The 144179-nt window shown below is 38.4% G+C and overlaps 3 protein-coding genes and 1 pseudogene across 14 annotated transcripts; 2 read left to right on the top strand and 2 right to left on the bottom strand.

The window, feature by feature from the left end:
- The first annotated feature begins 35376 nt into the window (after window positions 1-35376).
- On the top strand, window positions 35377-54229 carry LOC101323303 (ferritin light chain pseudogene; annotated as a pseudogene).
- A 1476-nt stretch (window positions 54230-55705) lies between these two features.
- UCHL5 (ubiquitin C-terminal hydrolase L5) lies at window positions 55706-102178 on the bottom strand. Of its 6 annotated transcripts, none has more exons than XR_002173269.3 (12): window positions 101985-102178; window positions 95405-95468; window positions 93588-93693; window positions 81024-81149; window positions 80880-80941; window positions 80677-80807; window positions 79228-79291; window positions 71409-71511; window positions 70558-70671; window positions 60655-60753; window positions 57381-57442; window positions 55706-56166 (listed from the first exon to the last, which is right to left on the bottom strand). XR_002173269.3 is itself a non-coding variant. In XM_019920429.3 (12 exons), exons 1-11 carry the CDS (start codon window positions 102058-102060, stop codon window positions 57416-57418), a joined length of 948 nt encoding a protein of 315 aa, XP_019775988.2. In that variant the 5' UTR covers window positions 102061-102178; the 3' UTR covers window positions 55706-56166; window positions 57381-57415. The 6 variants fall into 6 exon arrangements, 5 of the variants coding, with proteins under 5 accessions (XP_019775988.2, XP_019775986.2, XP_019775987.2 ...); XM_019920429.3 differs by having other exon boundaries at window positions 57381-57418; XM_019920427.3 differs by lacking the exon at window positions 57381-57442.
- Window positions 102179-102396: 218 nt separating this feature from the next.
- On the top strand, window positions 102397-126758 carry RO60 (Ro60, Y RNA binding protein). Of its 5 annotated transcripts, none has more exons than XM_019920424.3 (11): window positions 102397-102559; window positions 103326-103473; window positions 110339-110937; window positions 115034-115254; window positions 115873-116019; window positions 116273-116410; window positions 117076-117192; window positions 117877-117990; window positions 118274-118420; window positions 119931-120009; window positions 122061-126758. In XM_019920424.3, the coding sequence occupies exons 3-11, from the start codon at window positions 110358-110360 to the stop codon at window positions 122219-122221; spliced, it is 1704 nt and encodes a 567-aa protein (XP_019775983.2). In that variant the 5' UTR covers window positions 102397-102559; window positions 103326-103473; window positions 110339-110357; the 3' UTR covers window positions 122222-126758. The 5 variants fall into 5 exon arrangements, with proteins under 5 accessions (XP_019775983.2, XP_073656337.1, XP_073656335.1 ...); XM_073800236.1 differs by having other exon boundaries at window positions 103323-103473; XM_073800234.1 differs by lacking the exon at window positions 103326-103473 and having other exon boundaries at window positions 102398-102559.
- Window positions 118184-136809, bottom strand: GLRX2 (glutaredoxin 2). 3 transcript variants are annotated; one of them, XR_002173270.3, is made up of 6 exons: window positions 136202-136362; window positions 134670-134733; window positions 131506-131682; window positions 130305-130440; window positions 129890-129960; window positions 118184-118402 (listed from the first exon to the last, which is right to left on the bottom strand). XR_002173270.3 is itself a non-coding variant. In XM_019920434.3 (5 exons), the coding sequence occupies exons 1-4, from the start codon at window positions 136777-136779 to the stop codon at window positions 130309-130311; spliced, it is 435 nt and encodes a 144-aa protein (XP_019775993.1). In that variant the 5' UTR covers window positions 136780-136809; the 3' UTR covers window positions 118184-118402; window positions 130305-130308. The 3 variants fall into 3 exon arrangements, 2 of the variants coding, with proteins under 2 accessions (XP_019775993.1, XP_004322987.1); XM_019920434.3 differs by lacking the exons at window positions 129890-129960; window positions 136202-136362 and adding an exon at window positions 136718-136809; XM_004322939.4 differs by lacking the exon at window positions 129890-129960.
- Window positions 136810-144179: the final 7370 nt, after the last annotated feature.

The following is a 144179-nucleotide window of genomic DNA, read 5'->3' as shown; positions in this document are numbered from 1 at the left end:
AAAGGACTGATTCAAACCAAGGGCAAATGCACAGATGAAGGAAGTTATTTTAACCGGTGGCATGTTGCAAGGATTTGGAGTAGATTTGAAGCACGGATGTATTTTCACTGGATATAAGTTATTTTCCATAGATGGAATAGTGTTGGTAAAGGTTCATAAAGAATAAACAAATAAGTGTGCTTCAGGAGCTCCGAAGCTTGATTTCTTAGAAGCAATGGAAGAAGTGTCTGAGGTTGGAAAGGCATAGAATCAGACCAGGTAGAGAAATCTCATTATTATTATTTTTACTATTTTTTATGGCATTTTGTATTAAGTGGAATTTTTGATTGGAAAAAGCAAAGAGAATAGAGATTACGTATATGAAAGCATCGAGTCCAAAACTGATTCAGGATGAGGGCCTCCTAATATTGAGAGTTCACAGTAAGGATGCCCCTAAATGCAAGTAGACAACCTCAACTTCAACAGGTATGTCAACTTACTAGCTCATGCAAGAAAAGACACCCAGAGATAGGTACTTCCAGGATATGTTAATTCAGTGGCTTATCAAATTCATCAGGGAAGCTTTTTTCCCATTTTTCTCTATTCTGTTGTCCTCACCGCATTAGGTTGAATCTCCCTTCACGTCACAACGTAGCTTCTGCCGTTCTTGGTGTGACTCCATGTACCACAGGATCCAAGTAAGAAGAGAGACTGTTTATTCCCTGGGTTTCCTCTTAAGAAGGAAGCGATCCTTCCCAGACGCTCTCCAGCTCACTTCACGTTAGCTAGAACTAATTTATACCCTCATCCCCAAATCAATCTCTGACAAGGCAGTAGGATTAACAAAACTAAGCAGGATTTTACCGTTGAGTCACGGATGGAGAAGTGAACATGCAAACAAAGTTGGGGCTCTCAAGCAAGGAAAAAAGGAAACTGGCTTCTGGGAAGCCAACGCCTACTGCTAAGTGATCAGAGCTGTTCCCAACATCATGTTCTAGGAGATGGTAAAGCCAAGGCCCCTTCTGCCTCTTTGGAACAATGGCTCATCCACAAAGGCTGCAGAGGAGGAAGACTGGGGCCCCTCTAGGCAGCACCAGGCCTGGTTTGGTAGACAAAGCTTTGGGACTGGGACCTTGGTCCCTTCACATCTACTCAAACCAGCAGGCCATCAGGCGCATGCTGGGGAGAGGGGCAGACAGAGGAGGCAGTTCAAGGTGCAGGCAGAGGCTGAGAATCCTTTAGAGAAGATGACTGGAGATAAAGTGGGTTTTTCTCTGCCTTCCTTGTGTTGGCAGGAGCCCCATCACCTCATTAACCAATCTTCGGCTCTAGGAGGGTAGGTCTTTTCCCAATTGCATGCCTCTTGCTGGCCACATAATGCTCAATACATATATTTAGAGAATGTCTTGAATCAATTTATTATTTTCTCAATTACTTTGTTTCATAACATGATGTCAGAATTCCCACTGCCTCAGGGGAGGTAATGTTTTGGTGAAGGTAACTGTTGCATCCTGCGTCAAAGCCCTATCATCTAGGACCCAAATCGATTTCCATAATCATATGTTGCTACGCTGTCATTTCAGTAAGGTGATGATGTTTTGTGAAAACACATCTTTTTTTTTTTTTTCAGCCACTGTTTTTTACTTTATGATAAGAGGGAATTAGACACAGAAACAGAATGAGTCACCACTCCCTCACCACCACTTCCCTTTCGTTTTCCTTCCTGTTTTCTCATTGGAGGCTGCAGTGACCTTCTCATAAGGTCACTGCTGGGCTCATTAGATTCTCGAATCAGGCTTAGATCAAAGTGCTGAGGAGATGTTCTGTCCTTCATTCAACAAATATGTATTCCAGACACTGTGCCAGAGAATTAAAAAATCCAAATAAGATACAGCCATGTGGTCTAATGAGGCATCTATTAAAAATTATAAAATAAAAGTCAATAAATTGACGTGGAAAGATGTCCACAGTAAGTGAAAATATATATCTATAAGCATTGTTTAGCTTGGTGTGCATGTATGTATCCAGATATTTTTTTATTTGTTATTCAAACATCTAAATAGCTACATTTTGGGGTGGAGAGTGCTATTTTAAACAAACAAAAACACTTGATTGTAGCCATTTGTCTTCTAAGGGCTGGTAGGGGTGGGAATGGTGTAGTTGGTGATCAGAAGAGCAGAATTCATGCCAGTGAGAGAATAAATCTCTATGCTACTTCCTTCTGCCTACACAAACCAGGGCAAACTGGTCTTCCCTAAGATTTTAATCATGTTAAAAGAAAGAATATGATTTTAGAACCTAGAGGAGATTACTTTTGCCTTATATATTTTATCTTTCCTGCAATGTATATTATTTGCATAATAAAAAGTTAAAAGGATATAGTTCCTATCTTCAAGGAGCTCTTGTAGAAGAGAACATAAAAATAAAACATTGCCATACAATATTATAGGGGATATTATAAGAGTGTGTATATATATACACACATATATATGGTATATATTCATGAGAGGAAAGAGGAAGAAGCCACCAGCTCTACCTGGAGGTACCTAGAAAGGCTTCCCCTAGGATTTGGGCTTTGAATTGGGCCTTTTAAACCAAAGTCTCTCAGAGAGAATACCATACATTAATGCATGAAGGAGCCTGACAATCCAGTAGGACTGGATCTTGGATGATGTACATGGAGACCCACACAGAGAGGGGAGCATTAAGTGGTAGGAAGAAGAGGTTGTAACAGAAGATGGGAACCAGATAATAAAAATACAAGTCATCTTCAAAAATGGAAACGTCATCCATAATGACGTGATGAAGAGTCATTGAAGACTACATTTGCCTTTAACAAAAAAGTAAACACAACCTTAAGAGTTTTTTTAATGTTAATTGTTTGTAATTGGAGAACAAAAGAAATAGAGAACTAAGTCTGTTTATAAACACTGAAGCTTTAAGTCCTTTGGACTAACTCCTTCAGATCAGAGCAGTATCTCCAAAGTCAGTCCCCAGATTGGGGTCAGTCAGTAATAAATTTTTCACTGGTCTAAGAAGCAATAAGATAAATAAGTACGATGTAGTGAATTTTGTATAAAACTACATCTAATTAAAATTTTTAATTTGTTTTTGATGTCTGTCATTAGCAAAACAAAAAATGATCTCATGTTGGTGGCCCCTAAGTTTGTTTGTTTGTTTTTTAGTTTCTCATTCATGAAACAAAGTTTAAGTTCAGGGAACCACTAGATTATAGTCATCTAGTTTCACAAGGCACTGAAAGACAGAAAAAGGAAAATAAGCAAAGCAAAAACACAGAAAAAATGGAAGAGAAATCAGAGAATCAGAGGAAATTCCAATGGTCTAGGAGCCAGTGTGGAGGTGAAAAAGGAACTAAATTTAATAACAAAGCATTTGCTCTCTGACAGATTGGAATCAATCTTTTATTTTAGGAGAGACACAGTTATATCCTTCTTTTAAACGTTTCATGCCAAATATCTAGTTTACACGTTTGTCTTTTTAGGAGAATCATTTGGAGGCTGAAATGCAAGCGAGAGACATGTTTTCGCAGAGCTGGCTATCAGGAAATTTTTTACCAAGTGAATCTTTATTCTCCCATTTTTTTTAACACTGTGGAAAAAAACCCCTCAGAAGATCATGTTGACAATTTTAGCAAGGAAGGAATTAAGACCATGTTCTGGCTTGTGGAATGCAGAGAAATTGCAGGATGTTTGCTGGAAGTTTCACCTTATAATTCCCTTTTCCTTTGCATGACCTTCTTTTTCCAGTGTTGTTCTTTTCTCTGTCCTATAGTTAGTTCACTTGCAGACACTTGTTCCTAGTCTGTCTTCTTGAGTGGTTGTATTCTAGCTACCACTTCCAGGCTTGCAGACTCCTTGAGCTGTTACCCTGTCTTCTGTCTGTATCCCTGCAGGGCACCCGGGCCCACAGACTCACTTAAGTTTGTTTACCTACTTTTCCTTCCTACAAAGAGCAATAAAGAAAATGAACTTAGCTCCATAATCCTCAACGCTGATTTATAGACTGAGACATCCCATTAGTGGTTTTAAATTCAATCCTATCAGTCAACTGTGTTTTGGCAGGATATCTCAAAGTTAAACATCGTAAAACTAGATTTAATGTTAACTTATTGCTATGGAAATATCCTTTTCACATTTCACTTTCCATTTGTGTTAGATCATAACAAAAATTAAATCCATCTGTCTCTAGCAAATGCATAGTATGTTTAGTTAGAGACAAGAAGAACAGAAATTAGAAGAGCAGATTTTAAGACAGGTTTGAAAATGACAGATACAGATATTCAAATCAGAGTTTGCCTTTGCAAACATTTGTGTTTTGTAAAATCCACCAAATGTATGTTTCCTTATAAGTAACAAAAGAGGAAGGTAAAATTTAAAGTCATACATACAAGTTTTAGAAATGTTAATTTTTTGCCAGGTAAGAAAATATTCTGAGTGTATGTCACTATTTTATTTTCTTCTTCTCCATAATTATTTCTAACATACAAATAACTTATAAACATGTTTTTACCATCAATGGCTTAAATTTTTCGTAAGTGTTTTTAGTAAAATATATAAATCTCTCCTTAATCCTATTCTGCTTTTTCTACTCTCCTACCTAAAAATAACTAAAATAAGAATTTGGGAGATTGGGATTGACGAATATACACTAATATGTATAAAACAGATAACTAATAAGAACCTGCTGTATAAAAACAAATAAAATAAAACTCAAAAAAAGATGAGTTATGTGTCCATATTTATACCCTTAAAGCTCCCGATTTAGTTCCTCAATATGTGCTTATTGAATAGAATCAAATTTAACCACACTGATATGCCTTCAACAGAAAATGGCATTTTTGACTGTCTTAGTATTTGTCCCTTACGAAGAGTTTCCCTTTCTATGATATTTGTTTGAAATAAATAATTGTAATTATTAAATAGGGAAAAAAAAGAGTTGTGTGTATTCTTCCTCTTTGGGGTATATTTTACGCAGCTAACAACAAATCCAATTTCTCAGTAACTCAGAGCATGTATCAGAAAGATATATAGATTAAGCACAGTGGCTTGCATTGAAAAAAATATACCACTATCACCACTTCTTAAGTTAGGATTAATAATAAGTATCATTTAAAGAGTACTTAGTAGGTAGCTGAAAAGTTCACACACATACATACATATACATACATACATAAAAACAGACACGTAATTTTGTTTATTCTATGAGGTAGGTGCCTTTAATGTCCCCATTTTACAGATAAGGAAACTGAGACTTATTGAATGGAGACACTTGGTTAGTAAGAGGCAAAGCCAGAGACGAAATCAAGGTCTAACTCTGAAATCCATTGAAAATATCCTAGATAATTGTAAAACATGTAAGCAGACGGGTGGCCCTATAAATCATGATCATTCAGCTCCAAACGACACCCAACACTGTCTGACAACCTTACTACAAATTCTGTAGTGAGAAACCACTCACACTCTTTATAAAGTCCATTGCATACCTCCTCAAGGCCTGGCACCTAGGAGCCACTCAATAAATATATGTTTAATAACAACAACAATAATAATAGTGAGTACTTAGATACCATGCGCCAATTACTTTTCTAACCTTTATATATATTTAACTCCTTTAATTCACACAACAAATCTCTCAGGTAGTTACTATGGCTATCCCCATTTTACAAATGAGGAAACTGAGGCACCAAAGAGGTTAGGAAAACTGTCCTGGGTCACACAAGTAGTAAGAGGCAGAAATAGACTTCAAGCCCAGGCATTCGTGTTCCACAGTTCCATAATCTGTAGTTTAAATAAACAGATGAATGAATGAACCAGAATGATTTTTATCGACATAAATCAAGTTGTGTCACTGCTTTGATTTAAACGCTTAGGGATTCCCCACTGTATGTAGGATACACATGTTAACTTCTCAGCCCAGCCTGTAAGGTCTGGCAGGATCTCTGAGTTCATCTTTCGCCTCATATTTTATGCTTCTCCCTCTCTGTAGTCTGAGACAACGGATTTGGTTTGGTGGCTTTTTTTTGTTTTTTTCCAATTCAGGCCCTTCACACATGCTGTTTCTTCTCCCTGGAAGGTCATCCCTGTACTCTTAACTGGTTAATTCCTATTCGTCATTTAAGACTCTACCTAAATACAGCTTCTTGTGAGACAGCTTCTCTGATATGCCAATACAACCCAGATGTCTACGCTTGTTATAAAATCCAATAACATTTAAAACAATTTCCAATTGTGCTTGCCAGTGTGTGTAGATCTGATTGTCTTTCTCTTTCATTACCCTATAAATTTCAGGAGAGCAGAGACCATGACTCTTTTTTTCCTACACATGGTCTATACTAGGTACTAGATAAAGGTTGCTGAACGTAAGAATGAATGAATGAATGAACTCAATGAACTCAACTCAATGAATGAATGAACTCATCAAAAGCATTATTCATAATGAATGCTCATAATACTGTATGTGCATGTGAATAATTGAAAATTGCCAAATGTATCATCCAAGCACTAACTTAAAAGCCAATACACATTGAAAGAACATCCACCATAGTTTTGAGGAGCTAAGATGGAATATGTAATAGGGAAGAACAAACCTGACTCCGTACTGGCTGTTTCTTTTACTTTAAACTTTGTAGTCCATTGCTTTTGTTACCAGTTAATCACTAAAGGGGTGTTGCCTATGGCTGAAAGTGTACATAATGGCCCATTCCCTGGGACCCTGCCTCCATGCCTGAGCATTAAGATAAAATATTGGTTGGCCAGAAAGTTCATTCGGGTTTTTCCATAAGATGTTACAACCCAAGATGTTGGCCAACCCCATGCCTTTGTTTAGCTCACGGGAAACAGCCTGACCAGGCCCACCTGTGAATGGCTGCAGGAAAGAAGAACTTAACACATCCCCTCAGGAATCTGGCCAGAACCAGGAAATATTTGCAGCAACTTTACCTCCTCATCCCCTCTCCCTTTTGCTCTAGAAAAGAAACTAGCATGCAAATTCACACAGCTATGTAACCACAGGCTGTCTCTAATATTGCCCGTTCCTCTACCTCTTCCAGAACCTCCACACTGCCCACCAATCCTGGCTCTCTCTAGGCAGCTCTTTCTGCCCCTCTGTACGTCAGCAATTTTAAATCTTCATTACTCTGCGTGAAATCTCTACCCTATGCTTGGCCATTTGTTCTACTCTCTGGGAGATTCCTCAACTGTATCTTCCATTTCTTTTATAGCATTTTCTAAAATCTTAATAAACATTTTTAATTTTCAAAAGCTCTCTTTTGTTCTATGAATTCCCTTTCCCATAGCATCCTTAATCCCTCCTGTGAGGATACCTATTAGAAGGTATTTTTGTTTCTCTTTTGTTCCTTGCACTATATTCATTCCTTCGGGGACATTTAATGTTCCACTGGTGTTGGAGTGTTACCTCGGATATGCAGCGATCCCTTACGGCTTATATTTGAATATATTTGAATATAAATGGAGCTGGAGATGGAAGGGGAAGGGGATTTGAAGAATGGTTGCTGGATGGAAACCTAAGAATGGATATAAAACACCCTCCTTTCTGACCCTAATGTACCAGCATAGGAGGACTTTTTTTTTTTTTTTTTTTTTGCGGTACGCGGGCCTCTCACTGCTGCGGCCCCTCCCGTTGTGGAGCACAGGCTCCGGATGCGCAGGCTCAGCGGCCATGGCTCACGGGCCCAGCCGCTCCGCGGCATGTGGGATCTTCCCGGACCGGGGCACGAACCCGTGTCCCCTGCATCGGCAGGAGGACTCTCAACCACTGCGCCACAAGGGAAGCCCCCTAGGAGGACTTTTAAAAAGATGCAGTTGCACTGAAATATGTACAAAGTAACGTTGTCCCTGCTGTTACTTACCAAGGTACCAGTGATTACCATGAAGAAGTCTGGATGAGGGAACTGATTCTGGGCTCTGAGATCTTCCTTTGTTTGCATTAAGCTGTTCTGTCAAGATTTTGTGTGACTTATTGTAATCTTTCTTCCAGGCCCTACCCAGGTGGGTCCTTGCTTCTCAACATGACCGTGTCATGCCTAGTGTAACTGGAATGATCTTGTGTTCATGACCTGTGCTCTCTTGAGTAACTGCCTTCTTGAGGCACAATTAGCATTCTTCGGTCTGACCACTGTGTTCTCCTGTTTGTTATGACTACGGGAAATGTCTTAAAGCTTCTCTGGCCAGAAAAGACTGTTTCTGCCTGGCGTCCAAAATGCAAATATATCTGACCCTTGTGTGGTGCTATTAAATGTCCTCCAGTCATGGGTGCTGTAGAGCATCACTTAGGTGCTGGGGTCCCGCAGAACCAAGGCACTGTTTTCCATGGCTCCAGGCAGTGAGGTCTGCTCATGCTTCACAGCTGAGAGCCTTCCCAGGACCCACCCTCGGCTGAGGAAGCTGTCTTGACGAAGTTCTTGCCCCCGTCCCCACCCAATCAGCCTGCATCCAATGACTGTCAACATAGGCATGCACAGGTGTGACCCCCTTGCCTTCATTTGGGAGACTTTGAAGGCCACCCCAGCTCCAGAACCCCTGTAGGACGGGCTGAGATGTCAGTGGCAGTCACGTGACGGATCAGCTTCTCCCTCTGCCTAAAGCTGCCTTCCTTCCTCCCTTTCTTACAAACCTTCTGCAAGTAGCCATCCATCTGAGTCTGTTCCAGGGAACCCAAACTAATGACTAACATCATTAAGGTTTAATAATCACTTAATTTCCAGTAACTTATGGGTTATATTAGATCTATTCAAATGTGGAAATAGAAATTAATCATTGATTCTGCCATGAAGAGACAATTGTCTAATTCACAATTATTTAAATCTTCCTCCAAAGTACTGGCCATTTTACATTTAGTAATTTGTATTTACTGACGCATAGCTCTTTTAATAATGAGTTTATAGGGAAACTAGGAGTTAGATGAAAAAAAGTACACTACCTGATTCAAGTTTTATTCAGTTCTGATTATTTCATTTGTTCTAATTTTAGGACAAAGCATTCCTAGATAATTTGAAAAACACTGTCTGTAACTCATGTTTGTTTTTAGTTTCAAAACTTTAGGTCCAGTGTTAAATATGAAGGCTTTTTAAAAAATCTCAAGAAAAGCTTCAAGTGCACCTATGGTTTTGTCTATCCAGCATTCCTTCCTTTGGGGATACTCCCCATTCCTATAGCTTGTGGTCTCAGTGGGCTGTCAGTCATGATGCTGCCCTATCCCCAGACATGAGCAGTGATCCAGACTGGGTAATAAGCATACTCCATAGCCCCAGACAAAACTATAATCAAAGAGATACATGCACCCCTATGTTCATAGCAGCACTATTCACAATAGCCAAGACATGGAAACACCTAAATCTCCACTGAGAGATGAATGGATAAAGCAGATGTGGTACACATACACAATGGAATACCACTCAGCCATAAAAAAGAATGAAATAATGCCATTTGCAGCAACATGGATGAACCTAGAGATTATCATAGTAAGTGAAATTAAGTCAGAAAGAGAAAGACAAATGCCATATAACATCACTTATATGTGGAATCTAAAATATGACACAAATGAACTTATCTATGAAACAGACTCACAGACAGAAAGAACAGACTTGTCGGGGCTTCCCTTGTGGCGCAGTGGTTAAGAATCTGCCTGCCAATGCAGGGGACACGGGTTCGAGCCCTGGTCCGGGAAGACCCCACATGCTGTGGAGCAACTAAGCCCATGTGCCACAACTACTGAGCCTGCACTCTAGAGCCCATGAGCCACAACTACTGAGCCTACATGCCACAACTACTGAAGCCCATGCGCCTAGAGCCCATCATGTTCTGTAACAAGAGAAGCCACCGCGATGAGAAGCCTGTGCACCGCAACAAAGACCCAATGCAGCCAAAAATAAATAAATAAAGTAAATAAATTTTTTAAAAAAAGAATAGACTTGTGGTTGTCAAGGGGGAGGGTGGGTGGGAGAGGGATGGATTTGGAGGTTGGGGTTAGCAGATGCAAACTACTATATATAGGATGGACAAACAACAAGGTCCTACTGTATAGCACAGGGAACTATATTCAATATCCTGTGATAAATCATAATGGAAAAGAATATATATATATATTTATATATATATATATCACTGTGCTGTACACCAGAAACTAATACAACATTGTAAATCAATTATACTTGAATAAAATAAATTTTAAAAAAAGAGTACTCCATCTCCTTGGCACAGTGACTGGGCCAGAGGTAAGGTTATGGCCCAAATAAGGATAACAAGATTCTTCCCTGGGATTTATATACATGTGCTGGGGGAAAAAAAGGATATAGCCTTGGAGCTTCTTGGAGCTTCCTCTAGCCATTTTTCTTCTGTGTGCTAAGATCTTATGAACAGAATGAAGCCAACACTAAGAAGGAAGCAAAGCTGAAAAATGATTTAAGTTGAGTCTCTGGTTGCAGTCAGGGGGTCCAGCCTGCCTTCTGGACTTCCCACATATATAAACCAATACATTCTAATTTACATGACTAGCGTGAGTCGGGTTTCTGTCACTCAAAAAGACACCTAACACAAAGTTTTATGTCACCATCTTACACCCAAAATCATCCCTCTGAGGAGACTGAGGTACAAAACTTCCAGATGCAAAATAAAGGAGTCACTGGTATGAAATGTATGGTGTGGGGAATATAGTCAATAATTATGTAATATCTTTGTGACAGATGATAACTAGACTTATCGTGGTGATCAGTTTGAAATGTATAAAAATATCGAATCACTATGTTGTGTACCAGGAACTAACAGTTAGCTGTGGGTCAATTTTACTTCAAAACCAAACAAAACAAACTCATTAAAAAAAGAGATCAGGGCTTCCCTGGTGGTGCAGTGGTTGAGAGTCCGCCTGCCGATGCAGGGGACACGGGTTCGTGCCCCAGTCCGGGAAGATCCCACGTGCCACGGAGCGGCTGTGCCCGTGAGCCATGGCCGCTGACCCTGCGCATCCGGAGCCTGTGCTCTGCAACGGGAGAGGCCACAACAGTGAGAGGCCCGCGTACCGCGGAAAAAAAAAAACAACAACAACAACAAAAAAAGAGATCAGATCTGTGGTCACCAGAGGAGGGAGGGGAGGAGAGGGGAATTGGATGAAGGTGGTCAAAAGGTACAAACTTCCAGTTACAAGATAAGTTAAGTACTAGGGATGTAATGTACAGCATATAAATGTAATGAACACAGCTGTATGTTATACATTAAAGTTGCTAGGAAAGTAAAGTCTAAGAGTTCTCATTATGCGGAAAAATTTTTTTTCTATTTCTTTAATTTTGCATGTATACGTACGAAATGATAATGGATGTTCACTGAACTTACGATAATCATTTCATGATGTGTGCAAATCAAATCATTATGCTGCGCACCTTAAATTTATCCAGTGCTCTATGTCAACTGCATCTCAATAAAGCTGGAAGAGAAGATTTTTTTCTAATTAAAAATTAAATCTTCCCTCTAGAGACTCAATTTCCAACATCTTTTTTCAAAGGCTACTGTATTCCATACGCAATTAGACTTTATGCAATCATTTTCCCACCCTCCTCTAGCTGTTTTCCTTATGTGGCCATAGCATCTGATATTTTTAGTCAGCCAGTGCTTAAATTTATTCATAAAGCGCTACCTTCTAATTCTGCAGCAAATATTTCCCACTTTCTGAAATAGAACAGTTTCTATTTAAGGGACCGAAGTCCTGGTGTGCTACGTTTTCTTTGACACTAATTTGTCTGTGTGAAGATGAGTCTGAGGATCCTGAAGCTGCAACCAAAGCACCACGGTTTCCCTGATGGCAATTTTCTCAAACTGCTGACATATTGCTTAGGAGAAAATAGCCCCTGTAGTGCTAAATTTGCAAACCTAAATCTGTTGAGGCAGCAGATATCACATGCTTCGTTAAAACAGTGAAGCCAGTCATGGGACAATTAACTGTGGAAACCTGCCACTCAAATGCCTAATAAAGAAGCATCCCAAAGACTCCACAGAGCTGGCTTTTTATGCCACCTTAAATACGTTCCAAGAATCACAGGGACAAGATTAGCTCCTCAACAAATGATTTCTGCAGCTCTAGAGTAAAACTGTTCTGTACACGAAAAGCCCATGACTTGGGTTATGAGTTTAATTTGATGTTCAACCCATTTGTTAATTGCTGACATTTACACAGGTGCTCAAGAGGCGTGAACATAGAGGCTAAAATAGAACCCCAAGCTGAACACACACAGTCGGTGCCTCCTTGGTCACTAGGGAAGCTTTACAGCTTATATAAAGCATGATTTGTACCCTATTTGCATAAGCAATTCTCGGTCTCAGAAACACAGGATGTTAGAATCAGGAAGCACATAATAGATCATATAGTGTAATTCCTTGAAATTGAGGCTCCCAGGAGATAAAACGATTCACCTAAGATTTCACAGCTAGTGGTTGACACAGCCGGGAACTGAATCCAGTTTCCTTGCAATCAGTCTGGAGCCACCTCCTTACTTCCCTCCTGTAAACTGTTCCCTCCCCATAACCCATAGGTTTGCTCCAACCTCTAGCTGTGGCTTGGTGGCAAAAGCACTAGATTTAGGGTTACAGGACCCAGATTTAGGTCCTGGCCTTGACACTTTCAACATTTGTGACCTTGGTCAAATCACGTTAACTTTGCTGGGCTCCATCTTTTGCATCTTCATCTTTTCGTCTATCTCATGGGGCTGTTATTAGAACTAAATAAGTGACACGTAAAGCACTTGGAAAATTATAAATCAGTTTGCAGATGCAAAGTATAATGATTATAACCACATGGTAATAGTGGTTAAAAGAAAAACACAGATAATAGGGATCATCGGTAACTATTCAGTACCTATCTCAGCAGAGCACTGAGCTCATTTTTCTCCAGGGTTTCCTCCTAGAGAGAGAATACATATCTCGAAGTGGTTGACATTCCAAAGGACAACAAAAGAACAAACAGATGATTTCTGGAGGTTACGTCGTTAAGTCAGAGTATTTTGCCTATTAAACAAAGATGTGGTAAATTTGGGAGAGTGTGTCATTTAAGATGCCTTGAACCTTGAGGACCAGGAAGGCCTGACTCAGAGAAACAATGGAACTCGGGCAGCCCCAGCTGTGGTTTGTATGAGTCCCAGCTAAGCTTCTCTGCAGTTCCCTTGGTTTCACCCTTCTCCATACATTGGCTTCTTTAGCCAGTAGAGCTGCAGCCTTTCCTGGCATCACAGCCCCACAGCGTAAAGTTCAGAGGTTAAGAACCTCTGCATCTTCAGCGTCTCCTACTTAAAACTGAAGAAATCTTGCCAGAAGATCCCAGCAGCCCTCTCCTCATACCTCTCTGGCCTGAAATGGATACCACGGAACTACTGAGAATGGTTTAAGATAATCAGGATACATTTGCCTGAGTTGGGGATGGAGCCAGACTTTTCTAATGCTTAGGTTTTATCGTGGAGGGCTGAAAGCTTGAGGAAAATTAAGGAGAGACTCAGAGGATTCTGATGCCATAGCTTTCTCACTGTTCTGTGTCTTTGTCACTAGTCTTGCCTCCCAGGAGCAGCAATCAATAGAGGTAATGGCCCTGGGGGAGGTAGAGAGGAAGCTGTTTATCGATACCAGTTCAGTCTCCAGCTTGTCAGTTCTAGAGCAGTGGGGAGTACCTACAAATTAAAGCTGCTGGAGTTCTGTCAGCATTCTGTTTCTTTGTTACCTTCTGTTGTGCTATTCCAATGAGAAGCCAAGCTGGGAAACAGAAGGGCAAGTTATACATAGTTAGGACAAACTGAATGGAGAAAACCGATTTCAGGAATCTAGAAAGAAAAGAAGCATCAGTTTGGAAGACTGAGGAGAATAATTACCTGAGAGAGAGAGAAACTGGTTATCAGATGGACCCCAAAGGACATAGGAAACAGGGCTGAACACAGGAGGAAGGTCAAGCAAAAAATGGGCAAGGTTGGCAGGACAGTCCAACTAGAGAATGAAATACATTCACGTTCAAAACAAGTTTAAAGAAACACACTTGAGAGCCAGATTTGGCCCTTGGGCTGCAATCTGTGACTATTAACAGAGTAGCTGAGGGGAGTCACTGGAGGCTATCTAATGTCTAGTCAAATGGAGTCAAATGGAGAGACATTTGAAGAAGTTTAACCTTCACTGCAGCACTATTTACTGTAGCCAGGACATGGAAACAACCTAAATGTCCATCGACAGATGAATGGATAAAGAAGATGTGGCACATATATACAATGGAATATTACTTAGCCATAAAAAGGAACAACATTGGGTCATTTGTAGAGACGTGGATGGACCTAGAGACTGTCATACGGAGTGAAGTAAGTGAGAAAGATAAAAACAATTATCATATATTAACACATATATGTGGAATCTAGAAAAATGGTATAGATGATCTTATCTGCAAAACAGAAATAGAGACACAGCATAGAGAACAAACGTATGGATACCAAGGGGGAAAGGGGGGTAGGATGAATTGGGAGATGGGGATTGACAGATATACACTATTGATACTAAGTATAAAATAGATAACTAATGAGAACCTACTGTAAAGCACATGGAACTCTACTCACTGCTCTGTGGTGACCTAAATGGGAAGGAAATCCAAAAAAGAGGGAATATATGTATACGTATAGCTGATTCACTTTGCTGTACACCTGAAACTAACACAACACTGCAAAGCAACTATACTTCAATAAAAAAATTTTTAAATATAAAGTTTAATCATTTTTTTCTAAATATTTTTTACTTTAAAAAAGAAAATATAATAAAATTTTCCATATATTTAAAATGAATTCTATTTGGTTCTATTTCATTTGTATGGATCATTCCACATATAATATCAAACATAAAAAGTTTCCTAGGGGCTTCCCTGGTGGCACAGTGGTTGACAGTCTGCCTGCTGATGCAGGGGACACGGGTTCGTGCCCCGGTCCGGGAGGATCCCACATGCCGCGGAGCGGCTGGGCCCGTGAGCCATAGCCGCTGAGCCTGCGCGTCCGGAGCCTGTGCTCCGCAACGGGAGAGGCCACAACAGTGAGAGGCCCGCGTACCGCAAAAAAAAAAAATAATAATTCAGTGTCCATAAATGCATGGAGACAGGGCAAATGTACCTGAATCTATTTTTGGCTGGTGAACACTCACCATTTTTGGCGGACTGAACAGTCATGTGCATACAATCTCAGCTCAATGCAAACACCAGCAATAGCTCTGATTTGTTTCTATGGTTTCAAATCACTGCAGACGACACCTGTGATGCAGCTTACAGTTATGCCTCCTGCGAGAACTCTGGTTACAACACTGTACTTATCCAGCTCCCTTCAAGAAATCCTATCACAAAACCAGAAATTCTGATTTCCTGAGCTTTTAAATCACTACTTGAAAACCCTCCAGGTGTCTGATATTTCTTTGATGATGGTCTAAAGAAAAAAAGAGTTTGGGTTGGGGTCATGAAGTATTTACATGCCAAAGAGGAGAAATGTGAGTTTTGAGCTTTCAGAATAAAGCACTAGGCCTCCTCTTTCCTTATCTGGCTGATTCTCTTGATGCAATACTTATCAGCACCGATATTTAATGAGATGCCAATAAGCCTGCTCCAATCTTTTGTTTGGATGGTATTTTGCTAGGTAATCATTCACTTTAGTCAGTTGAAAATATTTAAATGGCACACTAGATATGTTAAATAAATTAGGCTGCACCTAAGAAATGTAAGGAGTGATCATTAAAGTTAGATGTATTCATTACCGTAAGGGTAGCAAGAAAGAAAAGAACTTCCGAGTTCTAGACCCAGCAGTTCCTGACACAGTAAATTTGTGGGAGACATTTGCTGAATGCATACACTGCAAAAATATACGCTGTATTCTATAGGGCTTTGACTAGAAACTCCTTCTGTGGTGGGTTGAATAACGTCCCCGCAAAACTCACGTCCCCCCAGAACCTATGGTAGTGGCAATAAAGAGAAGTAGATGGACTGACGTGATGTTAAAAAAGACATATTTTTCAGAAAGACAGGGTCATAAGGGAAATGGAAGAATTGAATTTCACTCCCTAATTCTGATTTGGGATCCTGGGTAAATGGTAGTACCACTCTGATATGAGAAAAGGTGAGCAGTAAGGTGAAGGATGAGAGAGATGAGATGACCTAAGTTCAAGATACACTGAGTGTCACAATTAGGACTGCATTCAACCAAGTACAAGAAGCTCTACTGTGGTGGCTAATTCTTATTTACTCACACAATAAAAACCTGGGGGCAGAGAGTACAGGCTGGATTCTGTGTCTAAACAATGCCATCAGGGACCCACTTCCTTCTGTCTTCCTGTTCTCCACCCTTCCTGCATGGTTTTCATTCCCTGTGATCCCAAATGACTTCTGTGCCTTCAGAGTTCTAGGCAGGGGAAAGAAGTAAGGAGGAGAAGTGGAACCAGGACACTCCCAAATATGCGACATTTATGGAACTTTTAACATGGCCACACCCTTAACTGTAAAGAAGGCTTGAAAACTGAGTTTTAAATCTCTTACAATCAATATAGAAGAAACAGGAATGAGCTAAATGGACAAACTGCAGTCTCTGACACACTGAGATTGGAATGTCTGTGCAACATCCATTTGGAGATCAAGAGTCTGAAGAGATGAATATATAGATGGCAATCAAACCCTTAGCAGTGAATGAGATAGATCACTCATGAGAAGTGGGTATAGTGAAGACCAGGACAGAACTGTGGAGAAAGGAACATACACGCACGCAAGAAAAAGAAGACACTGTGAAAGAAACTGAGGAAGAGAAAATAAAGGTAAGAGAAAACAGGAAAGTTGATACCAAGGAAAATAAATAGGCATCAATCAGCATGGCATTATATGGGGAAATATAAGTGGTTCAGTATTGCTGGAATGTAAATAACAGAGGGTCTTATGGGACTACAGTGCTGTCAAAGGAGATAGGGCAGATCATTATAAGTCTCATAATGTGTGCTACCCCAGAAATACAAAGGATCGTAATAGGATACTATGAACAATTATATGCCAACAAATTGAGCAACTGGAAGAAATGGATAAATTCCTAGAAACTTTCCATGAAGACTGAATCATGAAGAAATAAAAAATCTGAACAGACAGATTATTAGTACGGAGATTGAATCAGTAATCAAAAACCTCCCAACAAACCAAAGTCCAGAACCAGATGACTTCACTGGTGAATTCTATCAAACATTCAAAGAGGAATTAATATCAATCCTTGTCAAACTCTTCCAAAACACAGAAGAGGAGGGAACACTTCCAAACTCATTTTATGAGGCAAACATTACCAAAACAAGACAAGGACGCTACAAGAAAAGAAAATTACAGGCCAATATTCCTGATGAACATAGATGCAAAAATCCTCAATCATATATTAGCAAACTGAATTCAACAATACATTAAAAGGATCATACACCATGATTAAGTGGAATTTATTCCAGGGATGTAAGGATGGTTCAACATCCACAAATCAATCAATGTGATACACCACTATAAAAAAGTGAAGAATAAAAATCATATGATCATCTCAATAGATACAGAAGAAGCATTCGATAAAATCAGCAACCATTTACGATTTTGAAAAAACTCAACAAAGTGGGTAGAGAGGGAATGTACCTCAACATAATAGGCCATATATGACAAGCCCAGAGCTAACATCATACTAACAGTGAAAAGCTTTTCCTCTAAGAGCTTTTCTTCTAAGAACAGGAACCAGAGAAAGACGCCCACTCTCATCATTTTTATTCAGCATAGTACTGGGAGTCCTAGCAGCACATTAAAGCAAGAAAAAGAAAAAAAAAGGCATCCAAATTGGAAAGGAAGAAGTAAAACTGTCATTATTTGCAGATGACATGATATTATATGTAGAAAACCCTAATGACTCCACCAAAAGAAAAAAAAAGACAAAACTGTTAGAACTAATGAAAAAATTTAGTAAAGTTGCAGGGTTCAAAATCAGTATACAGAAATCTCTTGCATTTATATACACTAACAATGAACTACCATAGAGAGAAATTAAGAAAATAATCCCATTTACAATTGCATCTAAAATAATAAAATACCTAGGAGTAAAGTTAACCAAGGAGATGAAAGACCTGTACACTGAATACTATGAGACATTCATGAAAGAAACTGTAGAAGACACAAATAAATGGAAAGATATTCCATGCTTATGGATCAGAAGAATTAATATTGTTAAAGTGTCCATACTACCCAAAGCCATCTACAGATTCAATACAATCCCTATCAAAATTCCAATGGCATTTTCCACAAACAATCCTAAAATTTGTTTGGAAACACAAAAGATCCCAAATAGCCAAAGCAATTTTGAGAAAGAAGAACAAAGCTGGAGGCATCAAACTCTCTGATTTCAAACTATATTTACAAAGCTACAGTAATCAAAACAGTATGTTATTAGCATAAAAACAGACACATAGATTAGCAGAACAGATTACAGAGCCCAGAAATACACCCACATATATATAGTCAATTAATTTATGACAAAGGAACCAAGAATATACAGTGGTGCAAGGGCAGTCTCTTCAATAAATGTCGTTGGGAAAAACTGGATACCCACATACAAAAGAAGGAAACTAGAGCACTACTTTTGGGTTCATACACAAAAATGAACACAAAACGGATTAAAGACTTGAATGTAAGATCTGAAACCATAAAACTCCTAGAAGAAAAAATAAGCAGTAAGCTCTTTGACCACAGTCTTGGTGATGATTTTTTGGATTTGACCCCAAAAGCAAAGGCAACAAACACAAAAATAAACAAGTGGGACTACCTTAAACTAAAAATCTTCTCCACAGAAAAGGAAACCATCAACACAATGAAAAGGCCACCTACCCAATGGGAGAAAATATTTTCATATGATATGTCTGATAAGGGTTAATATCCAAAATATTCAAGAACTCATACAACTCAACAGTAAAAAAAAAAAAAAAAAAAATCTGATTTAAAAATGGGCCAAGGAACTAAAGAGACATTTTTCCAAAGACATACAGATGACAAACAGGTACGTGAAAAGATACTCAACACCACTAATCATCAAGGGAATGCAAATCAAAACCACAGTGACAATTTATCTCACACCTGTCAGAATGGCTATTATCAAAAAGACAAGAAATAACAAGTCGTGGTGATAATGTAGAGAAAAGAGAACCCTTGCCACTGTTGGTGGGACTGTAAATTGGTGCGACCACTATGGCAAACAGTATGGAGATCCCTCAAAAAACTAAAAATAGAACTACCGTTTGATCCAGCAATTCCACTTCTGGCTATTTACCCAAAGGAAATGAAGTCACTATCTTGAAAAGACTCTTGCACCTCCATGCTTATTGCAGCATTATTTACCATAGTGAAGACATGGAAGCAACCTAAGCGTCCATAGATGAATGAATGGATAAAGAAAATGTGGGATATGTGCAATGGAATATTATTCAGTTATAAAAAAGAAAGAAATGTGGCCAATTGCCATATTCATGGGCCTAGAGAATACTATGCTAAGTGAAATAAAGTCAAACAGAGAAAGATGAGTACCATATGATTTCACTTAGATGTGGGATCTTAAAAAAACTGAATTTACAGACACAGAGAATAAATTGGTGGTTATCAGAGGCAGGGAGTGGGGGATGAGCAAAATGGGTGGTGGTGTTCAAAAGGTACAAACTTCCAATTATAAGATAAATTAATCATGAGGCTGTAATGCACAGCACGGTGACCAGAGTTAACAATGCTTAATTTTAGGGACTTCCCTGGTGGCACAGTGGTTAAGAATCCACCTGCCAATGCAGAGGACACGGGTTCGAGCCCTGGTCCAGGAAGATCCCACATGCCGTAGAGCAACTAAGCCCATGCACCACAACTACTGAGCCTGTGCTCTAGAGCCCGCGAGCCACAGCTACTGAGCCCGCATGCCACAACTATTGAAGCCCACGCACCTAGAACCCGTGCTCTGCAGCAAGAGAAGCCACCGCAATGAGAAGTCCACACACCACAACAAAGAGTAGCCCCCGCTCACCACAACTAGAGAAAGCCCGCGTGCAGCAATGAAGACCCAACGCAGCCAAAAATAAATAAATAAATAAATTTTTAAAACAAACAAAAAACCCCAAATATTCTATTTTATATTTGAAAGTTGTTACAAGAGTAGATCTTAAAAGTTCTCATCACAAGAAAATAAAACTTGTAATTATGTGTGGCGATGGATGTTAACTACATTTACTGTGGTAATCATTTCACAATACATACACATATCAAATAATTAAATAGTATGCTTAAAACCAATACAATGTTATATATCAATGATATCTCAGTTTTTTTAAACTAGGAAAAAAGTAAAAATAAGTGAATTTAGAGATCATTAGTTAACAATTTTTTTGTACAGGTGGGGAACTCAAGTCCCAGAGAATTAAGGCAGTTGTCCAATTCCACACTGCTGTTGGTGGCAGAGTCAAGAGTAGACACTCAGGTATGTAAGTTTCACTTTATGGCTCTTTCCATCAAACTGCATTGGACAATATAATCCCTGTCCTGAAGGAGCATGTCTGGTAGGCAGACCAGATAAATTCACAGTCCTTAAATAATCAGAGAACAATTCTAAGGATATATATAATTAAATCAAGGGCATGGATCACCCTCAGACTAGTTAATTGGTACTTGAGTAGCTAGTTGAATTATTAAATTCTGATGATAACAGTTACTGATTCTTCTGAATCTAATTGAATAATTGAATAAAATAATGGTGAGTCTTATTGTTACAGATTATACTACAAATTATCCCTAATTTGTTTCTAAATTATGTAATCATGAAACTGCATCTCCCTAGGGGTAGCAAAGTTGAACCAAAGGTTAAAGACACACTCCTGAGTCGGTAGAAATCTGAACCTGGCCTGTGATATTATATTTGCTCTGCTCAATCCCAGTAACTTAAATATCTTAAGTCTTGTTTATATTACATTAATCAAATAAATGGGAGAAAAAAAACAAGATAGATTATTTGGCCTTAGCCCAAAAATAAAAAAAGGCTACTTATCAAATTAACAGAAAAATGAAGTTCTTTTTCTAAATATCATAAAGAAAATGTCAACTTGAGATAAAACATTATTTTCAAGACTTCTCTAAATGCAAGTGCCGTAATTAATCCTCCATTTCAAAATGTTTTAAGTTATCTCATGTTACTGGAGAAGCAACAGTAAATTAAGTTCGTGGCTTAAAAACCTCTCAGATTTGTATACAGGTTTCCAAATGCTTTCTAATTACTTATAGTCAATTGGCTTCGTTGCATTTAATTCATTTTTACAAACATTGTGTGAAACCTGACGGGTCACAAATATGAATAAGACAGGGGCTTCACCCTCATGTTTTAATCAGGAAGTCAAATATTATTTAAATGAAATAACACTGACTGAGAACCTTCTGAATACCTTTCAGGCACTACCATATAATTTCATAATATTCTTTCAACATATTTGACAGAGGAAGGAAAATGAAGCCCAGAGAGATGAACATGGCTGTGCAGAGGCACAGAGGTAGCAGCAGTAGGGCTGAGATTTTTTTTTTTTTGGTGACAGATCTTTTATTATAAATACACACACACATGCATATACCAATATACAGACACACATAGTATATTTAGCGGAAGAAAAGTAACCAGAATACCACTCATTAGTACAGGCAAATTTTTTAAATGCTGGGCATGAGAAGGCTTTCAAGGAAAAATCTAACTTGAGAAGGGGGATGGATGGCTTTATAAGGTTTACCAAGAGAGGATGAGGTGAAGTTCAGCTAACTTCAGAGGAAAGTTAGTCAAGGACATCTACAGGGATGAGGGCATACAAACTCCACCATGGAGAAGTCCCTGAGTCCTGCAGGGTTTCTCAGTTTCAAAAAAAAGAATAATAAAAATAAAGGAATAGTAGGGCTGAGATTTGAAACCTGTTTTTCCTTTTTCCAGGTTCAGTTACTCTTTACAACACCACATTTACCTTCAAGGAAGAATGAGAGAGACAAAGAGAGAGTCAGCTTTGTAGACTGAGAGAAAGAATAATATAAATTAGACCCAGAGAATAAAGTGTTAACTGGAAATCCCACCTGGCAGAGCTCCTGTGGGAAACAAGCAAAAGGTGAAGCACTTGCCATCTCAGGCCAGGTAGCCTGGTGGGAAGGGGAGGAGAGTGTGGGATAGAATTCCTGCCAACCTGGAGAATCCAGGGTGTGACTTTAACAGTGCAGTGCGGGGTGCAGGTAGGAAGAAAGGATTCCATGTGAAGTGGGATTTACAGAGAACCTGCCTGTGAATGAGACCCTGAGGATTAGGATAATTTTGGTTAAGTAAAGAAGGGAAGAAAGGGAATTGGAGATGGATCCCAGGAACATACCTTTTTTAACAAACGTTCCCCAGTAAATCTAGTGTACACTAAAATCTGAGAACTATTCATTTAGATATTTGGCAAATATATCACTGTAATAAATCTAATTCGATGGGAAAAGATCTAATTCGATGGGAAAAGATCATTAAAACGAAAGAGCTCATTTTTGCCCTAAGGCCAAATATTAAAAATTTCAGAGGTTTGCAATATATATATATATTTTTTTTTTTTTTGCATATATATACATACACCTAGAGAGAGGACATTTTAGTTAGGACTGAAGTTTTGATATAAGTACTTCAGTTGCTGGTCCCAACTGAAATTTATTTATAGAATATCTGATCCTAAAAGGACTGTGTTAAAAGACTGGCAGTGATAAATTAGGTATTTTCTCTTATTAAATATGTCATGATCTATTAAGAGAGAAAGACACGTAAGCAATGGTTGGCTCGCAGGGTGATAAGTGCTATACATGTGATGCATGCACAGTGTGGAACAATGGAACTAGAATCAGCTCTTCTTAGTTCATGGTGGGGAAGGGACAGGATTCAAGAAAGATGTCCTCGGAAGACAGACTTGAGCTGTGCTTTGAATGATGAGAAGGCATTTATCAATACCAAGCAAATAAAGGTGGGAGTTTATAACTTCAAAAACCAACAGAAAGAGAAAAATGACTGAAAAAATAAATGACTAAAAAAACAACAAATGAAAAGAAGGCAAGAAAAAAAAGACAAAGAAATATATCAAACAGATGGGACAGGTAGAAAGCACAAAGTAAAATGGTAGATTTAAGATCCATCATATCAGCAATTATATTAAATGTAAATGTATTAAATGCTCCAAGTAGAAGTCAAATACTGAGACCCTAGATTTAACTTTTGCTATGTGTTGCTAATAAGAGACTTCCAAAACATAAGTGTACAGAGGACTGAAAATTTAAAAGTGGGAAAAATTCAAATAGTAACTAAAATAATGTTGTAATAATTATACCAAAAGCAAGAGAAATACATTACTGAAGATAAAGAGGGTTTCCTCATTATGATAAAAAGATTTAATACTCTGGAGATTAACAATTCTAAATTTATATGTGCTTAATAACATGCTTCAAGAGAATATATACAGTATTATTCTATTTACGTAGAGTTAAAACGGGCAACATTGTACTATATTCTTTAAAGATGCATACATAGTTTGTAAAACCATGTTGAACAAAGCAAGAAAGACATTATCACAAACACCACGATAATGGTTGCTTTCAGGAGAGAGGAAGGGTAGTATAGTTAGTAAGGAATATCCAGGAGTCTTCAGCAGGGCTGGGAAAGTTCTATCTTTTGACAGGGTGTGTTTCCAGAGGTGTCTGCTTTTAAATTGTTCACTATGCTGTACATTTATGATTTGTGCACTTCCCTGGCATATGATATTTAACATACTTTAATTTAAAAAAATTTTTTTAAAGACCTGGAATTGTCCCATAGGTATTTAATATACAGATGAGAGCTTCAGAGGGGAAGCTTGGGTTGGAGAAGCCAATACAGGGGTTGTCTTCTGAAGGCAGCAGCAGAGCCGTGAGTGTGACATTTCACAGAGAACATATGGAGTGGAAGTGAGCTCTCCAGACAGAGGCTTAGGGAAAACAAACATTTACAAAACAGAAACAGACTCACAGATTTAGAGAACAAATTTATGGTTACCAGCGGGGAAGGGTGGGGGGAAGGGATAGTTAGGAAGTTTGGGATCGGTGTGTACACACTGCTATATTTAAAATGGATAACCAACAAGGACCTACTGTAGAGCACAGGGAACTCTGCTCAAAAAGCCTGGATGGGAGAGGAGTTTGGGGGAGAATGGATATATGTATATGTATGGCTGAGTCGTTTTGCCATGCACCTGAAACTAACACAACATTGTTAATCGGCTATACTCCAACATAAAATAAAAAGTTAAAGCTCAAAAATAAATAAATAAAAATTTAAAATATAAAGAATAGGTAGGTAGCTTTTAAAAGGAGCAATTGCTACAAAGGAGCAATCTCAGGGGTTGCAGAAGAGCAAAGAGAAATTAATGATTCAGAAACAAAAGGAGTAGGATGTTTCCTGATGAGGCAATAGCACCAACAAATTCACCAGCAGTAAGATAAGAAATGACAAGTAATCATGGACAAGGCAATTCAAAAGTCAATTAACTTATTAAGAATAGTTTTAGTTTCTATCAAAACCGTAACATGGAAATCAATTTATTTTCAGGAATCATAGATAAACTTTACATGTCTTAAAGACTCATGGGTTTTATCATGAGTCATGTGTTATCTTGAATCTAAATAGCTGAGAATACTGATTCACTGTTTGAAAAACCCAGCCCTTAATTTTTTGAGATACTAGTAATGCAAGTGTTAGTAATCCAGCAGTTTAACCACATAATGTGATAGAGATTGCCAATATCTTCTCCCTATTCTTTCTCCCTTCCCTTTATAATGAAAGCACTCCATTCTTTACATATTTTGCCACCCAACCCAAAGACTACATTTCCCAGCCTTTACTACAGGTAGGAGGGGCTGATGACTAAGTTCTGGCCACTGACCTGTGGAGTAGAGACTGCCAACTGTACCCCAGTATCCATTCTCCTTTTTCTTTTTTTTTTTGAATTTATGAATTTTATTTTACTTATTTTTTTATAAACCATGAACAAGTGGGGTTTATCCCAGGAATTCAAGTATTCTTCAAGATATGCAAATCAATCAATGTGATATACCATATTAACAAACTAAAGGATTAAAAACCATATGATAATCTCAATAGATGCAGAAAAAGCTTTTGACAAAATTCAACACCCATTTATGATAAAAACTCTCCAGAAAGTAGGCATAGAGGGAACCTACCTCAACATAATAAAGGCCATATACAACAAACCCACAGCAAACATCATTCTCAATGGTGAAAAACTGAAAGCACTTCCTCTAAGATCAGGAAAAAGACAAGGATGTCCACTCTCACCACTATTATTCAACATAGTTTTGGAAGTCCTAGCCACGGCAGTCAGAGAAGAAAAAGAAATAAAAGGAATACATATTGGAAAAGAAGAAGTAAAACAGTCACTGTTTGCAGATGATTCTCTATACATAGAGAATCCTAGAGTTGCCACCAGAAAACTACTAGAGCTAATCAATGCATTTGGTAAAGTTGCAGGATACAAAATCAATGCACAGAAATTTCTTGCACTGCTATACACTAACAATGAAAGATCAGAAAGAGAAATTAAGGAAACAATCCCATTCACCATTGCAACAAAAATAATAAAATACCTAGGATTAAACCTACCTAAGGAGGTAAAAGACCTGTACTCAGAAAACTATAAGACACTGATGAAAGAAATCAAAGATGACACAAACAGATGGAGAGATATTATACCATGTTCTTGGATTAGAAGAATCAATATTGTGAAAATGACTCTACTACCCAAAGCAATCTACAGATTCAATGTAATTCCTGTCAAATTACCAATGGCATTTTTACAGAACTAGAACAAAAAATCTTAAAATTTCTATGGAGATAAAAAAGACCCCGAATAGACAAAGGAATCTTGAGGGAAAAAAAAGGAGTTGGAGGAATCGGACTCCCTGACTTCAGACTATACTACAAAGCTACAGTAATCAAGACAATATGGTACTGGCACAAAAACAGAAATACAGATCAATGGAACAGGATAGAAAGCCCAGAGAGAAACCCATGCACCTATGGTCAACTAATCAATGGCAAAGGAGGCAAGGATATACAATGGAGAAAAGACAGCCTCTTCTATAAGTGGTGCTGGGAAAACTGAACAGCTACATGTAAAAGAATGAAATGAGAACACTCCCTAACACTGTATACAAAAATAAACACAAAATGGATTAAAGACCTAAATGTAAGACTGGACACTATAAAACTCTTAGAGGAAAACACAGGAAGAACACTCTTTGACATAAATCACAGCAAAATCTTTTTTGACCCACCTCCTAGAGTAATGGAAACAAAAACAAAAATAAACAAATGGGACCTAATGAAACTTAAAAGCTTCTGCACAGCAAAGGAAACTATAAACAGGATGAAAAGACAACCCTCAGAATGGGAGAAAATATTTGCAAACGAATCAACGGTCAAAGGATTAATCTCCAAAATATATAAACAGCCCATGCAGCTCAATATTAAAAAAACAAAGAACCCAGTGAAAAAATGCGCAGAAGACCTAAATAGACATTTCTCCAAAGAAGACATACAGATGGACAAGAGGCACATGAAAAGTTGCTGATCACTAATTATTAGAGAAATGCAAATCAAAACTATAATGAGGTATCACCTCACACAGGTCAGAATGGCCATCATCAAAAAATCTACAAACAACAAATGCTGGAGAGGGTGTGGAGAAAAGGGAACCCTCTTGCACTGTTGGTGGGAATGTAAATTGATACAGCCACTATGGAGAACAGTATGGAGGTTCCTTAAAAAACTAAAAATAGAATTACCATTTGACCCAGCAATCCCACTGCTGGTCATATACCCAGAGAAAACCATAATTCACAAAGACACATGCACCCCACTGTTCACTGCAGCACTATTTACAATAGCCAGGACATGGACGCAACCTAAATGCCCATCGACAGATGAATGGATAAAGAAGATGTGGTACGTATATACAATGGAATGGTACTCAGCCATAAAAAGGAATGAAACTGGGTCATTTGTAGAGACGTGGATGGACCTAGAGACTGTCATACAGAGTGAAGTAAGTGAGAAAGAGAAAAACAATTATCATATATTAACGCATATATGTGGAATCTAGAAAAATGGTACAGATGAACCGCTTTGCAAGGCAGAAATAGAGACAAAGCTGTAGAGAACAAACATATGGACACCAAGGGGGGAAAGCAGGGGGTAGGGGGGTGGGATGAATTGGGAGATTGCAATTGACATGTATACACTAATATGTATAAAATAGATAACTAATAAGAACCTACTGTATTAAAAAATAAAATTCAAAAAAATAAAATAAAAAATGTTCTGACTCACCCTAGATTCAATGGGGCCTTTTTTTAACCTCAGGTTACCATACTTTTAGGAAATAAATTATTTTACAAATTTATTAGAACAGAATTTTGTAGTTCCCAGAAGAGTTTCTTAGAGTAGTTTGTTTCCCTGAATCAACGTGCAGAAAGATCCTATTACATCGAACATATTGCTTCTTATTTTCATTCTGGAACAAAAGTGCCTTTTCAAACGTTGAGGGTAGGAGTGGAGAACAACCACATGGGCCATTAAATTAGCCCCTAATGTCATTGTTTTTGTGATTTCATATTTCACTTGGAATTTATCATTTTTGAGTGTTCCTGGAAGGCCCTAAATGTTATCTGCTTTTGTTACTTAAAGAAAGGAAAAGACTTGGGAGTGGTCTCTGTAAGTTCCATACCTCATCTGAGTATTAAAACAGGGCAAGACATTTATTAATGGTAATAAAGTGCATCCCAGTCTTTGCAGTGAAGTCATGTAAATTAGCACATGATTATTTACCTTTGATCAAAATGAATACCTGTTTTAGTAATTAGTATCCCTAGGTAAGGTGTATAAGCCTTCTCAACCCTTAGCTTTCTAATCTTGGAAATTATCTAGTTAATTTCAAAAAACTCTTTAATTTTTAAATAAACAGAATAAGCAAAATATTAACAGTAGTCTTTAGGAGCTGAGACAATGGCAAAACACTTTCTTATATTTTCTACATTTCTAAACTTCTTCTACTAGGCAAATATTACTGTTATAACAGGGGCAATCTGCCTTTATTTACATCCCATAGTAGTGATTCTAAAGTCAGAAATTCTCCCCCACTCCAAGGATGCACCTTAACATTATTGATTATTTTTCCAAAGTATCAAAGATTCCAAGTTTATTTACACTTTTTGAAAAACTGTAAGAAAACCAAAATACTTGGTGCTGGTCTGGATATTTTATTTTTTAGTTTATATACCGGAGGTTTATTTGACCATTAGGATCCTTTGTCAAATTTGAAAGCCTCTTTGTACGGACAAAAGCCTTCAGTGGACATAGACCGTTAACACCTCACTGCCCTAATACTCATGCATATGATTGTAGAGTTTCACAAACTCATTGTCTTACATGTAAACAATTCATTGATCTTACACAAGTAATAAAAATGATAGAAGTTTTGGAGCTAGATTGGTAAAATTCTAGGTAAAATTCTAATTTTACCACTTTCTAGGTATATGAGTTACAATTATCCACTTAACCAGATTCACTTCATGTCCTCAGGTGTAAAATGAAAATTATAATACTGACCTCATATACTGTTGGAAGGAATGAAATCAGTACTCAGTAAACATAAGTTCCTCCTACATAACTCTCCTATATAACTCTTATAAGGAAAAGTTAACTTCCTATCAGAAAACAGCGAGAAAAGCTAGCTTGGGTTATACCTATATATGAGGCCAAACGTAGACAAAAACTAATCAACTCATTCGATCATTCAAATATTTCCAAAGAACAAGTTTCAATTGCCTACGTTCACTGAGCACTTTCTACGTGCCATTATCTCTGGTCCTCACAATGCCTGTACTGGAAGGTTACTTTTATCTGTTCTATAGATGGGGAAACTGAGGCTCAGAGAGATTAAGTGACTTGCTCAAGGACACACAACAATTAAAAAGTCATGATTCAAATCCAGATTTATCTCTCTCCAAAGCCTATGATCTTAGTACTACACCATTCAGTTTTATTTTCAACAGTGATTAATAGTGATTAATTCAGAGAGATGGAAAACCCAGTTACCTTCCCCAACTACTTCTCCAGCAGTGGTTGCTGGAACACCGTCGAAAAGGATGCTTAAGCCGAACAAGGAATTTGCAGCCAAGACTTCCCCATCTTCCTGGACTGTGTGGAACAGCAGGTATGCGTGCTACATGCCACAGGTTTGCCACGCTGGGTCACTGCCTTGTGGCAGTAACGTAGTTTGTGTTCAGTAAATACTTGTTGACTGGCTGACAAAAGTACTACTTCCTAGTTTCCTTAGTCGTTCTCAGGGTCAGACAATTGTGGTATTAACATTTGTAATATGGGAGTAGCTAAAATATACTTTTATTTTTGCTATGATGTTATAATCTGTTTACGCAACTTAAGTTTTTAAAAGGACCACAATGGTGTTACACAAAAAGTATTAAAGTCCTCTTTGATTCTGATGAGTTGAGAGGGGAAGTGTTAACTTTTATTTTCTGCAGTAGTAAGTGGAAGTTATTGACTCCACAGAAATAACCTAAAATCCAAAAATGTTTAAGAAACAGATAGAATGGACTCTGCTTTACACGTCTTTGCATAACCTTGAGAAAGTGGTGTAAATGTGCCTTTCTCTGTTTTCTCCATTCATGAAGTGTGTTGAAAAAACGATTATTCTCCCATCTCACAAGTCAAAGAGAGACTTCAAAAATATTTAAAATGATAAAAATGGGATGATTTTGGAAAACCTACTGAATTCCTCAGAGATGAGCACAGTACATCTATACATATACATGCTATAAACCATGTTGCTGATTACCAGGAGACTTTAGTTAACACTTAGCAGCTGGTTTGCTACAGAAACACTCCCACTCTCCCCCAAATCCACTTTCTTCTCTCCAGCATGGAGAGGGACTCTCATTCTCCCTAAAATAGATGGGCTCTGGAAGTTGTTCCACCCCGGACAGGTCCCAGGTTCACAGGTTCTCACCCAGCCCTGGGTGGTGGGAGGAGGGGTAGTTTGAGAGTTGGGGCAGCTCTGTAACTGTTGGCAAAGAGATTCGAGTGTTAAACAGAAACAGAGAGAAAAAGAAGAAAAAAATATATTATAGGACAGATGAAAAAATACTCTCCACTTACCATTTTTGGTTTAAAAAAAAAAAGGAATAGAAGGAAAGTGATAAGGGGAACCCAAGGATCGATTCTGGGCTGCTTGATAAAATGGAAATTAATCTCACTCACAGCCCCTAATCTGCTGGGTACTGGCAAGCCTCTCCTAAGGAAAGAATTCAATATTTTTATAAATGTAGAAGCAGCGGCCCCTTAATCTGAAATTGGACAGCATGTGGGAAGAGAAGAGTCTGGTTAGCAGAATTTAAAATAGGTGGGAAGAAATGGAAAGCCTAAATCAGAGTTCAAGTTTAGAAAAAGTTAGAACCCAGCTTCATTTGCATTCCAACAAATATCTGGGACACCTTTGGTTTTGAGTCTTGGTAAACTTATAAACTTCCTTTGTTCTTTTGATCACCGTCCAACAATTTACCACTTGTTGCTAGCAGGGCATGGAATTTTTTAAGAGTTTCTTTTGCTTGTTTGATCCAAAGACTACAGTTCTCATCCACCTCAGTTTGTAAGTAGTATGAGGGGCCTGCATCGTACAGAATCTTGGATGGGAGAGCAGACCTTGGACGGGAAAAGGTCTTATCCACATCTGTGGTTGTCATTCATTAGCACCTGTATGCAGACAGAGACCAGCCCAGTAATTCAACATTGGAGTTGGCATCCTGTAAACTGGGAACTCACTTTGTTAATAATCACCATAAAAAATAAAGGGTGGAAAGAAGACATGTCTTGTTTATAATTTTAAAAGATAGAGAGGCAGACATCTAATCAAATATAGATTACAAACAGACATACAAAGGAAACGGCCGGCTTTAGAGAAAATGAGGAACATGAACCTCTCTGATTGAACTGCAGGATAAGAAAGCAGGCGTAGACTCATTTGCACCAGTGTACACAGGAGCCCACAGTGGATCACTGGCTCGACAGGGACCAGGCCAGATCTTTAGATCCTGGAACAATGGCAAGTTTACGGTGCCTTCCCCACACCCCAGCAATACCCTATCATAAGACACATGTAAAGAAATCCCACAATGCTCTGATTTTCCACACAACGTTATTTCTTAATGTTTTTCTCATTTTATGATGCCGTTTTTGGCAAGACTTAGGTTGCCTAATGGGTTCTCTAGTATTGGTAAGACTTGGTCATTTGCCCACAGTCAGGGAGCAGGTCCTTTTGAGCCCAAGGAAAAAGAATACTATCTAGCCCCAGCAAAAGTGGAAAGTCTGAGTAGACATCAAAGATGAATTAAAGATATGGGCTACCACGTCTGTACCAGTCACTCCCAAGGCTACTGAACTCATTCATTTTGGGTTCCCTTTTCAAGTTGGGGGTGGAGTGATCACTGGTGGGTGATCGCTGGGATCTCTTCCAGTTTGTTATAAATAGTCATGAATCTACAGGGTTCATGGAATGAGAACAAGAGGGAGAGGGGAGGAAAAAGAAGGGGCCCTACATGTGGCTTCACCTCCTCCTTCCCTTCAAATACCATTCTTACCATAACCTCAGGGTTCCTCCCACCCTAGGACCCTTTGTGCCCCTTCACTCTGGAGTTTTGCCCCAGGGCAGAGGTATCAACACTAGTTTATTGGAAGAGGGGGTGTCTCCACTTCTCCTGTATCAAGGCTGGGGGATGAGAAAAGTCTCATATTGGAAATCTGAATTCATTTCCCTATCGAAACATTATCATGCACCTTGGTTTAGCTTTGTATGTCTTTATCATTTTAAGGATCAAATAGGCTTTTGAGAGCATAACTTCTATTTAGAAGATTCCTTCAAAAAGAAGCTGCATTCGGAGTTCCAAATGACTGACCAGAAATAACTAGGAAGACTGCCTATACAGAGGAATGCTAGGGACTGTCTTTATATAAACAGCGATGCATCTAAGAAAATACTATGTGTGCCTATCAGTAGAGCAACAGCAGGTGTTGAGAATCTGGCCTACGTTTTTGAAAAAAAGTCATATATAAACTCTGATACAATGTAAAATGTACCCACTGCCAAAAGAGAGACCTCAAGTATTATATGGGATCTGAGGAGAGCGTTAGCTTCTCTGATTCTGTCTGTTTGCTCATTTTTGAAGGGAAGGAATTGATGAAGAAGAAAATATTTGACATGCACTCTGAAAAATAAGTAGAATTTCTATAAGAAATACGGCAGGAGAAGGGATTCTAGTCAGAGGGAATCAGCGTAAGCAAAGCTTAAAGGAAGAATAAAAAGAGGTGCATTTGGGAACTAGTAGGTCCAACTTGACTGGAATATGAGGCACAAGAAGTAAAGGGGGAAATGGTTTAAAAGGTAGACTCTGCCCAAACCGTTGAGATGCCACACACCACATGAACAGTCTGGATAGTTTATTTCTTTGGTACGTGAGAGAGAGCATTTCAATTTTCCCGAGGAGAAAAGAGTTATGACTGGGGAAGATTAATTTAAAGAAGAGAAGAAGCAAATCAAAGGGAAATATATGCAGTAATAGAATCAAAAAGCAAAATATTGGTACTTGTCTGGGTAAGGCGGACCTCTTTTCACTAACAAAGTATTTGTGTTAGTCTGGGTATGCTGAACTCTTTTCACCAACAATAAACTTAGGGCAACAGTAAAGGCGAGGTAGCAAGAAAAGAAAAAGTTCACCCTCGGTGAATACTTACCAAATTTTGCATTCATCCACTCCAGTAAATTATTTTAAAAATTTCGACATGCAAGTTAAGCCTCATGTGTTAGGGTCTGTCATAGCTTTAAATTTGAGTAAGGTCCAGGGAAGGACGGAATCTTAAAGCTTTAAAGATGGCCCTCCCAGTGTCAGGGTGGTGGCATGGAAATGCAAAGCGGTGCTGATGAGTCATTACAAAGGTGAGCTAGCTCCACGAGACCACCACAGCGTGTAGGAGGAGAAGGTAAAGGGAACTCAAAGATGACTACTACATTTCATTTGGGGTGTCTAGTTACCAGTAAGGGAACAGGTAAGTCGGGAAGGAAGATGCGAGTGTATTTTCAGCCATGATGGCTTCAGGATTACAGAAGAATGTCTAGATGGAGAAGTTCAGCAGGGGGTTGAACAGGCACCTGGGAGAGAACCTAGACCTTGGGAGTCATGTATACACAGATCTCTGCGCTGACCCTGTGAGAATGGAGGAGTCCAAGAAAGAAAATAGAAGAGTGTGAGAGGAGAAGCAATGTTATTTTCCTTAAGAGTCACAGAATCTTCTTTTCCCATCTCATCCTAACAGAGTGAAAGCCTTGCTACCTGCTTATTATGTGTCTGGGAGGGAACTGGATGTAGACGCTGATGCAGTGAGGATGTGTGAGTAGGAGGTGGAGAGGCAGAGGAAGGGTACCAGAACACTGCGTCCATCGTTTGCCCAATGGCTCATGCAGGAACCTGGATTTTTCCTGGATACCATTACGGGCTCCTATGGCTGATAGGAAGTGTGCTCCCAGACTCCACAGGAAATAGGGTAACCTGTTTCCAAAGAGTGCCCACCCTTCTGTGGGGGCAGAATGTGATAACTGTGGGAAGAACAGGGAAGCTGAAAGCCATGAGTCGGAAGACATCTTAGTCGTAACTCAACCGTGGCAGGGAGGTGTCACCAAAGAGAAACAGATGGAGACATAAGTGGACCAGAGTCACCTCCAGTTGGTGAAGAACCCAACATAATGACCACATCATTCTCCTGCTTAAATCCCTTTCGTGGCTTCTTTTCATCTTAGTTTGAAGACCAAACTCCTTGGTGTAACTCACAAAAATCTGCACAATTACTACTGCTAGCTCACCAAACTCAACACGTGCATTTGCTCTGTGGCTCCAGGCATACTTCAACATTTCTAAACCTTTCTCAACTCTGTCCTGTCTCACAGCCTTCATACTTCCTTCTGCCTGGGATACTTCCCTCTCCACACAACCCCCAGGTTTGTCTACTTAACTCCCTCTTCTTCAGATTTCAACTCAAACTCCCCCTCCCCCCCCACCACAGGTCAGGTCTCCTATGATCTATTATGATCTCACAGGAATCTTCACTTTCATAGCACTTATACTGGTTCATAATCATATATTTGTGGCTATCTGTTTCATGTTTCTCAACCTCACTAGAGAGTAAACTTCATGAAGACAAAGGTCATGTCTGTTGTTTTTACCATTACATAGCTAGAGCCTCATTAAGCACCTCACACTTAGTATGGTCAGTAAACATTTATTAAACGACTTGATCCAAAAGACACCGTCTCCAGCACTATAATGAGACAAATATCATTAGCCTTACGCCATCCATACCAATATTCCTCCTTTTTATTGATGGAAAAGCCTGATGGTGGCGAAGCTCTAGAAATAAGATTTCAGCTTTCTTTAGAAACTAACATTTCTTAATATCTAAAAAGCTATTACAAATTCATAACATTAACTTTTTTTGGGGGGGGGCATGCCCCGCAGCATGCGGGATCTTAGTTCCCTGACCAGGTGTCGAACCCGTGCCCCCTGCAATGGAAGCACTAAGTCCCAACCACTGGACCACCAGGGAAGTCCCACAAATTAATAACATTAACTTTAAAAATATTAACACATCAATAGAAAAAATGGACTAAATACATGACAGGTGCATACTTCACTGGCTAAGAAATACAAACGGTCATTAAACACACACAAGCATAAACTCCACTAGTAATCAAAGAACATAGGAAAGATAAGAACTACATATATTCTTATATATTCATTCAATTTCTTTTAGTAATTAAGAACTACTAGTCAGAATCTAAAAAACAAAACAAACAAACAAAACCAAACAGAAAAAGACTCATGGAGACAGAGAACAAACTGTTGTTCACAATAGGGGAGGGTGTTGGGGGTGGACAAAACAGGTGAAGGGGATTAAGAGGCACAAACTTCCAATTATAATTAAGTCACAGAGATGCAATAATATACAAAACAGGTAATATCGTCAATAATATTAAAGGGTGACAGATAGCTAGTCTTAGCACGCTGATCATCTCGTAATGTAGGTAAATGTCGAATCACTATGTTGTACACTCGAAACTAATATAATGTTGTATGTCAATTATATTTAAATTTTAAAAAAAGAACTGTACAAGTAATCCTTGACAGTTTTTACATGTAGAAATGAACAGAGAAGGAACTCCATTGTCTAGTAATGCCGTCCTGGTAGTGACTAAATCTCCTGCTTACAACAACTTTAAACAAAAAGCAACGGATGAAATGATCGAAGTACCAACAAGGTAGGAAGGAATTACTACACTGAAGAAAAGAGAAAAGAACAACTCAAGAGAGAAAAGAGTCCCTGAAAGATGCTTTTGCTCTTTAGACATCTGTCAGGCTCTGAAAATTTTAACTTTCATTTTTACGGCCTCCCAGGTCAACAGGAATAGAAATCAAAGCCCTGTCTTCCAGAAAATAAGAATTCATTTGGAAATGCTTCCCACAAAAAAACATTTGGACTCCAAAGGATTACACATACTTCAAGTCAGCCCTTGCACAGTCTCATAGTCCAGAACTAACTTTTCAAAAACAATGAGCTAAGGAACACACACGTGTGTGCATGCACACACACACACACATATGCACACACACAACATGAGCAAGAACAGAAACCACAAAATGAAAAACAGATCCACTAAGACTTCAGAAATTGCAATAATCAGACTCATTATACGGCAGCAAAACCTTATCGTCCAAATCCAAGCAAAGTAGTATGAGAAAGGTAAAATGAAGGCCAACATTACTCAGACATAGAGGCAAAAATCCCAAACAAAATAGTTGCAAACCGAATCTAGTAATACATAAAACCACATACTATAGCAGCATCGAATTAGGTTTATCCAAGAAATGCAAGGTGGGTTTAACATTGGAAATATCTGAGCACTGAGATCAGAAATACCCAGGCATTTAATGGGTAAGACTCTTCCTCTGGACACACTTCAATAGATACTATGACTCTATTACATTTGCAGGTCTACAGTTGGCCATCCCTTTTCTACTAACTCCTTCTGGCTTTAGCTATGTTCATAAAATATTAATATATTCAATTATGTTATAGCAGAGGTTGTAAAGTGGAGACTTTGGGTCAAATTCAGCCCTGTCAAATTCAGCCCTGTTTGGCCTGTGGTGTTTTAAAGAAAGTGAAGCCAACATTTACAAATTGAGAAATTTCAATAAATCCTGGTTTGGGGACTTCTTTCAAAAAACAGGAATATCTGGCAATAATGGCCCCTAGGTTTACCTAGAAACTATCAGCTACAGCTGAGGAATAGCTGCTCCTGTTAGATAAGGTGTGTATTCTCCTGTTCACTGAGAACTCTGCCGGTCTGGCCACGTGTCACTTGCCATTAATCTGTATGTGTTCTTTTTTTCTCCCTCTTAGAGTAAACTTGAGAGAAAAATAAAACATGTGTTGTTCTGTCTTGCCAATGAGAGAAAAAAGGAAACTGGACAAAGAGAGGCCTATGTGTCAAAGAAAAGTAAAGGAAAGCACATATTTTTGTGAAAGTAAAGCCTATCACTTCGTGTTCAGTATGTTAAACCTGGTCAGCTTCACTCCTTTATAGGACCTGCCTGGATCTGCAGGCATACGTTTGCGACCTTTGGGTTACAGTCACGTCCAAATGGCATGCAAACAGTCTGCCTCATTCTAGGGACTGTCTACTTTTATATTCTGTTATGTGTTGACTTTACAATTTAACTTTCAGAACGCAGTCTTATTTCCCTAATTCCCTAGTTCCTGAGATGCACCTCTCTAGCCCCCAAATGCTGATAGTACTTACAAGTCACCATTGTTACTTATCATTTATCTTGAACTTAGACTGAAAAGCAGCTAACACCTCTGTTCTCTTTTCTCCCCTTGTTTCCTCCCCCCTCACCCCAAAATAAGCTGTTACCGAATCTGAGAAAAGAAAAATGTTGACAGGAATGTTTACACCGTGACCACAATATATAATAGTAATTTGGTATCTCAAGTGGGAGTTGATTCTCATAAACATTTGTTCAAAATACATAAATATTATTACGGCATGTGAGGCAGTAACTAGACTTATTTTAGACTGTTTTGTCTAATGGACGGGTAATAGTTACTTTTCATAATGTTGTCCCTGCTCTTTGGGGAAGTTATCACCAGTGACAATTATAATCTCACAATATGAAAAGCCAGCCCAAGCCTACAAAGCAAGACCATGTCTCTTCATCCATGTTTTCCCAATAAAGCAGTGAACCTCAGATTGAACGAGCCAATGAATGGACAAGCAGATGGTAAAGCCTGTTTCCAGTCTTGCTTCTTCTAATACCATCATGTGGTATTTATAATAGGGCTTCTGTCCTGACATTTACTGATGCTGAAATACAGACTTCAAAAATTTTTTAATGGTATTTCTATCCAAGGCCCCAGAATTGTCTGCTTTTATTTAAAGACATATCCAGAAAGCAGTTGACTTTCCTTTCGGTGAATACATTTGGAAAGAAGCTATAAAGATGGTATATACAAACGACTAGATGTTAAATTGGAGATGCTGTGCCAGAATACATGGTTTATATAGCTTGTACTCATAGGCTTGATTTCTTCTGTTTAGACTCAACCATGAGAGAGAGCAAGAGAGGGCCAGAAGAAGTGTGTGTGTCTTATACAGTGAAGCTTGAATAGAGCAATATTTGTTTTAAGGGTTAGTTGTATAAACAGACATGAAAGCCATCTGTTTGCCCCATAAGTGCTACTTAAAATTTATAACAAAGGACAAAGTACATTTCAGCAGACAACAGAATATCGGTCAAGATCACACAATAGTTAGTATAGCAGCACTAGAATCCTAGGTGTCCCAAGTCCAAGTCCAAATCCAGTAGCCTGTAACATTTTGCAACAGGGAATTAGAATCTGAGAATAAAATTGTATGCAGAGGGCTTCCCTGGTGGCGCAGTGGTTGAGAGTCCACCTGCCGATGCAGGGGACATGGGTTCGTGCTCCGGTCCGGGAAAATCCCACATGCCGTGGAGCGGCTGGGCCCGTGAGCCATGGCCGCTGAGCCTGCGCGTCTGGAGCCTGTGCTCCACAACGGGAGACGCCGCAACAGTGAAAGGCCCGCGTACCTCAAAAAAAAAAAAATTGTATGCAGAAAGGTCAGTGTTTCAACTGTTAAGTTGTGTTCACCACCTTTAAGAAAGGTAGCAAGTATGCATAGTTCTTAGAATGGCAGTAGACGCTAGGGTGAACAAGTGACTCACAGAAGATATAAAGACACTCTGCTTCAGAGGCTTCCGGCAAGATAGCGGAAGAGTAAAACGCGGAGATCACCTTCCTCCCCACAGATACACTAGAAATACATCTACGTGGAACAACTCCTACAGAACACCTATTGAACCCTGGCACAAGACCTCAGACCTCCCAAAAGGCAAGAAACTCCCCACGTACCTGGGTAGGGCAAAAGAAAAAAGAAAAAACAGAGACAAAAGGATACGAATGGGACCTGCACCAGTGGGAGAGAGCTGTGAAGGGGGAAATGTTTCCACACACCAGAAGCCCCTTCGCGGGCGGAGACTGCGGCTGGCAGAGGGGGAAAGCTTTGGAGCCCCGGAGGAGAGCACAGCAACAGGGGTGCGGAGGGCAAAGCGGAGAGATTCCCGAACAGAGGATCGGTGCCGACCCGCACTCACCAGCCTGAGAGGCTTGTCTGCTCACCCGCCGGGGCGGGCGGGGCTGCGAGCTGAGGCTCGGGCTTCGGTCGGAGCGCTGGGAGAGGACTGGGGTTGGCGGCCTGAAAACAGCCGGCAGGGAGTCCGGGGAAAAGTCTGGACCTGCCGAAGAGGCAGGAGACTTTTTCTTACCTCTTTGTTTCCTGGTGCGCGAGGAGAGGGGATTCAGAGCGCTGTTTGAAGGAGCTCCAGAGACTGGCGCGAGCCGCGGCTAAAAGCGCGCACCCCAGAGACGGGCATGAGACACTAAGGCTGCTGCTGCTGCCACCAGGAAGCCTGTGTGCGAGCACAGGTCACTATCCACACCCCCTTTCCGGGGAGCCTGTGCAGCCCACCACTGCCAGGGTCCCGGGATCCAGGAACAACTCCTCCGGGAAAGAGCACGGCGTGCCTCAGGCTGGTGCAACGTCATGCCGGCCTCTGCTGCCGCAGGCCCGCCCCGCACTCCGTGCCCCTCCCTCTCCCCGGCCTGAGTGAGCCAGAGCCCCCGAATCAGCGGCTCCTTTAACCCCGTCCTGTCTGAGCGAAGAACAAACGCCCTCCAGCGACCTACACGCAGAGGCGGGGCCACATCCAAAGCTGAGCCCCGGGAGCTGTGAGAACAAAGAAGAGAAAGGGAAATCTCTCCCAGCAGCCTCAGAAGCAGCGGATTAAAGCTCCACAATCAACCTGATGTACCTGCATCTGTGGAATACCTGAATAGACAACGAATCATCCCAAATTAAGGAGGTGGACTTTGAGAGCAAGATTTATGATTTTTTTCCGCTTTTCCTCTTTTTGTGAGTGTGTATGTGTATGCTTCTGTGTGAGATTTTGTCTGTATAGCTTTGCTTCCACCATTTGTCCTAGGCTTCTATCCGTCCGTTTTCTTTGTGTTTCTAACTTTTTTCTTTTTTTCTCTTAATAATTATTTTTTATTTTAATGACTTTATTATATTTTATCTTATTTTATTTTGCTTTAACTCCTTTTTTTCTTCCTTCCCTCCTTCCTTCCTTCCTCCCTCCATCCCTCCCTCCCTCCTTTCTTTCTTTCTGTCTTTCTCTCTTTCTACTTCTACTAATTCTTTCTTTCTACTTCTTCTCCCTTTTATTCTGAGCTGTGTGGATGAAAGGCTCTTGGTGCTGCAGCCAGGAGTCAGTGCTGTGCCTCTGAGGAGGGAGAGCCAACTTCAGGACACTGGTCCACAAGAGACCTCCCAGCTCCACATAATATCAAACGGTGAAAATCTCCCAGAGATCTCCATCTCAACACCAGCACCCAGCTTCACTCAACGACCAGCAAGCTACAGTGCTGGACATCCTATACCAAACAACTAGCAAGACATGAACACAACATTACCCATTAGCAGAGAGGCTGCCTAAAATCATAATAAGTCCACAGACACACCCAAACACACCACCAGACGTGGACCTGCCCACCAGAAAGACAAGATCCAGCCTCATCCACCAGAACACAGGCACTAGTCCCCTCCACCAGGAAGCCTACACAACCCACTGAACAAACCTTAGCCACTGGGGACAGACACCAAAAACAACGGGAACTACGAACCTGCAGCCTGCAAAAAGGAGACCCCAAACACAGTAAGATAAGCAAAATGAGAAGACAGAAAAACACACAGCAGATGAAGGAGCAAGATAAAAACCAACCAGACCTAACAAATGAAGAGGAAATAGGCAGTCTACCTGAAAAAGAATTCAGAGTAATGATAGTAAAGATGATCCAAAATCATGGAAATAGAATAGACAAAATGCAAGAAACATTTAACAACGACCTAGAAGAACTAAAGATGAAACAAAGAATGATGAACAACACAATAAATGATATGAAAAATACTCTAGATGGGATCAATAGCAGAATAACTGAGGCAGAAGAACGGATAAGTGACCTGGAAGATAAAATAGTGGAAATAGCTACTGCAGAGCAGAATAAAGAAAAAAGAATGAAAAGAACTGAGGACAGTCTCAGAGACCTCTGGGACAACATCAAACGTGCCAACATTCGAATTATAGGGGTTCCAGAAGAAGAAGAGAAAAAGAAAGGGACTGAGAAAATATTTGACGAGATTATAGTTGAAAACTTCCCTAATATGGGAAAGGAAATAGTTAATCAAGTCCAGGAGGCACAGAGAGTCCCATACAGGATAAATCCAAGGAGAAACACACCAAGACACACATTAATCTAACTGTCAAAAATTAAATACAAAGAAAACATATTAAAAGCAGCAAGGGAAAAACAACAAATAACACACAAGGGAATGCACATAAGGTTAACAGCTGATCTTTCAGCAGAAACTCTGCAAGCCAAAAGGGACTGGCAGGACATATTTAAAGTGATGAAGGAGAAAAACCTGCAACCAAGAGTACTCTACCCAGCAAGGATCTCATTCAGATTTGATGGAGAAATTAAAACCTTTACAGACAAGCAAAAGCTGAGAGAGTTCAGCACCACCAAACCAGCTTTACAACAACTGCTAAAGGAACTTCTCTAGGCAAGAAACAAAAGAGAAGGCAAAGACCTACAATAACGAACCCAAAACAATCAAGAAAATGGGAATAGGAACATACATATCGATAAATACCTTACATGTAAATGGACTAAATGCTCCCACCAAAAGACACAGATTGGCTGAATGGATACAAAAACAAGACCCATATATTTGCTATCTACAAGAGACCCACTTCACACCTAGAGACACATACAGACTGAAAGTGAGGAGATGGAAAATATATTTCATGCAAATGGAAACCAAAAGAAAGCTGGAGTAGCATTTCTCATATCAGACAAAATAGACTTTAAAATAAAGACTATTAGAAGAGACAAAGAAGGACACTACATAATGATCAAGGGATCAACCCAAGAAGAAGATATAACAATGGTAAATATTTATGCACCCAACATAGGAGCACCTCAGTACATAAGGCAAATACTAACAGCCATAAAAGGGGAAATCGACAGTAACACATTCATAGTAGGGGACTTTAACACCCCACTTTCACCAATGGACAGATCATCCAAAATGAAAATAAATAAGGAAATACAAGCTTTAAATGATACATTAAAGAAGATGGACTTAATTGATATTTATAGGACATTCCATCCAAATACAACAGAATACACATTTTTCTCAAGTGCTCATGGAACATTCTCCAGGATAGATCATATCTTGGGTCACAGATCAAGTCTTGGTAAATTTAAGAAAATTGAAATTGTATCAAGTATCTTTTCCGACCACAACGCTATGAGACTAGATATCATTTACAGGAAAAGGTCTGTAAAAAATGCAAACACAAGGAGGCTAAACAATACACTACTTAATAATGAACTGATCACTGAAGAAATCAAAGAGGAAATCAAAAAATACCTAGAAACAAAGGACAATGGAGACACGACGACCCAAAACCTATGGGATGCAGCAAAAGCAGTTCTAAGAGGGAAGTTTATAGCAATACAATCCTACCTTAAGAAACAGGAAACATCTCGAATAAACAACCTAACTTTGCACCTAAAGCAATTAGAGAAAGAAGAACAAAAAATCCCCAAAGTTAGCAGAAGGAAAGAAATCATAAAAATCAGATCAGAAATAAATGAAAAAGAAATGAAGGACACGATAGCAAAGATCAATAAAACTAAAAGCTGGTTCTTTGAGAAGATAAACAAAATTGACAAACCATTAGCCAGACTCATCAAGAAAGAAAGGGAGAAGACTTCAATCAACAGAATTAGAAATGAAAAAGGAGAAGTAACAACTGACACTGCAGAAATACAAAAGATCATGAGAGATTACTACAAGCAACTCTATGCCAATAAAATGGACAACCTGGAAGAAATGCACAAATTCTTAGAAATGCACAACTGGCCAAGACTGAATCAGGAAGAAACAGAAAATATGATCAGACCAATCACAAGCACCGAAATTGAAACTGTGATTAAAAATCTTCCAACAAAGAAAAGCCCAGGACCAGATGGCTTCACAGGCGAATTCTATCAAACATTTAGAGAAGAGCTAACACCTATCCTTCTCAAACTCTTCCAACATATAGCAGAGGGAGGAACACTCCCAAACTCATTCTACAAGGCCACCATCACCTTGCTACCAAAACCAGACAAGGATGTCACAAAGAAAGAAAACTACAGGCCAATATCACTGATGAACATAGATACAAAAATCAACAACAAAATACTAACAAACAGAATCCAACAGGACATTAAACGGATCATACACCATGATCAAGTGGGGTTTATTCCAGGAATGTAAGGATTCTTCAATATACACAAACCAATCAACATGATACACCATATTAACAAATTGAAGGAGAAAAACCATATGATTATCTCAATAGATGCAGAGAAAGCTTTCGACAAAATCCAACACCCATTTATGATAAAAACCCTGCAGAAAGTAGGCATAGAGGGAACTTTCCTAAACATAATAAAGGCCATATATGACAAGCCCACAGCCAACATCGTCCTCAATGGTGAAAAACTGAAAGCATATCCACTAAGATCAGGAACAAGACAAGGTTGCCCACTCTCACCACTCTTATTCAACATAATTTTGGAAGTTTTAGCCACAGCAATCAGAGAAGAAAAGGAAATAAAAGGAATCCAAATCGGAAAAGAAGAAGTAAAGCTGTCACTGTTTGCAGATGACATGATACTATAGAGAATCCTAAAGATGCTACCAGAAAACTACTAGAGCTAATCAGTGATTTTGGTAAAGTAGCAGGATACAAAATTAATGCACAGAAATCTCTGGCATTCCTATACACTAATGATGAAAAATCTGAAAGTGAAATCAAGAGAACACTCCCATTTACCATTGCAACAAAAAGAATAAGATATCTAGGAATAAACCTACCTAAGGAGACAAAAGACCTGTATGCAGAAAATTATAAGACGCTGATGAAAGAAATTAAAGATGATACAAATAGATGGAGAGATATACCATGTTCTTGGATTGGAAGAATCAACATTGTGAAAATGACTCTACTACCCAAAGCAATCTACAGATTCAATGCAATCCCTATCAAACTACCACTGGTATTTTTCACAGAAGTAGAACAAAAAATTTCACAATTTGTATGGAAACACAAAAGACCCTGAATAGCCAAAGCAATCCTGAGAATGAAAAACGGAGCTGGAGGAATCAGGCTCCCTGACTTCAGACTATACTACAAAGCTACAGTAATCAAGACAGTATGGTACTGGCACAAAAACAGAAAGATCAATGGAACAGGATAGAAAGCCCAGAGATAAACCCACACACATATGGTCACCTTATCGTTGATAAAGGAGGCAGGAATGTACAGTGGAGAAAGGACAGCCTCTTCAATAAGTGGTGCTCGGAAAACCGGACAGGTACATGTAAAAGTATGAGATTAGATAACACCCTAACACCATACACAAAAATAAGCTCAAAATGGATTAAAGACCTAAATGTAAGGCCAGACAGTATCAAACTCTTAGAGAAAAACATAGGCAGAACACTCTATGACATAAATCACAGCAAGATCCTTTCTGACCCACCTCCTAGAGAAATGGAAATAAAAACAAAAATAAACAAATGGGAGCTAATGAAACTTCAAAGCTTTTGCACAGCAAAGTAAACCATAAACAAATCAAAAGACAGCCCTCAGAATGGGAGAAAATACTTGCAGATGAAGGAACTGACAAAGGACTAATCTCCAAAATTTATAAGCAGCTCATGCAGCTCAATAACATAAAAACAAACAACCCAATCCAAAAATGGGCAGAAGACCTAAATAGACATTTCTCCAAAGAAGATATACAGACTGCCAACAAACACATGAAAGAAAGCCCAACATCATTAATCATTAGAGAAATGCAAATGAAAACTACAATGAGATATCATCTCACACCAGTCAGAAAGGCCATCATCAAAAAATCTAGAAACAATAAATGCTGGAGAGGGTGTGGAGAAAAGGGAACCCTCCTGCACTGCTGGTGGGAATGTAAATTGATACAGCCACTGTGGAGAACAGTATGGACGTTCCTTAAAAAACTACAAATAGAACTACCATATGACCCAGCAATCCCACTACTGGGCATATACCCTCAGAAAACCATAATTCAAAAAGGGTCATGTACCCAAATGTTCATTGCAGCTCTATTTACAATAACCCGGAGATGGAAACAACCTAAGTGTCCATCATTGGATGAATGGATAAAGAAGATGTGGCACATATATATACGATGTAATATTATTCAGCCATAAAAAGAAACGAAATTGAGGTATTTGTAATGAGGTGGATAGACCTAGAGTCTGTCATACAGAGTGAAGTAACTCAGAAAGAGAAAGACAAATACCGTATGATAACACATATATATGGAATTTAAGAAAATAAAATGTCATGAAGAACCTAGGGGTAAGACAGGAATAAAGACACAGACCTACTAGAGAATGGACTTGAGGATATGGGGAGGGGGAAGGGTAAGCTGTGAGAAAGCGAGAGAGAGGCATGGACATATATACACTACCAAATGTAAAGTAGATAGCTAGTGGGAAGCAGCCGCATAGCACAGGGAGATCAGCTTGGTGCTTTGTGACCGCCTGGAGGGGTGGGATAGGGAGGGTGGGAGGGAGGGAGATGCAAGAGGGAAGAGATATGGGAACATATGTATAACTGATTCACTTTGTTATAAAGCAGAAACTAACACACCATTGTAAAGCAATTATACTCCAATAAAGATGTAAAAAAAAAAAAAAGAAGATATAAAGAGGTTACTAAGTGGACACACCAGTGTTTTTGACTGCAAATACTAATTCAAGTAAATTTTCCCCTAAAATCTGAAAAAGTAGCTGCATCACCCAAGATGTTCACGGTATTAACAAAACAACTTCTCCAATAATAGTCCTGTGTGCTCTGAGAGAAAAACTTTCCACCTCATAATAAGTGTGCAGAGCATTCCAAATGTGCAAATTAGATATAGACTATTTCACGAATGTGATATTAAGAAAGGTCATGTTGGGGACTTCCCTGGTGCTCCAAGGGTTAAGAATCCGTCTTGCAATGCAGGCCAGGGGAACTAAGATCCCACGTACCGCGGGGCAACTAAGCCCGCGTGCCGCAACTACTGAGCCCACACGTTACAAATAGAGAGAAGCCTGCATGCTGCAACGAAAGATCCTGTATGCCGCAACTAAGACCCGACACAGCCAAAAAATAAATATTAAAAAAAAACTCACTGAGCTGTACACTTAAGATTTGGATACTTTAATTACTTCATTATATGTATGTTCTAATTCAATAAAAAAGGGGTGAACAGACACACAAAATGAAAGGTCATGTTGGCAATATTAGAATAGAAACACTGATTCCTCGTACATAGGTGTTACATACGTTTTAGGAAATAGTCCCTTTATTTGGAGATAGTTTAAAAATTAAATTAAGGAGCCCCTCCAGATGTCATTAAGAAGCCAGATTAGAATAAAATTGAAATGAAATAAACTTAAATTACAACATATTTGAAAACGTGTGATATGAGAAGGGAAGTAGGAATTAATCAATCAGTGATAATTATGGAGCTTACAATTTTGTCATTGTGTCCCTAGCAATGTATAGGAAAAAGATATAGTAACATTTTGACCAAGGAGGTGTGTAGTAAACCAGGTAGATTTGGTTGAGGTCAAGTATGACAAAACATTTCCCAGGTTATGACAGCCAGTATCTCTAAAAAAACAAATAATTTCCTTTCCGATCACTTCTACAACCAACCTTCTGGCCTTAATTCAGTCTCCCTGGTAAGTTCATCTACCAGGGAGAAAATGTATTGATAGGCCATTAGGAATATTTGGCCCATTTGGCAGTTATAACTATAAAGTAAATTAATAAATTGTCTTTTAGGCGCACCTTAGTGTCCTGCAAGTTTTATTAAATTGTCTCAAATATCCAATGTCCTTATCACCTTCAGTGAGTATACTCGCAACGCCTCAAATCATAAGCTTAAAGGGCAGATCTTGAACTGTGGTAACCTCACTAGGAGACACAGCCCAGGGGGCCCAGCCTGGATAGGTTGTTAGTGTCTAATCAGAATCATTATAATCACCAGGCCCAGAGCTCATGTTTACCACTTGCTGTGTGCATTTCTTAATAACTCAGCCAAGGTCAACAGTGTCTCCTGCAAGTCTTCTCATCAATCCAGAGAGAGTTTTCTCATGTGCGTGCTTCCACTGTATGATTTTGTGATAATGCAACTTTCACCTCTAAGAATGGGGGATGGGGAAGAAGGAAGAGGGAAGGAGGGAGAGGAGAAGGGAAGGGTGGTTGGGAGGAAGAAGGGGAAAGAGAGGGAAGGGAGAAATGAAGAGAGGTAAAAAGGAAGAGAGAGAGGCAGGAAGGGGAGAGGGAGTGGGAGAGGGAAGGAAAGAAGGAAAGGAAAGGAGTATGAATTCAGGAGCCTCAGCTCAAGTTTGAATCCTAGGTCTACTCCTTACTAGCTGTGTGAACTTGACCAAGGAACTACCTTAGTCATTCAGTGTCCTCATCTGAATAATGGAGATAATAGGATTTACTTCCTATCATGTGGGGATTAGAGTTACTACGTAAAAATACTTAGGACGGTGCCTGACACATTGTGAATGGTTTCACATTTTATTCCTAATAAATTTTCTAATCGACTGCACTTTTGCTATAGAAACTGAGAAACTGTAAAAGTCCTAAAACCAATTTCTCAAGTGCAGCAAATAAAGCCCAATGCCCACTGATTAGGAAAACAATACTTATTTCTGTAACTATAAAAATAACAGGGCTTCCCTAGTGGCGCAGTGGCTGAGAGTCCGCCTGCCGATGCAGGGGACACGGGTTCGTGCCCCGGTCCGGGAAGATCCCACATGCCACGGAGCGGCTGGGCCCGTGAGCCACGGCCGCTGAGCCTACGCGTCCGGAGCCTGTGCTCCGCAACGGGAGAGATCACAACAGTAAGAGGCCCGCGTACCGCAAAAAAATAAATAAATAAAAAATAACAGGTGAGGCTGTGCTTGTTAAATTTTAATGTGCATAGGAATCAACTGGGCATCTTGTTAAAATGCAGATTCTGATTCCATTGGCCTGAGGCAAGGAGAGTCTGCATTTCTTACAAGTTCCCAGGTGATGTCGGTGCTGCTGGTCTGTGGGCCACACTTTGAGTAGCCAGACTGTAGACAGTTTGATTCAAAGGGAAAAAAATAATAGGAGGAAGGAAGTAAAATAGAATAATATATTTAAAATGCTAGGGGAATGGCCACCAGTGGGGAGTACTCCATAATCAGCTGTATTATTGTTGCTCAGAAGGCATTCTAGGCATGCCGTAGATTGCACAATACATTTATTTCAAATATGTGTTATACATGTGTATATGTGTGTATATATGTATATAAACTGCATTTGTTTACGTTTTGTTCATGCTTAACTGCACTTAGGGAGCATCTTATTGAAAAAAAATCCTGCCAATACTTTTGTTATGAGAATCATTAACTAATTTACTGATAGTTTATTTACATATTATTTAGAATACAAAATTAATATATTCTCATTGGAAAAATTCAATTATCTCAGAAGGCTATTCATTTAAAATGGAAAATTCCCCACTTCACCCTTAAAAGTTCTAAGCTCCTAGGCTAGTAACTATTAAGAGTTTGGTGTGACACTTTAAAATATTTTTTATTCTTATATATCCATATAAGATTGTTTTTCAGAAAATCTACACCACTATAATACAACTTACTTTTTCCTCAAAGATATATCAAACATCTTTCCATGTTAATATGTAGAAATTCACCTCCTTTTCAGTGATTGCACAGTATTCCAACATACTATGACTCATTTACCCATTCCCTATTGCTGTGCTTCTGGGATGTCTCCAATTACTTGCTATGACAAATAATGCTACAAATAATTTTCTTACACCCGTCTTTGTATAGGTGTCTGAACACATCTGTAATGTGGTTTTTGGAGTGAAATTGTTGTGAAGGATACAGACCACTGAATTTTGAGAATTGCCAAATTGCTTTTCAAAAAGGCTTCTACCACTGTTCCAGGAGCCTGCCCTGCTTCCGTGCACACTGTAAAACGGTCATTTGCAATCACTTTAACTTCTTCATAATCTGACAGGAAAAGGTCATCCCTTTATTATTTTAACTTTCATTTTCTTAATCACTAGTGAGATTTACTATCTTTTATAATGTCACTAGCCATTTCAATTTCTTCTATGAATTGCTTGTTCTTATCACTTGCCAATTTTTCTCCTGGGTAACCTTTTCCTTTTTCCTTCTTTTTTTTTTATAAGAGCTCTCTGTATATTGGATATTATACTTCTGATATACATATTACATTTTTTATGGTTAAGATTTTGTTGGCTTGCTGTCTTTAATGGGGTATGTTATTGTACAGAAATTTTTACAGAATCAAGCATTTCACTCTGGATTCTTTTTTTCTATATTTTTTTAATGTTTTATTTCTTGCTTAGAGGTTTTTCCCTTCCCCCAAATAATAAAATATTCTCCCACTTTTTTCTAGTAATTTCATTTGTTTTAGTTTTAATGTTTACATCTTTAATCATGATGTATATCAAATTGTTTTTAAAAATACACTTGCATGAGGCTTTTACCACTGGAATTATGGTTTAGTCAATACTATATTATTATTGCTACAAGAAAGGGTTAGAGAAGCTTATCAATGTAAAATATCTGGATAGCCTAAAAAGGATAGGCCAGTGGTCCTAGCCTTTTCTAGGACCTACATTTTCTAAATGTAACTTTTATTCAACCTATTTTCATATCGACACCCCAAGTCGACTGTCATCAAACATTACTGCAAATTAATATTCTGAATTATTACACGTTGGTTCTGCCCGTATGTGATTCACTTTCATATTGCTGAGTCAGTGCTTCAGAAATAAAATTCTCTTCATTCAGGTCTCTGCTTAAATATCATCTCCTTAAAGGGACTTTCCATGGCCATCCTATCAAACCTCAGCTCCCTCCATCCTTTTGTTCTGGTTTCTTTTTACAGTTCTCACTGCTACTTGAAAAAATTACATTAGACAGGCTTGTCTATTACTTGTCTCACCAGGAGGGTGGGGCTTTATCTCATTCACCACTATACCTCTAGCATCTAGAACAACTCAGGTATGTTGAATAAATTACCAAAGAATAAATTAACCAAAGATATTACCAGATCTTGAAAGGTATGTCAAGATGTTAACATATCAAGTCAAAAACAAAAGGACTAGGTATGCTTCAAGTGGTGACTCTTTAGTTGGGTCAGTCACTGGATTTAGTGCCAGTAACTATGTGCTAAGGAAAATAACAAATTAAAGAACATGTATGCTTGCCTGATCTAGGAATTCACTTTACCTTAAAAAATAAAATTCCTCCCTAAAAATTGAACCATCCAGTTTGCCTGTTTCTACACTTTATTCCTTACAAGCCCCGATCGGGGGCTTGTTAAATACATTAAAGGATATTTATATAATGGAATTCTAAGCAGCCATTAAAAAAGATGTGATATAAGCATAATTATTAATATGAAAGTTTAGGGTGAAATAGCATGCAACATAATCCCATTTTCAGAAAAAGAAAATATCTATTACATGTGTGAGTGTAAACACATTCTCTGGAGAGATCTACATCAGAATACCAACACTGATTATCTCTAGGTAATGGCATTAGATTTGAATTTTATATATTTTTTATTCTCTGTATTTTCTCATTTCTCTAAAATAAACACGTATTACTTACGTGAAAAGGAGAAATTGTTTTGGGGTGGAAGACCGTAGTAGTGTGTGAAGTGGGTTTGCACACAGCACCCACATCGACCTCGTCCTCCATCCTTGGAGTGCCTTCCTACTCTGCAGACTGAAGAGTTAAAAACCAATTTCCATACACTACCAAATGTAAAATAGATAGCTAGTGGGAAGCAGCCGCATAGCACAGGGAGATCAGCTCAGTGGTTTGTGACCACCTAGAAGGGTGGGATAGGGAGGGTGGGAGGGAAGGAGATGCAAGTGGGAAGAGATATGGGGACATGTGTATGTATAACTGATTCACTTTGTTATAAAGCAGAAACTGACACACCATTGTAAAGCAATTATACTCCAATAAAGATGCCAAAAAAGAAAAAAAACAACTTCCCAGACTCCCTATGCAGAAAACCTAACGTAAGACTTGGAAGTGACAAATAAGGCAGAAGCCATCTCCATGGCATGTGCAGCCAGGGAGAGGTGGCAGTTTTCTGCTTTCCCGTGTATGGTCACTGGGCGCCTGCAGACAGTGTGGCAGGTCCCCACTCCCAGAACACAACCTCTGCAGCCTGTTCTAACGTCAGAAACCCCACTGGCGAACCCCTTGGCCGCTGCAGTAGTAGCAGTTGCCCTGGTGGGCCAGTTAACGTCTGTTTTGCTGGAGTCTTTTCTGGGGACCCAAACTTGAGCCCATTTCTCCATACCTTCCAATGATTTTGTAAGGAACTAAGTAGTTTCAAAATTCCCAATATTAATTCCCATTCCTCTTAAAATAGCTAGAGTGGTTTGTTTCCTGCAAGTAAGTCATCAATGATACAAAAAAGGTAAATTGTGTATCATCAACTTTAAAAATAACGTATACTACACAAATCTATTTCAGAATGTGGAGAGGGCATGTGAGACTAACATACAAAAACGTGGGGAAAAAGGATCACTAAGTACACTAACATGTTAATGTAGTCATCTCTGGTGGTAGAACTATGGGTAATTTAAATTTCATTTTGCTTATCTTTAAGTTTTCTTTTCTTTTTTTTTTTTAAGGGAAAACCTTAAAAGCCATGGTTTTTTTTTTTTTTGAAACAAAAACAGAATCCTCTTACAGGAAAAGAGCAACTTCTGAATGTATCCTGAAATGTTTTAGGCAACTAGGATTAGTAACTAAAGGTATTAATCTGCATGTAACACTGTAGCACACACAGGAGTATGTATCATGGTCTAAGTAGGGGAGCAAGTCCCCATGGTTCATGATCTCAGAACAAATATTTGTCTATTCTAGTGACACAGTCAAGCTGACTGCTCTCTGCTAGAAAAAGGGCAGCTATCTTGGGAACTAAACATATGAAATTGAGACTAGCCAGTACCGCAGCTGTTGGTGAGCTTTCTTTGTTTAAAACAGCAGAAGTATATCCCTTAGAATTGGCTATTTTAAAAGGCATAAAACAGAACGGAAGTGCCTTCACCTACCCAATCATTAAATGAGATTTCAGAAAAGAAAGGGCAAAAGTGAAATGAGCAAATGACTTTCTTTTAAACATTTCTTTAAAAAAATTTTTTTCCCACGTAACTAACACGTATTTCTGAATTGCTCTTTATTCCTCCATTTTCTCTACCCACTAGCTTCATGACACAGGACGCAGAAAAGGATGTCATACTTCTTTATTCACTGGCAGAAATTATCATGAAGGGTCACAATGCATTTGCAATCATCAAGGAAGCAGATAAAATAAACCATTCTTACTATGCAAATGCCTATCAAGGAATTGTATTAGAATTAGATTAATAAGAAAATATCCTTATATCTATTAACTCAGTGATTTTATAAAGCTAATTTTTATTTAGTTATTTATTTACTTTTTGGCCTAAAACAACATAAATTTATTCTCTTACAGTTTTGGAGGTCAGTCCAAAATGAGTCTCACTGAGCCAAAACTAAGATGTCAGCAGGGCTATGTTCCTTTCCAGAGGCTCTAGGGGAAAACCCCTTGCCTTGCCTTTTCCAGAATAAAGCTAATTTTTAAATGTCATTTGATACTAGCTACTTGTGTTAAAAGCATCTTTCAATGACAAGTTTTTAATTTTCATGAACACTAATTTTAGATCTTTTATCGTTGTTCTCTGTCACCTAAGATATTCACCTCTGTTTCCTCTAAAAAGCTTTGTATTTTAGCTATCACATTTAGGTCTGTCATCCATCTCAAATTCATTTTTGTGAGGTAGGGAATCATGGTCCATTTTTTTCCATGGGGATATTTAGCTGTTCCGGCTCCATTTGTTGAAAAGATTTCCCTTCTCTGTTGGATTGCTTTGCTACCTCTGTCAAAAATCAAGTGACCATATAAATGTAGATTTGTTTTTCAGCTCTCTCTTCTATCCCACTGAGGTATTTGTTGATCCTTAATGCCAGTATCACACCGTCCTTGATTACTGGATACTACCTACTACAATACTCCTTGTATTGCTTTACAAAATTTAAGACTCTACAAAAGAGGGTATATAAATTAAGTTGAAATAAATGTATGGGCTCAAGATGAGCTTCAAATAATCCTTATGAAATCACTGTTATACTGTATCATGGCTTTGAAAACACTCCATAATCACTATCGTTTCCAAAGTGAAATATATTTACCCACAAATGAAAAACTACAAATTCTTCATGACCTTCAACTGAAATTACGTATGAAAAATATTTCATTAATTTTACTATTCAACTTCCCACCAGGTCTTCCCCACATTAGTTAAAAATACCACAGTGTAGTAAGCCTAAAAACAATCCTTAGGCAGTGTGCTCGGTGGTCCCGAGGATCTCTGTCTCTTGCTTCAACCGTGTTTAAACGGAACAGACCCAGGGACGCCCCTTGTTCCAGCCTCTGACCACCCTCCAACCTTTTTTCCCGTCTTAACTTTTGGAATCAGCCACACAGCTATCCTCGGCCACCAGGCCCGGACAACTCCATTTTTTGAGCTTAACTCCTTATTAACCCATCAACTGGGAGCTCCAGGATTCCTCAGAATGATTCCACCCAGGTGGAGGCTGTCCTCCACGGCCTGTCCAACATGCGTCTGTAGGCCTCCTACACCTACCTCTCTCTGGGCTTCCATTTCCAACGAAGCGTTGTGCCTCTGGGGGGCGTGGGCCACTGCTTCTGCGAATCCGCGGAGGAGCAGCGCGAGGGCGCCGAGCGACCCTTGAAAATGCAAAACCAGTGCAGCCACCTGGCCGTCTTCCAGGACCTGCAGAAGCCGTCCCAAGAGGAGTGGCATAAAACCCAGGACGCTCCAGAAGCTGCTGTGTTCATGAAGAAGAACCTGAATCAGGCCCTCGTGGACCTGCATGCCCTGGGTTCTGCCCGCGCACAGCCCCGCCTCTGTGACTTCTTGGAGGGCCACGCCCTAGATGAGCAGGTGAAACTCATCAAGAAGATGGGCGACCACCTGACTAAGCTCCGCAGGCTGTCTGGTCCCCAGGCTGGGCTGGGCCAGTATCTCTTCGAAAGGCTCATCCTCAAGCACGACGAGAAGCCTCCAAAGTCCAGTGGCCTTTGAGGAGCCCCTCTGGTGTCAGGGCTTCTGCCTGAAGCAGCTCTCGGCAGCAAGTAGGCACTTTTTTTTTTTTTTTTGCGGTAGACGGGCCTCTCACTGCTGTGGTCTCTCCCGTTGCAGAGCACAGGCTCCGGACGCGCAGGCTCAGCGGCCATGGCTCACGGGCCGAGCCGCTCCGCGGCATGTGGGATCTTCCCGGACCGAGGCACGAACCCGTGTCCCCTGCATCGGCAGACGGACTCTCAACCACTGCGCCACCAGGGAAGCCCAGTAGGCACCTTTTTAACCACGCTGGAGCCCTCTCCCAACCCTTGGACCAAATGGAAACAATAAAGCTTTTTACAGGAAAAAAAAAAATTCACGTGTTTGAAACTAGAGGATGCGTACACAGTCTCTCTACATGTTTAAACTTTTCTATAATAAAATATTAAAGTCATGTATCAATTTCAGAAAGGTACCTAGTAAAGAAAAAAGATTATTTCCTTTACAAACATAAGTTTTATAAAATTTCCTTTAAAGTTTAACTTGGAAAAGAAGATTAAGAGCAAGAATACAATATTATTTTATAAAATAAAAAACAAAGCAACTCCCAATTCCATTGCGGGCAAACGATAAATGGCTCTTCGAAACTACTGGGCTGTACTAATTTTGTTCAAATTGGCAAAGAAGGATCCTCCACCACCACCATCATACTTTTTTAAAAAAAGCAGATAGCCTGAATTGCTAAACCCCCAATTCTTTATAAAGATACAGTTTAACAGCTTGAAAAAATGTTGCCAAACTGAGAGTAGCACCAAAAATCTTTAAGATTTACAATCTGTTCTTAACCTAAAATTTTGCTTTGATGCATAATACACCTTCCTGAAATAATTCTACAATACAAAAATAATCCCAAACACTGAAAAAAGTTTGCTAAAATAAAATTGGGATTTTTTTACTTTTTCTACTGGTAGCAATGAAAATCACTAGAAACTATGCTTTTTTTTTTTTTAACATTTATTTATTTATTTATTTTTGGCTGTGTTGGGTCTTTGTTGCTGTGCGTGGGCATTCTCTACTTGCACTGAGTGCAGGCTACTCTTCGTTGTGGTGTGTGGGCTTCTCATTGCGGTGGCTTCTCTTGTTGCGGAGCACAGGCTCTAGGCACGTGGGCTTCAGTAGTTGTGGCTCGGAGGCTGTAGAGTGCAGGCTCAGTAGTTGTGGCACACATGGGCTTAGTTTCTCCGCAGCATGTGGGATCTTCCCAGACCAAGCCTCAAACCCATGTCCCCTGCATTGGCAGGCAGATTCTTAACCACTGGACCACCAGGGAAGCCCAGAAACTATACTTCTGTTCTTTTCAAATGATCTCCTTTAAAATCAAGCTTTTACAAATAATTAGTATAGAAGATAAAATTCAGTTTTTAAATCTTCAAATTATTTAGATATCAAAGACAGAATTACTAATTTTTTCATTAATGATGAGAAGAAACAAGAGACTCCATTTAATAGATCTGACATTTATAAATTTTAAGCATTTAACCAAGCTGAAAAATTGGAAAATTATAACAATTACAGGTAGAGAATATCATTTGTCCATTTTCATTACGGTAGTTCATTACGGTTCATTACGGTAGTTACCTATCCAGAGAACCAACAGGAGTTCTCAGATCCAATGTCATATAATGGGATTTCGGCAAGCGCTCTGAACACCACTTTTATTTAATATGCACCACATGCACATGATGCAGGCAGGGAGAGGTTATGAATCCATGCACTGAAGACGAGACAGACTGGGGCTATTGCCAAACGTGCGCTGAGTCGATTAGGATGTTGCTCAAAGTTCTTTATACTTAATGGTTTCCTTGAAAATAAGTGCAGAAGCAGAAATGGGTACACATCCCAAAGCATCTTCTTCATTTGGTTTCCTGTGCTTTCTTTGCATTCTGTTTTTCTTTTGCCTAGAAATTAAAGATAGTATACTATAAAATCTTAAAAGCCTGTTCCAGTTCATGTTAAAATGAAATGTGTCTAAGAGGGCATTCTTAAGCTAAAAAGCTTGAGATGCGTTGTTTGCAAGATTTCTAGAGAATTATCTTTTATAAGATTCACAACAGACTACTCCTGGACAACGATATAGTTATGCTTTGCGCTCAATAAAAAAGGATTATACTTGGTTTGCAGTTCTTTCTTACCTGAAGTTGAAATGTATTATTATAATGGTAACAATTTAAAAATACAAAATTACTCATCCTATAAAGTCATACTCATTCATAACTATTTCAAAACAATATATTTACATGTGTGCCCATTTCTCATACAAACTGAGTATATGAAAAATCCTATATTAATCTCTGCATATTTGAATGAGTTTAACATAATAGTTTACATGAGTTTAACATAACTAAGGATTATATAACCATAGTGTTGATAAACCTCACATATAAGTGAGGTTTTTTTCGCTTATGTAAGACCAAAAAAATGTTTTCACAAGTTTCACTTGAACCTCGTAACAAGTATAGAGCTTGAACACAGTAATTCTATTTCACTTTTTAGCAGATGAGGAAGCCAGAGTTTACAGGTGTTATCAAACTTGACCAAGTCACACAGCTAATATATAACAAAACCTCAATAGAGGTCAGACACATATTCTATAGCAGTGCTTCTAATGTAGAGACCAATGACTGTTAAAATGCAGACTGAATTGGTGAAATGCCTGAGGATCTAAATTTCTAGCAAACTCTCAGGTGATGCCAATTCTGCTGGTCCTCAGGTGACACTTTGAGAAGCAAGATTTTAGAAGACTAGAATATAATGTTCTTTCCACTATGGCACTTGAATCAGAAAGAAACAAATAAATTAGACTTCTGCTATTATGCTATTAAGAAAAAAACTTCTTTAATGAGAACTATAATCTTTTTTTTATAATGCATTATAATGATAATAGAATTATCGTACAACCATATGATAAAATTAAGTGCAATGCATTAGAATATATTAAGAGGAAATATGTTATACGTACCATATAAAAATTTTAAAATTACTTGCATAAACATTTTTAATAACAAGCATAATTTGTAATTTGATATGTACAATTTCTCAAAGAAGTCTTCTGTTTCCAAATAATAAAAATACTATTCAATTTTAGATATAATTTGGAAATAAAAATATGTACCTCTTTTCTTAGTGATCTCTGAATATACAGGAAGTTTACTAGGATTAACAGGAATCAATCTACTGGTTAATGACATAAATTTTACAACATAATTTAAAAAGCAAAGACATATAATGCAGAGTATCCATACATGTATTAAACTATATAATTCAGATAAAACTAAGGGTAAGCTAAATAAGTTAGAAATAATTACCACCATTTATTGAGCACATATTATGAACTTGACCAATATTATCTCATTTAATCCTTAAGAATGTGAAGTGTGATTACCAATTTATAGATGAGCAAATAGATTCTATAATAAAGTAAATAACTTGCCTAAAAGCAACAGCTAATAACATAACAGCTAAGTAACATATCTGAGATTTAAACTGAAAGCCTGTATTCTGTTTTGCCTTTGTTGAAAAATAAAAAATACTGTATTTCAAAATAGCATGAAAAAAATGTTCACTGTTAAGAAATACTTTCCTTCTATTTAGTGTGCTAGTGAGATACTAAAAATTGCTGACTGAAGTCAGATAATTCTGTAATCATAGGTATTAATGTACATATTATTACAGATAACTTTATTCTTCTACCTTATTTCTATTAAGAGATAGAAAAAGTAAGTTCTGCAGATTAGTTATTTATTACCAACTGAATTATAATGTCTTGGTAAAATCTGTACAAAATTCAGTACTGTGCTTTGAATCCCCCATAGCAACAAAATCTGTGATTCTAAATTATGGTAGGTTATTGGTGGTTATTAAAAACCTGGGATAGACAATGATTCAGAAATACATAATAAATGTTGAGATAAAATTTTAAAAGAATTGTAAATGTATCTGAATAAAAGTTTTACAAATGAAATCTTAATATAGCTGATTTTATTTTATATTTTAAGGAACAGATTTGGTATATGGCACAAGAAGTTTTATAACTTTATATTTTTAGGTTACCTCCTGAGCAATCTTTATGTAATGTATACTCAATGAACTGATCAGATAAGACCAGAAGCTTCATAGAACAAGAACACTTACACGGCAATATCTTAACCTAATTCATTAAAGCCGCATCCTCTTGGGAGAATCAAAGTCCTCACTCTTTGTTATTTTGTAAAATGAAAAGATTTCCACAGGTCAAATACTTCCACACCATCACAGGCAGTCAGGACCTGCCTCCAATTACTCAGAAATCTGATCCTGGATGGCTTTAGCAAGTAGGAACACTGCCTAGACTAGCCACATCTTTTCTACTTTCACTTGGCATTGGGGGGAAGGGGGGGATTTTTGACATAATAATCCATTTCTGAATTCTACATGTAATTCTTTGCTTAGAAGTATTACTTATTAAGTAATGTTCACTACTAAAGTCTTCATATTGGATATAACTGTAATCTTAATCTATTGTTTTTTTAATTTTTAACATTTCCATTTACCAGCAGAAAGTGATATTTCAATATGATATATGATTTCTTTTTTCAAATAAGATGAACAAAAATATATTTGTGCTAAGGAAGGTGATTATTGGCAGAAATTAAGCATTTAATTCTAACCACAGATTCAAAATTTGTGGATGTGAAATTTTAAGTGGCATAAAGCTATTTAGGAGCTACCCTGTGATCCCCCAGAATCTTTAGCATGACTTTATTCTAGCACTTATCAGAATAATACTATGCAGCACAGTACTATAATCATGTATTCCTTTCCCCAACTAAGTTGCTTAAGACAGAAAAATGTGTCTTAATTATGTGTATATCCACTGACTTTAAGAGACTGCCTCAAATATAGTTTCAGCTAGATAAATGTTGGATAAATAATCAAAACATTTCAAAATTTTTAATCAAATAATGAATCTGAATTCCCTTCAGAATCTAGGCACATAAAAGATACTGCATATACAGTATCTTTCTGTATAGTGTCTATACAGAAAGAAATATATCTCAATGTTGCTTGTACAATATTATTAGTCAAAGAACAAGCAAGTCAGTAACTACCCTTTCAATAAAACAGACATATAATGTCTTTGTATTATATTCAATAAAACAAATGCAAACACAAGAAGAGACTGAGTTGGTATTCCACTAACACTAGGCATTCATATACTGCCACCCTGTGTCCAAAATAATGTGAACTAAGGAATTATGGTTCTAATGTAAAAGCTATTGTACTCTATGCTTTTTAAAAAATTATGGAAATATACTGTCATTAAAATCAAATAAGAATGGTCCTTTTCTTAATTTGCCCAAAAAAGTTTACTCACAGGCCAATTTTAAAGCACAACATATATATTTAAAATTTCTCTAATAACATTTGTCTGGTCCCTAATAGTATTTATCTATACTTAATACCTGATACATCATACAATTGAGCATAACAGTCTATATTTCATTTTGTTTAATATTTTCAACAGAGAAATATTTCATAGTGTTTCATACAAAGAATATAATATCGAGGTACTCTGTTAACCAGGCAATTCTGAGGATCACAGGACCCTAATTGTTAATCTAAAACTTTAAAAATCAGTTTCCCATCTTGGACTTTTATGATTTAACACCCTGAGATACATGAATAGAAAAACTTATATGGAAAAGAGAAGACTTAGCAGTCCTCTTCTAAATTTTCTTAAATGTAAATTTTTACATTTAATGCTAAAAGTTGAAGCACATGTTCAGGATCTAGATAATAATGTATATATGAAAACCTTAACTCACATCTTGTATTATTTAGAATTAACAGCTGGGTTGAAATGTATCTTTGCTTCATGAACTTAAAAATAAGAAAAAAAAACCTACCATGTATTCTGGTCTTTAAGTTAACGGTCCAAATTTTTCACTAACCTATGCTAGTTTTCCCTCAGTGGAAAGAGTAATAACTTAGGAATAAGAAAACCTATTTCTTAGGCTAGGTTATGTTTTTTCCCCCTTCATTCTAGTAGTAAATTTGATGATAATTCAAATTTTTGCTAAGTTAAATAAGAAAAATCTATTATTTCAATAACTAAAATTAATAATTTGTTTTCAGCTAAAGAAAGAAAAATGTTTTACATTTCATTCTAATATAGCACAACCTGAATTCCTGACACTAAGGATTCTGGAAAGCTAAAGCAGTAATGCAATTCCTTGTTTTTATTTTGCAATATTAGATTGAACTAATGTTCCTCTAGATGAAAAACAGTAAGTAAGAGCAAAAAAATGAAAATAAAAAGCTTCAACAAATTTTATCTCTTCTCAAGCCAAAAAACATTTTTTGGAGAATCTAAATCTAATTTAAGTATTGGCCAGTAAAATACTTACCTTTTCTACTAGTGGTATTAACTGCTGGTGTTCTGCTAAAGTCTTTAACAATTCCATAATGAACGGCAGATAATTATGCTTCCTTCTGATATTTTCAATCTGAAAATAAAACATATATCAAACCACACTAACTTTGTATTTTCACTAAGTTTCTGATATTTTAATTTTTGCCTCCAACTCAAAATAGTAATGGAAGAAAATCCTCCATTCCCATAAAAAAAAATATGAGAAATAATGAGACTTCCATTGCGATTGAGAATAAAGACTAATTACAATAAAACATATGGAGAGAATTCCCTGGGTGCTGCTTCCTACTCTTGGCTTAGCAAATAACAGAGGGTTTTAAAAGTCTAATCTGAGATAATTTATGAAAACTTAACTTATGAAAGCAAACTTAGAGGGACTTCCCTGGTGGCACAGTGGATAAGAATCTACCTGCCAATGCAGGGAACATGGGTTCGAACCCTGGTCCGGGAAGATCCTGCATACCGCAGAGCAACTAAGCCTGTGCGCCACAACTACTGAGCCTGCGTGCCACAACTACTGAAGCCTGCGTGCCTAGAGCCTGTGCTTTGCAACAAGAGAAACCACTGCAATGAGAAGACGGCGCACCGCAATGAAGAGTAGCCCCCATTCACAACTAGAGAAAGCCCACTCGCAGCAAACGAAGACCTAACACAGCCAAAAATAAATAAAATTAAATCTTAAAAAAAAAAAAAGAAAAAAGGAAAGCAAACTTAGAAGGCCCACGTGATAAATTAACACTCTTGCTACTATGTAAATAAGGCCATGCCTAATGAGACCAGCTTTATTGTGTGATTAAGAACAATCTTTCTTTGACATTATTTTTGACCAAAAGCAAATAGACTGTAGGGACTGTCTGTGCTTCAATGGAAAACTGCATTGTCTAAAGTATGCTCTCCCAAGTTATGTGATTGCAACCTTTCACTGTCTGGTAGAGGTTCAATTTACTTCCCTTCCCATAGGGGAAGAAAAAAGTTTCCATCTTTTGTGAATTCGTTTCAACATTCCTATACTTCATATAAATTTGAGCTTCTTTGACTTCTTTGAAATAGTTGTGACATCTTACAGGTTTGCTGAATTAATGAACTAACTAAAATTTTAACGTGTTCATTTTATATCAGTATGAGAATCATTTTATTTTTTTGAACAAAGAATTCTCCAACAATGTAGCAAAGATTCTAAAAACTTAGTTTTATTTTAGATAACTATTAAAAATTAGTTAATTATGTAACAACACTGCATAAGAATATATGAATAATAGGTAGGGGTCTTTTTTATATCACATAAAATAGAAGATAACATTCAAGTTTTCATCCCTTACTTTCCTGTCACCATATATTCAGCCCTCCTTTTTCCTGCCTGAAATACTCTAGAGCCAGTCCCTACCACTTCCACCTGAAGAAGTCCTACTAGTCCAAGGTCCATGTATTCTAAAAATCACATTGCTGGCTGTTAAGTGTGTTGCAAATCAGTATCCTGACACTGTGGTAAGCAACAGAAAGAAAAAGAACAATCCCTGCCTTCAACTGAGATTAAAATGAAAAACTGCTTTTTCTACTGTGACAAACATGACAAATTGAATAAGAGCCATTTCCAAAGTCCTACAAAATTCGAACTTTCCTTCACTCTTTTAACTCTCTGAAAAAAGCTTATCAGGCGGAGCTTTAAGATGGCAGAAGAGTAAAACGCGGAGATCACCTTCCTCCCCACAAATACATCAGAAATACATCTACATGTGGCATAACTCCTACAGAACATCTACTGAACGCTGGCAGAAGACCTCAGACCTCCCAAAAGGCAAGAAACCCCCCCACGTACCTGGATAGGGCAAAAGAAGAAAGAAAAAACACAGAAAAAAGAATAGGGATGGGACCTGCACCAGTGGGAGGGAGCTATGAAGGAGGAAAGGTTTCCACACACTAGGAAGCCCCTTCGCGGGCGGAGATTGTGGGTGGCGGAGGGGGGAAACTTTGGAGCCGCGGGAGAGAGCACAGCAACAGGGGTGCGGAGGGCAAAGCGGGGAGATTCCCGCACAGAGGATCAGTGCCGACCGGCACTCACCAGCCCGAGAGGCTTGTCTGCTCACCCGCCGGTGCGGGCGGGGTCTGGGAGCTGAGGCTTGGGCTTCGGTCGGAACACCGGGAGAGGACTGGGGTTGGCGGTGTGTACACAGCCTGCAGGGGGTTAGTGTGCCACGGCTAGCCGGGATGGAGTCCGGGAAAAATCTGGAGCTGCCAAAGAGGCAAGAGACTTTTTCTTCCCTCTTTTGTTTCCTGGTGCACGAGGAGAGGGGATTCAGAGCGCTGCTTAAAGGAGCTCCAGAGATGGGCGCGAGCCGTGGCTAACAGGGCGGACCCCAGAGATGGGCATGAGACACTAAGGCTGCTGCTGCCGCCACCAAGAAGCCTGTGTGCCAGCACAGGTCACTCTCCACACCTCCCTTCCGGGGAGCCTGTGCAGCCCGCCACTGCCAGGGTCCCAGGATCCAAGGACGACTTCCCCGGGAGAACACACAGCGCGCCTCAAGCTGGTGCAACATCACGCCGGCCTCTGCCACCGCAGGCTCGCTCCGCATCAGTACCCCTCCCACCCCCCGGCCTGAGTGAGCCAGAACCCCCGAATCAGCTGCTCCTTTAACCCCGTCCTGTCTGAGCAAAGAACAGATGCCCTCAGGTGACCTACACACAGAGGCGGGTCCAAATCCAAAGGTGAACCCCAAGAGCTGTGCGAACGAAGAAGAGAAAGGAAAATCTCTCCCAGTAGCCTCAGGAGCAGCGGATTAAATCTCCACAATCAACTTGATGTACCTGCATCTGTGGAATACCTGAATAGACAACGAAACATCCCAAATAGAGAAGGTGGACTTTGGGAGCAACAATATATATATTTTTTCCCTTTTTCTCTTTTGTGAGGGTGTATGTGTATGCTTCTGTGTGTTATTTTGTCTGTATAGCTTTGCTTTTACCATTTGTCCTAGGGTTCTCTCTGTCCGTTTTTTCTTAGTATACTTTTTAGCACTTGTTATCATTGGTGGATTTGTTTTTTGGTTTGGTTGCTCTTTTCTTTCTTTATTACTAAAAAAATTCTTTTTTAATAATTATTTTTTATTTTAATAACTTTATTTTATCTTCTTCTTTCTTTCTTTCTCTTTCTTCTCCCTTTTATTCTGAGCCGTGTGGATGACAGGGTCTCGGTGCTCCATCCAGGAGTCAGTGCTGTGCCCCTGAGGTGGGAGAGCCAAGTTCAGGACACTGGTCCACAAGAGACCTCCCAGCTCCACGTAATATCAAACAGTGAAAATCTCCCAGAGATCTCTGTCTCAACGCCAAGACCCAGCTTCACTCAACGACCAGCAAGCTACAGTGCTGGACACGCTATGCCAAGCAACTAGCAACACAGGAACACAACACTACCCGTTAGCAGAGAGGCTGCCTAAAATCATAAGACCACAGACACCCCCAAAACACACCACCAGACGTGGACCTGCACACCAGAAAGACAAGATCCAGCCTCATCCACCAGAACACAGGCACCAGTCTCCTCCACCAGGAAGCCTACACAACCCACTGAACAAACCTTAGCCACTGGGAACAGACACCAAAAACAATGGGAACTACGAACCTGCAGCCTGCAAAAAGGAGACCCCAAACACAGTAAGATAAGCAAAATGAGAAGACAGAAAAACACACAGCAGATGAAGGAGCAAGATAAAAACCCACCAGACCCAACAAATGAAGAGGAAGTAGGCAGTCTACCTGAAAAAGAATTCAGAACAATGATAGTAAAGATGATCCAAACTCTTAGAAATCGAATGGAGAAAACACAGAAACACTTAGCAAGGACCTAGAAGAACTAAAGAGCAAACAAACAGTGACGAACAACACAATAAATGAAATTAAAAATTCTCTAGAAGGGATCAATAGCAGAATAACTGAGGCAGAAGAACGGATAAGTGACCTGGAAGATAAAATAGTGGAAATAACTACTGCAGAGCAGAATAAAGAAAAAAGAATGAAAAGAATTGAGGACAGTCTCAGAGACCTCTGGGACAATATTAAATGCGCCAACATTTGAATTATAGGGGCTCCAGGAGAAAAGGAAAAGGACTGAGAAAATATTTGAAGAGATTATAGTTAAAAACTTCCCTAATATGGGAAAGGAAATAGTTAATCAAGTCCGGGAAGCACAGAGTCTCATACAGGTTAAATCTAAGGAGATTATGCAAAGACGCATGGTAATCAAACTATCAAAATTTAAATACAAAGAAAAAATATTAAAAGCAGCAAGGGAAAAACAACAAATAACATACAGGGGAATCCCATAAGGTTAATATTTCAGCAGAAATATTAATATCGATATTTCAGCAGAAACTCTGCAAGCCAGAAGGGAGTGGCAGGACATATTTAAAGTGATGAAGAAGAACTTACAACCAAAATTACTCTACCCAGCAAGGATCTCATTCAGATTTGACAGAGAAATTAAAACCTTTACAGACAAGCAAAAGCTAAGAGAATTCAGCACCACCAAACCAGCTTTACAACAAATGCTACAGGAACTTCTCTAGGCCGGAAACACAAGAGAAGGAAAAGACCTACAGTAACAAACCCAAAACAATTAAGAAAATGGTAATAGAAACATACATATCGATAATTACCTTAAATGTAAATGAATTAAATGCTCCAACCAAAAGACATAGACTGGCTGAATGGATACAAAAACAAGACCCATATATATGTTGTCTACATGAGACCCACCTCAGACCTAGGGACACATACAGACTGGAAGTGAGGGGATGGAAAAAGATATTTCATGCAAATGGAAGCCAAAAGAAAGCTGGAGTAGCAATTCTCATATAAGACAAAACAGACTTTAAAACAAAGACTATTACAAGAGGCAAAGAAGGACACTACATAATGATCAAGGGATCAATGCAAGAAGATATAACAATTGTAAATATTTATGCACCCAACATAGGAGCACCTCAATACATAAGGCAAATACTAACAGCCATAAAAGGGGAAATGACAGCAACACAATCATAGTAGCGGACTTTTAACACCCCACTTTCACCAATGGACAGATCATCATAAATGAAAACAAATAACGAAACACAAGCTTTAAAAGATATATTAAACAAGAAGGACTTAATTGATATTTATAGGACATTCCATCCAAAAACAACAGAATACACTTTCTTCTTAAGTGCTCATGGAACATTCTCCAGTACAGATCATATCTTGGGTCAAATCAAGCCTTGGTAAATTAAAGAAAATTGAAATCGTATCAAGTATCTTTCCCGACCACAATGCTGTGAGACTCAATATCAATTGCAGGAAAAAGTCTGTAAAAAGTACAAACACATGGAGGCTAAACAATACACTACTTAATAACCAAGACATCACTGAAGAATTCAAAGAGGAAATCAAAAAATACCTAGAAACAAAGGACAATGAAAACACAATGACCCAAAACCTATGGGATGCAGCAAAAGCAGTCCTAAGAAGGAAGTTTATAGCAATACAATCCTACCTTAAGAACCAAGAAACATCTCAAATAAGCAACCTAACCTTACACCTAAAGCAATTAGAGAAAGAAGAACAAAAAAAACCCAAAATTAGCAGAAGGAAAGAAATCATAAACATCAGATCAGAAATAAATGAAAAGGAAATGAGGGAAACGATAGCAGAGATCAATGAAACTAGAAGCTGGTTCTTTGAGAAAATAAACAAAATTGATAAACCATTAGCCAGACTCATCAAGAAAAAAAGGGAGAAGACTCAAATCAACAAAATTAGAAATGAAAAAGGAGAAGTAACAACTGACACTGCAGAAATACAAAGGGTTGTGACAGATTACTACAAGCAACTATATGCCAATAAAATGGACAACCTGGAAAAAATGGACAAATTCTTAGAAATGCACAACCTGCCAAAACTGAACTGGGAAGAAATAGAATATATGAACAGACCAATCACAAGCAGTAAAATTTAAACTGTGATTAAAAATCTTCCAACGAACAAAAGCCCAGGAACAGATGGTTTCACAGGCCAAGTCCATCAAACATTTAGAGAAGAGCTAACACCCATCGTTCTCAAATTCTTCCAAAATATAGCAGAGGGAGGAACACTCCCAAACTCATTCTACGAGGCCACCATCACCCTGATACCAAAACCAGACAAAGATGTCACAAAGAAAGAAAACTACAGGCCAATATCACTGATGAACATAGATGTGAAAATCCTCAACAAAATACTATCAAACAGAATCCAACAGCACATTAAAAGGATCATACACCATGATCAAGTGGGGTTTATCCCAGAAATGCAAGGATTCTTCAATATATGCAAATCAATCAATGTGATACACCATATTAATAAATTGAAGGAGAAAAACCATATGATCATCTCAATAGATGCAGAGAAAGCTTTCGACAAAATCCAACACCCATTTATGATAAAAACCCTCCAGAAAGTAGGCACAGAGGGAACTTTCCTCAACATAATAAAGGCCATATATGACAAACCCACAGCAAACATTGCCCTCAATGGTGAAAAACTGAAACCATTTCCACTAAGATCAGGAAGAAGACAAGGTTTCCCACTCTCACCATTCTTAAACATAGTTTTGTAAGTTTTAGCCACAGCAATGAGAGAAGAAAAAGAAATAAAAGGAATCCAAATCGAAAAGAAGAAGTAAAGCTGTCACTGTTTGCAGATGACATGATACTATACATAGAGAATCCTAAAGGTGCTACCAGAAAACTACCAGAGCTAATCAATGAATTTGGTAAAGCAGCAGGATACAAAATTAATGCACAGAACTCTCTGGCATTCCTATACACTAATGATGAAAAATTTGAAAGAGAAATTAAGGAAGCACTTGCATTTACCATTACAGCAAAAAGAATAAAATACCTAGGAATAAACCTACCTAAGGAGACAAAAGACCTGTATGCAGAAAATTACAAGACACTGATGAAAGAAATTAAAGATGATACAAATAGATGGAGAGATATACCATGTTCTTGGATTGGTAGAATCAACATTGTGAAAATGACTATACTCCCCAAAGCAATCTACAGATTCAATGCAATCCCTATCAAACTACCACTGGCATTTTTCACAGAACTAGAACAAAAAATTTCACAATTTGTATGGAAACACAAAAGATCCATAATAGCCAAAGCAATCTTGAGAAAGAAAAACGGAGCTGGAGGAATCAGGCTCCCTAACTTCAGACAATACTACAAAGCTACAGTAATCAAGACAGTATGGTACTGGCACAAAAACAGAAATATAGATCAATGGAACAGGATAGAAAGCCCAGAGATAAACCCACGCACATATGGTCACCTTATCTTTGATAAAAGAGGCAAGAATATACAGTGGAGAAAAGACAGCCTCTTCAATAAGTGGTGCTGGGAAAACTGGACAGCTATATGTAAAAGAATGAAATTAGAACACTCCCTAACACCATACACAAAACTAAACTCAAAATGGATTAAAGACCTAAATGTAAGGCCAGACAGTATCAAACTCTTAGAGAAAAACATAGGCAGAACACTCTATGACATAAATCATAGCAAGATCCTTTTTGACCCACCTCCTAGGAAAATGGAAATAAAAACAAAAATAAACAAATGGGAGCTAATGAAACTTAAAAGCTTTTGCACAGCATAGAAAACCATAAACAAGATGAAAAGACAACCCTCAGATGAAAAGACAACTCTCAGAATGGGAGAAAATATTTTCAAATGAGGCAACTGACAAAGGATTAATCTCCAAAATGTACAAGCAGCTCATGCAGCTCAATATTAAAAAAACAAACAACCCAATCCAAAAATGGGCAGAAGACCTAAATAGACATTTCTCCAAAGAAGATATACAGATCACCAACAAACATATGAAAGAATGCTCAACATCATTAGAGAAATGCAAATCAAAACTACAATGAGATATCATCTCACACCAGTCAGAATGGCCATCATCAAAAAATCTACAAACAATAAATGCTGGAAAGGGTGTGGAGAAAAGGGAACCCTCTTGCACTGTTGGTGGGAATGTAAATTGATACATCCACTATGGAGAACAGTATGGAGGTTCCTTAAAAAACGAAAAATAGAAGTACCATACAACCCAGCAATCCCACTACTGGGCATATACCCTGAGAAAACCATAATTCAAAAAGAGTCATGTACCACAATGTTCACTGCCGCTCCATTTACAATAGCCAGGACATGGAAGCAACCTAAGTGTCCATCAGCAGATGAATGGATAAAGAAGATGTGGCACATATGTACAATGGTATATTACTCAGCCCTAAGAAGAAACGAAATTGAGTTATTTGTAGTGAGATGGATGGACCTAGAGTCTGTCATACAGAGTGAAGTAAGTCAGAAAGAGAAAAACAAATACCGTATGCTAACACATATATATGGAATCTAAGAAAAAAAGAAAAGGTCATGAAGAACCTATGGGCAAGACAGGAATAAAGACACAGACCTACTAGAGAATGGACTTGAGGATATGGGGAGGGGGAAGGGTAAGCTGAGACAAAGTGAGAGAGTGACATGGATATATATACACTACCAAACGTAAAACACATAGCTAGTGGGAAGCAGCCACATAGCACAGAGAGATCAGCTTGGTGCTTTTTGACCACCTAGAGGGGTGGGGTAGGGAGGGTGGGAAGGAGGGAGATGCAAGAGGGAAGAGATATGGGAACATATGTATATGTATAACTGATTCACTCTGTTATAAAGCAGAAACTAACACAGCATTGTAAAGCAATTATACTCCAATAAAGATGCTTAAAAAAAAAAAAGCTTATCAGACAGACTGCAAGTGAAGGAGAATGACATTATTAAAGATAGCCTTGCTTAATATTTTACTCTGAGTTATATAATGTTTGACATAATTAAAATAAATTAAAAAAATGTTAAGCCCTAAAAAAACTGGAAAGCAAAATTTGAAAAACGAATCCAACTTTGTATTAAATTGGTGATAGGATGACACCAAGAGACAATTTTTTCAGATGAATTTTAGAATATGCTAATTTGATTGCACATCCAAAATGAAATATATCCTAACGAAAAAATTAACTGAAGAAAAAACTTCTCAGTTGTTATTAATACTACTGGCACTGTTATTCTGAACCTTTTTAGATATACATACAAATACAGATAGCATAAAGCAAATAGGTAATTATGTTAATGTTGATAGAAACCAAGACTTTCAGCTGAAAAGATACAAATGCTTAACTTCAAATATAAAAGCCCTTTTATCCTAAATTTGAGTATTAATATGAATTCATGTTGCATTTTCTCTTCAAAAATAAAAGAAATAAAAACGTATTTCTTAGCTCTGAAAAGTCCTAGAAGTAAAGAAGAATCAGTATGACTGAGCACTCTGAGCAATCAGATAATGGTTTCTAAATACGATTTCTCACCAAAAGCACTCAGGACTTCTTGAAAAAATGGCTGATTCCAAGTCTGAAGCAGGAAATGTACAAGATGAGTCTGAAACATCTTGTCATACTAGAAAGCAAGGAAGCTATGAAAGATGAAGAGAGTCACATCAAAAGGACTTAGGAGACAGCCTGTGAAGTGGCTTCCAATGGCTAAAGATGGGATAATCTGAGCATCAATAATAACTGCAGTGAACTTTAGCATCATTATCTGTTTGTAATAATACTTGAAAAAAAGAAAAAAAAAAGGAAAGAAACCTCACTAGTTACCTTTATAGGATGCCAGGGAAACAACACATTATTCTGAAAAAGTGTAAATGATGGGGAAAAAACAATCAAGCATTCAACATACCTTCATGTCAAAATATACCACTCTATACTAAAACACTAAAGGAACAAATAAAAAGTACGTACCTTATATCTTTTTAATTTCTGTACTTCTTCTTCAATAAGCATCTGATTTTTGGCAACCTCTGACTGAATAGCACTTAACATGTTATTACCCTGATCTGTATCCATGGGTTCCTCCTTAGGAGAAAGAAAAAGAAATAACACACCCTAATGACTGAGGCTTAAGTCTAAACTATTTTTTAAATGATAAACATAGTACAATCATTTTCAAATTTTATTCTTAATATTGGTGATGGAATACCAGCTTACTAACTGCCATATTAAAGGATAAAAGCTAGATAGTAAATCTGCTTAAATATACTCATGAAAATGTGATCAAAGGAATGTAAAAAAGTCTTTGTCTATTACTAATTGTCTTCTCCAATCATATTTACTAGAAAGATAATCATCATAAGGAATAGTAAAGATTACATGTGAATCTAAACGTGCCCAATTAATTCTGTAAGAAATATATTCTAACTTGCTTAATTATATAATGAAATTACAGTAAATTGTTCACACTTATTTAGCACATACTATTTGTCAGTCACTTTTTTTTAAGTGGTTTATATATATGTTATCTCAGTTATTCTTCACAACCACCTTTTAAGGTAAATACTATTATCCCTACTTTACATTAAGAAACTGAGGCACAAAGAAATACACTCAAATCATACTTCCACTAAGTGGCAAAGGCAGGAGCTGAATCTAAGAAGCCTGACTCCAGAGTATATTCTTGTAATCACCACTCAGGATACTTGATTAAATCTATATTTCAGACAAAGAAAGAAAGAAGGAAAAAAGGAAAAAAGAAAATAGTTTCCCTGAGAGAATAATGAAGCTAGAACTTTGTACATAAAAACATGGCCACAAACCTCAGCAAGTTGTCTTTGTAACTCTGCTATCTTCTGTTCATATATCATTTTTCTGTCAGACACAATGGCCATTAAGTTAAATCGAATTTCACCTTCACTGTACCTAAAAAAAAAAATAAAGTTTATAATGTAGTAAAGAAATGTAACACTATTACAATTAAGATAATCTACTGTGATTACCCCCTTATTCTCTGGGGTAAACACAGATCTACCAATTGGCTAACCATAAAAACTGACATTAAAAAAAAATCTTTCCTAAAGAGGAGAAGTTACAACCAGTATCACAAAAATACAAACAATCATAAGAGAATACTATGAAAAATGATACACCAATAAATTCAGCAACCTAGAAGAAATGGATAATTTCCTAGAAACAGTCTTCCAAGACTGAATCAGGAAGAAACAGAAAATCTGAACAGGCTGATTATTAGTAATGTAATTGAATCAGTAAACAAAAAAATCCCAACAACCAAAACTCCAGGATCAGAGGACTGCACAGGGTAATTCTACCAAACATTTAAAGAGGAGTTAATTCCTTTATTTCTCAAACTAGTCCAAAAAACTGAAGAGGAGGGAATACTTCCAAACTCATTCTATGAGTCCAGCATTACACTGATACAAAAAACAAAGACACTACAGAAAAAGAAAATTACAGACCAATATCCCTGATGAACACAGATAAAAATCCCCAATAAAATATTAGCAAACAGAATTCAACAATACATTAAAAGGACTGCACATAATGATCAAGTGGGATTTATTCCAGGGATGCAAAGATGGTTCAATATACACAAATCAATCAACGTTATAACTATATCAGCAAAACAATGGACAGAGATCACATGACCATCTTAATAGAGGCAGAAAAAGTATTTGACAAAATTCAACATCCATTCATGATAAAAACTCTTAACAAACTTGGTATAGACAGAACAATCTCAACATAATAAGGGTCATTTAAGCCAAACCCACAGCTAACATCATACTCAACAGTGAAAAGCTAAAAGCTTTTCCTTTAAGATCAGTAACAAGACAAGGATGCCCACTCTCACCACTTTTATTCAACATAGTATTAGAAGTCCTAGCCACAGTAATCATACAAAAAAAATAAAAGAAATAAAAGGCACCCAAATTGGAAGGGAAAAAGTAAAACTCACTATTTGCAGATGACATGATATTAAATACAAAAAAATCCTAAAAATTCTACCAAAAAACTATTAGAACTAATAAGTGAATTCACTGAAGTTATAGCATACAAAATCAAAATACAGAAATCTGTTGCATTTCTGTGCACTAATAATGAACTATCAGAAAGAGAAATCAAGAAAACAATTCCATTTACAACTGCATCAAAAAGAATAAAATACCTAGGAATAAAGTAAACAAGGAGATGAAAGACCTGTACTCTGAAAACTGTAAGATATTGATGAAAAAACTGAAGACAACACAAATAGAAAGATATACCATGCTCATGGATTGGAAGAATTAATACTGTTAAAATGTCCATACCACCCAAAGCAACCTACAGATTCAATAATCCCTATTTTCACAGAACTAGAACAAATACTCCTAAAATTTGTATGAAACCACAAAAGACCCCAAATAGCTAAAGCAATCTTGGGAAAGAAACAGCTGAAGGTATCATGCTCCCTGACTTCAAGCTATACTATAAAGCCAAAATAATCAAAACAGTATGGTACTGGCACAAAAACACACATATAGATCAGTGGAACAGAATAGAGTCCAGAAATAAACCCACAAAACACACAGTCAATTAATCTACAACAAAGGAGGCAAGAATATACAATGGGGAAAAAGTCTCTCAATGAGTGTTGTTGGCAAAACTGGACAGCTACATGTAAAAGAATGAAACTAAACCATTTTCTCACACCATATATAAAAATAAACTCAAAATGGATTACAGACTTAAATGTTAGACCTGAAACCATAAAACTCCTAGAAGAAACATAGGCAGTAGCTCTTTCACATTGGTCTTAGCAATAATTTTTGGATCTGTCCCCTCGAGCAAGGGAAACAAAATAAAAAATAAACAAATGGACTACATCCAACTAAAAAGCTTTTGCACAGCAAAGGAAAGCACCAACAAAATGAAAAGGCTGCCTACTGAATGGGAGAAGATATTTGCAAATGATACATCTGATAACGGGTTAATATCCAAAATATATAAAGAGCTCACAATCCAGCAATTTCACTTCCAGGTATTTTTCCAAAGAAAACAAAAACACTAATTTGAAAAGATGTATGTGCCCCAATGTTCATAGCAGTATTATTTACAATAGCCAAGATATGAAAGCAACCTAAGTGTCCATTGACTGATGAATGGATAAAAAAGACGTTTTATACACACACAATGGAATATTACTTAGCCATATAAAAGAAGGAAATCTTGCCATCTGCAACAACATGGATGAACCTAGAGGGTATTATGTTAAGTGAAATAAGTAAGACAGAAAAACAAATATTATATGATTTCACTATAAAAAACAAAACAAATACAACCAAACAGAAACAAACTCAAACAAATTCAGATATAGAGAACAAACTAGTAGTTGAGTGGGGAATTGGCAGGGTAGGTGAAATATGTGAAGGGGATTAAGAGGTATAAACTACCATTTATAAAATAAATAAACAGGGATGTAACATTTAGCACAAGGAATATAGTCAATAATATTGTTATAACTTTGTATGATGCATAATCTATAAAAATATGTTGTACACCTGAAACTAATACAGTATTGGAAGTCAACTATACTCCAATATAAATTTATTTATTAATACTTTTGTCTATAGACAAATAAATAAGCTTTCATATATGAAAGGAAAAAATCAGCTAAATTTCCATCAATCACAAATATATTATTAAATGTTTTAGTACCTCCTAGACATTTGAAATAATGTGTTTTCATCAGTTCTCATACTTTCACAAAAAATATGGTAACTATCAATTACCTTTTATCTCAATTAGAAAAAATAATTAAACTAAGACCTCACATTTGTTGAATTAATTTTACTGGCATCTTGATGGTATTAACTATATTCCTTACTATATAATTTTTTCCAAATCATGATTTTGTTTCTATTCTTAACTAATATATATGTTTTACATTTCACTTGTACTTTTATCATATACAAACATATAAATATTTATGTAATATGTTACAAGTAATCTTTTGTAAAATTTCTGAATACTGTTTTATTTTCACTACTCTGATACCAATGAAACATCTTATAGTATAAGCTTGTTTATGGTAAGGATTGACATTGGAAAGATTATCCATAACATTATGTAAATGGCACTTAACCAGATGAAAACATGTAGAAAATGTAAGCCTGTTTTTGTATTAGTTCACCTGCAAGAGCGTCTCATAAATAGTTCTATTCACTGGAAAGAATATGGCCCAGTATAACTGTAGCACTTTGAACTATGTAAAAATGCTGTTTTTAAAACTCTGCTTATGGGACTTCGATTTCCCTATTCCTCCCAGTAAAAAATATCAAACTTAAAAAATCTAGACATATATTTTTTTAAAAATGAAAAAAATTAAAATTCTGAAGTGAAGAGAAGGCAGACATGCTAGGGAACCAGGACCCAAGAATGACAGTGGTGAAGTCTCTGGATTATCATTCTGCTGCGTATGTCCTGGCCTTGGAGTTAAAGAAGCCACCAATTGAGAAATGCCAACAGGCACAGACAAAAAAGCACCAATAGTCTGCTCTTTCTATCCAAACAGGAAAGGGGCAACCTCATGAGAGAACTTTGAGACAATAACCACTCTACCATACCCAAACACAACTGAAAAAACTGGCCCAAACCCTACCAGCCAGCAAAGGCTGGGTAGGGAGCCTGGACTTCCACCCCCACCAGGCTGTAACAGGCACCTGGGGTGGTGTCAGAAAAGGCTGTGTAGGGAGCTAGGACTTTCATCCCTGCAAACAGTAATGACATCTATTTGCAGTGTCAGAGGAAACCAAGTGGGAAGCCAAATGCGAAGTCACTACCATCCAGGAGTAAAGAAGCCCCCCTCCCAACTTTGGTATCAGTGGAGCCATGAAGAGAGCAGTCACAAGGCAGTGCTACTCCTCCTGGCCAGGGTAGTATCAGGGGGAGCCCTACTGGGGACCAGAACTCCCAACCCCTGCCCAGCAGTAACAAGGAACCCCTTCCCACCTCAGGTGTCAATGAAGACAGAGTGGGGAACCCGGACTTCTACTTCCACCTGGCAGTAATGGGGTAGCATCCCTGATTTACCCTGCCAGAACAGTGCCCATAAAAACCAGCTAAAAGAGAAGTTTTAAATAAGATCCAGAGTCTTATAATATAGTACTGAAAATGCCCAGGTTTCAATCAATAATCACTTATCCTATTAAAAATCATGAAAACCTCAATTTGAATGAGAGACATTCAACAGACAGAGTGATGACAGATGTCCAAATTCACTGACAGAGACTTTAAAACAGCCATCATAAAAATGATCCAGTGAACAATTGTGAACACACTGGAAACAAAAAATAGAAAGCCTCGGGCTTCCCTGGTGGCACAGTGGTTGAGAGTCCGCCTGCCGATGCAGGGGACACGGGTTCGTGCCCCGGTCCAGGAAGATCCCACATACCACAGGGCAGCTGGGCCCGTGAGCCATGGCCGCTGAGCCTGCGCGTCCGGAGCCTGTGCTCCACAATGGGAGAGGCCACAGCAGTGAGAGGCCCGTGTACCGCAAAAAAAAAAAAAGTCTCAGCAAAGAAATAGAAGATATAAAGAAGAAACAAATGGAAATTTTACAACTGAAATATAAAATGATAAAAAAGCTGAATGGGTGAGTTCAACAGCAGAATGGAGGAGACAGAGGAAAGGATCAGTGAACTGAAAAGTAGAACAACAGAAATTACCCAACTGAACAAAGAAAACAGACTAAGAAAAATAAAGAGAGCCCCAGGGACCTGTGGGACTAAAGCAGGAGACATTTGTGTCATTGGAGTCCTGGAAGAGGTGAGAAAGAGGGTGAGATTGAAAAAGTTCTCCAAGTTATAATGGCTAAAAACTTCCCATATTTGACAAGATATAAACGCACAGATTCAAGAAGCTGAGCAAAATCCAAATAGAATAAATGGACAGAAATCCACACCAAGACACATCATCCTCAAATATATGAAAACTAAAACCAAACCAAAAAAAAAAAAGAATTTGAAACCAACAACAGGAGAAACACCACCATATCTATAGGGCAAAAACTGTTTGAACAACAGTGGATTTATCAGTAGAAACCATGGAGGCCAGAAGGGAGCGACATAACAATTTTCAGGTGCTAAAAGAAAAGACTATCAACACGGAATTCTATACACAGTGAAAATAACCTTCAGAAATAAAAGGGAAATCAAGACATTCTTAGATGAAGAAAAACTAGGATTCTGTTGACAGCAGAACTACCCTAAAGGAATGGCTAAATGAAGTTTTCTAAACAGACAGGAAATGATAAAAGAATTGAGTTCTGGAACATGAAGAAGAAAGAACAATGGAAAAAGTAAAAATATGGGTAAATACATTTTCCTTCTCTTAAGTTTTTAAAATTATGCTTCATGGTTAAAATAAAAATTATAATACTTTCTGATGGAGTCCTAAATGTATGTAGAGGAATTATTTAAGACAATTATAACAATGGACAGTAAAAGTACATAAAAGAAGGTAAGATTTCTACACTTCACTCAAACTGGTAAAATGTTAACACCAGTAGATTGGGATAAATTAGAGAAACCATTAGAAAAGCTATACAAGGAAATAAACTCAAAACCACTATAGATGTCTGAGTAACTCACAGAAAAACAGGAAAAGAAAAACAGAGAAACAAACAAAAAAACAGAACAAAGAGAAAAAATTTAAATGGCAGATTTAAACCATAAGACATTAATAATTACATATTAAATACACATTTCATTTTATACATAATTTTATAAATCCATTACATTCAATGTAAATGGTCTCAATCCACCCAGTAAGACAGAAAATGGCAGAGTGGACTAAAAAATATGATTCAATATATGCTGTCTATATGAAATTCACTTCAAATACAATGACATAGGTAGGCTGAAAGTAAAAGGATGGAAAAAATATATCATGCATGTATGAATCAAGACAAAGCAGAAGTGGCTATATTACTGTGAAATAAAGTAAACTGCAGAGCAAAGAAAATTACTAGAGAGAAATATTGCATAATGATAAAAAGGTCAATCCACTAAGAAGAAATAGTGATCATAAATGTTTATGCAACGAACAAGAGACCTGCAGAATATGTAAGGGAAAAACTGATAAAACTTAAATTAGAAATAGCCAAATTCAAAACTGTGCCTATTTACAAATGACATGACCATCTATCAATATGTAGGAAATGTCAAGGAATTCACAAAACTTCTAAAGCTGGTGGGTGAGTTTAGCAAGGTTGAAGGATACAAGACAGAGAAAGAAAAAAAATCAACTTTATTTCTACACACTAACAATGATCACATGAAACAAAAAAGAAAATATAGTATCATTTGTAATCACTCAAAAGAATATGAAGTGCTAGGGTATAAATCTGACAAAATACATATGGAACTAGCATGCGGAAAACTACAAAATGCTGATGAAAGAAATTAAAGAAGATCCAAGTAAATGGATAGACATACCATGTTCATGGATTGGAAAAATCAATATAGTAAAAATGCCAATTCTCCTAAAATTGATGTTTGACACAATTCCTATCAAAATCCCAGAAAGAATTTTTGTAGATACAAGATTATACGAAAATTTACATAGAGGGCAGAGTATCTATAACAGCTAAAACAACTCTGAAGAAAAAGAATAAAGTCGGGGGCATCAGTCTACCTGATTTCAAGACTTACAATATAGCCGCAGTCATCAAGACTCTGTAGTATTTGCAGACAGCAGACAAATAGATCAATGGAACAGAACAGTGAACCAGAAATAGACCCACACAAATATGCCCCACTGGATTTTTTTTTTTACAAGGGTGCAGCAGCAGTTCAGAGGAGGAAGGATAGCCTTTTTAACAAATGGTGATAGACCAATTGGACAGAGGAAAAAAAAAATGAACCTTGACTTAGCTTCACACCACACAAAAATTAACTCAAAATAGATCATAAACTTAAATGTAAAAAGTTATATAAACCTTTTAGAAAAAAAGGAGAAAATCTTTGGGATCTAGGGCTAGGCAAAGAATTCTTAGATTGGACAACAAAAATACAACTCACAGTACAACTCACAGTCCAACAAATTGGACTTCACTGGAATTAAGAGCTTTTGCTCTGTGAAAAACCATGTTGGGAGGAGGAGAGGATGGGCTATAGACTGGGAGAGAATATTTTCAGGCAACGTGTCTGACAAAGGACTAGTGATAGCTAGAGTATGTAAAGAACTTCAAGGCTCGGGGCTTCCCTGGTGGCGCAGTGGTTGGGAGTCCGCCTGCCGATGCAGGGGACACGGGTTCGTGCCCCGGTCCGGGAAGATCCCACATGCCGCAGAGCGGCTGGGCCCGTGAGCCATGGCCACTGAGCCTGCATGTCCGGAGCCTGTGCTCCGCAACAGGAGAGGCCACAACAGTGAGAGGCCTGAATTTCAAGGCTCAAGAGTCAAAAAAACAATCCAATTACAAAATAAACAAAAGGCATGATTTTCAACATTAGTCGCTAGGGAAATGCAGAATAAAACCACAACGGAATATCACTATCCACCTTTCATTTAAACAATGATAAAATAAAGGTTTAAAAATGAGAACATTAGTTATGCCAGTAAGATTAGCTGAGCATTTACTTTTGTATCCTTTTTTCTATGACTGGCCTCACTGCGCTGATCCAATCATCTTGATTGCATGCACCTAGGAAGAAATGTAAAAGCATTTATGTCAAATAAAATCAACATTAATATTATTTCAAAAGTTTGGTCCAAAATATCTTTTTATTAATATTTTGACAAATTCAGGATAGTAAAAAACCTTTTAGCATAACTATGTTAAGCTCCAACTCTTACTTTCTTAGTAATGGTAAGGGGAAACAGTATTATCATAATTTGCATTTCCACATTGTTGCGTCACTTAGTGGTGCTAAACAAATGTTTGAGAAAATAATGAACTAGGGAATTATTTCATTAAAACTCACGACTCTGTGAGATAAGGATAACTACCTTCATTTTACAGATGATGAGACAGAGGGCTAAGAAAAACCAGCTCACATATTAGTAACAAAATAAGGATTCAATCCTTTTCTGACTCCGCACCATCATAACTACAGAAAAAGAAAATGAAATCCACACACAATGCAAAACAAATTTTACCCAGTTTTTTAATCCTCTTTTTTACCTAAATTTTAGTATAGCCACCAGCTGTATAGCAAAACTGGCTGTTCTGTTTTATATTTTACTTCCTTTATATCTCATGGATCTAATGAATAGGGGATGGTTGACCAGACAGAAGCCAAGAGAAAAAAATGCAGTGATCAGATCAACCCCCAAACCAGAGAAAATCAGCTTCTACAGAATTAAAAGAACATGCCACTAATTTTCTTTAAGAAACATAGAAAAATAAATATTTTTAAACATGTAAATCTGCATTAGATGAAGTATTAGTTCTAGACATGGGCATGGTCAATAAGAACAAGCAAAATGAATGTGTTAATTTATTTTTTAATCTGAAAGTATAAAGTTTTATGGACAGCAGATAACATTAGATTCCATTAAAACAGGTTACACTGCACTTAAACCTAATTTAAAAAAAAAGAAAACTTAATGAGGTAAAAATAAGGAGTTAAAATTCTTTTGTGGATCTATTAGTTCATTACTAGATCAGAACCACCTCATCCTCAATAACCATTTATCATTAGCTCAAGGTAGGAGATGGGGTGGGATCAGGACAAATCCACCCTTTGGCACAAAGGACAACACATTAATGCACTAGTTACATAGAAAAAAGTAGTTTTTAAAAGTTAACTGAAAAATTAAAAATAAATTATGTAATCTATGGGTTAAAAAAACTTTTCCTGTAGGAAAAAAACTAAAGGTCCCAATGCAACTACAGTAGTCAACATGTCCTAACTACCTGTTACTTAATTTCATAAAGTAATGAAGAGCTTAAAGCCTGCATGGCATCACACCTCACAGTCACCTCCTCTTTCTAAACTTAAGCAGGACTAGGGCTAAACCAAAGGTGAACACCCAATCTTTTTTTCCTTATCAAAAGTGAAATACCAGGAATAGTAAACACATTACCTAAATCAATCGGTCCTTCTCTTAATCCATCTAATTCATACAGTCTTCCATTAACAGGAACATAACTGACAAAGTGAAAAGCATCTTCTTCTTTTGCTGATGTCTTTGCGTCAAATTCAAACATTTGCTGTCTACAGTGAAGAAAAAAACAGTGAGAGACAAAAAAACAGAGACAGTATTTATTTCACATAAAGTATCTTTACCTGGCGAAACTGTTGTGTACTTGTCGAATCACATCCGAATTACTCAGTGCCAAACCTTTCATCTGAAATAAGTTTTAAGAATAGCCTATTAAAATAAGAACCACCACAGACAGGGCATTTTAGGAATAATACGACTGTACTCACAGCTGCATCAAAGCTTTGTGAAAATTCTTTAAACTCTGATAATGTGTCTCCTAAATGGACATCTTGATGGGTACAGTTCAATAACACACTTACTATGGCTTGAGTAGCACAAGCATTATTAATTACCTGTAAAATATGAAAGCAAAAATATTATCAATTTGTTAAAAAAAACAGCTTTTAACTGGTGATGATGACCCCCAAAATATGAAAAAAAGTTTCCAAATTTTATTTCATATAGTCTTAGCATAAACATAATTATCATGATCAATTCCCAATCTAATCTATTTTCAGGAATTTGCTGCAATTCTGGAGCTGAAGATTCTAGGAAATCGAATAAATTAAATGAACTCATAATATCAGTGAAAACCAATCCAGTTAGGGTAACAAAACCAATCTTTCCTGGTCTAAAACATATATCTAATTAAACCAAAAGAACTTGTCCTTCCCTCTTATTCACTTCCTCCTATGCTCATTTCTACCTATAAATATTCAACCCATATTTCAGTATCCAACGCAAGCTCCAACTCACCGATGTGGCTGTTAGAGAACTTATCCAACAACTCATATTACTTTCTTCCCTCATTTGAATTCCTAAAAACGTGTATATACTGTCTACATATTTTTCAATTCAATCTTTACAGTGCTGTCATCTAGCTATTAACTGTTTATTTAACAAGTTATGTGGACCTTACATTCTAGTGAGAGGAGAGAACATTTAGATAGCACCTACTATGTGTGGGTAATTTTCTAGGCACTTCACATGTATTAATTCTTTTAATCCTATCAATCAACAGTCTATGAAGAAGGAGTAATATTATTATCCTCATTTTACATTTGTGGAAGCTGAGGCACAAAGAGGTTAAGTAGCTTGCCCGAAGGGCACAGAGCTAAGCAAGAGGCAGGTGATCTGGTTCTAGAATTTTGTGTACTTAGCCACAACATGAGGCTGGCTCTGTACACGTATGTGGTCTCTCCAACAAGATTATAACCTACTTATGGACAAGGGCTTCTGCCACACTCCCTACAGCACCTACACAGGGCTGAGATCACAGAGGTGGAAAGAACCTCAGATGATCACTTCGAACACCAGCAAGGTTAACTGTAGAGTTAAATTAAACTTGATAAATGATTTTTTATAATACAGTTTAGTCCTATCGCTATATTTCATTACAATATTATAATTAAATACCATTTTCCAAGAATACTAATTCACTTATGATCTTACAATTTGGTAAATTATTTCTATCTTGCCTGATTTCAAAAGAAAATTTTTCTATTATCTTCCCTCATTAACTCTTATACTCCTGTACTTTTTTTTGCCAGACTTTTGAAGTCTTGTGAGTACCCACCAGTTCTTACATTTTTGACTGCAGTATGTTTGAGGAATTCCTTGATAAGGCTGCTTTCTCCATTAGAGAACACTGTCTTACTCCCAATTCTCAAACAGTGATACCACCACATTCTTGTAATTATTCTTACAGTATTTTGTACTCAAAACTATCTTATGATTGACAGATTAAGGAAAAGTAACAGGAGATCTAGAATCCAATTAACATTGCTGCTGATTTATTTTAATATGTATTCTGAGTCACAGTTCTTTAGTAAATAAACTTGGATGAAAATTTTTAATGATTAAAGGAGACATCATAAAGGTCGTTAACTAAAACAAGACTTAGTGCTCCCTTATCTTGGGCCAAAATTATCTGGAGATGGGTTGGTAGAAGCGAAGTTAGCAGAAGTTAAAATTTATACTCATTCACACATCCTTTCAAAATGATGACACATTAAAGATATAATATGTACCCAATTCTAGGCTAGATGCTGAGGCTATGGCAGAGAATACTATCAAACATTCCTATGATCTAAGGACTTCAAGTCTGTAACCTATCACTTTAGATTTTTTTTCCGAACTCATCAAATTGTACACACTAAACATATGCAGTTTTTTTGTATACCAATTAACCTGTTTTTTTTTTTTTAAAGGAAAAAAAGAAAAAAATCTCGTGGTTACTGATACTTCTCTTCCGGTGTTAATAAGGATTTACACTGTCATTTTGCATATGTGTGAAGAACAGTCATTACGGTGTGCATCAGTGTAAACATGCCTCTTCAGGTTTTTAAATGAGTTAAGTGCCACCAAGTGGTTATGTTATAAATGGTCCCCTTATCCTTGGGGGATATCTTCCAAGACTCCCAATGGATGCCTCAAACATGGATAGTACCAACCCCTATATATATCATGTTTTTCCCTATACTAACAGGCTGGTAGCACACATGAGGGACAAAGGGATGCATCCCACGTGGGACAGTGAAGGACAGAATGAGATTTCATCACACTATTCAGAACGGCACACAATTTAAAACTTACAGTTTATTTCTGGAATTTTCCATTTAATATTTCAGCCAGAGTTGACTGAAACCATGGAAAGTAAAACAGCAGGTAAGGGGGGAATACCGCACAGAATTACCAAAAAAAAAAAAAAAAAATTCAAGACATTAAAAAGTGCACAGCCATTCATTCGTTCAAATATTTATTACTGAGAACTCACTGTGTGCTAGACATTGTGATAAATACTGAATACACAGTGAACAAGAGACATGTGGTCCTTGTCCTCGTGAAACACTTAAAAACCACCTTATATACATTCATTTGGGAGAATTTTAACTTCATCTTTCTTCACAAAAAATTATTGCAGAATAAATTATATATATAGTCCCCAACGAGAAGGGGATGAACAAAGAACAAATTAAGACGAGATGCTCAAGAGACAATGGACACACTGGTATGTATCAGTATGCTTGTAATCAGATCATGGGGTCATTGGTTATTACCTCGTAAATCAGTGCCTTTAAGCAATTAGGAGTTCACACTAGGAGTAAGAGATTTTTAATAGGAAATAACAGTAAATACAGTGATTCAGAAAGGTTCAGTTTAAGACAATTTACAGGAGAGACTGAAGGCGGCTAAAAACAAACAAGATCCACTGGGTTACTACTCTAATGCTAGTATGAAATAATAAAGGGCAATAGATTAATGGAGCAGGACCCATTAAAAGCAAGATCACCCAAATATGCGAGTCAGAATTCTAGGAGTCAGGAATATAACTAAAAATAAAATCAGATTAAAAAGAATAAGGGGATAGTAATAACAACCATATAAAACAATTTTGTAAATTTAAGCTAAAATACAGAAATTTAAAAAAAAATCTTACCAGAACTAAGTCAAGAAAAAATAAGTAGCCCAAATAAGTCTTTTAACTATTAAATTGAAGTGGTAGTTAAAAATATACTCACAAAGAAAATACCAGGCACAGATGGCTTTATAGGCCAATTCTATCAAAATGTGAAGAAAGAGACGTGGTCTAAATTGTCCAAATTCTTCAGGACAATAAGAAAAAGCAGAAATTCCAACTCAATTCATGAAGCAAGCACAACCCTAATACTAAAACTATTCAAAGCCATTACAAGAAAGGAAAATTAAGGCCATTTCATTCATAAATATAGATGTAGAAATTCTAAACACGTATGTACTGAATTAAGTTCAACAGTGCATAAAAAGAGAATATGGGCTTACCTCAGATACGGAAGAATGACCAACTGGGCTTATCTCAGATATGGAAGAATGATTTAATATTAGAAAAATTCATAAACATAACTAACCATATTAACCTATTAAGAGGAAAAATAAACATGATCATCTCAATAGATGCAGAAAAGCATTTGAAAAAACTTAATCCTTCCATAATAAAGACACTTGCTAAATTATTAAAAGAATGTCCTTACCTGAACATTAAGAAAAAACAATCTGAAATGGGAAATGGTAAAAAGCATTCCCTTTAAAATCACAATGATTTTACTGGAGGTCTTAACCAGTCAATAAGATAAGAAAAATAAATTAGAGACATAAGGATTCAAAATGAGGAGACAAAACTGCTTTGTTTGACATAGTAATTTAGATAGAACCCCCCCCCCAAACCAACAAATAACAGAGATAATAGAGGTTAGCAAGATGGCTAAATATAATATTAAGACATAAGAATGAATTACATTTTTTTATACCAGCAACAAACATCCAGAAAATGTAACTGAAGAAAAGATGATTTATAATTATAACAAAGACATCAAGGAATTAAGATAAATCTAATAAAAGATGTAAAACCTCTATAAAGAAAATTATGCAACATACAAAAGATAATAAAAGCATATCTAAAAATAAATAGATAAATAAAAGCAGATCTAAATAGAGATACATAATACGTTTATGACTTAGTATCATGAAGATATAAATTCTCCCCAAATTGATACATATATTCAATGCTATTCCAGTCAAAAGTCCAAAAGAATTTTTCATACAATTTGATAAGATGACGCTGAAATTTATATGAAGAACATAGGGTCAAGAATAGCAAGGATATTTTTGAAAAAGAGGAGGGAGAAGAGACACGACCTATTAGATATAAGCACTTATGAAGAAGTGAAAGGAATTAAGACAGTGTGGTATTGGCAGAGAGACAGACAAATTGATCAGTAGAGTCCAGAAAACACACACACACACACACACACACACACACACACACACACACACGGAACTATGGTACACAACAGAGGTGGCATGTCCGATAAATAGGGAAAATAATGGACGTTTAATAAATGAGGTTAGAAAAAAAGGGTGATCCACATGGAAAAAGATAAAATTGAACCCCTGCCTCATATAATATACCAAAATCCAACTCCCAATGAATTATGGACATAGATATCAAAAATTAAAATTTAAATGCATAGGTAAATATCTTTTACAAATTCAGATAGATAACAAGAGACGCAAAAAAGCACTGGCTCTAAAATACAAAAGTCGGGCTTCCCTAGTGGCGCAGTGGTTAAGAATCCACCTGCCAATGCAGGGAACACAGGTTTGAGCCCTGGTCTGGGAAGATCCCACATGCTATGGAGCAACTGAGCCTGTGCTCTAGAGCCCACGAGCCACGACTACTAAGGCCCACGCACATAGAGCCCATGCTCCGCAACAAGAGAAGCCACTGCAATGAGAAGCCTGCACACTGCAACAAAGAGTAGCCCCCGCTCACAGCAACTAGAGAAAGCCAGCACGCAGCAATGAAGACCCAACACAGCCAAAAATAATAATAAATAAAATAAATTTATAAAAATAAATAAATAAATAAACAAAACACAAAATTCTATTCATCAAAAGACACCCAGAAAAGGTAAAACAATAAGGTGCCAACTTGGAGAAGCAGTATCATGAAGATATAAACAACATCTACAAATCAAAAAGTACAATTAGTCCTACAGAAAAATAATTTAAGAATTTCACAGAAGAAACACATATGGCTACCAAGTAAGTACATCAACATCCTTTCAACATGATTAGTGCCCAGGGAGATGTAAACCAAGACCATAATGAAGCACCATTTTAGAATGAGCTGGCTAGCAAAAATCAAAAAGGCCTCTGGTGCAATGGTTGAGAATCTGCCTGCCAATGCAGGGGACATGGGTTTGAGCCCTGGTCTGGGAAGATCCCACATGCTGCAGAGCAACTAAGTCCGTGCGCCACAACTATTGAGCCTGCGCTCTAGAGCCCACAAACCACAACTACTGAGCCTGCGAGCCACAACTACTGAAGCCCACGCACCTAGAGCCCATGCTCCAGAACAAGAGAGGCCACCGCAATGAAGAGCAGCCCCCGCTCGCCACAACTAGAGAAAGCCCACACGCAGCAACGAAGACCCAACAACGAAGACCCAATGCAGCCATAAATAAATAAATTTATTAAAAAAAAAAAACGGTATGACAATATCACATATTGGAGTATGTGGCTACACAGTAACTCAGATATTGCTAGTAGGGGTGTAAACTGGAGTATCTACTTCCGAAAGCACTTGGATATTTCCTCCTAATGTTACATTTACCTATCAGAAGAAGCACTGTTTACTTCTACATATGTACCAGGAGAAATTTGCACAAATACAACAGGAGACGTACAAAAATGTATATAGCCACACAGTTTACAGTAATGCAAGTGAAAATAGCCACACAGTTTACAGTAATGCAAGTGAAAACTCAAATGCCAATCTACAAAGAGTAAACAATTACTTACTCTTCATGCACATTCGTGCAATTACCATTGTGCAGCATGCAAAATAAGTTAACTATTACGATAAACAACTAGTGGATAAATCTTAAAATATTAAGTCAAAAAAGTAAGTCTCCCAAAACTACAAAGAGCATGATACTTTTTATCAAGTTAAAATTTTATATACACACAGCCCTTTTAGGATTAGAAAAAGTACAGAAAGTGGAAAGCAAGGAAACGATATACAGAACTCCACATGCAGGTTACTTGGATGAAAGGAGGGAGGATGAGGGCTATGTGGGACAATGGGTGGGACAGAAGGAAATGATAGTTAGATGACGGTTATCCAGGCGGTGAGTTCTTAGGTGCTTACTACATTACTTAGTCACCAAATAAGTAAACAAATAAATAAAAGGACATGAGCGTGTGCCATCAGTCAAGAATTATCATAATTCCATGCTGTGTACCTGAAGATCAATTTTTTAAAAAGGAAAAAAGAAAAACACACTCATCATCACTGACTGATCTGTCCTCTTCCTTCATCACGTCTAATCATCACACATTAAAGGTGCTAGTTACTCTACCTCCTGAGTATTAATCAAATCTGTTCACAACTATCACTACTAAAAGTCTTTTACCTGCTTTTGCATGGACTTCTACAAAAGCATTCTAACTGATATGTAGTCTCATATCCTACACCACTCCCTCCTCCTCAAACACATTCCCCACACTGTAGCCAAAGTGATCTCTTCTAAATGAAAATCTGATCACGTCACCCTTCTTAAAACACCTCAATAAACCTTCTACTGCTCTTAGGATACAGACAAAAGGCTCAAGCATGCTCTGCCTCTGTCCACACCTTGGCAGGAAGTGGAGAGTTATTCTCTATTATCCACCTTCTCCCTCTTCCAGATGAACAGAGGACCCAAATTTTATCTGGGTCCATGTCCACCTGGAATGAGGACAGCATCCCCCTCTGCTGCTAAGTACAGCCATGTGACTGAGTTCTGGACAAAGAGAAGAAAGCATGTAACATGAGCAAGTTCTAGAAAACGTCCGTAAAAAGAGAGGAGTGTGTTGTCCGCTTCTACTGTCTTGAATGTGGAATTCAGATAGAATGGCTGAAAGTCCAACAATCATCTCAGACCATGAAGTAACCTTTGGAATAGAAAGCACACACAAAGGAACAAAACAAAAAAGCCTGCCATCTCGACGTGCTCCACGGTGAATGAGAAAGAGAAAAACGTGTGTTTCTTATAAACCATTGTTTCCCTATACCTAATCGTACTGAACCCTGACTACCACACTGCTTGCTCAGCTTCATCATCTCACACCGCCCTGCCTGTGCTGTCTCTAGTCCAGCTACACTGGCCTTCCTGTAACAGTACATTTTACTAGCCTTACTCCCTTTTACTATAAAGCTGTTAGTAATCTGGGATGATCCTCAACCTCTTTCCCCTAGTTAATACCTACTTAACCTTTAGATTTCAGCTGAAATGTCACTTACTCAGAGAAGCTTTCTCAGATCTCCCTGAAGAGTTCAGTCTCATTTTTATGTGTGCAGTGAAGAATCTAGTCTTGCCCTAAGAGAGGCCTGACCTTTGCCCTTGGCTCCTGGGAGGTGATCTCTAAGCTCTTGAGAAGCCATGCCTCCTCACAAAAGTGTCTTCGTTTACCTGGGGGCTGTGGGCCACGCAGATAGTCTCACGGTGTGACTTAGGGTGGGTTCTGGATCGACAGTATCATCTCAGCCTCCAGGGTGGCAGGAGACTGAGGGCCAATAAAAACTCGATACCAAGAATCGGCTGAGATGGCCTGAGTGGCAGCACTCTGCACACTCACACATCACTGCCACTCAAGTTACAGCGCTGGCTTTGACTCCCCTGGGCGAAGACCACGCGCAGCTTTCCTGCACTCCGCTCTGTGTGTCTCTTCCCTTGGCTGAATTTAATCTGTGTCCTTTCACTGTAACGAACTATGTGACTCTAGCAGATTTTGGTGAGGTCTATGAGTTTTTCTAACAAATTACAGAACCTGAGGGTGGTCCTGGGGACTCCCCAAACTTGCAAGTATCAGAAGTCAGGGTGGTTTGTGGTACCCAAGACTCTGTAGTTGGTGTCCGAAGGGAGGGTAGTCTTAATAGATTATTTTTGAACTTCACAATACGGTTCTCATTTCGATCCATGCAGCACTTATTGCCACTGTAATTTTGTATTTCACGGATTAATACCAATCTCCTCCACTAAGCTCTAAATACCCTTGAGGAGAGGGCTCCTGACTGCTTATCATTCCCCAAGCACCTGGCACAGTGTCTGACACATTGCAGACACTCAATCATTCTTTCCTGAAAGACTGAACAGGTGGAGTCACACAAACCTAGTACCAATGACCTAAAGCAATAAGTCAGACAGACCTTAGCTTTCTCATCAGTGAAACGGTAACAAGACAACAATGTTCTGCAGAGAAGCATTACCAAAAGGGTCATTCCTGGATCCTATACACAAATTGTAACTACTAGAAGACACCTTTTCCAGATATTTTGTTACTCAATGATCCACACATATGCACACTTCCAATTAGAGCATATGATTAGCATAAGACAGGCAGTATTACCTCTCTAAAATGATGCAATTCCATCCATAAATACCAAAACTATGTATTTAGTTAATCTGTATGACATTATCACAAATAAATATAATTTTAATTAAATGTTTTAAATATCTGAAAATATTCCTCAGAGCCCAGAGACCCTGGATTGGAAATCTTTACTATAAGCTCTTGAAGCCTAGAACCAAGGATTATATATTTATGTAATATATACTATAAAATTTCTAGCACAGGTTCATAGGAGGCATACACTAAAAAGACTGATAGATATTATTGTTGAATTACTGACCAGTTTAATAGAAACTGTTGGCATAATATAGTATAAAAAAATACAATGTAATTGAGAAATTACTAATCTGGCATATTAATAAACATGGCAGGAATAATGTAATACAAATAAAACATTAAATTATAGTAAGGTAGAAATGTAATACAGAACTAGAAAAGTATCAAGGGACTCTAGAAATTATAAATTCATACTCCAGTATCATTTTTTTTTCTTTGTAGAGTACTTTCTTATACCTTAAAAATACCTAGGCCTCTATAAGTCAGTCATTGTTAGTGTCTTAGTGAATCCTAGGGTTCTTTAACTGTAATATTCTTTCTACATTTATCAGATACCTACTATGTGTCAGGGATTATACATGAAAACTCCTGGGTTTACAATTTAGTAAGGAGGAAATATAATTAAATACACACACAAATATATATGGAAAAAATCTTGAAAAATATAAACTGTTTTAAGTGGTTATCTCTGGAGCAGGGATTATAATGGACTTTTATTTTCTACATTGTACATTTATAATGCTTACATTTTATATCATGGGTATAGATTCTTATATACCATAAAAAAAAAATGTCTTTAAAAGGAGAAAAATCACCTGAAGGACCAAACTATCTGTCCCCTACTTTTTCTCTACTACCTAGATCTTGAAAATCACAGTGATTATAATTATTATAGTACAATGATAAATATTACAATTTATAAATGGATTATTTGTGTTAGAGTAATAATTAGAATCTCAAAATGTTTACCATTAAGAAATTTAGTTAAATAAATTATAGGACGCTTATACTAAGAATACTTTTAAAAGAGGTGGTGTTGTGATATGGTTAAGAGTGTGGACTTCAAGGCAACAGTGCCTGGGTTTGCACCCAGCTCTCCCATTGACTAGCTACATAACTTGGGCAAGTTTCTTAACCTCTCTGGGACTCAGTTTCCACATCTGTGAAATGATGAGGAACCTGTAAAACCACATAGGGTCACTGTGAGGATCAGTTACTATAAATAAATTAATACTAAAAAATAATACATATAAAAGTACCTAATAAGCCTTCAATATGTTAGCTAATACTGTTACGTGCACTGAAAGTCAAACTTTTATCATTAAGTGAAGAAAGATGCAAAATATTTTGCACAACAGTCCAACTTCAGAAAAAAAAAAAGATAATAAGAATGTGTTAACAAGTGAATAGAAAATGTGGGAGGCAGTATGGCAGGTGGAACAACCAACCTGGGCTTTAGACCTAGGTTTAAATTCTGGATCCACCATGTACTAGCTGTGTGACCTCAGGCAAGTAAGTTAATTTTTCTAGGCCTCAATTTCTTCATCTGTGAAATGAGGGTAATACCTCATAGGGCCGTTGCAAGGGTCAAATAAATAACATGTCTAAAGCACAATATCTGGCACACAACAAACATCGTAAATGTGGGCTGTTGTTGGTACTGCTATGGTGATAGTTGTTACCAGTAAGAAGACACATGCCTGCCTTATCCACCATTACATCCCTAGGACCTAAAACAATGCCCAGCACAAAGGAGGTGCTCAACAACTACTCGTTGATTAAATGAATGAGTCAAACTGTTAGAAGGGGTTAGTAGATATGGGTGTGGGAGCACAGGGATATTCACTCATCACTATATATTTCTGTAACTTAAGATATTTTAAGTACACAATGATAAAATAATGTTCTCCAAACCCTTGAAGTAAAGCAAAAAAACGCTAATTTCTCTAAAAACACTCAATTTTTAAAAGTTGGGGGGGAAAATGGAAAGAAGTAATAAAATAAGAGAAAAAGGAAAAACAAGTTACTAAGTGGAATAGTAAACATTTGATTTAAAGGGCAGTAATGAGAATTAGCAGTTTTATTGTTTCCACCTTCCTAAAGGTTAATGAGATTATCTTAAGCAATTTTTTGAGTCTCAGAAATAAGTGCAATTTTCAAACAAATGAGATCATATTTAGCTTAGATTTTATACATTAATCAAACCTCTTTCATCATTCTCTTTTTCAGCTTTTCCAAACAATGGACTCCAAAATAAGGAGGCATCTAATAACGTTGGTTAAACGTTTCACTGTATACTCCAGAACAGCAGTTCTCAAAGTGTGGTCCATGTACCCCTGGAAATTCCTAAGACCCTTTTCAAGGGGTTTGTGAGCTCAAAATTGTTTCCATAATAATTCCAAAACAGTTTTTGCTTTTTTCCCCTGCTTTCTTATTTACACTGTAGCACAACAGCAATCGAGGGTAAAACTGCTGGTATTTTAGCATATACCTAGGCAGTGGCATTAAACTGTTTCACTGACACACGTGCGTAATTTTAAAAATTAACAAAACAAAAACCAGTTTTAGTGAAGAATGTCTTTGATAAAGCAGTAAATTTTTTATTATATTTTGACCTCAGAGTACAAGTGGTTGAGTGAAACAGGTGGTACAAATAAAGCACTTCAGCAAACCAAAACATGCCAGTTGATTCCATGAAAGGCATTAGTGAAATTGTTTGAACTGTCAGCTAAGTTGGCTGCTTTTTTCTTGGAACATCATTTTTTACTTGCAAGGACATACAGCAGACAAATACGGCTGTTCAGACGGTATCTGGCAGATATTTTCTTGAAAATGAGTGAAATGAGTCTATCACTTCAAGGAAAACATCTGATAGTATTTGTTGTCCTTCATAAAATTTGAATTCTCAAGTGAAAATTAGGATTTTGTAAGATTCAGATCCATAGATCCACCACTGTGAGTTTAAAAGTTTCAGGATACTTATCAATTCTTCTAATGATACAGATGCTGATATTAACAAATGTGACTTGTTGATAACATATATAATCATGTGTCAACATTTAGAAAATCTGCCTAAGTCGGTAAATTTTCAAAATGACCAATGCACAATGTTATAAGATCCTCCAAGAGTAAAAGATCCTTTTGAAGAGCAAGATAAACCAAAGGATTTTTATATATCAAAGTACAAAGTTCATTAGTATGATCTCAGATTTCACACTGCAACCAATCTTTAGGAGAGGAACATTTCTGGAGTTTTGATATAATATCAAAGAATATCCATAATTTCCTGGAAAAGAAATTAACATACTTCTCCCTCTCCAACTACACATATGTGTGAGACTAAATCATATACTTCAACCAAAAACAAAACAAAACGAAAACATTGCAACAGAGTGAATAAAGAAGCTGATAGGAGAATCCAGCTGTGTGCTTAATATTAAGCCAGACATTAAAGATATTTACAAAAATGTAAAATAATGCGCTTATCTCACTACTTTTTTGCTTTGGTAAAGATATTTATGCTTCATTTAAAAAATTCATTAACATGTAATGAATTTATTGTTACTTTTAAAGCAATTAATAAATATTTTAAATGTCTCAGTTTTAATGTCTAAATGATAAATACTAATAAATATAACCCATATAAACAGAAGGTCTTTGGGGATCTCAATAATTTTTAAGAATGTGAAGGAGTCCTAGGACCGAGAAGTTTGAGAACTGCGACACTAGAGACACAGGTGGAAGAGTCCTGTTTGTAAAGAGGGTTGCTCTTGAGACTCCACAGTATCCAAGGACCATACCTGCTTGGCAAAAAATATCGTGTCAAGTCTGGAGTCCTGAACCACAGAGCCTGCTGGTTCTTCTCCTGGCTGCCACTTGAAAAGAAAAATCAACCCATGAACTGGCCTACAAAACAAAAAAATACAAATTAGTGACACCAAACCTTGCTTCTTTTAACACACTGTCAATATGTTAAGTTTTGGTCATTTACTTAACAAATACAATGCAAATGAAGTAAATTTGAGAAATTTTTTAAAGATTTCTATTGCTGTTCATAGTTACTAGAATGTTGCCCAAGACACGGCTAACAAAATTTTAAAAAAATACATCAATTAAAATGGAATTGTTATGAAAGGAATAATCTCAAATCTGTGCATTATTCAATTCTACCTTATATTACCTCACTTAAAAACAGAAAGAACAACAACAACAAAAAAAAAACAGAAAGAACATAGCAAAACTAGAAGAAGCTGTTAACCCTAGACTGAATTCTGATATACATGAATAAAGTTCACATAGGATGTTTACAGATAAATGGCTGCTAGCATAAATACTAAGAAATATAGGACGTCACCTTCATATAATTATTGGATGCATGAGCAACCGTCACACTACAGTATGACTGGATGTTGCATCTCACACATAATGAAATCATCACCTCCCCAAAGGAACGGTTGTTGCCCACAAACCGTTAAATCACCACTTTAGGATTCTCTCCAGTCTATCTCTCACCACTGCCTTCCAAGCAATAAAAATCTTTCCTATCCCTTAAAGACAGGTCAAATGATGCATCTTTAATTAACCTTCCCTGATCATCCAGCCAGAATTTCTCTCTTATTCCATCTAAAATGACTGCTCTCTTTGTGGGGAAGAAGAAAATAGGGGGGAGGGAACTGTCTCCTTACTATAAAAAACATATCGCTACAGTCCCCATTCCAGGACCGAAGAATGCTCCCCGCAGTGAAAACTCCCTAGCCCTCCATTTGCAATCCAGAGTCAATGCTTGGAGGTTGGGGGTTAAGGAGAGGCCCAGAGAAATCAGGACAGAGTAAGAGGAAGGTACTTCCTGGCATCAATATTTGGAATCTGAACTGTAACCTCCACAAGAAGCAATGTAATAATGTATTAAAAAAAGTTCTGGGACTTCCCTGGTGGCGCAGTGGTTGAGAGTCCACCTGCCAATGCAGGGGACACGGGTTGGAGCCCTGGTCCGGGAAGATCCCACATGCCGCGGAGCAACTAAGTCCGTGCGCCACAACTACTGAGCCTGCGCTCTAGAGCCCATGAGCCACAACTACTGAACCCACGCACCTAGAGCCCGTGCTCTGCAACAAGAGAAGCCACCGCAATAAGAAGCCCATGCACCGCAACGAAGGGTGGCCCCCGCTCGCCGCAACTAGAGAAAGCCTGCGTGCAGCATGAAGACCCAACACAGCCAAAAATAAATTAATTTTTTTAAAGTTCTGAATTACTATTACTATACATTATCTGTCAAGTATAGTTTTGTAGACTGGCCTATTATTCATGTGTTTTATGTTAAAATGTGTTCCATGTTCTAACAGTATTGATCTATAAGTGAAAGTTGTAAAAAAATCAACCTATCAGTACTTTGTTGATATGGAATTACAGAGACTTAGTTTTGAATCCCTTGCAAATTACTTATCTATGAGTCTCAGGTTCTTGGTTATAAAATGGGAATAATACCTACCTCACACAGCTGAAAAAAATCTTAAAGGAGATAATGTGTTCAGACTAAGGTAACCCAAGTAAAATAAACTCATGAAAGTTTGCTTAAGTATAGACATATTACTTTTAACGTAAGTAAAAACAAACTTACTTTAATTTTTCAAAATTCTCAGGCTCTAAACTCCATATTTCTTCTACTTGGGCTCCTCGGCAACCTGAAATAAGAAATTATTTCTTCAGAAGACAAAATAACTCATTTTTTTTCCTTCGCCACTAAATAAAATATTAACTGAAAGAAAAGCACATTTGGGGGCGATAAGACATGACAAATTAAAATGGTAAAACTGATAAAGCTCACAGTCAAATCCTAGTCCTACCTTTACTATTTCCTAATTATTATAGTGGGAGTATATTCCTTTGACAACTTTAAAAAGTTTCAAGATTTATTTTCACTGGACACCACCCCATGGCTCCTTCTCAGTCTCTCTCAATCTCTGGCTCCTCTTCATCCACTCCCTTCACTCAGCTGCTATGTTTCCACAGCTCTGCCCGCAGCCCCCTTTTTTCCTTACTGTACACTTTATTTTTAAAGTGGTAATAGGGGCATCCCTGGTGGCACAGTGGCTGAGAATCCGCCTGCCAATGCAGGGGACACGGGTTCGAGCCCTGGTCCGGGAAGATCCCACATGCTGCAGAACAACTAAGCTCGTGTGCCACAACTACTGAGCCTGTGCTCTAGAGCCCACGAGCCACAACTACTGAAGCCTGCATGCCTAGAGCCCGTGCTCCGCAACAAGAGAAGCCACCACAATGAGAAGCCTGCGCACCACAACAAAGAGTAGCCCCCGCTCGCTGCAACTAGAGAAAGCCCACGAACAGCAACAAAGACCCAACACAGCCAAAAATAAATAATAAAATAAAATAAATAAAAAAATAAAGTGGTAATAAATAGCTACCACTTAAGAGTGAATTTCAGAACACTATTTAGTTCTGACCCTTTTCCTAAATTCCAATTCTATACTTTAAAAATTTAATTTAATATCAACCATATCAGAGTCCCCCAAATATGTTCTTCTTCTACAACAGTGGTTCTCAACCAGGATGACGTTTTTTATGCCTCTGCACCCCCGACCCCCGCCAGGGAACATCTCAAAATGTCTGAAGACATTTTTACTGTCCCTACTGTCACTTGGGGGGCGGGGAGGTAGCATCTAGTAGGTAGAGGCCAGAGATACTGAACATCCTACATTGCACAGAATAGCCCCTGACAACAGAGAATTATCTGCCCCAAAGTGTCAAGACAAAATGAATTATCGGGCCCAAAGTGTCTAATCCCTGCAAGGCAAGGCAAGAGTACCAAGGTCGAGAACTGTGCTCTAGTAGTTCATATGGTGGTAATGGTGTACCGGTTAAGAGCCTGGCCTCCAAACTGCCAAGGTAAGAATCATGGCTCCTCCATTTACCGGCTACATGACCACTGAACCTCTCTGTTCCCCATACTCATAGAGCTGTTGTGAGAAATAAATGAGATGACTTACTATCTCATAAGGTAATTTATTATGCATGAGATACATTTAATACAATGCCTCGGCAAAATGTCAGGTAGCATTATGATCACAACAGAAAAAAACAGCCTTATTTACCAGTAACTGCAATGTGTAAAGTGCTCTGAATGCATTTTCTCTAATCCCTGCAAGGAAAGTATTATATGGAAGAGGCTTAGGGATGTTAGGTGTCTTATCTAAATTCACTACAACTAATATATGCCAAAAAGTTAATTAAAACCCATGTCTGGTTCCAAAGTCTGGGCACTTTCTATTGTTCCAGATTATTTTCAAGTGAGTGCTGGAGAAGCCTTTAGATCACATGCAAAAATCTGTGGTTTAAAAAAAAAAAAAACTGGACCAACCAACTTTGTAACTTTGGGCATTCATACCATTCAGTACCTCAATTTGCTCTGCTCAGCAAATATCTATTAGCTCCCACCCAAGCATTAAAGATACAGGTACAAGGAGAGTTACTTCATTATTTGTAGTAGAGAAGAACTAGAAACAACCTGAATGTCTAGAACAGGTTGCTAGACGTCCACATACATTAAGTTGGGAAAAAAAGCTTGTTTAAGTGTGAACCTATATTTATATGTGTTATCAAGAAAGGGCACAAAAGAACACTAATGCACTTAACACTGGTTATGCTATTGGAAATCAACTGTAAAAAGGCCAAACGTTAAAACATTGCACATATCATACAAAAACACAACAAAAGCCACTGAATTAAAAGAGCCCCAAAATATTTTGCAAAGGTATAATTTCAAGTGGTGACACTGTTTAAATAACCTTATGTTAGACACATACACATCTCTGTGTAAGGAAAACACAGTACTTAACTGTTAGCATCTATCTCCTTATATACATTCAATTCTAATAATCCCCTATGTACATTCAATTTCAAATAATGCATGGTATAATGGAAAGAGAAATAAGCAATGATTCAAGAGAACTAGGTTGTAATTCTAGCACTGCCTTTAAGTTCTTTACCTTGAGTGAGAACATGTCTTTGAGCCTCACTTTCCTCATGTTTAAAACAAGAATACTACCTGCTTCATCCAATCCACACAATTCTTGTGAGGTATACGTTCTCAAATACCAAACACAAAGAATCACCATGCTGATTCCTCTAATATATTCTAGTAAAAAGTTGAGTGGGGTGGGGGGTAGGCTTTAAAAAGTTAATGATTCACTGGTATTTAACAAATACATTCAGCCCTCTGTATCCAACGGGTTCTGGGTCCGCGGATTCAACCAACCGCAGGTTGAAAGTATCTGCCAAGCATGGTATTAGGCCCTAACAAGGACAGGAAATAATAAACTATTTTAACAATGCTTAAGAACTTCAACCTAGTAGGAAACAAGCTCATATAACTCAAAGACTGTGCAGTCTGCATGTTTTGCATATAAAAGGTACACGGGATGCGTTCTGGAAGTTAAGAGGTAGCCAACTATCCTTGCTGATCAGAAAAAACTTTAATGTATAGTTAAACTGGGGGACTTCCCTGGCGGTCCAGTGGTTAAGACTCCCTGCTTCCAATGCAAGGGGCTCCGGTTTGAACCCTAGTCAGGGAATTAAGAACCCACATGCCACGCGGCCAAAAAAATTAAATAAATAAATAATTTAAAAATAGTTGAACTGGGTCTTAAATAGGATGACCAAATAATCTGTCATTCAAACCAGAACACCTCTTTTATTAAATTGATTTTACTTAATAGGACATTAAATAAATTTTTAAATTAAAATGTTTTAAAATATTTATATCTTGACTAACACATTTGTATTATAGTACTGGTGGCTCCATAAAACAGTCTATTCAAAAACCAATTCTAAAAATAATTTTCTTAACAATATACCTGGAGTCTTTCTCCCCAAGAAAAATACTCTTGGGGAGTATTTTTATAGCCTACACATAAGGCTATACTGTTTATTTATTACCTCTTGAGTGAACTTTGGTAATTTGCGTCTTTAAAGGAATTTGGACATGTCATCCAAGTTGTCAAATTTATTTGCATAAATATTAAAATATTCACTTATCCTTTTAATATCTAGAATCCGGGACTTCCCTGGTGGCGCAGTGGTTAAGAATCCGCCTGCCAACGCAGGGGACACGGGTTCGATCCCTGGTCCGGGAAGATCCCACGTGCCACGGAGCAACTAAGTCCGTGAGCCACAACTACTGAGCCTATGATCTAGAGCCCATGAGCCACAACTACTGAGCCCACATGCCACAACTACTGAAGCCCTCACGTCCAGAGCCTGTGCTCTGCAACAAGAGAAGCCACTGCAATGAGAAGCCTGTGCACTGCAACAAAGAGTAGCACCCGCTCGCCGCAACTAGAGAAAGCCCACACGCAGCAACGAAGACCCAATCCAGCCAAAAAATAACTATTTAATTTTTTTTAAAAATCTGTAGAATCTGTAGTGATGTCATCTCTCTTATTCCTGATATTGGTCATTTGTCTCCTCTCTTTCTTCTGATCAGTCTGACTACAGGTTTATGCATTTTATTGATCTTTGAGAAACCAGCTTTTGGTTTCATTGACTTTCTCCACTATTTTTCTCTTTTCTGTTTTACTAATTTCAACTCTGATCTCTATTACTTCCTTTTATCTGCTTACTTTAGGTTTAATTTACTCATCTTCTTCTAGTTTCTTGAAGGGAAAGCTGAGGTCACTGATTTGTTGTAGTAAATCTAGTCCCTGTTACTCTATCTTGGCTGGAAGCAGAAATATACAGCCTCTATTTTCAATTAGTAGACTATCCTAGTTTGTTTTGCTGCATTTATGAATTATGTATGCATTGTATCAATTGAAAGTATAGTTCTGCTCCATCAGTTTCTTAATTTAATAAGAACTTTGTTTTACCATGACGTTATATTCCACCAAAAATTTTATTTAATGTATTCACTGAACTCAAATAATTTCCACTTCAATGAAGAAACTTAAATCTACAATAGCATTCATAACACAATAAGATGTTTCACTTTTGAAAGAATAAACTTCCAAAGGTTTTTTTATTTTTTTTTTGCAGTATGCGGGCCTCTCACTGTTGTGGCCTCTCCCGTTGCAGAGCACAGGCTCCGGACGCGCAGACTCAGCGGCCATGGCTCACGGGCCCAGCCACTCCGCAGCATGTGGGATCTTCCTGGACCGGGGCACGAACCCGTGTCCCCTGCATCGGCAGGCGGACTCTCAACCACTGCGCCACCAGGGAAGCCCCCAAAGGTTTTTTAAATCCATGAATTGAATGAGGAACAAAGAAAATGACTGGAATAAACTCAGTCTCTTTGAAGCATCTGATGGTGATATACAACTACCATCATTTAACTTTTTGCAAAGTTCTTCTGCTAATTAAACCAGTCTAATAACTATAGCTTCAGTTTTCATTTGTGCAGGTACAGAAGGTGCAGTTCCATGGCAGTCTCTTACGCATGCTTTTATTTAAATCATTTTCAATTCCAAGTTTTCTGCATGTACGAAATTGGAGCAAAAGCTTTAACAGAATGGACTAATTTTAAAATAAACAAATTTGCCTGATACAACGTTTCTTAAGGTTAACTCTAACATGTCATAATAGTTAAGGTTTTGAAGGTAAAGTTTATGGCTTAAAACCTGCAGACATCTCAAACTCAGTGTATGTCCAAAGCTGAACCCACTTTCTTGTCCATCAAGCCTACTCTTCTCTTGTACTTGTACTTCACCAGTCTCCCAAGCTAGAAACTAGAGTCATTGTCACCTCTTTTTCCCTACATCCCAGCAGTTAACAGTCCTGTGGATTTAAATATAGCAAAAATTATTGAATCGTCCTCCTCCTCTCCAAATCACTACTTTATGTGTGGAGCCAATCATCTCAAATTCTGACCATTTTAAGAGGCTTCTAGCTTCTCTTACTTCACGCCAATCTACCCTGCACACTACAAGTAGTAAATCTTTTTAAATTATAAAAATATCATTTCATCCTTGAAATATCTTTGACAGTTAAGTCCCCAGGGGCTACAGGGCAATCCACACTACACAACATGCCACACAATCTGGCCTCAGTTTATCTTTTCAGCTTCGGATTGAAATACTCCTGAAGTCCGTTACATTATGTTTTAGTCACTTTCCCAGCTGTTCCCTAAGTCATATACTTTACCACCACTACTGTTTATGCCTTTCCTTCTGCCTGTGCTCTTCCACGACCTGTGTGTACCTACTCTAATGTAGCAATTAATACGCCATATTATAATTTGCTTGTCAGTTCTTTAGAACAGCAGTCATGCTTTATTCACATTAAAAATATCCAAACCCTACCAATGTGTCAGACATAGCAGGTAAACAATATATGCCCAATACATGATATCCAAACAGTCAGCTACGTACAACAAACAGTTATCTATTTCAATGTTGAATTTCCACCTCAAGTACAAGTTTTAACATAAGAGCTAAAATTAATACTTGAGAAATAACAGATAAAAATAAACTTACAGCCAAAGCAGAGCTGCAGGGACAGGAAAGGCTACAAAGTCAAATATGTTGGTTACTTAGGACCAGAGATAAGGAACAGAGTCAGAAAGAAATTACGAGGCAAGCATGTAGCCTCTGGAGCACTAGGTGGAGAAAGCACACTTCTCCGGAGGCCACAAAATGAGCAGAACTAGCGAGCTGGTCCGTGCGTCCCACGCGGCCAGCCTGTGCGGACGTTCGCAGGGCTGGGCACACACTCGAGGGGTTCTGCTCCGAATAACTCGAATGTCAGGTTCCGGGGCGGCTTGGGCCTTGGACACCCCACCCTCGACAAGGCGCATCCGACTTTTCCTGTAGCACCGATGGCCTGAGACACGTACCTGGGCACCCCTGCCCGGAATGGGGGCGCCCCGTGGTGCAAAGGGAAGAATCGGTACGTGAAGGGGGGGTGGTGGGAACCGGGGCGGGGGCTCAGGTCAGTGAAGCTAGTACTGGAGCGCCGAGTTCCGGGGACACGCTCCTGCCCTCGCGGTGTGGCTCTCAGATCACCACGGAAACGCGACTGGCCGGGACCAAGGAGGGACCGGAGCCCTGCCTTTCCCCCTCCCCGACTCCACGGTTAGAGAGTCGCCTCCCTTCAGACGCTGGGCGACGGCGGCCGCAGGGAAGCACTGCGTGCCCAGATCAGGCCTCCTCCCGTGACCCCCGGCCCAGGACGGTCCCCTTGGCTCTCACCGAATCCTTTAATGAGCTCGGTGAAGACCCCGGGGTCGCTTTCCATGAGGCACCACTCCCCAGCATTGCCCGTCATGGCCCCGGCCACACGCCGCCCCGCTCCACCTCCGGCTCCGGCACCCCCCCAAATCCAGCCGCCTCCGGCCACTGAGCTCGGCAAACCCGCCGTTGTCTCGTCAACCTCACGTCACCCCGCCTACTTCCCGACAGCCTCCGGGCGCCGTCACCTGCAGCGCGACAGAGCGCGGGAGGACGCTCTAGCCACCCAAGAGACGGCGAAACTCTTTCTGGGCTGCGCAGGACCCGGAGCCGATTCCGAGGGGCCAGGGCCGCCGAGAAAGGGCGGGATTTGGGGCGCCGGAGGAGGGAACATCCGGGACTCTCGCCAGTCTGGGGCGGGGGCGGGGCACGCCCAGGGGGGCGGGGCTCGTTCCCGGGAGCCGAACCGGGAGACCCGGGCGGCGGAGTTGGAGCAGGCGCCACCCCTCAGGCTGACGCGCGTCGTCTTTCGGCGGCGTGGCGCAGCGCTTCTCCCGGTGGCGCGGCGGCTTCGGAGGATCGGCCGCCGGGCACAGGTGAGGACACCGCGGGTGGCCGGCTGGCCGGGGCCCTTTGTGCGGTCTGAGCGGCGCCTGGGTCCGGCCGGTCCTCCGTGGCCCTCACCCCGCATCCCCGCGGCCGAGGCCGGAGCAGACGCTGCGCCGACCAGTCTCCCTCCCCGCCTCCGTGCCCTGCCGTCCTGGGTGGCTGGACCGACACCTCTGCTGGGCCGGGCCCTTCCCGAAGCGGGGATCGCTCCCGCTTGTACTTGCGGAGCTTCCCGCAGGCCGGCGTCCCAGGGGCCCGCTTTCCTCCTCCCCCTCCTCCTCCTCCTTTTCCTCCTCCCGCCGCTGCTGCGCCGAGAGGCGTTGCCCGGCCTCTGGGCTTCGGGAAGAAGGATCTTTGTGAGAAGACCGAGGACGAAATTTGTCCTGGAGGGAATGACGAGGGACAGGAGACGATCCGTCTTGTCGTCGGTGGGGCTGATAGACAAGTGTAAAGGCGCGCGATGCCTCCAAGGCACATGAGGTTGAAAAATGCAGTGTGTTAATCTGAAAATATTTGTAATGGTCCTAAGACTAAAAGATGCGTTAAACCAAAAATGGCTGTCTTCACTAAATCACGAAACCTCATTCACCAGGCCCTTGCACAATAGTAATGTTAAAACTAAAATCTTTCAGAGTAGTAGTGTTTATGCATCACTCCTTAAAGCTCTGACTTCCAAGAAGGGCCCTTGGCTTCCAGGAAAAAAAAAAAAAAAGCTTTACTTGGTAAAACTCGGATTCTTTGCTTCTCAAGCAGGAGGACCTGTGCCCTGGAATAAGGGAACCTTGTCCTGCAGGACTATGTGAAGCTACGAAATAAACATGATACAATTTACTGAGAGAAACAGCGGCACAACTTTTATATGAAAACAACCGTGGTTATATTATGGAGTAGAAGCCAAAATGTATGTCAGGGGTTAGATTAAAAAAAAAATTTTTGTGGGGGGAAACTTTCTTGAAGTTTGCCCCTGGGAGACTGTGTCTTCAAGCTGGTGGGGGGCGGGAGAGGTATCTGTTCTGTTAAATATATTTAAATGGGAAAGTCTGTGTGGCACAGGAGTCTAGCCTTATTTCCTTATGAACCATGCCTAGAATGAGTGTCATCAGAGCCCAAAGCTGTTTGCAGGAATTTGCCATATTTTCTTAATCTGCAGTATTGCTGTGAACTTGAAAATGTTTTTGGTGCTAAGTAACTATTGAATACATCAAAACTAACATTTGATACCCAACTGAACATGGTGCCTATTGTAGAAAGACCAAACTGAAAGTTTAGCCCTTAAAACAACCTATAAGTAATCAGAATGGGGGGGTGTCAAATTTCTTTAATTATGTTGTTAACATTTAATCCTAAGAGGTCACCTAAAAATCCAGATTTCTGAGTTTTTGAGAAGATCTGGCAATATGAGGCCCAAACTACATGACAGCCAGTTGGCTAAAAGGTGTATTCCTTCAGGATGTCATGCTGTCATGTCTGCTCCAGTTCCTAACCACTTTTTTTTTTTTTTGCGGTACGCGGGCCTCTCACTGTTGCGGCCTCTCCCGTTGCAGAGCACAGGCTCCGGACGCGCAGGCTCAGCGGCCATGGCTCACGGGCCCAGCCGCTCCGAGGCGTGTGGGATCCTCCCGGGCCGGGGCACGAACCCGTGTGCCCTGCATCGGCAGGCGGACTCTCAACCACTGCGCCACCAGGGAAGCCCCTTCACCACTTTTTATTGCATCACCCTTGACTTGATTCGCTCATGTCCATTTACCAGTCTGAGTGATACAGCTATCTGAATTTGTGACCCCCGTGTTTGCAGTATTGTTTCTTTCAAACTGTCTTGCTCTCATAGATGTAAGTCAGCTTTGACTCCATTTAAAAAGGAATAAGCTGCAAACTTGTTTGACCTCTTGGGATGAAAGGGAGCCTTTTCAAGTGACAAATGATCAAGAGACTTGGGAAAGATATTTAGATGTGTACATTCAAGAAGAATGTAGGAATCCTTAGAAGTAATATATTATTAGCACTGTTAAACGTTACTATAGATGTTCTAGTTCCAGCGAATAAGAAGAAGAACTAGTGCTATTGCATACTGTGTATTACTGCCATTCACTGGTTTTGCATTCAAAATTAGGGAAAAGAGAAGTGGGCAATGTATAAAATATCCACATCCAATTTCAGAATGTGGCCGTGTTTTTAATGATATTGTGATCTGTTTGATTTCCTCTCAAAATTTTGATTTATAGACATTTAATACATCTTTAGCTGTATTACATTTCCTTGGAGGGTTGTTGCTTTAAGAGCACCGAACAGGTCAGGCCAACCGAAAGAAGAATTAACTATCTTTTGTTTGTTTGTTTGTTAATCTGGATTTACAACACTTGATTATTCAGGAGTGGATTAATTGATGACCAGGCTTTGACCTCACTCACTGCCCAACTGCCTTCTAAACCACTGACACTGGAGCTTAAGCTTTGAGAAGGGTGATGATAACATTTGGGGAAGGAAGAAATTAAGGTCCTGTATATGTATGTCTGTGTGTATCTCAAATTTCTTTCTAAAGACAAATATAAAAAATGTAGGGTTAAATATCACTTAAATGCTTATCTATTTAAATAACTTTCCAAATATATTTCACCTAGCCAATTTTTAATTTTTTTTAATAACAGATTTTTGAGATAGAATTCACATATCACATTCAGTGGGTTTTAGTATATTCACAGAGTTGTGTAACAGTCACCACTATCTAATTTCAGAACATTTTCATCACCCCTAAAGAAACCCTCTACCACTTTGGAGAACAATCTAGCAGGTCCTCAAAAGGTTAAATATAGAGATATCATATGATGCAACATTTTACATTCCACTAGCAGTATATGAAGGTTCTAATTTCTCCAAATCCTTGCCAACACTTATTATTGTCATTTTGATTATTGCCATTCTAGTAGGTGTGAAGTGGTATCTCATTGCAGTTTTGATTTGCATTTCCCTGATGACCAATGATATTCAGCATCCATTTTTGTGTTTGTTGGCCATTTGTATACCTTCTTTGAAGGCATACCTATATAGGTTCTTTGCCTATTTTTTAATTGGGTTATTTATCATTTTATTATTTAGTTATGAGTTCTTTATATATTATAGACACAAATTCCTTATCATATGTATGATTTGCAACTATTTTCTCCCATTCCATGGGATGTCTTTTTTGCTTGCTTTGTGGTGTCTTTTGGAACACAGTTTTAAATTCTGATGAAGTCCAATCTATCGGTTTTTTTCTTTTGTCACTTACAGCTTTGGTGTCTGTATTTTGAGATCAACTCAGTTCAGTTCCAGAGTTAGCATCAGATCCCCCAAGTGAAAGGGCAGGATCCCAAACAGATTGCCCTTACTTCAGACAACAGCTTCAAATAAGGTCCCAGTCCACCCAACTAGGCTTCCCACAATGCGCTCAGGGTCAGTAATTCACTAGAATGACTCAACTCCCTAAAAGCACCATCCTTATGATTACAGTTTTTATAAAGTGTGCAACTCAGGCACAGCCAAATGGAAGACCCGCTCAGGCCAAAATCTGGAGGCAGTAGAGGGATTCCTTCTGTTTGTAGAATCCTGGTACATCACAGTCCCAGCACATCAGTGTTCACCAACTCGGAGTCTCTCCTGAACTTCTTTTTTTTTAAGATTTATTTATTATTTATTTATTTTATTTTATTTATTTTTGGCTGCATCGGGTCTTAGTTGCGGTGTGTGGGATCCTCATTGAGGCACGCGGGATCTTTCGTTGGGGCGCGTGGGCTCTTCATTGTGGCGCTCAGACCTCTCTAGTTGTGGCATGCGGGTTTTCTCTCTCTACTTGTGGTGTGCAGGTTCCAGAGCGAGTGGGCTCTGTAGTTTGCGGCACTCGGGCTCAGTAGTTGTGCCGCACAGGCTTAGTTGCCCCGCGGCATAAGGGAGCTTAGTTCCCTGACCAGGGATCAAACCCATGTCCCTTACATTGCAAGGTGGATTCTTTACCACTGGACCACCAGGGAAGTCCCTCCACTGTACTTTGTTGTCCAGAGTTTGTATGTGGGGTTTCATGAGTAGGCATGATTGATTAATTCATTGACCCTGTGGTTGAGGTAAGTCACCTGCCTTCCTTCCCTCCTGGGAGGTTGATCTGGCCTAAAGTTCCAACCTTCTAATCAGATGATTGGTCTTTATGGTGACCCCCAACTGGAAGCGATCCAAAGACCCAGGATGAGTCACCTCATTAGCATAACAAAGATACTCCCATCAATCAGGATATTTCAAGTTTTTTTTTATTAACTCTTTTTAAATTGAATAAAAGATTCTTTAAATTCTATAGTGCTTTACAGTTTTCAGAAGTTTCACACACATGATTTCATATAGTCCCATAATAACCCTTTTTTTTAAGCCTCTACCCCTATATTTCCCCTTCCCTCTTCCTTCTCCCCACTGTAACCACTAGTTTGTTCTCTGTATCTGTGAGTCCGCTTCTTTTTTGTTTTATTCACCAGTTTGTTGTATTTTTTAGATTCTGCATGTGATACCATACAGTATTTGTCTTTCTCTGTCTGACTTATTTCACTTAGCATAATGCCCTCCAAGTCCATCCATGTTGCTGCAAATGGCAAAATTTCGTTCTTTTTTATAGCTGAGTAGTATTCCATTGTGTATGCATATACCACATCTTATTTATTCATTCATCTGTTGATGGACACTAAGGTTGCTTCCATACCTTGGCAATTGTAAGTAACGCTGCTATGAACATTGGGTGCATGTATCTTTTCGAGTTAGTTTTTTTGTTTTTTTCGGATATAAACCCAAAGTGGTATGTGAAGCCCTGTGAGAACCATGGACAAAAATCAGATATTCTTCTTTTTTTTTTATACAATTTTTAAAGTTTACAAATTATTCATTTAACAAATATGACTGATAAGCAGAAATAGCCAGGTTGAAGTAACACCAGAAAGAGTGTGTTTTGTTAAAATCTAAAGGAGAGGCCAGCAATGTCAAAAAATTTCTACTGGAATTAGCAATTAATGTTATCAATCTTTGAGAAGGCTCTTAGCCTTTTTGGATTGAAAGGCAGAGGTAAATGCCATATTGAAAAGGGGGTACAAATACATAGAAAAAGCAACATCCACTGCACCAGGAGTTTCAGCCTGTGCTGTACTCAGTCACTATAAATCAGTCCATAATGACTAATGTAATATGATCATTTCGTCTCTGACACCACCTGAAGCCTGGGCCTGTGCTGACATAAACTACTTTATGTCAGCGCTTTATTTGGAATATCGACACTGCTGTTTCCAGCACAATTCAAATCACTGTCCCCCTTAGTCACATTCACAATGTGAGGCTTTCTTCCCAGCACTTATCTCTGCACCATTGTGTGTTCCCCCCTCTGAGACCCAGTCTGTCATTGCTCCCTAACTCACCCAATTTCCCCGCATTGACTCCCTCAAACGGATTATTACCCATAACCTTCACCCTTAGTGGAGGAGACACCTCTTCTGCTGTCAAGGGCTAGTCTCAGCCTGGATGCTCTGAAGCTTCTTTCAGGGATCTCATTCCCTCACTTACGCCCTTTCTCTGCTGACTTCACCTCTCCAAATTGAAGTTTGAACCTCAACCTCAGTGTCCTCTCATCTGAAAAGGTAAAAAGATTTTTCCTCTAGCTCCTGCCTTCTCTCTTACCTTCCCTTTAGAACGTTGCTTCTGTGCGAGAGTAGTCTACCTGTGAAGTCTCTTCATCGCTGCATGCCCTCCTGACCTCACTAGAATCAAGCTATTTCTCGCAGCGCCCAACTGCGATTGCCTTTCCTCGGCATTCCTGTTGCCAACTTCAGCCTTACTTGATTGCTGAGCATTTGACATTACCAGCCATTCACTCCGTGAAATTCTCTTCCTTGTGGTCTACGATACCACTCTCTCCTGATTTTAAGTCTATGTGCCTCTCCTTCCCTTTCTTCTTTAAAGGGCCCTTTTCTCCTTAGCTATTTTTTAATTGTTAATACTCACCAGGATTCTGTCTTTAGCCTTCCCCACAGTATATAAACATGCTGAAGCTTGTATCATCTTGAAAACAAAATATCTTTTACCTGTGTTCCTCTTTAAGCTACTACCTTACCTGTCAACATTTCTTCGCAGTATATTTAGTTCCTTTTCTAAAATTTAAAGACACAGAGCAAGATTTCATATACCCCTTCCTGGAATGTGCTCCCCAAACTTTATATGCCAGTTTTTCAGTCTTCCTGGATTATTGAGACAGCATTATTTTATCTTCTCTGCTCATTCACTTTTCTGTTAAAGCACTTGATTACAGTTTGCTTTGTATTATGTATAAATTTCAACCTCATCAAATAGACTGTGATTTCCCTGAGGGCAGGAAAAAAAGTTTTAGAAATCTTTTTAATGGAACAGAAACCTCCTTCATGCCTTACACACAGTATGCAGTAAATGCTGGTTGAGGATTTTTTGTTGGTTGTTTGCCATGGGGAGAAGCCCAGTGCACTGTAGTGGCCCAGGCAGGAAACCTGAAGATCAACAGCTGTCCTATAGTGAGAGAAGCGGTGGACCGATAAAGTAGTGGATGATTGTGGTTACTCCCTTTGGAGGAGAAAAAGGGATATTGCTGCCAGACAGCTAGTTCTAGTAGCTTCAGAGATAATGCAAGGAGGAAAATGTGGGTAGTCACAGATGAAGTAAACTATAAATGAGCACGGTTGATACAGGATGTTAATCAGTTAACATGCTCTCAGCTACAGGTAACAGAAAACTTACCAATGGCTTAAACAATAAGGATATACTTATGATATATTAGGACATTTCTAAGTAGGGCAGTTACAGGTAACTTGATGATATCAATGACCCAGATTCCGTCTTTTTTTTTTTTTCTTTCTGGTGCTTCCATCCTTATAAATTAGTTTGTCTTCTTAAAGTGGCACCCCCCATGGCTCAAGATAGTTGACACCACTTCAGGCATCATGTGCAGATGAGTATGTCAAGGCAGAAAGGGGACCGTTCCTTTTTAAGAGCCCAAGCCCCTTTTTAAGAAGGAGGAAAACCTCATAAGTATAACCAGCAGACTTATTATGTCTCACTGGTGGGAGTTGTGATACTTGCCCAATACCTGTACCAGTCACATGGCAAGAGGAATGAGAGCATCACCTGGGGACTTGTGATAAGTATGAATGCTTAGGCCTCAACCAGACATACTGAACTATGAAAGAAACTTCGGGGCGGGCTGGGGGCGGGTGTGGGGGAGGGTGGAACCCATCATCTTGTGTTTTAACTAGCACTTCAAGTAATTTTGATGCATGCAGAGTTTGAGAACACTGGCTTAGAGCAATCAAGATTCATCCCTTGGGGCTGGGAAATGTCCCCTGAAGGGCATTCCTACCAGAAAGAGGATAAGACAAGGGGGAAGGGAGGAACAGATGTTGGATACACAATCAAAAATGTCTACACTGTTATTCAGGAAGTAAAGGGAGCGTCAGCCCCCTGTCTATGTCAGTGACTATTGCCGCCCCTTGTATTCTCCTCCATCTGGTCCTGTAGACTCCATGCTGAACTGCCTGCTCAGTCTCTGAAGCAACAAGCTATACCTCAAAAATGCGACTTCTTAGCTTTTGCTTCTGATCGTTATACCACCAGTTACTGAGCTTAAGAAATATTTTTAAATTAAAAGATTTCATGGCAGATTTCAATGAGCATAGATTAATAAATAATTTTCCTTTTTAGAATTTTCTTGTTTCTAGCTAAAATAACATTTTGCTTTTTGACAGTTTCCTAGAAGACAAAAAAATGGAGGAATTGGTAAACCAAATGCAGCCACTGAATGAGAAGCAGATAGCCAATTCTGAAGACGGATATGTGTGGCAAGTCACTGATATGAATCGGCTGCAGCGGTTCTTGTGTTTTGGTTCTGAAGGTGGGACTTACTCTATCAAAGAACAGAAGTTGGGCCTTGAGAATGCTGAAGCTTTAATTAGATTGATTGAAGATGGCAGAGGATGTGAAGTGATACAGGAAATAAAGACATTTAGTCAAGAAGGCAGAACTGCAAAGCAGGAGCCTATGCTCTTTGCCCTCGCCATTTGTTCCCAGTGTTCTGACATAAGCACAAAACAAGCCGCTTTCAAAGCTGTTTCTGAAGTTTGTCGCATTCCTACACATCTCTTTACTTTTATACAATTTAAGAAAGATCTAAAGGAAAGCATGAAATGTGGCATGTGGGGTCGCGCCCTCCGGAAGGCCGTAGCAGACTGGTACAATGAAAAAGGTGGCATGGCCCTTGCCCTGGCCGTCACAAAATATAAACAAAGAAATGGCTGGTCTCACAAAGATCTGTTAAGATTGTCGCATCTTAAACCTTCCAGTGAAGGTAAGCGTAAGATCTTCATGCGGGGGGTGAGGTGCCGATATCCAACAAATAGCAAATTTATATTTAACATAAGAAAGTTGTGTAATATTTTCTAGAAATAGCCTTTAATTCTCAGAACACATTGATTAATTCATGTATGTTTAATGCCAACCTGGAATTAAACACCTAGACATTAATGATCAAGAATCAAATGACAGATTTGCAGCTTGATATTCTAAATCTTAAAATGTCACCATGCTAACTAGAATGCTCACCCCCTTGATTATGGACTATGAAAGCAGCATGGATATGATTAAAGTTGTAGGAATTAAAACGGCTCCTAGCCAATAGATGGCAGATAGCCAGGCTGTACTGCTTTAGCCCCTTTTCTCCCTCCCTGTCTTCCTAGGACATATGTTCCGTGGAACCTAAAGGCCACCCAAAGTAGTGCTGAACTTAACGAGTCAGGATGGTAGTTGTCTCCACGCGGTCAGCCAGGGGTCATGGTGACTTGGGGCAGTTTTTCTGTATCTGTGGGAAGAGACTTTTGAAAAGTTAGTTGGGTCTACAATGACTCTAGTCCTTCTTAGAAGGGAAATAAGAAAAACTTTTGCACGGGAATAATTTTAAGTGTGAACTTTCACAAAATGAACATGTCCAAATTTGACATTTTTTTTTTTACAGCAGAAGTGAAACTTGAAAAGACAGCCCGTCAGATGGGTTCAAATTTCAGTTCTACTTATTACTTTGTGTCCTTACACCAAGTAACTTAACCTTTCCGAGTTTCTGTATCTTCATCTATTAAAAAAGTTAGAAAAGGAATAACTCTTAAAATTATGGTGACTAAATGTGATAGTGTGTATTACAATACTTCCACAGTTCCTGGCACGGAGTAAAGGGCAGTGTCGGTTCTCTCCCCTCCCTCCCACATAGCTTGTGTAATGATACCTTCATACATAGTATCTCCTCAGTAATTCTTAATTTATCCCTTGTTTTTTTAAATTACAAATGGACTTTTTCAAATGAAGTTTGAGCAGTAAATTACTGCAAACATTTATGTATATAAACACGTTTATATTTTGATTTTTTATTAGAAATTGCATGCTTGTTTTATTTACTTATTCATTCATTCATTCATTCATTCATTCCACACGCAGCTTGTGGCATCTTAATTCCCTGACCTGGGATTGAACCTGCACCCTAGGCAGTGAAAGCACGAATCCTACCACGGGACTGCCAGGGAATTCCCTACATGCTTGTTTTAAAGTAGCTGGATAATACAAAAAAATATAATGCAGAAAGTAGTCCTGCCCTTCAAAAGAAATCACTATACATAGGTTGTATATTACTCCCGATTTTTCCTAAATATGTTTTATTTTTTTTAATTTTATATACCTTCTTTATTTCAGTTAAAAGTATATTGATTTTTTTCAGGTCAGTAGAAATAATTGCATGTGTGCCATTATATGAATATAATTTATGTAGCTAGTCTCTTACTGATAACAGCTAAGTAGCTTCTGGGTTTTTTATACTATTAAAAAAATACTACAGTGAAAAAACGTGGTTAATATAAATGTTTCTATAATTTCTGTAATGCTTAAATCCACAAAGAGTATGTGAAAGTGGCCCCTTTCCACACATTTGAACACTGACTCTTTACCAGTGTTTTTTAATCTTTGCCAATGATAGGTAAAAAATTTTATCTTGTTATTTGAATTTATGTATTTGGGCGAAAGCTCAACTTTTCATGTGCTTATTGATTATATTTTTCATGGATTATATTGTATCTTTTTTTAATCTATCAAGTTGCTGTTTTTAATATTATAAAAATAGCAATAATTATAGTCACCATTCATTCAACAAATATTTATTGAGCACCTACTGTAGATGGGGCACTGTTCTCAGAAGTTGGAATACCAAGTATAGGAATTAATAATTTATTATTATATGCATTGTATGCACTTTTCCCCCATTTTTTTTTTTCTTTGTCTTTTCGTTTTTTGATGGACAGGGTTTCTGGCACAGTGAAGTTTGGAATTTTCATGTAATCAAACTTATCTGCCTTTGTTAGTACGTTTTTATTTTATGTTAGGTTTAGAAAGGCTATTTCCAACCTAAAGTCATAAAAAATACCTGTGTTTTTTTTCCCTAACATATTCATGGCTTAATTTTTTTAACTTTAAAAATTTCTTTAAATTTTTGCTCCAGTTTGAGGAGGCTGTAGGCATCCAGCTTTATTTGTCTGTTGAGACACTATGTGGTGGTGTGGGCCTAAGTGCTAGTTCAAATTGGAAAAATTAGTTTCTGAATTTGTGCAAATAGTTATTCTAGTTTTGAATTCTTGGTCTATAAATTGAGAAATTAGTAGATATTCCCTAAACTTAGTCCCACACATAGGATTCTTCAATTCTAGATTTTTGAGGGCAGAACTCATACTTGAAACCTTGTAATAATAGCAATATGTTTAGGTGTAGAAGATCTTTAGGCTTCTCAGAGCCTAGTGTTTGGAAACAAACTCTTAAGTTACCAAGTAAGCAACTGATATGTGTATTTAAACAGATAAAACAATTCAAAGTGTGATTCAACTAATCACGTGTTTATTGTGTACCTACTGTGTGGCCAACACAATTCTAGGACTTGAGGAAGATAAAGATAATAATAAGACAGACTTTCTGAAAGTTTTTTTTTTTTAAATAAATTAATTTATTTTTGGCTGCGTTGGGTCTTCGTTGCTGCGCACGGGCTTTCTTTAGTTGTGGTGAGCGGGGGCTTCTCCATTGCAGTGTACGGGCTTCTCATTGTGGTGGCTTCTCCTGTTGAGGAGCACGGGTCCTAGGCACTCAGGTTTTAGAAAGCACAGCCTCAGTAGTTGTGGCACATGGGCTTAGTTGCTCCGCAGCATGTGGGATCTTCCCGGACCAGGGCTCAAACCCGTGTCCCCTGTGTTGGCAGGCAGATTTGTAACCACTGCGCCACCAGGGAAGCCCCGAAAGTTTTATTTTCTTTGGAAAGAATAGAAAACATGCTCACATGAAACATTAACTCATTTAAGGCAATGTAATACTTTGTACTAAGATCTGTAAGATAGCAAGAGTCACGATAATTTAGAAGTTCCTGCATGTTAGTACTAACTTTTGATCAAGTTATTTAAATTAGAGTTCAGAAATAGCACATAGGCTCAATCTGCCTTAGAGATGTATTTTATTTGGCCTGCACCATATTTTAGAAAAAAATGAACTCTTTCGCAACATCACATAAAAATCCATATTGTACCTTCTTTTGAAAACACGGTTTTTTGGCAGCAGTGAGCCAATATTTCACTAAAACATTTGTCAGGGCATTCTCTCTTTAGTTCACCACAGTGCTAACCACTCTCTCTTCTGTCAGTGGCCTCGTTCATTTATTTCCTTTACCTACCATTCCCCCATAGACCCTGGAATTTAATAATTCAGTCTGTCCCCTCCCCCCCTTTTACAGAAGTGGAAACTAAGGCCTAGAAGGATCACACAGCCATTTATTGACAACATGTAAGCTAGAACCCAGGTTTCCTCACCGCCCCCCAACTGAAAGCTCTTTCAGCTATTGAAAGGAATTGTAGAAGAAATGAACACATTATTTTCCCTTTTTAAAAAATTTGGCCTGTAATACTTTCTCAGATATTAAAAAAAAAATCACAAATTACCTACCTACCTGTCTACTTCCACTTATCTCTACAATTTATAAATGCATATTTATTTAGCAGCTAAAGGGGCAAGTGAATATGAGATTAATTGAGGTAGATCTGTACTTTTGTGAGTTCTGAGATTGTGGACCTGAGATAGGCACTGTGTACCAAAGGTTCTAATGCTAGTGCTTCAAAAAATAAATAAAAGCTCCATAATGAAATGACTTAGGATATTGGAGCTTTTCCTCCAAAGTCTCATGTTGAAGCAGTTATGAGGGAATAGGCAAAATTAGCAGACTCCATTGGCTTAAATGTGTTTGTAATATCATAGAAAGTAGCATGTCGGTTTAAACTCCCGTGTATCTAGATGTGCCTTTCACATAATGCGTTCTCCATAACATGTCCTGTTCTTTACCTTATAATCCTACATGCCTTTTTAATTCTTTGTTAAAGGACTTGCTATTGTTACCAAATATATTACAAAGGGCTGGAAAGAGGTCCATGAAATGTATAAAGAAAAAGCACTTTCTGTGGAGACTGAGAAATTATTAAAGTATCTGGAGGCTGTAGAGAAAGTGAAGCACACAAAAGATGAACTGGAAGTCATTCATCTGATAGAAGAGCACAGACTGGTTAGGGAGCATCTCCTAACAAATCACTTGAAGTCTAAAGAGGTAAGCAAATTATAATATGTTAAAGCATGTGATTAAACACGAGGAACTTACGCTGTGTATTAAAAGGATAAATTGTGAGTAATGCTTTTAAAAAATAATACTTAAAAAAATTAATACTTAAAAAAAAATTTTTTTTTTTTGCCCCACCACACAGTTTGCAGGGTCTTAGCTCCCCAACCAGGGATTGAACCTGAGCCCCAGCAGTGAAAGTACTGAGTCCTAACCACTGGACTGCCAGGGGATTTCCTAAAAAAAGTAATTTAAATATATCTTAAAATTAACGTTTATTTAAAACACGTAACACAATGCCCAGATGTAGTTGGCATTTTATAAATATTAGTTTCACTCCAGAAAATGAGCTGGTTAATTTGCCTCACTAATTAAAATAAATAAATAAAATTCTTATATGCAATTCCTTTACAAAATATACGTCACTTTCTTACCCTAGTAAAGAGCAAGTTATTTTATTTGATGAGCCTTTGACCAGTTCACACCAATTTTTATTTAGAACGTGCTCTGAACCCCAAAAGAAATACTTAGTCTATGTTATTAATTGATACAACAATGTTATACATTTACCCTTAATTCCTTATATTTCTACCTGTGTTATTGCAATAGGTATGGAAGGCTTTGTTACAAGAAATGCCTCTTACAGCATTACTAAGGAATCTTGGAAAGATGACTGCTAATTCAGTGCTTGAACCAGGAAACTCAGAAGTGTCTTTAGTATGTGAAAAGCTGTGTAATGAAAAACTGTTAAAAAAGGTAAGCATTACCTTTGTTAAATATTACTAATTGAAAAAGTTGGCTCCTAAATTTTGGAAATGCGGTTGGCACATTTTTTAGGTATTCAGAGACCAAGTTGCACTGACTCTTAAATCTAAGATTAATATGTCCTCATTTTTCTCTTTTCTTTATGAAATAGATTTATTAGCCATAATAACAAAAATCTAAAAGAAATAGTTACTGTTTTTCACTTGAATTTGACATTTGCTTTCTGTCTTGGTTGTGTTTCTAGGCTCGTATACATCCATTTCATGTTTTAATTGCATTAGAAACTTACAAAACAGGTCATGGGCTCAGAGGAAAACTGAAGTGGCGCCCTGATGAAGAAATTTTGCAAGCTTTGGATGCCGCTTTTTACAAAACATTTAAGGTAATGGTTTGATTTTCATTTTAAAACAAAAGACCCAGTTAGGATTTAATATCACATTTTAAAGATGATATTAGTAGTTTAACCATTTTTGATTAGATATTCATTTGTTTTTTTCTTAGTTCATGTGAAAATGAATATATAATTAACCTTGTAAGCTTATGAATAAAGTACTTCTCTCTACCTTTGGACAACAACCAGTTATCCTAAGATCATTTTGATAAGTTTTAAGGTACCAAATTAAAAACTTTGCATTCCTCTGGAGCCCTGTGACTTGGTCCTCTGTCCTCTGTTTTTCCGTTAATCAGTAGTAGATCTCTTCTGTCTTGATAGGAAGTGATTTTTTTAGGAATGGTAAATTTTATGTTATTTGTATTTTACCACAAAAAACTTTCTTGCTAGAAATTCCCAGTTTACTTCATGTGGAAAGATTTTAAAAAAATGAAGATCATAACTTCTTTAAATTACTAAATAGGCCGTCTTATTTCCTTTGTTTTACCTCTAGTAAAAGCTAAGCATTTGTAATTGTCAATTGGTAAATCAAATATCAGGCCTTTTATCTTAGTCTTTTGAATGAAAATTAAGTAAATATGATTCGTTAGAAATTTAATATACTTATCATTTCTTTGATTGCTTTTAATGATTGTTTGGTTTTGTTTTCTCTTTAGACAGTTGAGCCAGCTGGAAAGCGTTTCTTACTGGCAATTGATGTCAGTGCTTCTATGAACCAAAGAGTTTTGGGTAGTGTACTCAACGCTAGCACAGTAGCCGCAGCAATGTGCATGGTGAGAACACCTAAGACAATTTAGGATTTTGCCACCCTAAAAATGTTTACCCTGGGACAAAACTATAAAGTTGAATATGATCAAGAATTATGTTTTTGCTTGTTTTAAGCAAAGCTTTAAGTATTATATATATACTTGGGTATACTTGTATATACTTTTATACTTAGGTATATACAATATTGTAGGTATATTGAAAAAGCGTGTCTAAAGAAAAGTCAGAGTAGAAATTTTAATTTTACAACAGATTAAATATTGCCAGTATTTTTAAGGAAATAGATAATGCTTAGAGAAATTATTAATGAATATAGACGTTAAAAGATCAGGAACTAATAATAACAGGAGACTTGTTCTAGCCTGACTCTGTCACTGAATAACAAGTATATGAACCATAGGCGAGCTTCTTGGCTTCTCTTCTGTGGGTTTATTCCTTCTTTAATAAAACGAGAAGAATAATATATACTCTATTTGCTTCAAAGGATTGTTGTGAAAACCAGTTTCCTTATAAGAGTTTGTGAAAGTACTTTGAAAGTTATACCACTGTTACTATATAGTTTCCAAACACAGTAATATAAGTTTAGAAATAAAAGTAAGCATCATAGGGTATTTTCTTTTAAAGATGAACTTCAAGATACTGTATTTGTTTCCCCCAAATCTACTGAAAATTACTACCATTGAATTTTTCAGGTTGTCACACGAACAGAAAAAGATTCTCATATAGTTGCTTTTTCAGATGAAATGGTACCATGTCCAGTGACTACAGATATGACCTTACAACAGGTTTTAATGGCTATGAGCCAGGTAAGAAACTGTTTTATTAAGTTTATTTAACATGTATTATATAAAAATTTATTGATGTCATTCCTGATATTAATAAATTTGTGAGAACAAATTGTTTCATCTCAACTTTCTCATGAACACAGAATCAGAAATATATTTACAAGCCTTGGGAAAGCCTATATATTGGGTCTAAACAAAATAACCTATAAAATAGTATTTTTAAGTATTTAATTATTTCAGACATGTCAGTACAGAAATGAGGGCATTTTCTTGTATTCTTATCCATGTTTTTTTTCCGAGTTAGATCCCAGCAGGTGGAACTGATTGCTCTCTTCCAATGATCTGGGCTCAAAACACAAATACAGCTGCCGATGTCTTCATAGTATTCACTGATAACGAGACCTTTGCTGGACATGTCCATCCTGCCGTTGCTCTGAGGGAATATCGAAAGGTAAGATAAATTCTAATATTCTTTCTCACCCCAAATAAGATTCGATTCTCAAACATTGACTATATTTTTCAAAAAATGATACTGAAGGTAGTTCTGTACCTTTGTATAGGAATGTTACACCCGTTCTGGACTCAGTAGTTCTGTACCTTTGTATAGGAATATAACACCAGTTCTGGAAATAAGGAAGTACTACCTACACATACATAATTTATTTCAACAAGTTCCAGTTCCATACATTTTAATATCTTTTGCAAACAGTATTTTCGATAATAATCAAAATTTTTGTTACCTTAACTGTAAATTTTTAATGATTCAGTGTGCTCCTTGAAAAATTAAAGCATCATTTCTGAGTTTTGCTAAGGATTACATAAACCTAAAGCAAAGCTGTAATCTGTGTTTTAAGCTTTATGGGTATTTCTGTGTTCTAATCAGTGCTCTCTAGTTGAGCTTTCTGAAATGACGGAATTGTTCTATATTTGCACTATCCAGTATGAAATCTACCAGTCACGTGGCCTGTGGAGCACTTGAATTGTGGCGAGTGTGACCGGAAGTGGAAATAGAGCTTGATGAAGAGCAGTGGTTCTCAAAGTGTGATTTCCCTACTAGCAGCCTTAGCATCACCTGGCACCTTGTTAGAAATGAATATTCCTGGGCCCCATGGGGAGACCTGCTAAATCAGGAACTCTGGGGTGGGACTGTGTTTTAACAAGCCCTTCCGGGGATTCTAATGTATGCTTAAGTTTGAGAACAAGTGAGAGAACGGAATTCGGAGTCAAGACAGCCTGGGTTCTGAGTCCTGGGCCTTTCTCGTTATACTAACTGTGGATCCAAGTGAATTATCAATATTTAACTGATACATGTCATAGTAGTATATCACTACTGTGATATGTGCCATAGTAGTTAAAAGTACTGCGTAGCTTTTAGGGTTGTTATAACAATTACATTAGATAAATTGCCCAAAGAGCACATCGTGTCTGACATAGTGCACACTCAGTGATTGTTGGTTTTTCTCAAAAACTCAATTATTTTAGCCTGAAATCATAGCTGTAGAGAACAGGTTATTACATGTGACGTATATGTTATACATAGCAAAGTCATAAACCAAAAATTGATAACCCCAGGGAACTGTTTCCTTACATATATCCTTACATACTGCCCCAGAGTTTGACATGTTGGTAAAAATGTCATGCCCCTGAATATCCTGACTAGTTTCATAAGTACACAGTCCCTATGCTGCTCAGGAATGTGTTCTATGCCCATAAAATGAGTAATAACTATTGAACAAAGAAGCAGGAATTTCAGACAGGTTGTTGACATGTTTATTAATAACCTTCTATTCTTCTGAAGATCACATAGTCTGGCCCCAGAAGACTGACAGATTTTTATGGAGGAAAAACAAATTGGCTTTGTAATGAAAAGCTGTGATAGAATTTAAAGTGTTTTAATTTTAGGTTAAAATTTGCTTTTGCTTACATACTGTTTTTAAAATATTTTTGATCTTTTCCTACAGAATATGGATATTCCAGCCAAGTTGATTGTCTGTGGAATGACATCAAATGGTTTTACCATTGCAGACCCAGATGATAGAGGCATGTTGGATATGTGTGGCTTTGATACTGGAGCTCTGGATGTGATTCGAAGTTTCACATTAGATATGATTTAATCATACGCACCAGCACAGTCTAAGAGGTCCATTGCCATCAGTGATCTCGCTAATACACCGCTACTTCCCAGCTAATCTTAATCCAATGAAAGACAGTAGGATGATGGTATAGTATGTGCATAATGGAAAGTTTACCTTACCAAAAAAAAGGAAGGAACAATAAGATGAGCCCAAAGTTCTTTCTGTCTACTAAACTAGCTCTTGGGAAATAGCTTCAGAATACACTGTAGCCCCCTCTATCTAATAGAGAACTCTTGTTGAGAGGCTGTAAGATAGTCAAACAGTTTTGCTTTGGCGAATAATCACATTTGTACTTAGAAGAGAGAGCCAGAAGTGTAAGTAGTTCCATATCATGTCACTTATTTGAGAAATGCCTAAAGTTTTCTTAAATGTTTTCATTGGTAAAGGACAACTTTGATAATGTCCAAATATTCTGAAATGCACTGGACCATGTAACTGTGATGGAATATGAAACTCATTTGTAAACTTTTATACCAAGGGGGTTAAAAAAACAAACAAAAAAAACAAAAAAAAAAAGACATTTGATTATGAATGAGTTTTACAAATTCCTTTAACAGTTTTCTACAGTCACATAAATAGCAGCTTTCTCAGTGAAAAAGATATTTTGTTTCTGTGGTTTAATTTACACTTGTAGAATTGTTACCATTAACCAGAAACATAAGGGAAACTCCTGAGATCTGAAGTTTGTGTCAGCTAAGGAAGTCTATTTTGGTTTGCTTTTGTTTGTTTATTGCTGTGAGTGAGGGGGCATGACTTGACAGTTTCCTCTGGCTTATAACAACATAGCCACATTTAGGCACACTTTTTTTTTCATTCTCTTAAATGAAAACAGATGTTTCAAGCATTTAACTCCCCCCATTCATAATCTGAAAGTATGACAATTAAAATCTCAAACATAGCCAGATTAGCTTTTTCCTTACTTTAAAAATATTGTTTTAATTACTTTTATCTATTTTTTTAGCCAATTGTAAATGGGTTTTAGATATTTCTAATGGTAAACATGTTAGTGGCCTCCTCTCTCTTTGTCCATTATTCATCTGTGGCTTTGTCCATTATTCATTTGTGACAAAACATTCTTTTTTGATAGTATAAAAAAATAATAAAGCAAGGTAGGTCTTTCAGGTTCGAAAGGCAATTTTTGTGTGGCATATTATCACTAACCAGTCTGTAAGAAATTAATTTTTTCTATTTTATTTGTGTATATTAAACTTCCTATTCATTATAAAGTGCACTATTTTCTTGAGCAAGTATCCCTTCTTTGTGGGGAGGTTTAACCTGTTGAACTGCCAGTATATTTGCTCATAATTATATCATGGCTGTCTAAGATAATGTGCACATAAAACTTCAGTTTTTATGTATTGTTCTTTAAATGTATTTAAAGATTTACTGGGGATTTATAAAGCCCTTCTCAATATTATATGAAAAGTCAAACTAGTAAATGTAAATTATACTTTCACGTGCTTGGGGGTTAGAGGTTTTATGTTTTGGGGGGCAGAGGGACTTACGTAATGTTAGAATTTGTATATTTTCTTCTGTTTCATGAGAAATTTGGGCTCTGGGAGTAATAAGACAATGTTCCTTTCAAACTTATTTGATAAATTAATGCTGGCCTTGTCTGATATGTAGCTCTTCCTTCAAGGCCACTGGTAGCAATTTGTAAATATTATGATTTACCTGATTTTTTTGTCAGCAAAGCTAGTAGCACCATTACCCCCCCCAAAAAAAAAAATACATGGCTTGTGATATCTGTTTTTTATCCTCTGTCAGGCATTGGATTTGACATGTTAGCTACTTTTGATACATTAAAATATTATGTTCAGATTGAGTTTAAAGAACCTAACAGAATTTTGTAATAGTACTTGAATTCTTTAAGTAAACCCAAAATCTTTTTTTTTTCCTTTTTTTTGCGGTACGCGGGCCTCTCACTTTTGTGGGCTCTCCCATTGCGGAGCACAGGCTCCAGATGCGCAGGCTCAGCAGCCGTGGCTCACGGGCCCAGCCTCTCCGCAGCATGTGGGATCCTCCCGGACCGGGGCACGAACCCGCGTCCCCTGCATCGGCAGGCGGACTCTCAACCATTGCGCCACCAGGGGAGCCCCAAAATCTTCTTAAATTAAAAATTATAACATGATCTAACTTTTTATTCCTAATAGAAATGTTAAGTGGAATATAGTATAAACGTTTATTTCCTTCAGTTAAACACTGTTTCTATATTGTTTTTAGATAGATATGTTCAGGAACTAATATTAAATCCATCAGAAGTAAGATTAGATGTGACTTTTTTGAAGTCACATAAATAAGTCTATTAAATGGTAAGATTTTAGAAAGAAAAAACTAAAAGCCACCACTGAAGGTAGCTTTATTTTCAAATCATGGAGCTTTAGAAGCTGGAAGAAACCTTAGAAATTTAAAAGGTAATTGTTTGAGTTAGTTTAGGGATCCATGGTCTGAGAGAGTGTGACTTTGGAGCCCTAGATCTAGATCTAGAAACCTTGGTCTCTTCATTCCCATTCCAGTGTTCATTTCCCGACAAAATGGGAAGACATTGACTTACAAGAGTAGGTGATAAAATAGAATTATTCAAGACTTTTATCTTTTTAGGTATTAGGAAATAATGTATATACATGATTGCTTTAGGTGTAGAAAAACAGAACTTGTGAACATGTATACTTCTGTAGTTCATAGTAACCCTCAAGCACAATTAATGTCTTAATAACCTGTATTGCTATATAACATAGTCATATAGAAAGAATAAAAATACTTTACCTCATTATGAATAAAATGTACTCAAGTGATAAAGAAGTTTTATTTTCTGAATTACTTCTAGCATTATTGCTGATTAGGAAAATGTTGCTTCTAAAAAACAATCCTAAGAAAAGTAAACTTTATTTCCTAGAAAATATGTAAATATTTTCAGGATAGAGTTGTAATTAGTAAAACAAAAACTAATCTTATGATCCTACCCTATCCTTGTTAGTTGAAATTTCTTGGAAATTCCACTTATTAACACTTATGTATTATTTAGTTTAGTCATCATTTTAGGAAATATTGGTGAGGAAGACACTAGTGAATGGGGTTTAGCGTTATACCCTTCTGGAACCTCTTTTGCTTTATCTAACTTACTGTGTGACTGTAGACAACCAGTTTAACCTATGTGATTCAATTTTGCTATCTTTAAAAAGTAACATATCTGATGCTTGGCTCATAGAAAAATCAATGATTTTATATCTGTATAAAACTTTAAATTGGGAAGAAGGCTTGCAAAGAAATTAGAACTTTTTAAAAAAATTAAAAACACTTTTAATAGGATATATGTTTTGAAAGATAAAATGTTTTAGAAAAACAGCTCAGTAGGCTTAATAATTTTTTTAAACACTCCTGTTCTGAATGGGAAAATGTGGAAGAAAAATTTTAACAGTAAAGGTAATGACTAAAGAAATCACTATTCTCTGAAAAGAGAAAGGAATATATTCCATTAGCTAGATCAAGAAAAACTAACTCATACTCTAAATGAGAAGATGGTCTTACAAAAATTTGCTTAATGTTTTAAAATAACAGGTAAATCTACAAACGATAGAATATCAGTTAATCAGGATTTTTTTATGCAAAACAATTTAAAATTATTTTGGAAATTTAAGATAGAATTTCTGAATAAATTTGAGGATCTGACAATTAAGAAACATCTGTGGAAGCACAGTAAAGCTACATCTAAACAATAATTAAAGGGAAATGGTTGTGATCACTTATTGGACTTACTTCAATTTGACCTAAAGATGATATACCCACAGATCTCTCCATAAGTCCCTTACAGTTAGTAATCACAAATGAAAAATTCTAGTCTTGTATACCACAGACTTGGGTGATTCATTAAAGCTATATCCCCTCTAGAGAAATGTCAGCATCAATGTAAACATGCACAAGGGAGAATTAGAAAAAAGATAAGTTAAACTATTTCATTAGTTGTATTTACTGTATGCATTCAATTTAGTATATATCCCAGTTACTTGCTGCCTAGTCCATTATTTGTTGGAAGATTCCTTCTATACCTTTTTTTTTTTTCTTTTAAAATTCCTTTCTTCTGACATTTTGGTCTTCTGTTTGCTTTTCTAGTCCTGCTCTACCTGAGTAATAAAATAAATGACAGGAAAGTCACCCATATTTAGGTTTGGGATACATCTTGCAGATTGCTTTTTGTTCCATATAGATTTAAGGTCATATTGTTTTCAAATTAATAATGGGCAGGTCTCCTGGAACAATAATTGAATTGATAATTATCTCCCCAAATCAAGTTATATTGTATACCTTTTATATTAGATGTTTGCAGAAATGTTTGCAGTTATTCAGCCTTTGTTTGCAATTATAGATGTACCTAGCTCTTAGAAAAAGCACTCTTTGAAAAATAATTAAGTGAATACTCTTTCAGAAAATAGCATGTCTCAGTGCTCATATTTCCATAATTATAAAGACTACCCACAAAATCTTTGTCTACCAAATACTTCACAGAGCTTATATATACATGGCTTGTAGCATAAAAGGTCTTGTAAATGACATGTATCCACATTCAACATTTTTTTAATTGGTGAGTGTTTTATTTGCTTTTGAAAAATTATTATGAAGTTAATTTAAAAATTCTGTGGTAATATTTTTCATGTAGAAAACTAATAATGTTGTTAAACTTACTGTCTGAATAGAACTATAATAAATGACACATTTTCCTAAACCCTGAAAATACCAAATTATATAGGAAATTGGTAGAAAGAAACATAAACTTAGGAGTTATGTTGCAAAATTCAGTTACTAAAATTAAGGTGATTATTTTCAATGAGAATTAATTTTGTAAATACAATGAAAAGATATAAAAGATGTTTCTGAGCCTAAGGAGATTTTTCCCTTTGCTTCTATTTAATTTAGCACCACCATGTGTCATATTAATTTTATGAACACAAGTGATAATATACTTCATTTTAAAATATATTTAAATTTCTTTGCTTTTAGAAGTTACCAGAATCTGTTCTTGAACAAAAGAAATAGTAAGTTAGCTACACTTCGCTGGCTTCACTTAATGAATACTTGGATTGTTAAGTGTAGTAAATGAGGTTAAAGTCTTGCTATATATCATTACCACATAATTGATGGAAATTATATCAATACAATCATTGTATTGAAACTTCTGTTTAAATTACTTATTAGGCTTTATTTGCAATGTAAACTGTTTAGAATCCATAGATAGCCAAATTAAACGTATTATACAATTAATGAATAGTAACCAAGAAAAAGTGTTTTTGTTCACTATTATTCTAAAGATGGACTGCTTGCAGTTCGGTATGGTGTGACTAGACAACTTGTAATGCATTTGAGTTATATTTTCTTCCTTTTATTGCCAGCTTCTGATAATGAAGAAATTCTCCAAGAGATGAGATATATAAAATCATCTTTTTTAAAAAAAACTGAATGGGGAAGAGGTATTATAATCTAGTTCTAAACTGTCCATTTGCTTTATATAAAGGCTTTGATTTCCATATTTGACCACTCAATAAATATTTAAATTATACAGACTAATGGCTGCATAGAATAGAATTTAAGTATGCAAGAGCCTTAAAGTGAAAAAAAATGAGCCTTCTGACTGCCTTAAAATATGACTAGCTCTCCAACACAGGCATACGTACTTTGCATAGGGTCTGTTCATTAAGTAATGCCTTAATAGTGTCAGTGTTTCTGAAGTATAGAACTCGAAAGGTCTTTTACAGCTTTCTCTTTTACATAAAGAATGGAAATTTAATTATTAAGTTTTAAAACCGGATTGTACATTAGCTGTTTAAGCACCCATTAACAGGATAATCTAGGGACACTGATGTGTTATACATACATGACTGTTAACATCAGTAATATTTTGTGGTAGTTTAAGGTTTTTTATTGTTTTGTATAACAAATTATCCAGGAAGCTGGACTCTGTAACTGATCTCCAAGGACCAAGTTGCATATTTAAACACTCTGAATGAAAAATATAGTTGTACAGTTCCAAAAATGATTAATTTTTTAAGGGAATTTTTCAAGACAAAAGGCAAATATTTTGTTTCAAGCCTACCAGCAAATTCATTCAAAGAAGTGAATATAGTTGTAAGACATTGTGACTATTGCAATAAAAAGTATCCAGGCCAGTGATGTTTAATTACATTCACATTTTTACATTCACTTTGCCTTTCAAAGCAGGAATATTTTATAAAAATGAGAGAAAACTTTAAATTGTCAAGCTGGTGCTTAAAAGTATATAAAGTTCAATTTATAACAAGTTCCATTTCAAAGAAAAAGGACACTGAAAGGAGGGGCAGGGGGTTTCCTAGGTCTGTTGTTGATCAACTCACTGATAACTTTGAGTCTTCCAAGTTTTCACTGTAAATAACATACCTAGCAATGTAATTCTGCTGTTTTCTGATAGAAAATGGATGAAATACTAATGTATGAAATTTATTTCATGACAAAACAGTTTTCACCAATACTGTGAAATCTGGACTCTCCTTTCTAGCCCTGCAAAACCCCATACTGGATAAATCATTTTAGACATGGAGTGCAGGTGGGCACAATGTGAACTGTTTCTGGTCACTTGTATTATTGTAAAAATTGATAGATGTACCAAATAAACTCTATGCACATCAAGTAATTGTCTTTCCATTTCTTTAAAGAAGAATTTTAAGGTTATTATATGCCTTATAAAATGTAAGGCTCTTAGCAATCTTATAATATTTGAATAAGATGAAATTAAGGTTTGACCATTAATATTGGTCTTAAAATGCCGCTACTTGTATATAACTATTATTTAATTATTTAAAATATGTGGTTGGGGATTCTTTTCCAATGGATATTAATTATAGGATCAAAACAACTGGATTTAATAAAAGTGCATATTCTTAAAGAGTTTAAAACAGAATTCTTTTGTGAAAAAAAAATTCAAAGTTGCCTTTGGGAGTGGGAGAGGGATAAATTAGGAGTTTGGGATTAACATATACACACTACTATATATAAAATAGATAACCAACAAGGACCTACTGTATAGCATAGGAAACTATACTTAATACTTTGTAATAACCTATAAGTAAAAAGGATCTGAAAAAGAATGGATATATATATATCTGTAACTGAATCACTTTGCTGTATACCTGAAACGAATCCAACATTGTAAATCAACTATACTTCAACAAACATTTTTAAAAATAAGAAAATAAAAGTTGCCTTTGGGAAAAGTTAACACCAAAAGTCAACTATGCAAATAAAAATATTTAAGTGCCAATTTGCAGAAATTTCTTTCCTCTGAATTCCCGTAAAACTTTCATATTAAAAGTTCTAAGATCTGAGCTGTAGGTTATGAAGAAGAGTGAGAACAAGTTACATATGAATATACCCACCAAAATTTTGAACATTTGATCGATTCTATAATTCTCCATTTAAAGATGACAGTGAACAGTTATGGAGAAAGGAAGATCACAAATACAGTGGACCCCTGAATGGCTGGTTGGACCCTTGAACGGCGGTTGGTTGAATCTGGGCATGCAGAACCTTGGATGCAGAGGGCTGACTATAAATTATCCTTGGATTTTCAAGGTGGGGGTTGGAGCGCCTAAGCCCTGCGTTGTTCCAGGGGTCAACTGTATACATCTCATAGATGAAGAAAACTAAACTTAAAAAAACTTTCTTTTAAACCTTATCAAGAAAACTTGCCTTTAAAAAATATGTTCAAATGGTATTTTTTTAAATATTAGTAAATAATAAAATGCAGATACATTTAAACAAATGACCCCTTTTTTTCTCAGCAGCTTTTCAGCTTCCCAATTAAATATTTTGGCAATTTATATGTAAGTTGATTAGTGATAAAGTGAGAAAACAAATGGCCCATTTTTAAAATATTAAACAGTATGTCTTTCAGATCTTAACATTTAAAATAGAGGACCAAAAAAAAACAACGATATCATTACTTTTTCTTAAACTGGTCATGATTTTCTTTCTAACCTGTGGTTTTGGAAAGAAAAAACAGAGCTGCTGAAACCCCTCATACCTAGTTTTGCCTTAGATTTACATTATACTTTATATATATATATATATATATATATATATATATATACTTTTATCTAGCTGTAATTTATGGTGTCATGGACTGAATGTGTCTCCCCAAAATTTATGCTGAAACCCTCATCCCCAGCACCAATTATATGAGTTTTTCCACTGAGAATCTGTTACAGTCCCCTATTGAAATCTCTTCCTGTTAATCCTCGGCTTTGTAACTAGCCCCTGCACAACTAGTTAAATCCTTGGTCAGCCAGGATTGGCATGTCATCGGGGCAGCTGCTCAGACCCACAAGACTGTCCCCTCCAGCCCTCACTTCAGATGCCAATCTCAAGTCCAGGTTGTCACCTGTGCTTCTCCCAACCAGATATAGACAGGATTCCACCAACCCTCTCCCTCCCTTCTTAGGTTTGATTAGTTTGCTAGAACAGCTTACAGAACTCAGAGATAACATTTTACTTTCTGGATTTCCAGTTTACGATAAAAGCCTCTAACTCAGAACAGCCAGTTGTAAGAGAAGTATAGAGCAACGTATGGGGAAAGGGGAGAGCTTCCGTGTCCTCTCTGGGCACTTTGTTCTCCCCCGATCTCCACGTTTTCACCAACCAGGGAGCTTCACAAATCCTGTCCTTTTGGGTTTCTACAGAGGCTTCATTACACAGGCAGGATTGATTAGCCATTGATGATTGAACGCAATCTCCAGCCCTTCTCCCCTCCCCAGAGGTCGGAGGTGGGTCTGGTATTTCCAACCTCCTAATCACAAGCTTCCCCAGGCAACCAGCCTCCATCCTCAGGGGCTTTCCAAAAAACACCTCATTAACATAACCAAAGACAATTTAATAGCTCTTCTCACAGGAAATTCCAGGGGTTTCAGCTGTGTGCTAGGAATGGCATGAAGACCAAATATATATTTAATATAAATCACAGTATCACACGAGGTAACATTTCCTCTACTCTCTAACAAAGAGTTTACAACATAGCAAGCATGCAGGAATTTCGCATCATGACATAATGAAAAATAAAGGGCTAAAGGAATGCCTCCACTGTTCCATTCCAGTTATAACTTATCACGTGAGAATGAAATAGTCCAAATTCTTGCTTTATCAAGGTCTAACGACAGCTTAATAGACCATGTAGGAAGCATCATTGAGGGCAAATGGCAAAAAAAGCCACCAGCTGTCTTCTGCAGGACTATCCCTGATTCTCTGATCCATCTTGAGCAGAAAGCAGATGCTCACCGCTTCTCTTAAAGTCCATCTTCCTCCCACCTCTGAGGAAGAGTTTTCTCTTCCCAGCATCTGGTAATCTGCCCCGTGTGACTCTGTGGGATCAGCTAGAATTCCCAGTCACAGAAGCGAAGAATATCTACATCAGAAATTACTTTAGGGACATTCAGTTTAATCTCCCATCCAATACCTGGATGCCCTATGGAACATTTCCAACAGCTTCCAACACCTTCTGGAAAGCAGAACTCTCCACCTCACACTATAACTCAAGTGTATTTCTGAACTGTTTCCGCAGTTCATCCTCATATAACGCTGAAATCTTCCTCCTCTTAATTTCTGCCCAGAGGTGCCGTTTTATTCTCTAGAACTACCAAATCATCAGATGAATAATGTGGTTTTTCTAAAATGAATTTCATTCCATCCTACAAATTTAATATACTTCTTTCACTCTAGAAGCACAAAGTGTGAAGGCTTGTCACAATACAGTACAAGGATATCCCTACCGAGTTCACAACTGCATCAGTGAGAGCCTTATTTTGCAGAGAAGGCACCCATCAGCGCTCACCACTGAAAGCTAGAAAAGAAAAGGCATTAACTCCTTCTGAATACAATACAGAAGAGTCCCAAATGCTTACTTTCCAGCTCTTGGTTATAAAATTCATCTATAAATTCCGAATAAAACACATTCTTTCCTTATCTTTTGATACAACTCTACTCCTTCAGTTTTAAATATCCATTTTACTCAAGAACTGGCAAATAAGAGGTTTCCAGCGTGATTTATTGTTCACTATTTTTTACAACTTTTTCATGAAGATAATTCATATATTTAAAATACCCTCGAATATTTAAAAGGCATTATCAGGCATTATCACTTTAAATATATAGTGACATTTTATTAGCAAAGTTATGAGCACCTACCTCACTAAAATTCCTTCCTCTTACTTTTTTTTGGATAACACTGGTGAACTAGTGGAAGCAATTTCCCTTCTTTGTGAAGCCTGTGAGTGTCAGTTGCACCGCCAATAAAAGTTCCATTGACAAATATTCTTGGCACCTGTTGGATAAACAAAAGATTAGATGGCACCTTGGTGTCAGAAGCATAAGGCCATTCACATGTGGCTAATACATATTCCACTGTGAGTACTTTTATGGGCCAGACATACACGAAGCTCTTTGACTAATTACCTATTTAACTTTACAACCCTTCAGGTAGGTATTATTTTTAGCCTTATTTTGGAGGAAGAGGAGGCACAGGAACTTGCCCAAGATCACAGTGATAGTAAATGACACAGCTGGGATTTAAATCCTGGACAATCTAACTCTCCACCCACTCCCTCTCATCGCTATGGCGTATAAAAGGCAAAATAAAGCAATCTCTAATTATTAATAATGTTTCAGTGGTTCTTTCTTACCATTGTTTACTAAAGAGGAAGAGTACACTATCAACTCCTTCCAGGCACATATAAACAAGAAGGAAAATGGCAATATTATCTATTTTTCTTTTGTTTGTTTGTTTGTTTTGGGTTGCCAGGGCGTTTGGGGGGATTTTTTGGCCGTGCCACGCAGCATGCAGGATCTTAGTTCCCTGACCAGGGATCAAACCTGTGCCCCCTGCGGTGGAAGCATGGAGTCCTAACCACTGGACCGCCAGGGTGTTTTTCTGATAATGCATATTATGGGAAAATCCACAGATTGCAAGAATCTAAAAACATGGAGCCCGAAAGTACTCCTATTAGCACAGAACATGAAGACCAACCCTTGGTCTTCACTGTTCAAGGGAGGAAGGAAGGATGCTTTCATCTTGAAAAAGCCCCAGGAGGACCTCAAAGATTCGTAGACCAGCACTCACAACACCATTACCCCTCCCACCTCACACACACACACACACACACACACACACACACACACACACACACGCACACACGGCAAAAATAAAAATAAAACAAATGAACTCTGCTGTTTCCTAGTCTATGAGTCTGGTTTCCAGATCTGCCATTTCTGTATCAATTAAGATTCTCAGAGTATGTCTGGCTCACTTTTCCCATCATGAGGGCACAGGCCCAAGGTGACCCAACTCAGTCCCCACTTCGGGGCAAAGCACCACAGTGGATGTACTCACAGTTCTTTCACCGGTCATTTCGTGAAGAGCGTCTTGTAACTGGCTTCCGTGTTCAAGCATGTCCAATTCCACCACTTTATAGTTTACACTCATGTCGTGAAAAAGTGTTTTTGCCATCGTACAGTAAGAACAAGAAGTTTTGGAGAAAATCACCACACAATTATTAGAAATGATTTCCTGAAGGAAAACAAACCAGAACAAAAAAATCATTTGAATTCTAGACATTATCTTTCAGAAAGGAATCATGATACAGTAGAAAGGGTATGGATTTTGGATTCTCACAATTCAGGGCTCAAACTCAGTCGCCATCAATCTGTTTTCGCATCGTAGATTAAGGACAAAGAAACATTATTAAGAAAAAAAGGATGTGACAGGTGGAAAGTGTTGGCAAAGGGTAATAACACCAATAATCACAGCCAGTTCATATACAGCAGACACTTCTGTGTGCCGACACAATTCTCAACACTTTACTAGCTCACTTAAACCTCACTACAGTCTTGAGATAGGTGCTATCATCACCTCCACTTTACAGATGAGGAAACTGAGGTACAGAGGAGGGGAAATAACTTACCCCTGGTCCTCAGCTGAGAAGTGGGCAAGCTGGGATTTGAACCCAGGCAAGTCTGAGGCCACAGCCCAGGTAGTTAATCTCTGCTATACTGCTTCTCAAATATTCAGGTGTTCAGGAGTTAACTCCTTACCTTCCTTAACTTTTTTTCTTAATTTTTTATTATTATTATTATTTTTTACCATCTTAACCATTCTTTGCCTTTTTTTTTTGGCTGCACCACGCAGCTTGCAGGATCTTATATCCCCCACCAGGGATCGAACCCGTGTCCTCTGCAGTGGAAGCGTGGAGTCCTAACCTAACCCCTGGACCGCCAGGGAATTCCCTTCTTTGCTATTTTTAAAACTGGAATATAACTGATTTACACTATTATATTAGTCTCAGGTGTAGAGCATAGTGATTCGATATTTTTATACTTTACAAAATGATCACCATTTCCTAAATGTTCAGTGGTGAGAAATGATGTATGATTTCTCTTTAAAATGTAAGGCTTTCACGGATCCAGATGTAAACAACAGCTTACCCTACCCCTCAACTTCCACTCCTTCTTGTGTATCTTTATAGTAAAAAAAACAAAACAAAAGAAGTCATTACTGTTTTGATAAGGTCTTCCCACAGCGTTGTTCCTGGAAATGCTACTTCCAGAAAGACTGATTCAATGGGTTTGAGGCAGAGGTCAGAAGCTATTTTTGAAAAACCTTTCCAGATGATTCTAATGATATCAGCCTGGTTTGGAGGCTACTCTCCAGGCTTTTATCACAAAGACCCTGAGACTCTGCTATGCATCTGCGTCACCTGTGAAATTTGTTGAGCTTTGTATTCCTAGACATATCAATGCCCAGGTACTTCAAGAGTTTCTGAATGGCCATGTCTGGCACCTAGGCATCTGCCTAGGCTGTCCTAATGTGGGTTATAAGCAGCACCTTCAAGAAGACCAAAAATCAGAAAGTAGAGCACCCAGGCGAAGTGTTTCAGAAGTTATATCTGCCCTTGGGTGTCAGAAGGGTTCTAGGTCAGTGTCTAGGTGTCTGCAGATTGGTCTATTTTTATGCTTTCTCTCCTGCTCACTCATAATATTTACTACAGAAGTCTATCTCAGGGAGAGCCAGACACACCAGAGATGTACTACTGAATCCATTTTATAGATGAGAAAACTGAGGTTGGGAAGTTCACAATACTGGGTGGGATTCCACCCAACCTGTCCCAACACCAAAGCCAGTGCGCCTTCCTCACTGTGCTGCCTCGGGTTAGAGACACATGGACCATAATTCAGAGAGAGAGGAGCACCCTGGCAGCTGAGACGTAGTACAAACACTGATGAAGAGATTCCAAAGTGAGCCGAAACTCAAGGTGACAGTGTCCAAGTTTCTTGAACCTTCCTTCTCACCTTTTCTCAACCTCGTCCTTGCTAAATAGTTCATGGTTTTGTATTCTTTATTTTTATGGACTGAGTCATGCGGTATGCAGGACCTTAGTTCCACGCCGGGATCGAACCCATGCCCCCTGCAGTGGAAGTGCAGAGTCTTAACCACTGGACCGACCACCAGGGAAGTCTCCCACCTCACCATGGTTTTGTTTTTTTTTTTTTGGCGGTACGCGGACCTCTCACTGTTGTGGCCTCTCCCGTTGAGGAGCACAGGCTCCGGACGCGCAGGCTCAGCGGCCATGGCTCACGGGCCCAGCCGCTCCGTGGCATGTGGGATCTTCCCGGACCAGGGCCCGAACCCACATCCCCTGCATCGGCAGGCAGACTCTCAACCACTGTGCCACCAGGGAAGCCCCTCTATTCTTATTTTAAAAGAGGCAATCCCTCACTATAGGTCTCCAACATTACTGTTATATTCAATGGCTGTGGGTGGATACTTCTGTAGCCAAATAAAGGCAAAAATGTTTGTGTGAAGTGGTGTTTGGTGGTGAGGAGCAGACAAATGAGTATGTCCTGTGGGCTACAAGGGAACAGAAACATACACACAAGAGGCATTTTCTGAGGCAGACTTAACTGGGCTTCGCAGTGCAAGCAAGAGAAAGACAAGAGAACACAGCAGTGCACAGTATCCTTGAGAGGATCGGTCATAGAGTAACTACGGCAAACTAGGTTCTGTATTAGGGAAACAGCTTCCCAGACCAGAACCAAACACTATCCCTGGGTAAGGGCAACCTGACTGGTACCAACAGTAGACCTGCGCTGGGTGAGATGGTAAGAGCAGCCAACAACATAGACCCAGCTTAGGGAAGTGAAGGCTCCATTAAGAATAAATCTCATAGGGACTTCCCTGGCGGTCCAGTGGTTAGGACTCCGCACTTCCACTGCAGGGGGCACAGGTTCGATCCCTGGTTGGGGAACTAAGATCCCACAAGCAATGCAGCACAGTCAAAAAAACCAAAAGAATAAATCTCATAAATTCTGACTAACAAAATGATCTAGAGCTTCTTTGTCACATGCATGATTTTGATAGCGATTTAAAAATATATAAGAACTTAGTAATTCATTTGCTGCACTATGACAGGTTTCGATACAGAATAAGCATATTAAATGTGTAAGACAATTGTTTTTCCACCAAGGAAAGTTTTTTCCTACATGTCCCACATCACTCACTTGGATCTGATTCATGGGAGTAGTTGCTGTGTTCCCCAAAGATGACGATGTGCTGTTCCCCATCCTAAAAGGAATTTTAAAAGGCAGTGCAGTTTATTAAAAATTAAAGACAATATATCAGATGAGATCCATTTGAAGAAAACCCGATATGCTAATATATATCCAAACTTATGAAAGAGAAAAAAGTTTTACTTATTATCAGTACAAAATATCAGTTTACAAAGTATTTGTTTACTAATATCAAAAGGGCCTGTGTGCTTCTCTAACTAGCCTCCAGAACAGAAAAAGGAGATTAAGGGGTGCAGGGATGGAATAACATAGAAATCTATTTGTCTTATCAACTAAGAAAACACGTCCTTTTCATCTCAATTCCAGCATTTAATTATCATCCCTAAACCATCTACTATTTGCATCTACTCTGGAAGCAGGAATTCCAGTAGAACTTTCATAAGACAATGCTTTCTTGGGTACTAAGAGAGGAGGTGGGAGGTGCATTCTGAAACATCAACCTCTTCTCTACCAAAGAAAAGAGAAAGCTTCTGGAAGGCACTTTTCTCCAATTCTAGTCGAGAAAGCAGCAGGTGTTCAATAAACGTTTCATTGATGAAGCAGCCACTAGCCATGCCACATTTATGGAGCACCTACTATGTGCTAAACGGGCGAAATGCCCCAGGGATACGTATCACTGGAAGAACTCAAAGAGCCTCAAGGACCTGTCAAATAGTTACACTATATGATCGGCACCTTCCGGAGGGGTCTCTAGTTTAGCATAGAAGGTTAATCAAGAGTTCCTGGAGTCTTGTAAAACTGGTAGGAGTTACCAGATCAAGGAATTAGGAAGAAACTCCCAGACAGAGGGATGGATGCACAGATAGGCGAGCGGACAGGACAGCCCCGACCAGCCGCGCGGGAGTGAGGCGGGCAGAGCATCCGTCTGGGCAGTGGGTCTCGCACCACAGGCCTGGGAGCCGCGGGTATTCACCGTCCTCGCTCGAGCCAAGGACGACTTCAGCATGAATAGGCAACCGTCCTATCCTCAAAGACTTGGCGATTTGGTAGAAAGCGCCACTTTCACTTCCTGCCGCAGGGTTGCCAGATTTAGCAAATGAGAATGAAGATCGCTCGGTTAAATTAGAATTTCAGATAAACAGCGAATAACTGTTTAGCTTACATATGTCCCGTGCAATATTTGGTATATACTTAAACCAAACCATTATTCGCTGTTTATTTGAAATACCAATTTATTAGAGCATCTTGTATTTTACCTAGCAACCGAGGGGGAGGGGAGGTACAAGCGAACAAGACAGGTATTTGCAACCTGAGAGTAACGTGATCCTTAAGTCAACCTGAGCGCTTAGGGAACATTCCCTCCCCGCCCTTCCTGGGCCCCCAGCCCTCCGAGGGGCCTCGACACCTGCATCGACTCAGGGCCCACCCGGCCCCCGGGAAGAGCCGCCCCGCCCACCGCTAGGTCCAGACCCCCGCGAGGCCTCTGCGCCACGTCCTGCCGATGGTGGTCGCGGCGCCCTTACCCAGAGGTCGAAACTCCCGCTGCCCCCTGGAGCCGGCCCGCCGACCTGCTCCCGCTCCGGACAAGCCGCGTCCCCACCAGTGCTGCACGGCGCCTGTACATGGCCCTGGCTCTGGGCCGCCGCGAGCAGACACGCCGGCGACCGCGACTCGGGCGAGCCCGCCCCCGCCCCCGCCCACCGGCCCCGCCCCGCCGGGCTGCCGGCGCCGCCATCCGCCGGCCCTGCCCCTCTAATCGTCCCTGCCCCTCTAACCGGCCCCGCCTCCTCCCGCGGTTCCACCCCCATTCGACGGCCCCGCCCCTCCCCACCCCGCAGAACCCGCCTCCGCCCACCGGCCCGGCCCCTGCTAGCCCGCCCCGCCCCCGCCGGCCGGCCACGCCCCTCCGGGCTGCCCGCGCGGGCGCCGGTCTCTCTGCGCGGCCGGCGGCTCCTCCCTGTCTGGGCGCTCGAAGAGCGGGGTTCCGCGAGTCCCCGCCCACTTGGGAAGAGTTGTCGGAGTCCTTGCTGAGGCCTCACCTGCCCGTCTCAAGGTTCATCCAAGCCCCGCACGTGTTCCTTTTAGGGTTAGGGACGCTCATGAAGGCTCACAGGCACGTGGAGATAGTTCTTGGGGATTGTGGCCAACATTCTGACAAAACGGAGAAGAAAAATAATGAGTGTTCGACACGGAATCAAAGTGCCTGGGATGTTTACATAGGAAGGCAGCGTCAGCGCAACTTCCTATCGGACAGGTTTTTGTGTTGGTGAAATCAGAGCCTAAAGGTGTCATCTCAAAATTCGGCCGTTGATCGAGAACTCATATAAATCATGGGAATATTGGATTTTAGAAAAAAAGCCATCCAATTTAGAACGTTCATTCCAAAGAAAACAAAGATTGTGTTTTCAAAATAAAATTAGAAAACAAAACTTAAAATAGCCTAGGAGTGTTCCCTATGGCTTTGAGTGCTGCTAATGACAGGATTGTGTCAGTCACGGTAATAGTAGCCCTTTGTGCGTGACTGTATAAGAAGAGGCGGGTCGGCCTTTATTTACTGAGGACGTTGAAATCTGTTTAGGTCAAAGGTCAAATGGTATGTCTAAAATTCTAAACAATTATTAGAAAAATTCAGACCTTTTTTGATCCTTCATGCTCAATTAGCTAAATTTAAGATTTAGTTCTGAGAGTTCTTTCCCTACTTTCAAGTGGGCCATGTTTCATTACTTCATAAAAGGATGAAAATTGATTGCAAAAACAAATACCCCAAAAGGTGTAAAGTCATTCTTCATAAATCCAAAATTAAATTTAAAAATGAAGATGTGTTGTAATCTACAATGTTGTGTGGTTTTGTGTTTTTGGATTTTTTTCATCAAAAGACAGCTATTTAGGAAATTTACTGTATTTTTGTTTTGTTGTAGAATTTTCCCTTATTGTCTCCAATTGTGTATTGTGAGGTGAAACAATCATGTCACAATTTAATTTTAATATAGTATAGATGGCCTATGTTAAGCACAGAATTCACTGGACAGATTTTTAAAAAGGAGTTCCCAAATGAGAGTACTTCAGACAAAAGTGTTATGCCTGAATTAAGCATGATATATTCATCATCTTCAACTGCTTTGTACTTCTTTGGGTAGCTACAGAAGTGTCGATTTTTGGTCATAATTGTGATGTCTGCAATGATACATGAAGATGTGGGCTGTTCATTTATGTGTGAACATAATGGGGGATGGCCAGTATAGGTAGATCAAGAATATATTGGTAAATACAGCCTTAGGAGTTCTACAATTTTTTTTCAAGATTCAACATAGTATCAATTAAAAGAATCGACATATCTTTGAATGTTCTTTCAAACTCGTTTTTTATTCTTTAAATTGTCAGTTAAAGCTCACACATTGTGTTTGACATCAAGAGCAGGGTTTTCCGCTTCCTAGCGTTGAAAGTCGCTCAGATCAGTAAATGATGAGATCTTCTACTTGAAAGGGCCTTCTGAGAGGTTCTCTAGAGTGGGTCCAACCTGTGGACCTTAGACATCTAGGAACCTTGGAAAATGCTTCCTCCAAAGAAACTTTAAAAAGAGCGTGATTGTGAGCCCTCAGGGATCAGCTATTGTATTAGTTGTCTTAGGGCTGTTGTAGCAAATTCCCACAGACTTAAAGGACAGAAATCTATTCTCTCACAGTTCTGGAGGCTAAAAGTCCGAAATCTGGCAGCGCTGTGTTCCTTCTAGAGGCAACTATAAGGGGGAATTCATGTCCCTCCTCTTCCACCTGGTGCTCCAGGTGTTCCTTGGCTGTGGCCACATCTCTGCCTCCTTCTTCATGTCTCCTTCTCTGATAAGGACACTTGTGATTAGATTTAGAGCCCAGCTGAAAGATCCAGGATGATTTCATCTCTAGGTCCTTCACTAAATTACATCTGCAGACTCAGTTTTCCAAATAAGGTGACATTCACAGGTTGCAGGGATTTGACCTCCACATTTTGGGGGGAAGGACCATTTTTCAACCTACCACACCTAACACAGACTAGAGAAAACCTGATATTTCACTGAAGTCTTGTGTATTTTGTTAAAATCCTGTGAATTTTGCATTATGGTCATTTTCTGGATTTGTTTTCCTATATTACTTCATCCTTTATTCGGTCAGCCTCTGTTCTGGATGCACGATACAGACAAGTTTCCTGCCCCATAGGAGATAACACTATCTTTTCAACAAATTTTTGAACGCTGTAAAGTTGTAAATGGTGTATAGTTCATGGTTCACAAAGATGTGTCATATTTTTACTTTGACATCACTGTTAAGTACTCCCATTTGAAAAGGTAAAAACAAACTTATGTGTGCCCATGCATTGTCTTAGCCTGAACAATGTCTCCCCCTTGTGTTTTTCTCCCAAATAGACTGCAACTCTAAAACCACGTTAGTTTAAAACCATGACTGAGATTCATTGTAAGCTTTTGGGCATTATAGAGTTTCTCATTCAACAAGTACAAAAAGTACAACACATTATTATTTCACAGGAAAGCTTGATAAGGACTCTGCTTTTTCAAACAACACCCAGTTTTCCAATGCTCTGACATCAACTGGATGTTCTACATTTCAATTTAATTCTGGCACTAATTACGCGGAGGTGGCACAGACCTCAAACGTCAAGGGCTCAGTCCTACAAGACTGCTTCCACTTCAGACACCAGCCACAAAGGGGGTGTCCAGGCTGCCCACACTTCTGCCTGGCCAGCTACAAATTTGGGTGTTACTACGACCTCACCTCAAGTTCAATAATTGACTAAACAAACAAACGAAATGCAGGAAAGCACTGTACTTACAAAAAACAGTTTTATTCTGAAGGATACAAACCAGGAACAGGTCAATAGAAGCGATGCCTGGGGAGTGGCTGAGGGAAGGTTGGGTGCAGAAGTCCAGCACTCTCGCCAGGAGCACCAACCTCCCAGCAAATCAACCTGTTTACCAGCCCGGAAGCCCCCCGAAATCTTGTCATTCCAGAGTTGGTATCAAAGTTCCATTGCATGGGCGTGGCTGATTGGATCACTGACTTGGTGGGACTCAAACTTGTCCCTTCCATTGAGATGTGTGTTTGGGGGGAAACACTTCAACCACTCAGGAAATTCCAAGAGTTTTAGGAGCTCTGTGCCAGGAACCAAACCGGGGACAAAAGCCAAATATATATATATATTTTTTGATACCACAAGGACCTATGTGATCTTTTTGGAAGAACCCAGGGATAAGCCATAATGAATGGGGATGTCAAATGTTATTTAAGTTCTTAAACTAGTTCAGGTTCCTAATTCACGAATGAAATGAATAAGAAAATACCTTGGAGAGGTAGATTAGAATATCCACCAGCATAGTAAGATGGGAAAGAATTATGTCAAGATTTATTCAGAATTTTTAAGTGTCAAACTGAAAGATATTTAAATGCTCTGAACCCAGAGAACAGGGGAAAGAAAACCAGATAGGGAGGATTTTATAGCTATATGGAAGACTTGGAATTCCTTAACCAAGTATGCCCTGGACATACTTATGAAGGAAATGAAAATTATATCATGGATTAGGGAAACTTTTGTTAAAGAATGTGGTACCTCTACCACTTCAATTTGCTGAAGAATTAGCATCCAGTGGACTCTAATGAAAATATTTATTTAGCTTTTATTTTTTGTCAAGCACTTATTAACTTCTATATCATTTCTAAATCCCTATATGTGTGTTCTTAAGTCTCTGGGTCAATAGACTGGGAATGACAATAACAAAAATATTTTCTTTTGAAGTGTGAGCAAATTGTTTTTAAAATCTTGGGTGGCTTTACAGATATAGAGGACCAAAGTTTTGGTTACCGATGGGGAGGGGGAAGCGGGGAGGGGCAAGGTAGGGGTTGAGGATAAGAGGTACAAACTACTATGTATAAATAGATAAGCTATAAGGATATGTTGTACAGCACAGGGAATATAACCAATATTTTATAGTAACTATAAATGGAGTATAACATTAACAATTGTGAATCACTACATTGTACACCTGAAACTTTCATAATATTGTAAATCAGCCATACCTCAAATGAAAAAAAAAAAAGATCTCGGGTAGTCTATAAGCCTTGCACTAGACAAATTAATACCTCTGATTGCCATCTGGTGTCGAACAAACAGCATTTTGTGATAGATGTTTCCTAACCTTTGCATTCTGAAATGTTGTCTTTTCTCTCTATCTCCATAGAGGTCACTATTGCTTTGCCCTGTCCTATTTCTTTCCTTAAGAGGAGGCTGAACTTGTATTGCTACTGAACTCCGGTTCAGCTGCTCGCTGCTCAAAAGTCAATAATCCGAGAGGCAAGTGTCACTAGAAAGGCAAGGTGCTTTAATTAGAAAAGCCAGCAATCTGGGGAGAAGGTGGACTCGTGTCCAGAAACCAACTCCGAAGATTCTGCTCAGTCATGATAGTTTTTAAAGGGAAAAATGGGGGAAAGAATCTCAGTGAATCATCAAGGCAGGAGGTTGGGTTCTGTATCATTCTCCTCTGTATGCAGACTGGCTGACTCTCTTTTCAGACGTTATCTTGCCCACATGATCTGCCTGCAGGATTCCTTAGGAGGCCTTTGTGGGGAGAGAGCTAATCATTCTTTAATTATTTAATTCTTCATTCTTACTTCTTTTTATCCAGGAAGAGAATTGACAGGTTAGGCAAGGCATGGCGTGCTTCAGGAGAGCATAAGTCAGGAGTTAGGTTAAATTGCCTAGTGATCTCATTCTTATAATTAGGTTCTTTGAAGGTTAGAGAGGAACAGAAGTGGGCAAACAGGAAAGGGGCAGAAGAGCCGCTTTCAATTCCCCACTGTCAAACATCATTCCATTTCTATAGGGTTGGGGCAAAGGTCCATCTTCTGTAACTCCTTCATGCTGACATAGGGCACCATTTTTTCAAGTGGAAGATGTCAACATTGGTCTGTAGCATCTCTTTGCTGACAATTTAAGTTGCCAGCTTACATATATGGGCAGAGAAAGCTACAATTATTTTGATGCCCACAAAGATACAGATTATTATGAGCAATAATTTTAATCCCATGCTCTTGAGGCCAGTTCTTGCAATTGTGCTGGCCATAGATTCAGTACTGCTCAAGTTGGAGCAGCTTATGTCATGTCCTCTGGTGGTAGTTATAGTACTTGTAAAACAACTCAGAATGTGCATCAGACACCGAATCTATGACTCTATTGTCCTAATCATTAGGACATTAACTGCTCGAGTCTGCTCCTTTGTGACCTTGGGAAGCCTGGGAGACTTCAGCTTTTCTGCAAACAAGAGGCAAAGAACATAGAGAGGCTTTTGTAACCCTTTTCTTTTTCCTTGAATTGTATTTTTATCCTTTCTTGGAATCCACGCAAGACAATGTAGGCAGAATTATGGACGGAAAAAGTTTTCTGAAGAGAGGGCAGAGTCAATAGTAGCAAAAAAGGACATTAGTGAAGGAGTGAGAACTTACAGATACTTTGATTTGCAAGACGAAAGATATTGTTACCTTTCAAGGAACAAACTCTCATGAATGGTCGTGGTAGTAGCAGAAATCAGATTAGAAGTGACTGACAAAGAGACTGACTATGAAGTTGTGGATGGAGCGGGACCAGGTGATCTGGACAACTGAGGTGAAAGGAAGAAGAAAGAAGGTAAAGGGGAAGGTGAAGGAGAACAGAGAATTCCCCAGCAGTGCTGCAGGTCTGAGCTAGAAGGAAGGGACCTGGGGCCTATAGAAGGCTACCGTTGTGTTCCCTTCAACCCTCCACTGAGTAACAGAGATCAAGGTGCCTGACACTCTCCAGGGTGCTAAGGAGGTTAGCAAACAGCACTTTGAAGAGCGGAAAATAACTCACATTTACTGATGTGTCAGATACTGCATGTGAGTGATTCACATATAGAAACTCATTCGGCAAACAATAGCTTACTTGGGAACTCCAGCTGACCCTTGAACAATGCTGGGGTTAGGGGCGCTTCACAATCAGACATCCCTGCAAGTAAGTCATAGTTGGCTCTCCGTAAACTTGGTTCCTCTGTATCCAAGGTTCTGCCTCCGGGAACCCAACCAACTTCAGATCGTGTAGTACTGTAGTATTTACTATTTAAAAAAAAATAAATTTATTTATTTTTTATTATTTATTTATTAATTTTGTCTGCGTTGGGTCTTCATTGCTGCACGTGGGCTTTCTCCAGTTGCGGTGAGAGGGGGCTACTCTTCGTTGCGGTACACAGGCTTCTCATTGTGGTGGCTTCTCTTGTGGAGCACGGGCTGTAGGCACATGGGCTTCAGTAGTTGTGGCGTGGGGAACTTAGTTGCTCCGCGGCATGTGGGATCTTCCCAGACCAGGGCTCAAACCCGTGTCCCGTGCATTGGCAGGCGGATTCTTAACCACTGCGCCACCAGGGAAGCCCTGTAGTATTTACTATTGAAAAAATAAATCCATACATAAGTGGACGCATGCAGTTCAAACCTGTGTTGTTCAAGGATCATCTGTACTTTACATATTTTTTCATTTACTGTTCTTAGTCACCTTATGAAGCAGGTATGTTCTTACCTTTCATTTTACATATAAAGAACCCAAAGCACCAAAAGTTTAAGTAACTTGTCTAGAGTTATACAGTTGATAGATTGGGCTTTTAATCCAAGTAGTCTGAAACCAGAGCCCACAATGGAATATTTTTATCTCTAACTAGTAATGAAAAAAGGAAGGGCAAGTAACATGACCAAGGCTACACTTATTGGTGACAGACTTGCAGTTTGATCCCAAGTCTCTCCAATTCCAATATCACCAACTTTCCACTATGATATGAGGGCCAAGCACAGAACAAAGACCTGTTCACCTGTTTGTTAGATTTGTGTAAATCTAAGAGGGCACCTGAGGTGGGCACTGTCAAGGCAATGGTAGTGAAAGAAGTCAGTCTAGCCCTCTGTCCACTCACAGACAAAGAGAAAGGCTGTCTTTGACATCCAGGATCTGCATCCATACCAAAAGCAAGGCCATGATATTCTCCTGTTAAATATAAATAATTTCACAGGGCACCGACTTCAGATCACTCTGTGACCATGATGGATCAAGACAAAACAAGACCACTCAGGAATCATATCTTTTTTTTTTTATTTTTTTTGTGGTACACGGGCCTCTCACTGTTGTGGCCTCTCCCGTTGCGAGCACAGGCTCCGGACATGCAGGCTCAGTGGCCATGGCTCACGGGCCCAGCCGCTCTGCGGCATGTGGGATCTTCCCGGACCGGGGCACGAACCCGTGTCCCCTGCATCGGCAGGCAGACTCTCAACCACTGTGCCACCAGGGAAGCCCAGGAATCATATCTGAACACACATCCTAAAATGACCACTACTGGGGTCATCACAGTTTGCTAGTTACAGTTTCAGCCTCACTTCATTCCTCTCACCTTCGAGATAAGGTTGCATCTGGACCTTGACTGTTCTCATACAGCCTTTGAGCAAAGAACGGTTTTTAACATTTTTA

Source organism: Tursiops truncatus, chromosome 1 (genome assembly GCF_011762595.2).
Source record: "Tursiops truncatus isolate mTurTru1 chromosome 1, mTurTru1.mat.Y, whole genome shotgun sequence".
NCBI lineage: Eukaryota > Metazoa > Chordata > Mammalia > Artiodactyla > Delphinidae > Tursiops > Tursiops truncatus.
The sequence above is the reverse complement of the archived record's forward strand: the minus strand, read 5'-3'. Positions and strand labels throughout refer to the sequence as shown.

Bases quoted from the DNA above. Each gene is read 5' to 3' on its own strand.
- UCHL5 (XM_019920427.3), bottom strand. From the start codon at position 102,060: ATGACGGGCAATGCTGGGGAGTGGTGCCTCATGGAAAGCGACCCCGGG. The intron at 80,942-81,023 runs GTGAGTACAGTC...AACTTATTTCAG, and splicing joins CACAAAGCTTTGATGCAGCT to ATGAAAGGTTTGGCACTGAG. The intron at 79,292-80,676 runs GTAATGTGTTTA...ATTTCTTCCTAG, and splicing joins AGAAGGACCGATTGATTTAG to GTGCATGCAATCAAGATGAT.
- GLRX2 (XM_004322939.4), bottom strand. From the start codon at position 136,302: ATGTACAGGCGCCGTGCAGCACTGGTGGGGACGCGGCTTGTCCGGAGC. The intron at 134,734-136,201 runs GTAAGGGCGCCG...AATTCCTTTTAG, and splicing joins GCGGGAGTTTCGACCTCTGG to GATGGGGAACAGCACATCGT. The intron at 130,441-131,505 runs GTGAGTACATCC...TTTATCCAACAG, and splicing joins AAATGACCGGTGAAAGAACT to GTGCCAAGAATATTTGTCAA.
- RO60 (XM_019920424.3), top strand. From the start codon at position 110,358: ATGGAGGAATTGGTAAACCAAATGCAGCCACTGAATGAGAAGCAGATA. The intron at 116,411-117,075 runs GTAATGGTTTGA...TTTTCTCTTTAG, and splicing joins CTTTTTACAAAACATTTAAG to ACAGTTGAGCCAGCTGGAAA. The intron at 118,421-119,930 runs GTAAGATAAATT...CTTTTCCTACAG, and splicing joins CTCTGAGGGAATATCGAAAG to AATATGGATATTCCAGCCAA.